This window comes from Oncorhynchus kisutch, unplaced genomic scaffold (genome assembly GCF_002021735.2).
Source record: "Oncorhynchus kisutch isolate 150728-3 unplaced genomic scaffold, Okis_V2 scaffold912, whole genome shotgun sequence".
Lineage (NCBI taxonomy): Eukaryota > Metazoa > Chordata > Actinopteri > Salmoniformes > Salmonidae > Oncorhynchus > Oncorhynchus kisutch.
Window position 1 is genome coordinate 1 of NW_022262857.1, and position 122,512 is coordinate 122,512.

The window sequence follows — 122,512 nt, forward strand, 5'->3', positions numbered from 1 at the left end:
CAACCCTCTGAAGGGTTCTGGTCATGGTTGGGGTCAAACAGAGTTCAGACCCTCAAAAAACCACCCCTAGAATATTGCTGTGATGTTTCAACTTTATTTGGAGATGTAGAACTTGAAATAGAATTGACTTGAGATTTTTAAAGATTGATCTTAGACTAAAATATAGTTTAAAAACAAAGCCTTAATGATTCAGGACTCTTGGTCTGTAACCCCTCCCTCACCTGCTGCTTTTAGTTGCTCCTCCCCAAGTCTTTGTTCCCTGCCCCGACCACTTCCCACCTTCCCCCGTTTTCTGCAACATGGCCTGGCCAAGGATACTTATAACTAACTCCCCAATTAGTAGAGGGAGAGAGAGTCTGAGTCTGACTTTGAATGTCTGTTTAAAATGTTGTGACATTCAAGTTTGTTGTGTTTAATACAACTGAGACTAAAATTGAACCCAAGTCTCTCTCCAATTCATTTGTAGATATTGAATAAAGTTGGACTCGGAGTGCAACCTTGTCTCACTCCCCAATTCATTTCTAAACTTTGAATAAAGTTGAACTCAGACTGCAACCGTGCCTAACTCGCCAATTATTTGTCTACATGTTGAATAAAGTTGGTCTCAGGCTGCAACCTTGTCTCACTCCCCATTTCAAAATAAGGAAGGCTTCACAAATGTTCCTGTCATTCTACTGTAGACTGAGCTTCTTTCTCTCATCCAGCATTTCCCCTCCTCCTTAGACTAGACTGAGGGGAATGGACCATTTATTCTCCCCGGGTCACTACCGCCCCAATCTTCTCTGTTTGGTTCCAATTTCTCGACGTGTGAGGAAATAAGGAGCGCTTCACGGATTTGCGTGTCATCCTTTCGCAGGGGCCATGCTAATCTTCTCTGTATCGATCCAATTTAGTATATGTTGCTGCCAAAGCGAGCACAATACAAAGTTATGAGAGGCCCTCATATATAGATCACAACCCCTCTGAAGGTTCTGGTCATGGTTGGGGTCAAACAGAGTTCAGACCCTCAAAAACCACCCCTAGAATATTGCTGTGATGTTTCAACTTTATTTGGAGATGTAGAACTTGAAATAGAATTGACTTGAGATTTTTTAAAGATTGATCTTAGACTAAAATATAGTTTAAAAACAAAGCCTTTAATGATTCAGGACTCTTGGTCTGTAACCCCTCCCTCACCTGCTGCTTTTAGTTGCTCCTCCCCAAGTCTTTGTCCCCTGCCCCGACCACTTCCCACCCTTCCCCCGTTTTCTGCAACATGGCCTGGCCAAGGATACTTATAACTAACTCCCCAATTAGTAGAGGGAGAGAGAGTCTGAGTCTGACTTTGATGTCTGTTTAAAATGTTGTGACATTCAAGTTTGTTGTGTTTAATACAACTGGACTAAAATTGAACCCAAGTCTCTCTCCAATTCATTTGTAGATATTGAATAAAGTTGGACTCGGAGTGCAACCTTGTCTCACTCCCCAATTCATTTCTAAACTTTGAATAAAGTTGAACTCAGACTGCAACCGTGCCTAACTCGCCAATTATTTGTCTACATGTTGAATAAAGTTGGTCTCAGGCTGCAACCTTGTCTCACTCCCCATTTCAAAATAAGGAAGGCTTCACAAATGTTCCTGTCATTCTACTGTAGACTGAGCTTCTTCTCTCATCCAGCATTTCCCCTCCTCCTTAGACTAGACTGAGGGGAATGGACCATTTATTCTCCCCGGGTCACTACCGCCCAATCTTCTCTGTTTGGTTCCAATTTCTCGACGTGTGAGGAAAATAAGGAGCGCTTCACGGATTTGCGTGTCATCCTTTCGCAGGGGCCATGCTAATCTTCTCTGTATCGATCCAATTTTAGTATATGTGCTGCCAAAGCGAGCACAATACAAAGTTATGAGAGGCCCTCATATATAGATCACAACCCCTCTGAAGGTTCTGGTCATGGTTGGGGTCAAACAGAGTTCAGACCCTCAAAAACCACCCCTAGAATATTGCTGTGATGTTTCAACTTTATTTGGAGATGTAGAACTTGAAATAGAATTGACTTGAGATTTTTTAAAGATTGATCTTAGACTAAAATATAGTTTAAAAACAAAGCCTTTAATGATTCAGGACTCTTGGTCTGTAACCCCTCCCTCACCTGCTGCTTTTAGTTGCTCCTCCCCAAGTCTTTGTTCCCCTGCCCCGACCACTTCCCACCCTTCCCCCGTTTTCTGCAACATGGCCTGGCCAAGGATACTTATAACTAACTCCCCAATTAGTAGAGGGAGAGAGAGTCTGAGTCTGACTTTGATGTCTGTTTAAAATGTTGTGACATTCAAGTTTGTTGTGTTTAATACAACTGGACTAAAATTGAACCCAAGTCTCTCTCCAATTCATTTGTAGATATTGAATAAAGTTGGACTCGGAGTGCAACCTTGTCTCACTCCCCAATTCATTTCTAAACTTTGAATAAAGTTGAACTCAGACTGCAACCGTGCCTAACTCGCCAATTATTTGTCTACATGTTGAATAAAGTTGGTCTCAGGCTGCAACCTTGTCTCACTCCCCATTTCAAAATAAGGAAGGCTTCACAAATGTTCCTGTCATTCTACTGTAGACTGAGCTTCTTCTCTCATCCAGCATTTCCCCTCCTCCTTAGACTAGACTGAGGGGAATGGACCATTTATTCTCCCCGGGTCACTACCGCCCAATCTTCTCTGTTTGGTTCCAATTTCTCGACGTGTGAGGAAAATAAGGAGCGCTTCACGGATTTGCGTGTCATCCTTTCGCAGGGGCCATGCTAATCTTCTCTGTATCGATCCAATTTTAGTATATGTGCTGCCAAAGCGAGCACAATACAAAGTTATGAGAGGCCCTCATATATAGATCACAACCCCTCTGAAGGTTCTGGTCATGGTTGGGGTCAAACAGAGTTCAGACCCTCAAAAACCACCCCTAGAATATTGCTGTGATGTTTCAACTTTATTTGGAGATGTAGAACTTGAAATAGAATTGACTTGAGATTTTTTAAAGATTGATCTTAGACTAAAATATAGTTTAAAAACAAAGCCTTTAATGATTCAGGACTCTTGGTCTGTAACCCCTCCCTCACCTGCTGCTTTTAGTTGCTCCTCCCCAAGTGTTTGTTCCTCTGCCCCGACCACTTCCCACCCTTCCCCCGTTTTCTGCAACATGGCCTGGCCAAGGATACTTATAACTAACTCCCCAATTAGTAGAGGGAGAGAGAGTCTGAGTCTGACTTTGATGTCTGTTTAAAATGTTGTGACATTCAAGTTTGTTGTGTTTAATACAACTGGACTAAAATTGAACCCAAGTCTCTCTCCAATTCATTTGTAGATATTGAATAAAGTTGGACTCGGAGTGCAACCTTGTCTCACTCCCCAATTCATTTCTAAACTTTGAATAAAGTTGAACTCAGACTGCAACCGTGCCTAACTCGCCAATTATTTGTCTACATGTTGAATAAAGTTGGTCTCAGGCTGCAACCTTGTCTCACTCCCCATTTCAAAATAAGGAAGGCTTCACAAATGTTCCTGTCATTCTACTGTAGACTGAGCTTCTTCTCTCATCCAGCATTTCCCCTCCTCCTTAGACTAGACTGAGGGGAATGGACCATTTATTCTCCCCGGGTCACTACCGCCCAATCTTCTCTGTTTGGTTCCAATTTCTCGACGTGTGAGGAAAATAAGGAGCGCTTCACGGATTTGCGTGTCATCCTTTCGCAGGGGCCATGCTAATCTTCTCTGTATCGATCCAATTTTAGTATATGTGCTGCCAAAGCGAGCACAATACAAAGTTATGAGAGGCCCTCATATATAGATCACAACCCCTCTGAAGGTTCTGGTCATGGTTGGGGTCAAACAGAGTTCAGACCCTCAAAAACCACCCCTAGAATATTGCTGTGATGTTTCAACTTTATTTGGAGATGTAGAACTTGAAATAGAATTGACTTGAGATTTTTTAAAGATTGATCTTAGACTAAAATATAGTTTAAAAACAAAGCCTTTAATGATTCAGGACTCTTGGTCTGTAACCCCTCCCTCACCTGCTGCTTTTAGTTGCTCCTCCCCAAGTGTTTGTTCCTCTGCCCCGACCACTTCCCACCCTTCCCCCGTTTTCTGCAACATGGCCTGGCCAAGGATACTTATAACTAACTCCCCAATTAGTAGAGGGAGAGAGAGTCTGAGTCTGACTTTGATGTCTGTTTAAAATGTTGTGACATTCAAGTTTGTTGTGTTTAATACAACTGGACTAAAATTGAACCCAAGTCTCTCTCCAATTCATTTGTAGATATTGAATAAAGTTGGACTCGGAGTGCAACCTTGTCTCACTCCCCAATTCATTTCTAAACTTTGAATAAAGTTGAACTCAGACTGCAACCGTGCCTAACTCGCCAATTATTTGTCTACATGTTGAATAAAGTTGGTCTCAGGCTGCAACCTTGTCTCACTCCCCATTTCAAAATAAGGAAGGCTTCACAAATGTTCCTGTCATTCTACTGTAGACTGAGCTTCTTCTCTCATCCAGCATTTCCCCTCCTCCTTAGACTAGACTGAGGGGAATGGACCATTTATTCTCCCCGGGTCACTACCGCCCAATCTTCTCTGTTTGGTTCCAATTTCTCGACGTGTGAGGAAAATAAGGAGCGCTTCACGGATTTGCGTGTCATCCTTTCGCAGGGGCCATGCTAATCTTCTCTGTATCGATCCAATTTTAGTATATGTGCTGCCAAAGCGAGCACAATACAAAGTTATGAGAGGCCCTCATATATAGATCACAACCCCTCTGAAGGTTCTGGTCATGGTTGGGGTCAAACAGAGTTCAGACCCTCAAAAACCACCCCTAGAATATTGCTGTGATGTTTCAACTTTATTTGGAGATGTAGAACTTGAAATAGAATTGACTTGAGATTTTTTAAAGATTGATCTTAGACTAAAATATAGTTTAAAAACAAAGCCTTTAATGATTCAGGACTCTTGGTCTGTAACCCCTCCCTCACCTGCTGCTTTTAGTTGCTCCTCCCCAAGTGTTTGTTCCTCTGCCCCGACCACTTCCCACCCTTCCCCCGTTTTCTGCAACATGGCCTGGCCAAGGATACTTATAACTAACTCCCCAATTAGTAGAGGGAGAGAGAGTCTGAGTCTGACTTTGATGTCTGTTTAAAATGTTGTGACATTCAAGTTTGTTGTGTTTAATACAACTGGACTAAAATTGAACCCAAGTCTCTCTCCAATTCATTTGTAGATATTGAATAAAGTTGGACTCGGAGTGCAACCTTGTCTCACTCCCCAATTCATTTCTAAACTTTGAATAAAGTTGAACTCAGACTGCAACCGTGCCTAACTCGCCAATTATTTGTCTACATGTTGAATAAAGTTGGTCTCAGGCTGCAACCTTGTCTCACTCCCCATTTCAAAATAAGGAAGGCTTCACAAATGTTCCTGTCATTCTACTGTAGACTGAGCTTCTTCTCTCATCCAGCATTTCCCCTCCTCCTTAGACTAGACTGAGGGGAATGGACCATTTATTCTCCCCGGGTCACTACCGCCCAATCTTCTCTGTTTGGTTCCAATTTCTCGACGTGTGAGGAAAATAAGGAGCGCTTCACGGATTTGCGTGTCATCCTTTCGCAGGGGCCATGCTAATCTTCTCTGTATCGATCCAATTTTAGTATATGTGCTGCCAAAGCGAGCACAATACAAAGTTATGAGAGGCCCTCATATATAGATCACAACCCCTCTGAAGGTTCTGGTCATGGTTGGGGTCAAACAGAGTTCAGACCCTCAAAAACCACCCCTAGAATATTGCTGTGATGTTTCAACTTTATTTGGAGATGTAGAACTTGAAATAGAATTGACTTGAGATTTTTTAAAGATTGATCTTAGACTAAAATATAGTTTAAAAACAAAGCCTTTAATGATTCAGGACTCTTGGTCTGTAACCCCTCCCTCACCTGCTGCTTTTAGTTGCTCCTCCCCAAGTCTTTGTTCCCCTGCCCCGACCACTTCCCACCCTTCCCCCGTTTTCTGCAACATGGCCTGGCCAAGGATACTTATAACTAACTCCCCAATTAGTAGAGGGAGAGAGAGTCTGAGTCTGACTTTGATGTCTGTTTAAAATGTTGTGACATTCAAGTTTGTTGTGTTTAATACAACTGGACTAAAATTGAACCCAAGTCTCTCTCCAATTCATTTGTAGATATTGAATAAAGTTGGACTCGGAGTGCAACCTTGTCTCACTCCCCAATTCATTTCTAAACTTTGAATAAAGTTGAACTCAGACTGCAACCGTGCCTAACTCGCCAATTATTTGTCTACATGTTGAATAAAGTTGGTCTCAGGCTGCAACCTTGTCTCACTCCCCATTTCAAAATAAGGAAGGCTTCACAAATGTTCCTGTCATTCTACTGTAGACTGAGCTTCTTCTCTCATCCAGCATTTCCCCTCCTCCTTAGACTAGACTGAGGGGAATGGACCATTTATTCTCCCCGGGTCACTACCGCCCAATCTTCTCTGTTTGGTTCCAATTTCTCGACGTGTGAGGAAAATAAGGAGCGCTTCACGGATTTGCGTGTCATCCTTTCGCAGGGGCCATGCTAATCTTCTCTGTATCGATCCAATTTTAGTATATGTGCTGCCAAAGCGAGCACAATACAAAGTTATGAGAGGCCCTCATATATAGATCACAACCCCTCTGAAGGTTCTGGTCATGGTTGGGGTCAAACAGAGTTCAGACCCTCAAAAACCACCCCTAGAATATTGCTGTGATGTTTCAACTTTATTTGGAGATGTAGAACTTGAAATAGAATTGACTTGAGATTTTTTAAAGATTGATCTTAGACTAAAATATAGTTTAAAAACAAAGCCTTTAATGATTCAGGACTCTTGGTCTGTAACCCCTCCCTCACCTGCTGCTTTTAGTTGCTCCTCCCCAAGTCTTTGTTCCCCTGCCCCGACCACTTCCCACCCTTCCCCCGTTTTCTGCAACATGGCCTGGCCAAGGATACTTATAACTAACTCCCCAATTAGTAGAGGGAGAGAGAGTCTGAGTCTGACTTTGATGTCTGTTTAAAATGTTGTGACATTCAAGTTTGTTGTGTTTAATACAACTGGACTAAAATTGAACCCAAGTCTCTCTCCAATTCATTTGTAGATATTGAATAAAGTTGGACTCGGAGTGCAACCTTGTCTCACTCCCCAATTCATTTCTAAACTTTGAATAAAGTTGAACTCAGACTGCAACCGTGCCTAACTCGCCAATTATTTGTCTACATGTTGAATAAAGTTGGTCTCAGGCTGCAACCTTGTCTCACTCCCCATTTCAAAATAAGGAAGGCTTCACAAATGTTCCTGTCATTCTACTGTAGACTGAGCTTCTTCTCTCATCCAGCATTTCCCCTCCTCCTTAGACTAGACTGAGGGGAATGGACCATTTATTCTCCCCGGGTCACTACCGCCCAATCTTCTCTGTTTGGTTCCAATTTCTCGACGTGTGAGGAAAATAAGGAGCGCTTCACGGATTTGCGTGTCATCCTTTCGCAGGGGCCATGCTAATCTTCTCTGTATCGATCCAATTTTAGTATATGTGCTGCCAAAGCGAGCACAATACAAAGTTATGAGAGGCCCTCATATATAGATCACAACCCCTCTGAAGGTTCTGGTCATGGTTGGGGTCAAACAGAGTTCAGACCCTCAAAAACCACCCCTAGAATATTGCTGTGATGTTTCAACTTTATTTGGAGATGTAGAACTTGAAATAGAATTGACTTGAGATTTTTTAAAGATTGATCTTAGACTAAAATATAGTTTAAAAACAAAGCCTTTAATGATTCAGGACTCTTGGTCTGTAACCCCTCCCTCACCTGCTGCTTTTAGTTGCTCCTCCCCAAGTCTTTGTTCCCCTGCCCCGACCACTTCCCACCCTTCCCCCGTTTTCTGCAACATGGCCTGGCCAAGGATACTTATAACTAACTCCCCAATTAGTAGAGGGAGAGAGAGTCTGAGTCTGACTTTGATGTCTGTTTAAAATGTTGTGACATTCAAGTTTGTTGTGTTTAATACAACTGGACTAAAATTGAACCCAAGTCTCTCTCCAATTCATTTGTAGATATTGAATAAAGTTGGACTCGGAGTGCAACCTTGTCTCACTCCCCAATTCATTTCTAAACTTTGAATAAAGTTGAACTCAGACTGCAACCGTGCCTAACTCGCCAATTATTTGTCTACATGTTGAATAAAGTTGGTCTCAGGCTGCAACCTTGTCTCACTCCCCATTTCAAAATAAGGAAGGCTTCACAAATGTTCCTGTCATTCTACTGTAGACTGAGCTTCTTCTCTCATCCAGCATTTCCCCTCCTCCTTAGACTAGACTGAGGGGAATGGACCATTTATTCTCCCCGGGTCACTACCGCCCAATCTTCTCTGTTTGGTTCCAATTTCTCGACGTGTGAGGAAAATAAGGAGCGCTTCACGGATTTGCGTGTCATCCTTTCGCAGGGGCCATGCTAATCTTCTCTGTATCGATCCAATTTTAGTATATGTGCTGCCAAAGCGAGCACAATACAAAGTTATGAGAGGCCCTCATATATAGATCACAACCCCTCTGAAGGTTCTGGTCATGGTTGGGGTCAAACAGAGTTCAGACCCTCAAAAACCACCCCTAGAATATTGCTGTGATGTTTCAACTTTATTTGGAGATGTAGAACTTGAAATAGAATTGACTTGAGATTTTTTAAAGATTGATCTTAGACTAAAATATAGTTTAAAAACAAAGCCTTTAATGATTCAGGACTCTTGGTCTGTAACCCCTCCCTCACCTGCTGCTTTTAGTTGCTCCTCCCCAAGTCTTTGTTCCCCTGCCCCGACCACTTCCCACCCTTCCCCCGTTTTCTGCAACATGGCCTGGCCAAGGATACTTATAACTAACTCCCCAATTAGTAGAGGGAGAGAGAGTCTGAGTCTGACTTTGATGTCTGTTTAAAATGTTGTGACATTCAAGTTTGTTGTGTTTAATACAACTGGACTAAAATTGAACCCAAGTCTCTCTCCAATTCATTTGTAGATATTGAATAAAGTTGGACTCGGAGTGCAACCTTGTCTCACTCCCCAATTCATTTCTAAACTTTGAATAAAGTTGAACTCAGACTGCAACCGTGCCTAACTCGCCAATTATTTGTCTACATGTTGAATAAAGTTGGTCTCAGGCTGCAACCTTGTCTCACTCCCCATTTCAAAATAAGGAAGGCTTCACAAATGTTCCTGTCATTCTACTGTAGACTGAGCTTCTTCTCTCATCCAGCATTTCCCCTCCTCCTTAGACTAGACTGAGGGGAATGGACCATTTATTCTCCCCGGGTCACTACCGCCCAATCTTCTCTGTTTGGTTCCAATTTCTCGACGTGTGAGGAAAATAAGGAGCGCTTCACGGATTTGCGTGTCATCCTTTCGCAGGGGCCATGCTAATCTTCTCTGTATCGATCCAATTTTAGTATATGTGCTGCCAAAGCGAGCACAATACAAAGTTATGAGAGGCCCTCATATATAGATCACAACCCCTCTGAAGGTTCTGGTCATGGTTGGGGTCAAACAGAGTTCAGACCCTCAAAAACCACCCCTAGAATATTGCTGTGATGTTTCAACTTTATTTGGAGATGTAGAACTTGAAATAGAATTGACTTGAGATTTTTTAAAGATTGATCTTAGACTAAAATATAGTTTAAAAACAAAGCCTTTAATGATTCAGGACTCTTGGTCTGTAACCCCTCCCTCACCTGCTGCTTTTAGTTGCTCCTCCCCAAGTCTTTGTTCCCCTGCCCCGACCACTTCCCACCCTTCCCCCGTTTTCTGCAACATGGCCTGGCCAAGGATACTTATAACTAACTCCCCAATTAGTAGAGGGAGAGAGAGTCTGAGTCTGACTTTGATGTCTGTTTAAAATGTTGTGACATTCAAGTTTGTTGTGTTTAATACAACTGGACTAAAATTGAACCCAAGTCTCTCTCCAATTCATTTGTAGATATTGAATAAAGTTGGACTCGGAGTGCAACCTTGTCTCACTCCCCAATTCATTTCTAAACTTTGAATAAAGTTGAACTCAGACTGCAACCGTGCCTAACTCGCCAATTATTTGTCTACATGTTGAATAAAGTTGGTCTCAGGCTGCAACCTTGTCTCACTCCCCATTTCAAAATAAGGAAGGCTTCACAAATGTTCCTGTCATTCTACTGTAGACTGAGCTTCTTCTCTCATCCAGCATTTCCCCTCCTCCTTAGACTAGACTGAGGGGAATGGACCATTTATTCTCCCCGGGTCACTACCGCCCAATCTTCTCTGTTTGGTTCCAATTTCTCGACGTGTGAGGAAAATAAGGAGCGCTTCACGGATTTGCGTGTCATCCTTTCGCAGGGGCCATGCTAATCTTCTCTGTATCGATCCAATTTTAGTATATGTGCTGCCAAAGCGAGCACAATACAAAGTTATGAGAGGCCCTCATATATAGATCACAACCCCTCTGAAGGTTCTGGTCATGGTTGGGGTCAAACAGAGTTCAGACCCTCAAAAACCACCCCTAGAATATTGCTGTGATGTTTCAACTTTATTTGGAGATGTAGAACTTGAAATAGAATTGACTTGAGATTTTTTAAAGATTGATCTTAGACTAAAATATAGTTTAAAAACAAAGCCTTTAATGATTCAGGACTCTTGGTCTGTAACCCCTCCCTCACCTGCTGCTTTTAGTTGCTCCTCCCCAAGTCTTTGTTCCCCTGCCCCGACCACTTCCCACCCTTCCCCCGTTTTCTGCAACATGGCCTGGCCAAGGATACTTATAACTAACTCCCCAATTAGTAGAGGGAGAGAGAGTCTGAGTCTGACTTTGATGTCTGTTTAAAATGTTGTGACATTCAAGTTTGTTGTGTTTAATACAACTGGACTAAAATTGAACCCAAGTCTCTCTCCAATTCATTTGTAGATATTGAATAAAGTTGGACTCGGAGTGCAACCTTGTCTCACTCCCCAATTCATTTCTAAACTTTGAATAAAGTTGAACTCAGACTGCAACCGTGCCTAACTCGCCAATTATTTGTCTACATGTTGAATAAAGTTGGTCTCAGGCTGCAACCTTGTCTCACTCCCCATTTCAAAATAAGGAAGGCTTCACAAATGTTCCTGTCATTCTACTGTAGACTGAGCTTCTTCTCTCATCCAGCATTTCCCCTCCTCCTTAGACTAGACTGAGGGGAATGGACCATTTATTCTCCCCGGGTCACTACCGCCCAATCTTCTCTGTTTGGTTCCAATTTCTCGACGTGTGAGGAAAATAAGGAGCGCTTCACGGATTTGCGTGTCATCCTTTCGCAGGGGCCATGCTAATCTTCTCTGTATCGATCCAATTTTAGTATATGTGCTGCCAAAGCGAGCACAATACAAAGTTATGAGAGGCCCTCATATATAGATCACAACCCCTCTGAAGGTTCTGGTCATGGTTGGGGTCAAACAGAGTTCAGACCCTCAAAAACCACCCCTAGAATATTGCTGTGATGTTTCAACTTTATTTGGAGATGTAGAACTTGAAATAGAATTGACTTGAGATTTTTTAAAGATTGATCTTAGACTAAAATATAGTTTAAAAACAAAGCCTTTAATGATTCAGGACTCTTGGTCTGTAACCCCTCCCTCACCTGCTGCTTTTAGTTGCTCCTCCCCAAGTCTTTGTTCCCCTGCCCCGACCACTTCCCACCCTTCCCCCGTTTTCTGCAACATGGCCTGGCCAAGGATACTTATAACTAACTCCCCAATTAGTAGAGGGAGAGAGAGTCTGAGTCTGACTTTGATGTCTGTTTAAAATGTTGTGACATTCAAGTTTGTTGTGTTTAATACAACTGGACTAAAATTGAACCCAAGTCTCTCTCCAATTCATTTGTAGATATTGAATAAAGTTGGACTCGGAGTGCAACCTTGTCTCACTCCCCAATTCATTTCTAAACTTTGAATAAAGTTGAACTCAGACTGCAACCGTGCCTAACTCGCCAATTATTTGTCTACATGTTGAATAAAGTTGGTCTCAGGCTGCAACCTTGTCTCACTCCCCATTTCAAAATAAGGAAGGCTTCACAAATGTTCCTGTCATTCTACTGTAGACTGAGCTTCTTCTCTCATCCAGCATTTCCCCTCCTCCTTAGACTAGACTGAGGGGAATGGACCATTTATTCTCCCCGGGTCACTACCGCCCAATCTTCTCTGTTTGGTTCCAATTTCTCGACGTGTGAGGAAAATAAGGAGCGCTTCACGGATTTGCGTGTCATCCTTTCGCAGGGGCCATGCTAATCTTCTCTGTATCGATCCAATTTTAGTATATGTGCTGCCAAAGCGAGCACAATACAAAGTTATGAGAGGCCCTCATATATAGATCACAACCCCTCTGAAGGTTCTGGTCATGGTTGGGGTCAAACAGAGTTCAGACCCTCAAAAACCACCCCTAGAATATTGCTGTGATGTTTCAACTTTATTTGGAGATGTAGAACTTGAAATAGAATTGACTTGAGATTTTTTAAAGATTGATCTTAGACTAAAATATAGTTTAAAAACAAAGCCTTTAATGATTCAGGACTCTTGGTCTGTAACCCCTCCCTCACCTGCTGCTTTTAGTTGCTCCTCCCCAAGTCTTTGTTCCCCTGCCCCGACCACTTCCCACCCTTCCCCCGTTTTCTGCAACATGGCCTGGCCAAGGATACTTATAACTAACTCCCCAATTAGTAGAGGGAGAGAGAGTCTGAGTCTGACTTTGATGTCTGTTTAAAATGTTGTGACATTCAAGTTTGTTGTGTTTAATACAACTGGACTAAAATTGAACCCAAGTCTCTCTCCAATTCATTTGTAGATATTGAATAAAGTTGGACTCGGAGTGCAACCTTGTCTCACTCCCCAATTCATTTCTAAACTTTGAATAAAGTTGAACTCAGACTGCAACCGTGCCTAACTCGCCAATTATTTGTCTACATGTTGAATAAAGTTGGTCTCAGGCTGCAACCTTGTCTCACTCCCCATTTCAAAATAAGGAAGGCTTCACAAATGTTCCTGTCATTCTACTGTAGACTGAGCTTCTTCTCTCATCCAGCATTTCCCCTCCTCCTTAGACTAGACTGAGGGGAATGGACCATTTATTCTCCCCGGGTCACTACCGCCCAATCTTCTCTGTTTGGTTCCAATTTCTCGACGTGTGAGGAAAATAAGGAGCGCTTCACGGATTTGCGTGTCATCCTTTCGCAGGGGCCATGCTAATCTTCTCTGTATCGATCCAATTTTAGTATATGTGCTGCCAAAGCGAGCACAATACAAAGTTATGAGAGGCCCTCATATATAGATCACAACCCCTCTGAAGGTTCTGGTCATGGTTGGGGTCAAACAGAGTTCAGACCCTCAAAAACCACCCCTAGAATATTGCTGTGATGTTTCAACTTTATTTGGAGATGTAGAACTTGAAATAGAATTGACTTGAGATTTTTTAAAGATTGATCTTAGACTAAAATATAGTTTAAAAACAAAGCCTTTAATGATTCAGGACTCTTGGTCTGTAACCCCTCCCTCACCTGCTGCTTTTAGTTGCTCCTCCCCAAGTGTTTGTTCCTCTGCCCCGACCACTTCCCACCCTTCCCCCGTTTTCTGCAACATGGCCTGGCCAAGGATACTTATAACTAACTCCCCAATTAGTAGAGGGAGAGAGAGTCTGAGTCTGACTTTGATGTCTGTTTAAAATGTTGTGACATTCAAGTTTGTTGTGTTTAATACAACTGGACTAAAATTGAACCCAAGTCTCTCTCCAATTCATTTGTAGATATTGAATAAAGTTGGACTCGGAGTGCAACCTTGTCTCACTCCCCAATTCATTTCTAAACTTTGAATAAAGTTGAACTCAGACTGCAACCGTGCCTAACTCGCCAATTATTTGTCTACATGTTGAATAAAGTTGGTCTCAGGCTGCAACCTTGTCTCACTCCCCATTTCAAAATAAGGAAGGCTTCACAAATGTTCCTGTCATTCTACTGTAGACTGAGCTTCTTCTCTCATCCAGCATTTCCCCTCCTCCTTAGACTAGACTGAGGGGAATGGACCATTTATTCTCCCCGGGTCACTACCGCCCAATCTTCTCTGTTTGGTTCCAATTTCTCGACGTGTGAGGAAAATAAGGAGCGCTTCACGGATTTGCGTGTCATCCTTTCGCAGGGGCCATGCTAATCTTCTCTGTATCGATCCAATTTTAGTATATGTGCTGCCAAAGCGAGCACAATACAAAGTTATGAGAGGCCCTCATATATAGATCACAACCCCTCTGAAGGTTCTGGTCATGGTTGGGGTCAAACAGAGTTCAGACCCTCAAAAACCACCCCTAGAATATTGCTGTGATGTTTCAACTTTATTTGGAGATGTAGAACTTGAAATAGAATTGACTTGAGATTTTTTAAAGATTGATCTTAGACTAAAATATAGTTTAAAAACAAAGCCTTTAATGATTCAGGACTCTTGGTCTGTAACCCCTCCCTCACCTGCTGCTTTTAGTTGCTCCTCCCCAAGTCTTTGTCCCCCTGCCCCGACCACTTCCCACCCTTCCCCCGTTTTCTGCAACATGGCCTGGCCAAGGATACTTATAACTAACTCCCCAATTAGTAGAGGGAGAGAGAGTCTGAGTCTGACTTTGATGTCTGTTTAAAATGTTGTGACATTCAAGTTTGTTGTGTTTAATACAACTGGACTAAAATTGAACCCAAGTCTCTCTCCAATTCATTTGTAGATATTGAATAAAGTTGGACTCGGAGTGCAACCTTGTCTCACTCCCCAATTCATTTCTAAACTTTGAATAAAGTTGAACTCAGACTGCAACCGTGCCTAACTCGCCAATTATTTGTCTACATGTTGAATAAAGTTGGTCTCAGGCTGCAACCTTGTCTCACTCCCCATTTCAAAATAAGGAAGGCTTCACAAATGTTCCTGTCATTCTACTATAGACTGAGCTTCTTCTCTCATCCAGCATTTCCCCTCCTCCTTAGACTAGACTGAGGGGAATGGACCATTTATTCTCCCCGGGTCACTACCGCCCAATCTTCTCTGTTTGGTTCCAATTTCTCGACGTGTGAGGAAAATAAGGAGCGCTTCACGGATTTGCGTGTCATCCTTTCGCAGGGGCCATGCTAATCTTCTCTGTATCGATCCAATTTTAGTATATGTGCTGCCAAAGCGAGCACAATACAAAGTTATGAGAGGCCCTCATATATAGATCACAACCCCTCTGAAGGTTCTGGTCATGGTTGGGGTCAAACAGAGTTCAGACCCTCAAAAACCACCCCTAGAATATTGCTGTGATGTTTCAACTTTATTTGGAGATGTAGAACTTGAAATAGAATTGACTTGAGATTTTTTAAAGATTGATCTTAGACTAAAATATAGTTTAAAAACAAAGCCTTTAATGATTCAGGACTCTTGGTCTGTAACCCCTCCCTCACCTGCTGCTTTTAGTTGCTCCTCCCCAAGTCTTTGTCCCCCTGCCCCGACCACTTCCCACCCTTCCCCCGTTTTCTGCAACATGGCCTGGCCAAGGATACTTATAACTAACTCCCCAATTAGTAGAGGGAGAGAGAGTCTGAGTCTGACTTTGATGTCTGTTTAAAATGTTGTGACATTCAAGTTTGTTGTGTTTAATACAACTGGACTAAAATTGAACCCAAGTCTCTCTCCAATTCATTTGTAGATATTGAATAAAGTTGGACTCGGAGTGCAACCTTGTCTCACTCCCCAATTCATTTCTAAACTTTGAATAAAGTTGAACTCAGACTGCAACCGTGCCTAACTCGCCAATTATTTGTCTACATGTTGAATAAAGTTGGTCTCAGGCTGCAACCTTGTCTCACTCCCCATTTCAAAATAAGGAAGGCTTCACAAATGTTCCTGTCATTCTACTATAGACTGAGCTTCTTCTCTCATCCAGCATTTCCCCTCCTCCTTAGACTAGACTGAGGGGAATGGACCATTTATTCTCCCCGGGTCACTACCGCCCAATCTTCTCTGTTTGGTTCCAATTTCTCGACGTGTGAGGAAAATAAGGAGCGCTTCACGGATTTGCGTGTCATCCTTTCGCAGGGGCCATGCTAATCTTCTCTGTATCGATCCAATTTTAGTATATGTGCTGCCAAAGCGAGCACAATACAAAGTTATGAGAGGCCCTCATATATAGATCACAACCCCTCTGAAGGTTCTGGTCATGGTTGGGGTCAAACAGAGTTCAGACCCTCAAAAACCACCCCTAGAATATTGCTGTGATGTTTCAACTTTATTTGGAGATGTAGAACTTGAAATAGAATTGACTTGAGATTTTTTAAAGATTGATCTTAGACTAAAATATAGTTTAAAAACAAAGCCTTTAATGATTCAGGACTCTTGGTCTGTAACCCCTCCCTCACCTGCTGCTTTTAGTTGCTCCTCCCCAAGTCTTTGTTCCTCTGCCCCGACCACTTCCCACCCTTCCCCCGTTTTCTGCAACATGGCCTGGCCAAGGATACTTATAACTAACTCCCCAATTAGTAGAGGGAGAGAGAGTCTGAGTCTGACTTTGATGTCTGTTTAAAATGTTGTGACATTCAAGTTTGTTGTGTTTAATACAACTGGACTAAAATTGAACCCAAGTCTCTCTCCAATTCATTTGTAGATATTGAATAAAGTTGGACTCGGAGTGCAACCTTGTCTCACTCCCCAATTCATTTCTAAACTTTGAATAAAGTTGAACTCAGACTGCAACCGTGCCTAACTCGCCAATTATTTGTCTACATGTTGAATAAAGTTGGTCTCAGGCTGCAACCTTGTCTCACTCCCCATTTCAAAATAAGGAAGGCTTCACAAATGTTCCTGTCATTCTACTGTAGACTGAGCTTCTTCTCTCATCCAGCATTTCCCCTCCTCCTTAGACTAGACTGAGGGGAATGGACCATTTATTCTCCCCGGGTCACTACCGCCCAATCTTCTCTGTTTGGTTCCAATTTCTCGACGTGTGAGGAAAATAAGGAGCGCTTCACGGATTTGCGTGTCATCCTTTCGCAGGGGCCATGCTAATCTTCTCTGTATCGATCCAATTTTAGTATATGTGCTGCCAAAGCGAGCACAATACAAAGTTATGAGAGGCCCTCATATATAGATCACAACCCCTCTGAAGGTTCTGGTCATGGTTGGGGTCAAACAGAGTTCAGACCCTCAAAAACCACCCCTAGAATATTGCTGTGATGTTTCAACTTTATTTGGAGATGTAGAACTTGAAATAGAATTGACTTGAGATTTTTTAAAGATTGATCTTAGACTAAAATATAGTTTAAAAACAAAGCCTTTAATGATTCAGGACTCTTGGTCTGTAACCCCTCCCTCACCTGCTGCTTTTAGTTGCTCCTCCCCAAGTGTTTGTTCCTCTGCCCCGACCACTTCCCACCCTTCCCCCGTTTTCTGCAACATGGCCTGGCCAAGGATACTTATAACTAACTCCCCAATTAGTAGAGGGAGAGAGAGTCTGAGTCTGACTTTGATGTCTGTTTAAAATGTTGTGACATTCAAGTTTGTTGTGTTTAATACAACTGGACTAAAATTGAACCCAAGTCTCTCTCCAATTCATTTGTAGATATTGAATAAAGTTGGACTCGGAGTGCAACCTTGTCTCACTCCCCAATTCATTTCTAAACTTTGAATAAAGTTGAACTCAGACTGCAACCGTGCCTAACTCGCCAATTATTTGTCTACATGTTGAATAAAGTTGGTCTCAGGCTGCAACCTTGTCTCACTCCCCATTTCAAAATAAGGAAGGCTTCACAAATGTTCCTGTCATTCTACTGTAGACTGAGCTTCTTCTCTCATCCAGCATTTCCCCTCCTCCTTAGACTAGACTGAGGGGAATGGACCATTTATTCTCCCCGGGTCACTACCGCCCAATCTTCTCTGTTTGGTTCCAATTTCTCTACGTGTGAGGAAAATAAGGAGCGCTTCACGGATTTGCGTGTCATCCTTTCGCAGGGGCCATGCTAATCTTCTCTGTATCGATCCAATTTTAGTATATGTGCTGCCAAAGCGACCACAATACAAAGTTATGAGAGGCCCTCATATATAGATCACAACCCCTCTGAAGGTTCTGGTCATGGTTGGGGTCAAACAGAGTTCAGACCCTCAAAAACCACCCCTAGAATATTGCTGTGATGTTTCAACTTTATTTGGAGATGTAGAACTTGAAATAGAATTGACTTGAGATTTTTTAAAGATTGATCTTAGACTAAAATATAGTTTAAAAACAAAGCCTTTAATGATTCAGGACTCTTGGTCTGTAACCCCTCCCTCACCTGCTGCTTTTAGTTGCTCCTCCCCAAGTCTTTGTCCCCCTGCCCCGACCACTTCCCACCCTTCCCCCGTTTTCTGCAACATGGCCTGGCCAAGGATACTTATAACTAACTCCCCAATTAGTAGAGGGAGAGAGAGTCTGAGTCTGACTTTGATGTCTGTTTAAAATGTTGTGACATTCAAGTTTGTTGTGTTTAATACAACTGGACTAAAATTGAACCCAAGTCTCTCTCCAATTCATTTGTAGATATTGAATAAAGTTGGACTCGGAGTGCAACCTTGTCTCACTCCCCAATTCATTTCTAAACTTTGAATAAAGTTGAACTCAGACTGCAACCGTGCCTAACTCGCCAATTATTTGTCTACATGTTGAATAAAGTTGGTCTCAGGCTGCAACCTTGTCTCACTCCCCATTTCAAAATAAGGAAGGCTTCACAAATGTTCCTGTCATTCTACTGTAGACTGAGCTTCTTCTCTCATCCAGCATTTCCCCTCCTCCTTAGACTAGACTGAGGGGAATGGACCATTTATTCTCCCCGGGTCACTACCGCCCAATCTTCTCTGTTTGGTTCCAATTTCTCGACGTGTGAGGAAAATAAGGAGCGCTTCACGGATTTGCGTGTCATCCTTTCGCAGGGGCCATGCTAATCTTCTCTGTATCGATCCAATTTTAGTATATGTGCTGCCAAAGCGAGCACAATACAAAGTTATGAGAGGCCCTCATATATAGATCACAACCCCTCTGAAGGTTCTGGTCATGGTTGGGGTCAAACAGAGTTCAGACCCTCAAAAACCACCCCTAGAATATTGCTGTGATGTTTCAACTTTATTTGGAGATGTAGAACTTGAAATAGAATTGACTTGATATTTTTTAAAGATTGATCTTAGACTAAAATATAGTTTAAAAACAAAGCCTTTACTGATTCAGGACTCTTGGTCTGTAAACCCCTCCCTCACCTGCTGCTTTTAGTTGCTCCTCCCCAAGTCTTTGTTCCCCTGCCCCGACCACTTCCCACCCTTCCCCCGTTTTCTGCAACATGGCCTGGCCAAGGATACTTATAACTAACTCCCCAATTAGTAGAGGGAGAGAGAGTCTGAGTCTGACTTTGATGTCTGTTTAAAATGTTGTGACATTCAAGTTTGTTGTGTTTAATACAACTGGACTAAAATTGAACCCAAGTCTCTCTCCAATTCATTTGTAGATATTGAATAAAGTTGGACTCGGAGTGCAACCTTGTCTCACTCCCCAATTCATTTCTAAACTTTGAATAAAGTTGAACTCAGACTGCAACCGTGCCTAACTCGCCAATTATTTGTCTACATGTTGAATAAAGTTGGTCTCAGGCTGCAACCTTGTCTCACTCCCCATTTCAAAATAAGGAAGGCTTCACAAATGTTCCTGTCATTCTACTGTAGACTGAGCTTCTTCTCTCATCCAGCATTTCCCCTCCTCCTTAGACTAGACTGAGGGGAATGGACCATTTATTCTCCCCGGGTCACTACCGCCCAATCTTCTCTGTTTGGTTCCAATTTCTCGACGTGTGAGGAAAATAAGGAGCGCTTCACGGATTTGCGTGTCATCCTTTCGCAGGGGCCATGCTAATCTTCTCTGTATCGATCCAATTTTAGTATATGTGCTGCCAAAGCGAGCACAATACAAAGTTATGAGAGGCCCTCATATATAGATCACAACCCCTCTGAAGGTTCTGGTCATGGTTGGGGTCAAACAGAGTTCAGACCCTCAAAAACCACCCCTAGAATATTGCTGTGATGTTTCAACTTTATTTGGAGATGTAGAACTTGAAATAGAATTGACTTGAGATTTTTTAAAGATTGATCTTAGACTAAAATATAGTTTAAAAACAAAGCCTTTAATGATTCAGGACTCTTGGTCTGTAACCCCTCCCTCACCTGCTGCTTTTAGTTGCTCCTCCCCAAGTCTTTGTCCCCCTGCCCCGACCACTTCCCACCCTTCCCCCGTTTTCTGCAACATGGCCTGGCCAAGGATACTTATAACTAACTCCCCAATTAGTAGAGGGAGAGAGAGTCTGAGTCTGACTTTGATGTCTGTTTAAAATGTTGTGACATTCAAGTTTGTTGTGTTTAATACAACTGGACTAAAATTGAACCCAAGTCTCTCTCCAATTCATTTGTAGATATTGAATAAAGTTGGACTCGGAGTGCAACCTTGTCTCACTCCCCAATTCATTTCTAAACTTTGAATAAAGTTGAACTCAGACTGCAACCGTGCCTAACTCGCCAATTATTTGTCTACATGTTGAATAAAGTTGGTCTCAGGCTGCAACCTTGTCTCACTCCCCATTTCAAAATAAGCCATTGTTTGATCATACCTACCCGGTGAGTGTCTGTGGTAATTTCGCTTACTATATAGGACTATAAATGTGATGAAATATGACATTAACACGTCTAGCCAACCGCATTTTTTTACTGCAGAGGCTACCCAAACGGTGTAATTTAACAACATCTTTAGATCGCTAGCTACTGTAGCTATAGTATAGTGTGCTGCATGCTGTGCGCAGGCAAGTTAGCATTGTCTATAAAATATTTTTCTGACAGAAATTGATAATATCCGATGTATACATATTGCAAAGAAATGAAAATAATCAACTAGTAAAATGTGATGAAATATGACAATGAGCTACCCGAACTGCGTAATTTAACAACATCTGTAGATCGCTTGCTACTGTAGCTATAGTATAGTGTGCTACATGCTGTGCGCAGGTAAGTTAGCATTGTCTGTAAAATATTTTTCTGACAGAAATGGATAATATCTGATGTATATATATTGCAAAGAAATGAAAATAATCAACTAGTAAAATGTGATGAAATATGACAATAACACATCTAGCCAACCGAATTGTTTGACTACAGGAGCTACCGGAACTGTGTAATTTAACAACATCTGTAGATCGCTAGCTACTGTAAACAAGGTTTACAAAAACGCAAAAGTTTATTTGACTGCTGACAACCCTATAAAACCTTAGCTAACATCTATATCAACTCAAACTTGGAATTGTATACTGTTTAATTGTCTATTCTGCTTCATTTTTTGATGGAATGCGTTTGAAGTGTATGTAGTTGGATGCATTGTATGATATGTGACAACATGATTGTCATTGGGGCAAACGTGGCTTTCTATGATTTTAACTAAACTGAATTTAACTGCATATGAGCTAATAATCAACCTGGCACCCCCCTCCACACCACTGATATCGTCCTATACCCCCCCTCCCCTCACTGCTGTCCTCGTCCTAGCAGACCTATCAAGCAAATGTAAGTTCCTTTATATGTATCTAATACGGTTATGCTGTCACTTGTCACTGCACTCCTCAGTCATGATAATAGTATTCTTCTTCCCTCCTAAGATGGAAAATCCTAGTTTCCGGTTCACGCCCTCACAGGAGTTGGTCCTCAAGGCCACACCGCAGGCAGTTAAAGTGGCCGCTGACGGCCCCCCTGCTTCTGGTGCCCAGGGCCCTCCTGTGAGGGCTAAGAAGTGGGAGGAAGTGGAAGCAGAGGCTCGAGCCCGTGTCGTCTCCGAGGGAGGTGACCCCGGTGCAGAGATGGTCGTCCTGAGCCGGTGCACGGTTCAGTTCGGCAAGTACCGGGGTCAGACCTTCAAGTGGATGATGGAGAACGACGTGGGCTACATGGTGCACCTGGTAACGGTGCATCAGAAGGAGAGGGAGCGAGAGCGCAGTGTTTCCCAGCATCCCCTGATGGCCAACAAGGACGCCTTGACTCGCTTCTCGTGCGCCTATCCGGCCTTCGCTGAGATGGTCAGGTTCAACCGGGCACACGAGGAAGCTAAAGTCCTGTCCTCCCAGCCAGGTGAGTTTGTTTGATTCTTCTCATTGTATGTAAGATGTAACTCTTTTGCTCTGACAGTTAATTGGTTCACGTGCTGATTTCAGGCCAGGAGGGCAAGGCCCTTGTCGGCATTGGGAAGTACAAGTGGGACACGCTGCAGGACCTGTATGAGGCTACGGGTGCAGACAGGATAAAGTAAGGGGCGAGCGTCTTTTGTGTTTTCTATGTTCATCTCAGTGTGTTTTATGCAACATTTTACATCTGAAACGTTCCCTCTGCTGTCTCACACAGATATGTCAGGAGCATGAGGACGCAGACACCCCGTTATCCTGGGAGTGCGATGGCCGCCTTGATTGATTACATTCAGCGCAGAGACCAGGAGGGGGTAGCTGCTGTGGCCAGGCCCGCCGCAGCCAGCACCAGCCCCGCCAGTAACACCTGGCCCAACAGCGCGGCTACGTAAGTGTTACATATTTTAAAGGAAAATATAATTCTATAGTTCCACACAGTTGGAAATGGTGACATATTTGCTGTTTTGTTTTCAAAGGCCTCTTCGTCCTGCGATCTCTGCGTTCCTTTCGAGGCGCTCTCTCGCCCCAGGTGAACTGCAGGCGAAGATGAAGAAACTCATTGCTTCTCAGCAGTTCAAGGTGAGTGTCTCGTTTCACATGTAAGATAAAAATTTAAAAAATTCGATAAGCTGTGTAGCTCACAATCCTTTCTCTCTCCACGTGAAATAGGGGTGTCTTTCCCTCGACCAGCACTGCCGCCAACAGATCTATCAGACGCAGAGCTGGTCAAAGCAGCTGCTGACATAGACACATGTATGTTTTTACATCACTATTAATTGACTTAGGACATTTGATAATTATTCAGTTCAAGTGTTTGCTGACATGTATTAAAGTATTTTAAATATTTTTCCCATCAGCCCAAGGAAATGTATTGGTAAGAGTCATCTGGGTTTTAGAGGAGAGTCACTGCATGTATGCACTGTTAAATATCTTACCTTGCCACTGTAGCTGTCATCCTGTATGTGGCTGTCATCCTGCATGTAGCTGTCATCCTGTATGTAGCTGTCATCCTGTATGTGGCTGTCATCCTGCATGTAGCTGTCATCCTGTATGTCACGTAATCATGACTTTCTATTTTCCATTTTAATAAGTGTAAGTTTTACACTCAAACTTGACCAACACTCATTTAATTATTTTGTTACATCCTATCACTGATTGATATTCATCTGGGCATGTTGGAATTGGGCTATTAACTTAATCACTGTTATCACATGCCTTCCGCCTGGCTACTTCAACCTCGGCCAACAGCTCCGCCCCCCCCGCAGCTCCTCGCCCAAGCCTCTCCAGGTTCTCCTTTACCCAAATCCAGATAGCAGATGTTCTGAAAGAGCTGCAAAACCTGGACCCGTACAAATCAGCTGGGCTTGACAATCTGGACCCTCTATTTCTGAAACTATCTGCCACCATTGTCGCAACCCCTATTACCAGCCTGTTCAACCTCTCTTTCATCTCGTCTGAGATCCCCAAGGATTGGAAAGCTGCCGCAGTCATCCCCCTCTTCAAAGGGGGAGACACCCTGGACCCAAACTGTTACAGACCTATATCCATCCTGCCCTGCCTATCTAAGGTCTTCGAAAGCCAAGTCAACAAACAGGTCACTGACCATCTCGAATCCCACCGAACCTTCTCCGCTATGCAATCTGGTTTCCGAGCCGGTCATGGGTGCACCTCAGCCACACTCAAGGTACTAAACGACATCATAACCGCCATCGATAAAAGACAGTACTGTGCAGCCGTCTTCATCGACCTTGCCAAGGCTTTCGACTCTGTCAATCACCATATTCTTATCGGCAGACTCAGTAGCCTCGGTTTTTCGGATGACTGCCTTGCCTGGTTCACCAATTACTTTGCAGACAGAGTTCAGTGTGTCAAATCGGAGGGCATGCAGTCCGGTCCTCTGGCAGTCTCTATGGGGGTGCCACAGGGTTCAATTCTCGGGCCGACTCTTTTCTCTGTGTATATCAATGATGTTGCTCTTGCTGCGGGCGATTCCCTGATCCACCTCTACGCAGACGACACCATTCTATATACTTTCGGCCCGTCTTTGGACACTGTGCTATCTAACCTCCAAACAAGCTTCAATGCCATACAACACTCCTTCCGTGGCCTCCAACTGCTCTTAAACGCTAGTAAAACCAAATGCATGCTTTTCAACCGGTCGCTGCCTGCACCTGCATGCCCGACTAGCATCACCACCCTGGATGGTTCCGACCTAGAATATGTGGACGTCTATAAGTACCTAGGTGTCTGGCTAGACTGCAAACTCTCCTTCCAGACTCATATCAAACATCTCCAATCGAAAATCAAATCAAGAGTCGGCTTTCTATTCCGCAACAAAGCCTCCTTCACTCAAGCCGCCAAGCTTACCCTAGTAAAACTGACTATCCTACCGATCCTCGACTTCGGCGATGTCATCTACAAAATGGCTTCCAACACTCTACTCAGCAAACTGGATGCAGTCTATCACAGTGCCATCCGTTTTGTCACTAAAGCACCTTATACCACCCACCACTGCGACTTGTATGCTCTAGTCGGCTGGCCCTCGCTACATATTCGTCGCCAGACCCACTGGCTCCAGGTCATCTACAAGTCTATGCTAGGTAAAGCTCCGCCTTATCTCAGCTCACTGGTCACGATGGCAACACCCATCCGTAGCACGCGCTCCAGCAGGTGTATCTCACTGATCATCCCTAAAGCCAACACCTCATTTGGCCGCCTTTCGTTCCAGTACTCTGCTGCCTGTGACTGGAACGAATTGCAAAAATCGCTGAAGTTGGAGACTTTTATCTCCCTCACCAACTTCAAACATCAGCTATCTGAGCAGCTAACCGATCGCTGCAGCTGTACATAGTCTATTGGTAAATAGCCCACCCTTTTCACCTACCTCATCCCCATACTGTTTTTATTTATTTACTTTTCTGCTCTTCTGCACACCAATATCTCTACCTGTACATGACCATCTGATCTTTTATCACTCCAGTGTTAATCTGCAAAATTGTAATTATTTGCCTACCTCCTCATGCCTTTTGCACACATTGTATATAGACCCCCCCTTTGTTTTCTACTGTGTTATTGACTTGTTAATTGTTTACTCCATGTGTAACTCTTTGTTGTATGCTCACACTGCTATGCTTTATCTTGGCCAGGTCGCAGTTGCAAATGAGAACTTGTTCTCAACTAGCCTACCTGGTTAAATAAAGGTGAAATAAAAAAATAAAAAAATAAAAAAATCTACATTTGTAATATGTCTGTTCATTCATGCAAGCATTTATTCATTAATTTAACCTATTTATTTCTGTCACTGCAAAAGCCGTAGCCCTACAGCTCCACCCATCGCTCCCTCGGCCTCTGCCTCCAAATGACCGAGCCCCGGTCCCTGCCCCGGTTCCTGACCCGGCCCCTGCTCCTGCCCTACTAGGGAGGAGCGAAGAGGAGGATTTGCCCCGGCAGTCCTTCCTGCCTCCAAGGCCCGCCTCAGAAAGTGCTGAGGTAAATTCATCAACTGTAATTACTCCACATTGTTAAGATATTAAACATTGGACACAGTTGTCTTGTCTCCTGCATACTCTCTCCCTGTCCGTTTCTCTGAAACATTACCATCCCTTCTCCCCCATCACTCTCTCCTCTCACTCAGCTGCTGCTTCCAGAGAGTTGGCGTTCATCTCTCACCAAGGAGCAGCAGCAGTGGATCGGCCGCACGCTGTTCACCAGGAACAGCTTTGGGAAGTCGACACTCACCACTGACCTGGTCACGTGGTGGAACCCTCCCCAACCGCGGCCGATCTACAATCATCCGCCCGCATCCCCCCGACCCCTTCTTCACATGTCAGCTGTTCCTTTGGGTGCCCGTATGTATATGGACATACAAGCTGGCATGTCCCCAGTCTGGGTGCAGAGGCACACTGTGCAAGGCTGGGCTCTACAAGACCATCCGGAGGGTCTTGGACATCGACCGCTGGTATCTCATGGCCACTGAGTACCTGGAATGCGGCAGGTGTAAGAAGAAGGTCGCAGGACCTTGTCAGTCAGCTGGACTCTCGGCATCGCTGCCAGTTTCCAGCAATATTGACATACAAGTAAGTTCACAAGGTTTTGTTAGTTAGTAATGAAGTTAAATGAATGCATGTCATTCATATGCTTTCTCTCTCTCTCTCTCTCTAGGCTGTTCTGTGACCTGCGGGTTGTGAGGATGCTGAGGTCGCGCACTTTGGGGAACAGTGCGTCACAGACCTACAGCAAGCTGTGTGAAAGTCACAGCGAGTCCTGGATGCGGAGTTGTATACGGTACGAGTGCAAGCAGTTTCTGGCGTTAGACATTGGGCGGCAGTTCACTGATCCACCGGAGATGCCCCCGGTGCCCTCACCCGTCTGGCTTCTGACAGTCTACAGCCATGACGTGCTATCGCGGCTGGACGAGGTGAAGGCCAGGGTCACCTCCGTCTTTGGGTCCATCTTAAAGATGGACTCTACCAAGAAGGTGAGTTTTCACTTAAAAATGTGAAGATGAGTCATGTCTGATTTTTTTATATCTATATTTAAATAATGTCTTTACCTTTCTGTCTTTGTGTATTGGTCTCCAGGTGACTAAAAAGCTTGCGGGTACCGCTGCAGACACAGCCGCCTGGGTTACCAACGTCGGTAACGAGCATGGGCAGGTCCTCGTCAGTGTCCTCACTGCCGGTGAGAGCGAGGGCCTGCTCCCCATGGCGGCTGGTCTCATGGAACGGTACCGGCTCGCCGGGGTGGCGCCCCCCCAGCTCATGTACGTGGACCGAGACTGCTGCTCCAGCTTCGGCGGATCAAAGACAGCTGCCATGTACAATGACTGGGACCAGCTGGTGGTTCGGCTGGACATCTGGCACCTGATGCGGCGGTTCGCGTCAGGTGTCACCACTGAGAGCCACCAGCTCTACGGTCCCTTCATGCGGCAGCTGTCAGCCTGCATCTTTGAGTGGGATGCAGGCGATGTCTGCCGACTGCTGGAGGCCAAGAGGTCTGAGCTGGAGGGGAAGCACGGGATGGTCGGCCTCACCGAGGCAGAGGTTTCGTCATTCCATCTCCACCTCAACCGGTTCATCCCAGGTAATTGTCATTGTGGAGCTTAATGTTTAATGTTAACAGCAACAGCTCTCCCACCCTAATCATGCATTGTTCTCTCAGGTACCAGGGCAAATGCAATGCATTTCCAGGCATTCCTGTTGGATGGACTGGTGAGGTGGAACGAGGACCGTGCGCAGGCAGCAGTGGAGGGAAAGAACAGGCAGCCCCTGCTCTGTTACAGTGGCCACCTGCAGCACATCCTTAAACTTAGCAGCCAAAGGGTGCTTGGCAAGGAACAGATTAAGGACTACACCAAGCCTAGCGAGTACACAGGTAAGGACGACTCCAAGCCTAGCGAGTACACAGGTAAGGACGACTCCAAGCCTAGCGAGTACACAGGTAAGGACGACTCCAAGCCTAGCGAGTACACAGGTAAGTCAAAGTAAGAGAATGAACATTTACATCAGTTGCATTAATTACATCCCATTAACACTTCTCTACTCTGCTTTTAATTTTTTTTATTTCATAGGGGAACTCCTCGGAGTGGAGTACCTGTACTCGCAGACTGGCAGAGTGCTGCAGGATGTCAGCGGGGACCCTGACCTTCCGAAAGAGGCAGCCGCCGTCGAGCAGCTCGACGAGGAGGCTTTCAGGAGGAGGATGTAGACCCGACAGTCCACATCCCTCATGTCCCTTGTATGAGCGCCCTGTCCTCCAGCTCAGCGGCACCTCTGTCAGGGGAACCCGCTGACGCACCCAGGTCTGGGCCATCCAGTCCCACCGCCCATGAAGACGGAACCTCTCCTGAGGCCCCTGGTCGACACAGTTCTCCTCACCCTGACCACTCCTCTGATTCAGAGGTAATTATACTTGACCTTTTGTGTTGGTAAAAAAATACATGCTATTGCAACCTCTTTTAAATAAGGAATTGAGACAAACTCAAGACAAGTTTGGGGTGTTTAATAACAAGGATGCCATCGGCTGAGTGCAAACATTTTAGAAAGCTCACAACACAAGAGTTTCATTTTAAAAGAATCCATCAGTGTGATTTTCTGTTAGTTACACAATGTAAAATAACATCTATTTCCTTTGTAGAAACATCTTAAGTGTTACCCCTAAATGTAGGACATTATCTCTTTATCTTCAGGAGGAGACTAAAGGCCCTGATGCAATGCCAGGCTACCAGCATGTCCGCAGGCTTGCCAGGGCCTTGGTGGGGGTGAGGAACTGTCAGGGGTTGTCGGACCGCAGGGTAGACGGTCTGGTGGCACTGTGGCTGGTGCTGCCAGACTTCGACAAACAGCGCTTGATCTACCCTGCCCGACACCAGGAGAGGATCGTTCAGGGGCGGTTCAAAACAACGAAGGGGAAGTCGTCCATTATCCTTGGAAAAGACTCTCTCCAACGGTATGTTGTTAGTGTTCATGTCCTCCACCTTACTATTTTATTTTCCCGCCTCTACATTAAATGCATATGAAGGTTAGGCGATGGCTATCATTTTTCAATATTCTCTAATTATTTATCTCCTCTGTTTCAGTTGCCTTCTCGGACTCAACTCGGGCCCTGCAAATTGGCCGGGTACCAGCCGTTTGGTGGAGCGATATTGTCTGTGGTCTATCAGACTACTGGTAGGGTAACCCATGGTAGTGTTGAGAACCCTCAGAGCGATATTGTCTGTGGTCTATCAGACTACTGGTAGGGTAACCCATGGTAGTGTTGAGGACCCTCAGAGCGATATTGTCTGTGATCTATCAGACTACTGGTAGGGTAACCCATGGTAGTGTTGAGGACCCTCAGAGCGATATTGTCTGTGGTCTATCAGACTACTGGTAGGCTAACCCATGGTAGTGTTGAGGACCCTCAGAGCTATATTGTCTGTAGTCTATAAGACTACTGGTAGGGTAACCCATGGTAGTGTTGAGAACCCTCAGAGCTATATTGTCTGTAGTCTATCAGACTACTGGTAGGGTAACCCATGGTAGTGTTGAGGACCCTCAGAGCGATATTGTCTGTAGTCTATAAGACTACTGGTAGGGTAACCCATGGTAGGCAGGTCTGAGGTGAGACACCAGACTAACGTCGGTCCCAAACAACATGCACGTTTTATGAGCACGTGAACATTTTATTTACATAGTTCAATAAAATGACTGTATAGCGAAGACAGACAGACAGACAGACAGACAGACAGACAGACAGAATCGTGATGCACCTGTTAAGAAAAAGAGATAGACATTCAAATATACAAATATATATAAATGACTTGATGTTAAATTATAAACATTCAAATGTACAAATGCAAAGCAACCATGATTTATCATCCAGTAACTTCTTGGTAGAGCTAAATGTTTTTATTTATTTCACCTTTATTTAACCAGGTAGGCCAGTTGAGAACACCTTTATTTAACCAGGTGGGCCAGTTGAGAACACCTTTATTTAACCAGGTAGGCTAGTTGAGAACACCTTTATTTAACCAGGTAGGCCAGTTGAGAACACCTTTATTTAACCAGGTAGGCCAGTTGAGAACACCTTTATTTAACCAGGTAGGCCAGTTGAGAACACCTTTATTTAACCAGGTAGGCTAGTTGAGAACACCTTTATTTAACCAGGTAGGCTAGTTGAGAACACCTTTATTTAACCAGGTAGGCCAGTTGAGAACACCTTTATTTAACCAGGTAGGCTAGTTGAGAACACCTTTATTTAACCAGGTAGGCTAGTTGAGAACACCTTTATTTAACCAGGTAGGCTAGTTGAGAACACCTTTATTTAACCAGGTAGGCTAGTTGAGAACACCTTTATTTAACCAGGTAGGCTAGTTGAGAACACCTTTATTTAACCAGGTAGGCCAGTTGAGAACACCTTTATTTAACCAGGTAGGCTAGTTGAGAACACCTTTATTTAACCAGGTAGGCTAGTTGAGAACACCTTTATTTAACCAGGTAGGCTAGTTGAGAACACCTTTATTTAACCAGGTAGGCTAGTTGAGAACACCTTTATTTAACCAGGTAGGCTAGTTGAGAACACCTTTATTTAACCAGGTAGGCTAGTTGAGAACACCTTTATTTAACCAGGTAGGCCAGTTGAGAACACCTTTATTTAACCAGGTAGGCTAGTTGAGAACACCTTTATTTAACCAGGTAGGCCAGTTGAGAACACCTTTATTTAACCAGGTAGGCTAGTTGAGAACACCTTTATTTAACCAGGTAGGCTAGTTGAGAACACCTTTATTTAACCAGGTAGGCCAGTTGAGAACACCTTTATTTAACCAGGTAGGCCAGTTGAGAACACCTTTATTTAACCAGGTAGGCCAGTTGAGAACACCTTTATTTAACCAGGTAGGCCAGTTGAGAACACCTTTATTTAACCAGGTAGGCTAGTTGAGAACACCTTTATTTAACCAGGTAGGCTAGTTGAGAACACCTTTATTTAACCAGGTAGGCCAGTTGAGAACACCTTTATTTAACCAGGTAGGCCAGTTGAGAACACCTTTATTTAACCAGGTAGGCTAGTTGAGAACACCTTTATTTAACCAGGTAGGCTAGTTGAGAACACCTTTATTTAACCAGGTAGGCCAGTTGAGAACACCTTTATTTAACTAGGTAGGCCAGTTGAGAACACCTTTATTTAACCAGGTAGGCCAGTTGAGAACACCTTTATTTAACCAGGTAGGCCAGTTGAGAACAAGTTCTCAATTACAACTGCGACCTGGCCAAGATAAAGCACAGCAGTGTGACACAGACAAGAACACAGAGTTACACATGGAATAAACATGGAATAAACAATAAACAAGCCAATAACACAATTAACAAGTTAATGACGCAGTAGAAAAAAATAAAGTCTATATACAGTGTGTGCAAAAGGCATGAGGAGGTAGGTAATAAATAGGCCATAGTAGCGAAGAATTACAATTTAGCAGATTAACACTGGAGTGATAAATGAGCAGATGATGATGTGCAAGTAGAGATACTGGTGTGCAAAAGAGCAGAAAAGTAAATAAAAACAGTATGGGGATGAGGTAGGTAGATTGGGTGGGCTATTTACAGATGGACTATGTACAGCTGCAGCGATCGGTTAGCTGCTCAGATAGCTGTTATAGCAGTAGCTATAACACATAGGTAAAACAATATAAGGCAGGAATAGTGCAAGTATAAACATTTCTGTCCACAGGTCAGTGGCCCAGAATCACTTTCTTCAAACTGCTCTTGATGGTGTAACGCCAATCAGTCAAATGCTCCAGGCGCAAATGCATATTAACTTAAGGATTGGTGGGTTGATTTAACATAGGCTAATGCGATTAGCATGAGGTTGTAAATAACAAGAACATTTCCCAGGACATAGACATGTCATTCTTGTTAATCTAACTGCACTGTCTAATTTACAGAAGCTGTTACAGTGAAAGAATACCATGCTATTGTTTGAGGAGAGTGCACAGTTTTGAACATGAATAGTTCATTAACAAACTAAGCACATTTTTGGCAGTCTTCATACAATTTTTTTTTTTACAGAAATGCAATGGTTCATTGGATCAGACTAAAACTGTGCATGTACGCTGCTGCCATCTAGTGGCCAATATCTAAATTGCACATGGGCTGGAATGGCCTTTCTCTTGCATTTCAAAGATGGTACAAAAAGTTGTTGTTTTTTCTGTGTATTATCTTTTACCAGATCTAATGTGTTATATTCTCCTACCTTCATTTCACATTTCCACAAACTTCAAAGTGTTTCCTTTCAAATGGTACCAAGAAGGCAGGCAGTTAGATTTGGGTATGTCATTTTAGGCGAAAATTGAAAAAACAAAAGGGGGCGATCCTTAAGAGGTTTTTAAGTAGCCATGTGCTTATAGAGGTTTTTGAGCACCCGGTCAAAGAGTGATAACAGGCACAGAAGCTCAGTCTAACAGTAGGAGTTTTAATGATGAACCAGAGTATACAAGTGGTCTGTGTACAGAGGGAAACAGGATGAAAGAGAGCATTATTTCAATATAAATCCAATTAACAATATATATGAAATAATAAATGTCAGCTCAATCTCTCACAATTTACAATGATAGAAAAATAACACACCATAATTCCTCCCATGGACATTACAACACCAACTGGGCTAATCACATCATAGTAATAGGAGAACTGGTGAGGTAATGCCCTCCATTGATCTTTTGAGCAGGGGCCAAAATAAAAAATAAAAAAATGTATTTTGTGTGTGCTTGATCTTGTGTATTCTGAACTTGAGCAGGGGCCAAAATAAAAAAAATACAAGTATTTTGTGTGTGCTTGATCTTGTGAACTATTGTAACTCCTATCTTCTGATCATTTCAACATAATCTCCCAGATGTCTTCTTTCCAAATATACCAAGTTTTAGCATGTCAGAATAATGTAATTACACATGAATAGAAGTTACTTTTGGGTATATCTATTTAGGTTGGAAATCTACATTTTGATTACATGTGTGTCTCATAAATTTCTAAATTCCCTTACCGGGTATAACTCTTCCCACACGGCAAGCATTGGAATGGCTTCTCTCGTGTGTATTCTCTTATGCGCTTTCAGATCCCATTCCACACTGAGAGCATTGGAAAGGCCTCTCTACAGAGTGTTTGCTTTTTTAAATGTCCCCTAATGATAAATACTTATTTTCACACTGGGAGTAGTTATAGGGCTTGTCTCTTGTGTGTGTGTATATATATCTTATGTGATTTAAGGGACCCCAACCTTGTAAAACTCTTTCCACACTGGGAGCAGTGGTAAGGCTTCACCCCGGTATGTGTTCTCTCGTGCTCGTTCAGTTGCCCTGACCAGCTAAAACTACTTTTACAATGGGAACAGTGGTAGGGCTTTACCCCTGTGTGTATTCTTTCATGAGATTTCAGGTCCCCTGATCGGGAAAATGTCCTTCCACACTGAGAGCATTGGAATGGTTTTTCCCCTGTGTGTATTCTCTTATGCTCGTTCAGATGTGTTGACTGGATAAATCTCTTTCCACACTGGAAGCAATGGTAAGGCTTGTCTCCTGTGTGTATTCTTTTATGTATTTCAAGGCTCCCTAACCGGGTAAAACTCTTTCCACACTGAGAGCAGTGATAAGGCTTCTTCCCTGCATGTGTTCTCTTGTGGTTTTTCAGGCTCCATAAACGCGTATAACTCTTTCCACACTGGGAACAGTGGTGTCGTCTCGCTGGTTCAGACGTCTCTGGTTTCTCTGAGTCGGGTCTCTCTTCTGCCAAATACAAACAGAGTGGTTAAACAGGGAGACCTGAATGAAATCTCAGCATACATTTGTCATTTTAGTCATTTATCAGACCCTCTTATCCAGAGAGACTTACAGTCAAGTGTTCTTAGCATGTGATGCATGTGCTCCATTGTCTCTTAGCATGTGATGCATGTGCTCCATTGTCTCTTAGCATGTGATGCATGTGCTCCATTGTTCACATGACCCATGTATTTTACACTGTGTGGCTTTAAGGGAATAGTATGGTCACTATCCAGAGCAACTTGTTAGTGCATCCATCTTAAGGTAGCTAGGTGAGACAACCACAACAGTGATAGTAAATACAGTTTCCCTCAATTAAATGTGATAATTTATAATGGCTAATAATGACTAGCAATCTTTTAAATGAACATTCCCCTGTGTTCTTACATTGATTTAGATTTATTTACCGTAACAGCAAAGAAAAGAGATACCACGACAACAAAACAAAAACGTGAGGAGGACTGATTTTCCCCCATTTTTTCTTTCTCTCAAAAACTTTTCAATAGAAAAACAGAATTGAATGTTCTAATTCCCACAACAACTTAAACCACATCAGGGGAAATCTGGGAAAACCTGAATGTGTAGTTACCCTTTAATTCAAGTGGCACCAGCCAGACAGCCTTGTTTGTCTAGCAGTGTTTCTGTAGCGCAGTTGTGACGGGGAATTTTCTAAACAAAATGGCCAATGCATTGATGCAAATAATCACGATTCTGCCAGGTAGGCATAGGATACTTTTTAATTGTCTTTCCGTCTACCTGAAGCATCGCTAACGGCTACACGAAGACATTATCATCGCTAATGGCTACCCGAAGACATTATCATCGCTAACGGTTACACGAAGACATAAGCATCGCTAACGGCTACACGAAGACATAAGCATCGCTAACGGCTACACGAAGACATAACCATCGCTAACGGCTACACGAAGACATAAGCATCGCTAACGGCTACCCGAAGACATAAGCATCGCTAATGGCTACACGAAGACATTATCATCGCTAATGGCTACACGAAGACATAAGCATCACTAACGGCTACGCGAAGACATAACCATCGCTAACGGCTACACGAAGACATAACCATCGCTAACGGCTACCCGAAGACATAACCATCGCTAACGGCTACACGAAGACATAAGCATCGCTAACGGCTACGCGAAGACATAACCATCGCTAACGGCTACACGAAGACATAAGCATCACTAACGGCTACCCGAAGACATAACCATCGCTAACGGCTACACGAAGACATAAGCATCGCTAACGGCTACACGAAGACATAAGCATCGCTAACGGCTACACGAAGACATAACCATCGCTAACGGCTACACGAAGACATAAGCATCGCTAACGGCTACACGAAGACATAAGCATCGCTAACGGCTACACGAAGACATAAGCATCGCTAACGGCTACCCGAAGACATAACCATCGCTAACGGCTACACGAAGACATAAGCATCGCTAACGGCTACACGAAGACATAAGCATCGCTGACGGCTACCCGAAGACATAAGCATCGCTAACGGCTACCCGAAGACATAAGCATCGCTAACGGCTACCCGAAGACATAAGCATCGCTAATGGCTACCCGAAGACATAACCATCGCTAACGGCTACACGAAGACATAAGCATTGCTAACGGCTACACGAAGTGGTAGACAAAGAGACCCTACACGCACCGCACACACAGGGTTGAACATTCAGGTACATTTGCCAGCGGCAGACTGAGATTTACTGTCCGGGGGACAAGATCTAACTAAATGCCAGGAAACTGAATAATTTAAATAGCAGATTATTTTATCTTTCATTTGGCTGAGCAAAGTCGCAGGAATTCATGCAGACATTGGCAAGTTGAATTCAAGAACTTAAGGGCTTTTTTCAAGCACTTCATTGTAATTTTCAACCTTTTATGTGTAATTGTTGTAATAGTCTATAAGCATAAAAACTCCCCCCAAAATGTGATAGTAGTCAGTCTGATAAAAACATATGCATTACCCTTTTAACAATCATTTTTATTGTTATAATTTGCCTACAAAATGGTATTATGCATTGACGTTCACATAATTAACATTCTAAAATATATCAGAATAATGTGGGCATTGCCTGACTAAATAAACAGCCTGACTAAATAAACAGCCTGACTAAATAAACAGCCTGACTAAATAAACAGCCTGACTAAATAAACAGCCTGACTAAATAAACAGCCTGACTAAATAAACAGCCTGACTAAATAAACAGCCTGACTAAATAAACAGCCTGACTAAATAAACAGCCTGACTAAATAAACAGCCTGACTAAATAAACAGCCTGACTAAATAAACAGCCTGACTAAATAAACAGCCTGACTAAATAAACAGCCTGACTAAATAAACAGTCTGACTAAATAAACAGCCTGACTAAATAAACAGCCTGACTAAATAAACAGCCTGACTAAATAAACAGCCTGACTAAATAAACAGCCTGACTAAATAAACAGCCTGACTAAATAAACAGCCTGACTAAATAAACAGCCTGCTCCCCACACAAACACACTATTGAAGTCTGTCCATGTGGTACTAGTCAGTCTGTCCATGTAGTTGTAGTCAGTCTGTCCATGTGATAGTAGTGATAGTAGTCAGTCTGTCCATGTGGTAGTAGTCAGTCTGTCCATGTGGTAGTAGTGATAGTAGTCAGTCTGTCCATGTGGTAGTAGTGATAGTAGTCAGTCTGTCCATGTGGTAGTAGTGATAGTAGTCAGTCTGTCCATGTGGTAGTAGTCAGTCTATCCATGTGGTAGTAGTCAGTCTGTCCATGTGGTAGCAGTCAGTCTGTCCATGTGGTAGTAGTCAGTCTATCCATGTGGTAGTAGTCAGTCTATCCATGTGGTAGTAGTCAGTCTATCCATGTGGTAGCAGTCAGTCTGTCCATGTGGTAGCAGTCAGTCTATCCATGTGGTAGTAGTCAGTCTATCCATGTGGTAGTAGTCAGTCTATCCATGTGGTAGTAGTCAGTCTATCCATGTGGTAGTAGTGATAGAAATGTTATTAGTGAGTCGCATAATGTGTCAGGCGCTTCTAACGGTCACGGAATACAAAAAATATATAAAAAACGAGTCACGTTGCCACGCCAACGCCACCCTACCGGATGAGATAAAATACATTTTCTCCAACTTCGAGCATAATGACTCAGATGCCGTGGGGAACCCCTGAGGACAAACAACCGGTCCCTAAACGTCAGCCAAACAGCGGCCTAAAGCACTACATCACAGTGATTGAGGTGTCACTACCGACCCGGGTTCGATCCCAGAATTAACAGAACTCTGCTGGTTGTCCTGGTAACAGATACCAGTGGGCAGATCTATTGTATTTGTTCAAACTAAACTACAGCACTTACTTTGATGTGTCAAATCTGATCCTTTCTTCTCTTCTCCTCCTCTCACAGTTCCACTCAGCCCCGTTGTTTTCCTGCAGTCCACCAGCAGCACAGACAACCTCTTCATACCCAGCAGTAAGGTGCTACCGGGAGAGGCACGACACGGTGACTCCGGGAGGGAGGAAGGGCTAGCGTTGTCCTGGTAACCATAAAGAGGGGACACAGACACATATCATTATGGATGCTGATGTCACTGTTGACATAAAGTGCTTAACAGAAACACAGCCCAGGCCCAGATAGAGCAAGCTGTATGCTAGACCAGACCAAGCTATACCATCTGGTGCTCTGATCTGGAGAGACTCTTCTCTGCCTCGTCAGCATCAGGATGTTGTTGAGGCTCCCCAGAGGATCCACAATAGTCATGTCTCTCTCCTGTGTGAATGAGAACATCAAACAGATGGTGAACTTATGATCTTCTATTGCAACCACAGAGTCTTACAAGAGGCATGAATATGTCTAAACAGGGCCTAAAATGACCACATTCATCATGATTTTTAAATATATTATAGTTCAACAACTGCATAGTTTGTGTCCCTGTTGAAGACAGTACTCACTGGTGTTAATCTGATATTCTGTCTCTTCCTCTTTCACTCCAAAAACGTCTTCCTCCTTCACCTTTATTGAGATAGCATCCTCTTCCTCTCTAAAAGGTTCTTCCTCTTTCCCCCCTATAACATCCTCCTCTTCCACTCTGGCTGCCTCTATCCCCTCTTCCACTCTGGCTGCCTCTTTCCCCTCTTCCACTCTGGCTGCCTCTATCCCCTCTTCCACTCTGGCTGCCTCTATCCCCTCTTCCACTCTGGCTGCCTCTATCCCCTCTTTCACTACTAAATGTTCTTTATATTTTTTCAAGGTAACATCCTCCTCTTCTTCTTTCAATGTGATAGTCTCCTCTTCCTCCTTTTTCATTCTGAAAGCGTCTTCCTCTTCCTTTTCCACTGTGACAGCCTCTATCCTCTCTTCCACTCCAAAATGTTCTTCCTCTTCTTTCCCTATAACAGCCTCCTCTTCCTCCTTTTTCATTCTGAAAGGTTCTTTCTCTCCTTTCACTGTAACACCCTCTTCTTCTTCTTCTTTCACGACAATGTTCAGCCCCAGAGGTTCTTTCTCCGTCCAGTAGACATCCTCTTCTTTAGCAGGGAATGAGTAGTTTAATGAGCTCATGGTCAGGGATGCTAGTTAGCATTAGCGTCTAGCCTAGTGCTAGGCTCAGTATCAATCTTTAACAAGTTTGCAAATTGAACAAGCAAATTAGGTTAAAGTTAACCAGTAGATACGTCAACATAATAATTGTGTTTAAAACACTGAGATTAGCTAACGTACAAAACCGTGGTCTAAAGCGTCAATATTTCGGTTTTAAGTTAGATAGTTAGACAGTTTTATGTTGGCTAGCAAGCTACCGAGGTGGTTGAAAGAGTAGCCGTGTTGTTGTTCCTGAAGAAGCGTCCCATCCATTATACGTCACGCAAGAAGCATCACCCGAAAGACGCTCATCGCCATCTGCTGCTGGAGTGGGTAACGCAGTTTGGAAACAAAAGTTACAACACTTTCTGTATTGGAAAAAACGTCATAATAATTTAACAATAAGCTGATATATTTTCTCTTACGTCTTACAAATAATACGTTTCTGTACACAGACGTAGAAGCTTAATATGAATATGTAGATGATTAATAAATACTTCTACGAATAGGTAGCGGGTTAATACACATTGTGTTAATACTCTGTTCATTTTTCACATTCGTTTTTATTAGATGTGACCATACTTTTCCCTTAAAGCCACGCTCTATACGATACAAAGCATCCTGTAAACAACAGAACAAATGCATCACATGCAAATAGCCCTTGATTATCAGAGGGGTGTATTATGACATCATATAGAACCACCCAGACATTCCAAATATCACTTGATTATCAGAAGGGTGTATTATGATGTCAGAACTACTTGCCCTGCTGGACACAATAGAGCAAATGCATCACATGCAAATAGCACTTGATTAACTGTAGTGCTTTACACTGAGTCTACAAAACATTAAGAACACCTGCTCCTTCCATGACTTAGACTGACCAGGTGAATCCAGGTGAAGGCTATGATCCCTTATTGATGTCACTAGTTAAATCCAGATGAGGGGGAGGGGAGGACAGGTTAAATAAGGATTTTTAAGAAAAATGAGACATGGATTGTGTATGTGTGCCATTCAGAGGGTGAATGGGGAAGACAAAATATTTGTCTTTGAACAGGGTATGGGAGTGGGTGCCAGGCGCCCCAGTTTGTGTCAAGAACTGCAACGCTACAGTTTCCCATGTGTACCAAGAGTGGTCCACCACCCAAACAGTGGCGGTCACTGCCGTTGAAGATCAATCTGGACTATTTGTTTTCATGAGCATGGCCTTCTTTCTATTACAGCATATTGGATGACTGTAATTCATAATCCAGTCACCCTGTTCAATGTAACAGCGATAGGTTTAGACTGCTACATGATACTAACATTTCCCCTATAACCATCATGAGATTGCTACAACCTGGCCTATGAATGAAAGTTTAGAATGTAGGTGCACACTAGTCGAGAGAAACATTTGCGATGACAGACAGTGACACATAGACAGACAGTGACACATTCAATACCGCCTTGCACACTCTCGCCTGCATCTAGCTGAAATAGAGATTCTATTGGACAAATTCAGGTATGTTAATCCCGGTTTTGTTTCGTTTAAGAAAACGTTTGTTCACAGAATCGGCAGAACGAATTCACAAGTCAAACCATATCATGACTGAAACACACAGCTTACATTGTTGTCACCATATTAGCTAAAATAACATCATAGTCAACAGAGCTAATAGAACTAACTCGTTAGTAAACATGCTACAATCATGCAGTAACGTTACAGTGTACAGTCAGTAAGCAGTTTAGCATTTACATTGGCGGACCCCGGTGGCAATAAATTAGTAAAACCAAAAGCTTACCTTGACTAGGAAGAGTTTCAGTGTTGTGTTGGATAGTCATAGCCAGCTAGCTAACATAACATCCCTCTGTTTGAGCAGGGTGTTTCAGTAGGTTAAACTAGATAGCTGCATTTGCTAGCTAAGTAAGAGAAAATGAAAGTGGAAATTAATTGACGAAATCTCTCTCTCTCGCTTCTCCTTCATTTTGTTCAAAATTGTTCAACTATTGTTTTTCTCTCTCTTTTAGTCAACTACTTACCACATGTTATGCACTGCAGTACTAGCTAGCTGTAGCGTATGCTTTCAGTACTAGATTCCTTCTCTGATCCTTTCATTGGGTGGACAACATGTCAGATCATGCTGCAAGAGCTCTGATAGGTTGGAGGACATCCTCCGGAAGTTGTCATAATTACTGTGTAAGTCTATGGAAGGGCTTGAGAACCATGAGCCTCGTAGGTTTTGTATTGAAGTCAATGTACCCAGAGGATGCAAAATAGTATGTTTTAATCAATTATTTGGTGATGTGATTGTATTTAGTATAGTTTTATCTAAAAAGAACAACTTGTAAATATTCAACCATTTTTATTTTTCTGAAAATAACTGAGGACGATGGTTCTCCCCTTCCTCCTCTGAGGAGCCTCCACTGCACCCAAAGGACATCCAGCCAACTTGACACAATTGTGGGAAGCATTGGAGTCAACATGGGCGCTTTTTGACACCTTGTTGAGTCCATGCCCTGACGAATTGAGTCTGTTCTGAGGGAAAAAGGAATGATCAAGGAATGACGCAGATAAACAGACAACCTGAATTTGAAAAATATATTTTAATTACAGACCGTAACATTGAAACTGACATACTCCATATTTAGTTCAAATCAAATGTTATTTGTCACATGAATACAACAGGTGTAGACGTTACCGTTAAATGCTTACTGACAAGCCAACAATGTAGTTAAGAAAAATAAGAGGTAAGAAAATGTTTCCTAAATAAACTAAAGAGAAAAAAAAGTAACACAATAAAATAACAATAACGAGGCTATATACAGGGGGTACCAGTACAGTGTCAATGTGGAGGCTATATACAGGGGGTACCAGTACAGAGTCAACATGGAGGCTATATACAGGGGGTACCGGTACAGAGTCAATGTGGAGGCTATATACAGGGGGTACCAGTACAGTGTCAATGTGGAGGCTATATACAGGGGGTACCAGTACAGAGTCAACATGGAGGCTATATACAGGGGGTACCAGTACAGTGTCAATGTGGAGGCTATATACAGGGGGTACCAGTACAGAGTCAATGTGGAGACTATATACAGGGGGTACCAGTACAGAGTCAATGTGGAGGCTATATACAGGAGGTACCAGTACAGAGTCAATGTGGAGACTATATACAGGGGGTACCAGTACAGAGTCAATGTGGAGACTATATACAGGAGGTACCAGTACAGAGTCAATGTGGAGGCTATATACAGGGGGTACCAGTACAGAGTCAATGTGGAGGCTATATACAGGGGGTACCAGTACAGAGACAATGTGGAGGCTATATACAGGAGAATGACCAAAAGCACAATTCTAGTTATAAATTGTAAAAAACATGAGACAAGTGTAGAAACAGAATGTGTGTTCTCTCTTGAACTTTAAGTAGCCTATATTTGATGTGAAATATTCCTTTTGAGACAGGATTGTGCCACAGACACAGATCTGGGGAAGTGTACCAAAACATTTCTGTAGCATTGAAGGTCCCCAAGAACACAGTGGCCTCCATCATTCTTTAATGGAAGAAGTTTGGAACCACCAACATTCTTCCCGGAGCTGGCCGCCTGGCTAGACTGAGCAACCGGGGGAGAAGGGCCTTGGTCAGGGAGGTAACCCGATGGTCACTCTGACAGAGCTCTAGAGTTCCTCTGTGGAGATGGGAGAACCTTCCAGAAGGACGACCATCTCTGCAGCACTCCACCAATCAGGCCTTTATGGTAGAGTGGCCAGACGGAAGCCACTCCTCAGTAAAAAGGCACATGACAGCCAGCTTGGAGTTTGCCAAAAGGCACCTAAAGACTCTCAGACCATGAGAAACAAGATTCTCTGGTCCGGTGAAACCAAGATTGTACTCTTTGGCCTGAATGCCAAGTGTCACGTAAGGGCTATTTTACCAAGAAGGAGAGTGATGGAGTTCTGCATCTGATGACCTGGCCTCCACAATCCCCTGGCCTCAACCCAATTGAGATGGTTTGAGATGAGGCGGGCCGCAGAGTGAAGGAAAAGCTGCCAACAAGTGCTCAGCATATGTGGGAACTCATTCAAGACCGTTGGAAAAGCATTCCAGGTGAAGATGGTTGAGAGAACACCAAGAGTGTGCAAAGCTGTCATCAAGGCAAAGGGTGGCTACTTTTAAGAATCTAAAATACATTTAGATTTGTTGGACACTTTTTTGGGTTACTACATGATTCCATATGTGGTATTTCATAGTTGTGATGTCTTCACTATTATTCTACAATATAGAAAATATGATTTTTTTTTAAATAGGAAAAACCCATGAATGAGTGCTTTGTCATTATTGGGTATTGTGTGGGTATTGTGTGTAGATTGAGTGAGATTAAACTTTTTTCAGATTTTAGAATTAGGCTGTAATGTAACTAACGGTGGAATTGTCTAGGGGTCTGAATGCTTTCAGAATGCACTGTATCTACACTAAAACAACCATTTAGAATTAGGCTGTAATGTAACAAATTGTGGAAATGTCTAGGGGTCTGAATGCTTTCAGAATGCACTGTATCTACATTAAAACAACCATTTAGAATTAGGCTGTAATGTAACAAACTGTGGAAATGTCTAGGGGTCTGAATGCTTTCAGAATGCACTGTATCTACATTAAAACAACCATTTAGAATTAGGCTGTAATGTAACAAACTGTGGAAATGTCTAGGGGTCTGAATGCTTTCAGAATGCACTGTATCTACATTAAAACAACCATTTAGAATTAGGCTGTAATGTAACAAACTGTGGAAATGTCTAGGGGTCTGAATGCTTTCAGAATGCACTGTATCTACATTAAAACAACCATTTAGAATTAGGCTGTAATGTAACAAACTGTGGAAATGTCTAGGGGTCTGAATGCTTTCTGTATCTACACTAAAACAACCATATAAATCCAACATTGTTCCCATGTTTCACGAGATGAAATAAAAAAAGATCCCAGAAAGGTTTCATAGACACACAAAAAAAAGTGTTATTTTGCTCAAATTTTGCACACACATTTGTTTACATCCCTGTTAGTGAGCATTTCTCCACCTGACCGATGTGGGATGTCAAAAAGCTGATTAAACAGCACGATGTCATGACAATTTTCAATCCCAATGATAACAAATGACAATCAATAGCTCTGACCCAAGATCTGTAAGACCATGAGTTTAATAATAATTAGGCAAAGACTCAGTTTATGCAAAAAGATGGTACAGTTTATAGTACAGTTTATTCAGAGAACGTTCTCAAGTCCATTTTACAAAGACATCCATTTTATAGCTGCGAACATACTTCCACACAAACAGTAGGTATCCTGATCACATACTTCCACACAAACAGTATTTATCCTGATCACATACTTCCACACAAACAGTAGGTATCCTGATCACATACTTCCACACAAACAGTATTTATCCTGATCACATACTTCCACACAAACAGTAGGTATCCTGATCACATACTTCCACACAAACAGTAGGTATCCTGATCACATACTTCCACACAAACAGTAGGTATCCTGATCACATACTTCCACACAAACAGTAGGTATCCTGATTACATACTTCCACACAAACAGTAGGTATCCTGATCACATACTTCCACACAAACAGTAGGTATCCTGATCACATACTTCCACACAAACAGTAGGTATCCTGATCACATACTTCCACACAAACAGTAGGTATCCTGATCACATACTTCCACACAAACAGTAGGTATCCTGATCACATACTTCCACACAAACAGTAGGTATCCTACTCACATACTTCCACACAAACAGTAGGTATCCTACTCACATACTTCCACACAAACAGTAGGTATCCTACTCACATACTTCCACACAAACAGTAGGTGTCCTACTCACATACTTCCACACAAACAGTAGGTGTCCTACTCACATACTTCCACACAAACAGTAGGTGTCCTACTCACATACTTCCACACAAACAGTAGGTATCCTAATCACATACTTCCACACAAACAGTAGGTATCCTAATCACATACTTCCACACAAACAGTAGGTATCCTGATCACATACTTCCACACAAACAGTAGGTATCCTACTCACATACTTCCACACAAACTGTAGGTATCCTAATCACATACTTCCACACAAACAGTAGGTATCCTGATCACATACTTCCACACAAACAGTAGGTATCCTACTCACATACTTCCACAGAAACAGTAGGTATCCTACTCACATAGTTCCACACAAACAGTAGGTATCCTACTCACATACTTCCACAAAAACAGTAGGTATCCTACTCACATACTTCCACACAAACAGTAGGTATCCTACTCACATACTTCCACACAAACAGTAGGTGTCCTACTCACATACTTCCACACAAACAGTAGGTATCCTAATCACATACTTCCACACAAACAGTAGGTATCCTGATCACATACTTCCACACAAACAGTAGGTATCCTACTCACATACATCCACAGAAACAGTAGGTATCCTACTCACATACTTCCACACAAACAGTAGGTGAGTTTTATCCTTCTCCGTAGTTCTCACCACTGTGTATCACTACCCAGCCGACAGTTCCATTCCCCCGAGATTAGGGAAACCTTGAGAAGTACTCCCTGTGCTCTCATAGGTTCCTCAGAGGCCTAGCCAGGTCGGTTCAAACACAGTTTTAATTGTTCTACGGTATTTTCCTAGGCACCCACATACAAGTTAAAATCCTAAGCTACGCCTTGCTCAGACAGTCTGTGTTTTTCCACTATACAGATACATTGTTTAACCTAATTCTGACTAAAACTACACACATTGTCAGATTAGAATTATATGATTCTTATCAATTTCATACAGTTATAAGGTTTCAGAGTGGAATTATTTTATCATTATCTTTCAACATATACATTATTTTATCACATGATCATTACACAGTTGCACCTTGTGCTGGGGGCAATAAAAGGCCACTCTAAAATGTGACGATTTGTCACACAATGATACAGATGTCTCAAGTTGAGGGAGCGTGCAATTGGCATGCTGACTACATGAATGTCCACCAGAGCTGTTGCCAGAGAAGAATTTAATGTTAATTTCTCTACCATAAGCTACGTTGTTTTAGAGAATTTGGCAGTACGTCCAACTGGCCTCACATGTATGGTGTTGTGTGAGTGAGCGGTTTACTGATGTCAATGTTGTGAACAGAGTGTCCCATGGTGGTGGTAGGGTTAAGGTATAGGCAGGCATAAGCTACGGACAACGAACACAATTGGATTGTATCGTTGGCAATTTGAACGCACAGAGATACCGTGACGAGATACTGAGGCCCATTGTCGTGCCATTCATCCACCTCCATCACCTCATGTTTCAGCATGATAATGCACGGCCCCATGTCAGAACGATCTGGACACAATTCCTGGAAGCTAAAAAATGTCCCAGTTCTTCCATGGCCTGCATACTCACCAGACATATCACCCATTGAGCATGTTTGGGATGCTCTGCATTGATGTGTATGACAGCGTGTTCCAGTTCCCGCTAATATCCAGCAACTTTGCACAGCCATTGAAGAGGAGTGGGACAACATTCCACAGGCCACAATCAAAAGCCTGATCAACTCTAGGCAAATGGTGGTCACATTAAATACTGACTGGTTTTCTGATCCATACCCTTACCTTTTTCTTAAGGTATCGTTGACCAACAGATGCATAGCACTATTCCCAGTCATGTGAAAACCATAGATTAGGGCCTAAAGAATTTATTTCAATTTACTTTTTTTCTGTAAATCAGTCAAATCTTAGAAATTAATGCATTTTGTGTTTATATTTTTGTTAATTTACAAAATTGGAAATGATGCAGACAATTACATTGATGGAATCAACAATCTATGTTCAATATTAAAGCAGAACTTCCCCAAGGCCTGAGTTACAATCTATGTTCAATATTAAAGCTGAACTTCCCCAAGGCCTGAGTTACAATCTATGTTCAATATTAAAGCAGAACTTCCCCAAGGCCTGAGTTACAATCTATGTTCAATATTAAAGCAGAACTTCCCCAAGGCCTGAGTTACAATCTATGTTCAATATTAAAGCTGAACTTCCCCAAGGCCTGAGTTACAATCTATGTTCAATATTAAAGCAGAACTTCCCCAAGGCCTGAGTTACAATCTATGTTCAATATTAAAGCTGATCTGAGTTACTGAGTTGGGAATCGAACTGGATTTGATTTCTCTCAAAATGAGAGCAAAGTACGATATACAAAATACAGTAGACTTAGCCAATTTACATCGACATTTAGACTTAGCCCATTTACACCGACATTAAGACTTAGCCCATTTAGACTTAGTTCATTTACATCGACAATTAGACCTAGCCCATTTACATCGACATTTAGACCTAGCCCATTTACATCGACAATTAGACCTAGCCCATTTACATCGACATTTAGACTTAGCCCATTTACATGGAAATTTATTTTGTGAAGTCAGCAAACAAATCCACTATAATACATGCAGTATGGAAAATACACTGTTCAGAGGCTATATCTGTCCTATATCCTACTGTTCAGAGGCTATATCTGTCCTATATCCTACTGTTCAGAGGCTATATCTGTCCTATATCCTACTGTTCAGAGGCTATATCTGTCCTATATCCTACTGTTCAGAGGCTATATCTGTCCTATATCCTACTGTTCAGAGGCTATATCTGTCCTATATCCTACTGTTCAGAGGCTATATCTGTCCTATATCCTACTGTTCAGAGGCTATATCTGTCCTATATCCTACTGTTCAGAGGCTATATCTGTCCTATATCCTACTGTTCATCCAGCATCTGTCCTATATCCTACTGTTCAGAGGCTATATCTGTCCTATATCCTACTGTTCAGCCAGCACCTGTCCTATATCCTACTGTTCAGAGGCTATATCTGTCCTATATCCTACTGTTCAGAGGCTATATCTGTCCTATATCCTACTGTTCAGAGGCTATATCTGTCCTATATCCTACTGTTCAGAGGCTATATCTGTCCTATATCCTACTGTTCAGAGGCTATATCTGTCCTATATCCTACTGTTCAGAGGCTATATCTGTCCTATATCCTACTGTTCAGAGGCTATATCTGTCCTATATCCTACTGTTCAGAGGCTATATCTGTCCTATATCCTACTGTTCAGAGGCTATATCTGTCCTATATCCTACTGTTCAGAGGCTATATCTGTCCTATATCCTACTGTTCAGAGGCTATATCTGTCCTATATCCTACTGTTCAGAGGCTATATCTGTCCTATATCCTACTGTTCAGAGGCTATATCTGTCCTATATCCTACTGTTCAGAGGCTATATCTGTCCTATATCCTACTGTTCATCCAGCATCTGTCCTATATCCTACTGTTCAGAGGCTATATCTGTCCTATATCCTACTGTTCAGCCATCACCTGTCCTTCATCCTACTGTTCAGAGGCTATATCTGTCCTATATCCTACTGTTCAGAGGCTATATCTGTCCTATATCCTACTGTTCAGAGGCTATATCTGTCCTATATCCATCCAATGTTCTACAGTTCAACATCCTACATCCTTATCTCCTGTGTGTTTTCTCTCATGCCGTTTCAGGACCCCTAACTGGTTAAAACCCTTTCCACACTGGGAGCAGTGGTAAGGCTTCTCCCCTGTGTGTATTCTCTCGTGTGTTTTCAGGTTACATAAGTAGGTAAAACTCTTTCCACACTGGAAGCAGCAATAAGGCTTCTCCCCTGTGTGTGTTCTCTTATGTTCTTTCATGTGCTCTGACCGGGTAAAACTCTTTCCACACTGGGGGCAGCAGTAAGGCTTCTCCCCTGTGTGTATTCTCTCATGCATTTTCAGGCCCCCTAACTGGGTAAACGTCTTCCCACAGTCAGTGCAATGATGAGGCTTTTCTCCTGTGTGTATTCTCTCATGTCTTTTCAGGCTCCCTAACTGGGTAAAAGTCTTCCCACAGTGAGTGCAATGATGAGGCTTCTCAACTGTGTGTGTCCTTTCATGCCTTTTCAGGCTCCCTAACTGGGTGAAAATTTCTCTGCACTGTGAGCAGTGGAAAGGCTTCTCTCTTGTGTGTGTTCGCTCATGTGATTTCAGGTACCCTAAAGTGGTAAACCTCAACCCACACGGAGAGCATTCATAATCCTTCTCCCCGGTGTGTAACCTCTCATGTGTTTTCAGGTTACATAAGTGGGTAAAACTCTTTCCACACTGGGAACAGAGGTAAGGCTTCTCCAATGTGTGCATTCTCTTATGTTCTTTCATGTGCCCTGACCGGGTAAAATTCTTTCCACACTGGGAGCAGTGGTAAGGCTTTTCCCCTGTGTGTAATCTCTCATGTGTTTTCAGATTACATAAGTGGGTAAAACGCTTCCCACACTGGGAACAGAGGTAAGGCTTCTCCCCTGTGTGTGTTCTCTTATGTTCTTTCATGTGCCCTGACCGGGTAAAACTCTTTCCACACTGGGAGCAGTAGTATAACTTCTCCCCTGTGTGTATTCTCTCATGTGTTTTCAGGCTCCATAACTCAGTAAAAGTCTTTCCACAGTGAGAGCATTGATGAGGCTTCTCACCTGTGTGTGTCCTTTCATGCCTTTTCATGTTGCCTAACTCTGTAAAACTCTTTCCACAGCGGGAACAGTCGTGTTGTTTTGCCGGTTTGGACGTCTCTGGTTTCTCCGAATCTGGTCTTTCTCCTGCCAAAGACAGAGGGTTTATTTAAATACAGACCTGAATGAAACCTCCACAACTCTTGCTAGGAGGTTAAATCAGATCCCTCAATAACCTGTTACCAGTTTTAACAAGCTTGGTGTGATTTTAAAACAAATGATGTTGTAAGGCTTAGTGGTAATTACTGATATGTTTACATTACCTATTTTATTCATTATGTTCAATAATCTGAGGCCAGTTTTAACTAGATTGGTTAGGGTTAATCTGAGCCAATCGTAATCCTGTTTTATAAGTCAGAACACAAAAAACTACACAGTTCTATGACACTGAAGACACAGACATCACTGGATTCCTATCGAGCAGGTGGTTGTAAATATATAACCTTCATCGCTGTATGATACAGAATGTGACCTACACACGTCCTTAAACTTAAAATAAGTCCAAAACTTGTTTTTACGTCAAAGGCAGACACAAAAGCACATCAGTAACATCTCCCCGTTGTCGAAAGGGATCGTTTTTTGTGACGTTCAAATATTCTACATATATATGTATATTTTATACATACAGTGGGGCAAAAAAGTATTTAGTCAGCCACCAATTGTGCAAGTTCTCCCACTTAAAAAGACGAGAGAGGCCTGTAATTTTCATCATAGGTACACTTCAAAATTATGGTGGAAAATAAGTATTTGGTTACAAACAAGCAAGATTTCTGGCTCTCACAGACCTGTAACTTCTTCTTTAAGAGGCTCCTCTGTCCTCCACTCGTTACCTGTATTAATGGCACCTGTTTGAACTTGTTATCAGTATAAAAGACACGTGTCCACAACCTCAAACAGACACACTCCAAACTCCACTATGGCCAAGACCAAAGAGCTGTCAAAGGACACCTGAAACAAAATTGTAGACCTGCACCAGGCTGGAAAGACTGAATCTGCAATAGGTAAGCAGCTTGGTTTGAAGAAATCAACTGTGGAAGCAATTATTAGGAAATGGAAGACATACAAGACCACTGATAATCTCCCTCGATCTGGGAATCCACGCAAGATCTCACCCCACACGGGGGGACCTAGTGAATGACCTGCAGAGAGCTGGGACCAAAGTAACAAAGCCTACCATCAGTAACACACTACACCGCCAGGGACTCAAATCCTGCAGTGCCAGACGTGTCCCCCTGCTTAAGCCAGTACATGTCCAGCTCCGTCTGAAGTTTGCTAGAGAGCATTTGGATGATCCAGAAGAAGATTGGGAGAATGTATTTTTTTTCCTCACCTTTATTTAACCAGGTAGGCTAGTTGAGAACAAGTTCTCATTTACAACTGCGACCTGGCCAAGATAAAGCATAGCAGTGTGAACAGACAACACAGAGTTACACATGGAGTAAACAATTAACAAGTCAATAACACAGTAGAAAAAAAAGGGAGTCTATATACATTGTGTGCAAAAGGCATGAGGAGGTAGGCGAATAATTAAAATTTTGCTAATTAACACTGGAGTGATAAATGATCAGATGGTCATGTACAGGTAGAGATACTGGTGCGCAAAAGAGCAGAAAATAAAATAAATATAAACAGTATGGGGATGAGGTAGGTAAATTGGGTGGGCTATTTACCGATAGACTATGTACAACTGCAGCGATCGGTTAGGTGCTCAAGAAAGCAGATGTTTGAAGTTGGTGAGGGAGATAAGTCTCCAGCTTCAGCGATTTTTGCAATTCGTTCCAGTCACAGGGAGCAGAGAACTGGAACGAAAGTCGGACAAATTCGATGTTGGCTTTAGGGATGATCAGTGAGATACACCTGCTGGAGTGCGTGCTACGGATGGGTGTTGCCATCGTGACCAGTGAACTGAGAAAAGGAGGAGCTTTACCTAGCATGGACTTGTAAATGACCTGGAGCCAGTGGGTCTGGCGACGAATATGTAGCGAGGGCCAGCCGACTAGAGCATACAGGTCGCAGTGGTGGGTGGTATAAGGTGCTTTAGTAACAAAACGGATGGCACTGTGATAAACTGCATCCAGTTTGCTGAGTAGAGTATTGGAAGCTATTTTGTAGATGACATCGCCGAAGTCGAGGATTGGTAGGATAGTCAGTTTTACTAGGGTAAGTTTGGCGGCGTGAGTAAAGGAGGCTTTGTTGCGGAATAGAAAGCCGACTCTAGATTTGATTTTAGATTGGAGATGTTTGATATGAGTCTGAAGGAGAGTTTACAGTCTAGCCAGACACCTAGGTACTTATAGATGTCCACATATTCTAGGTCGGAACCATCCAGGGTGGTGATGCTAGTCGGGCGTGCGGGTGCAGGCAGCGAATGGTTGAAAATCATGCATTTGGTTTTACTAGCGTTTAAGAGCACTTGGAGGCCACGGAAGGAGTGTTGTATGGTGTTGAAGCTCGTTTGGAGGTTAGATAGCACAGTGTCCAAGGAAGGGCCGGAAGTATACAGAATGGTGTCGTCTGCGTAGAGGTGGATCAGGGAATTGCCCGCAGCAAGAGCAACATCATTGATATATACAGAGAAAAGAGTCGGCCCGAGAATTGAACCCTGTGGCACCCCCATAGAGACTGCCAGAGGACCGGACAACATGCCCTCCGATTTGACACACTGAACGCTGTCTGCAAAGTAGTTGGGGAACCAGGCAAGGCAGTCATTAGAAAAACCGAGGCTACTGAGTCTGCCGATAAGAATATGGTGATTGACCGAGTCGAAAGCCTTGGCCAGGTCGATGAAGACGGCTGCACAGTACTGTCTTTTATCGATGGCGGTTATGATATCGTTTAGTACCTTGAGCGTGGCTGAGGTGCACCCATGACTGGCTCGGAAACCAGATTGCACAGCGGAGAATGTACGGTGGGATTCGAGATGGTCAGTGACCTGTTGTTGACTTGGCTTTCGAAGACCTTAGATAGGCAGGGCAGGATGGATATAGGTCTGTAATAGTTTGTAATAGTTAATAATCCTTGGGGTTCTCAGACGATATGAAAGAGAGGTTGAACAGGCTGGTAATAGGGGTTGCGACAATGGCGGTGGATAGTTTCAGAAATAGAGGGTCCAGATTGTCAAGCCCAGCTGATTTGTACGGGTCCAGGTTTTGCAGCTCTTTCAGAACATCTGCTATCTGGATTTGGGTAAAGGAGAACCTGGAGAGGCTTGGGCGACTAGCTGAGGGGGGGGGGGGGGGCGGAGCTGTTGGCCGAGGTTGGAGTAGCCAGGAGGAAGGCATGGCCAGCCGTTGAGAAATGCTTGTTGACGTTTTCGATAATCATTGATTTATCGGTGGTGACCGTGTTACCTAGCCTTAGTGCAGTGGGCAGCTGGGAGGAGGTGCTCTTTACAGTGTCCCAGAACTTTTTGGAGTTAGAGCTACAGGATGCAAATTTCTGCATGAAGAAAATGGCCTTGGCTTGACTGACTGCGTGTATTGGTTCCTGACTTCCCTGAACAGTTGCATATCGCGGGGACTATTCGATGCTATTGCAGCCCGCCACAGGATGTTTTTGTGCTGGTCGAGGGCAGTCAGGTCTGGAGTGAACCAAGTGCTATATCTGTTCTTAGTTCTGCATTTTTTGAATGGAGCATGCTTATCTAAAATGGTGAGGAAGTTACTTTTAAAGAATGACCAGGCATCCTCAACTGATGGGATGAGGCCAATATCCTTCCAGGATACCCGGGCCAGGTCGATTAGAAAGGCCTGTTCGCAGAAGTGTTTTAGGGAGCATTTGACAGTGATGAGGGGTGGTCGTTTGACTGCGGATCCGTAGCGGATACAGGCAATGAGGCAGTGATCGCTGAGATCCTGGTTGAAGACTGCGGAGGTGTATTTAGAGGGCCAGTTGGTCAGGATGACGTCTATGAGGGTGCCCTTATTTACAGATTTAAGGTTGTACCTGGTGGGTTCCTTGATGATTTGTGTGAGATTGAGGGCATCTAGCTTAGATTGTAGGACTGCCGGGGTGTTAAGCATATCCCAGTTTAGGTTACCTAACAGAACAAACTCTGAAGCTAGAAGGTGGGGCGATCAATTCACAAATGGTGTCCAGGGCACAGCTGGGATTTGAGGGGGTTCGGTAGCAGGCAGCCACAGTGAGAGACTTATTTCTGGAGAGAGTAATTTTTCAAATTAGTAGTTCGAACTGTTTGTGTATGGTCCTGGAAAGTATGACATTATTTTGCAGGCTATGGTCAAATGGATGAAACCAAAATATAACATTTTGGTAAAAACTCAAATCGTCGTGTTTGGAGGACAAAGAATGCTGAGTTGCATCCAAAGAAAACCATACCTACTGTGAAGCATGGGGGTGGAAACATCATGCTTTGGGGCTGTTTTTCTGCAAAGGGACCAGGACGACTGATCCGTGTAAAGGAAAGAATGGGGCCATGTATCGTGAGATTTCGAGTGAAAACCTCCTTCCATCAGCAAAGGCATTGAAGATGAACCGTGGCTGGGTCTTTCAGCATGACAATGATCCCAAACACACCGCCCGGGCAACGAAGGAGTGGCTTCGTAAGAAGCATTTCAAGGTCCTGGAGTGGTTTAGCCAGTCTCCAGAACTCAACCCCATAGAAAATCTTTGGAGGGAGTTGAAAGTCCGTGTTGCCCAGCAACAGCCCCAAAACATCACTGCTCTAGAGGAGATCTGCATGGAGGAATGGGCCAAAATACCAGCAACAGTGTGTGAAAACCTTGTGAATACTTACAGAAAACGTTTGACCTCTGTCATTGCCAACAAAGGGTATATAACAAAGTATTGAGATAAACTTTTGTTATTGACCAAATACTTATTTTCCACCATAATTTGCAAATAAATTCATTAAAAATCCTACTATGTGATTTTCTGGATTTTTTTCTCATTTTCTGTTATAGTTGAAGTGTACCTATGATGAAAATTACAGGCCTCTCTCCTTTTTAAGTGGGAGAACTTGCACAATTGGTGGCTGACGAAATACGTGTTTCCCCCACTGTATGGTCGATTCTGTGGCAAAGTCAACCTGAACATGTGTAACCGAGGTAAGAACGTGCCGTAAACTCACTCCACAGCTTGAAATGTCACAGATGGAGCGGTCCAACTGGTACCTTTTGTATAACTTCAATCGGTTGAAGTGTCTGGAGTTTAATTAGCCTATTCTAGAGTCCTGTAAAGATAGGGGGGTTGACTGGGACAGGCAATGTAACATCCATAATGTTTTATGGAAAAGGTTTTGTAAAACATGCATCTTACATCAGATCATCTTGAAACTTTCTCTCCAAAGCTAACTTTCATCAAGGTTTTATATGGTCTATTGGTTTCTCTCTAAAGCTAACTTTCATCAAGGTTTTATATGGTCTATTGGTTTCTCTCTTTTCATTGGCAGAATCCTTTTTCAGTGTTATGATATTCATAACATCCATATCCACCAGTCTATCTTCCTGTCAACTAACAGAACTGTGCTGGTTGTCATGGTAACAGATACCAGTCCATCTTCCTGTCAACTAACAGAACTCTGCTGGTTGTCCTGGTAACAGATACCAGTGGGCAGATCTATTGTATTTGTTCAAACTAAACTACAGCACTTACTTTGATGAGTCAAATCTGATCCTTTCTTCTCTTCTCCTCCTCTCACAGTTCCGCTCAGCCCTGTTGTTTTCCTGCAGTCCACCAGCAGCACAGACAACCTCTTCATACCCAGCAGTAAGGTGCTACCGGGAGAGGCACGACACGGGGACTCCGGGAGGGAGGAAGGGCTAGCGTTGTCCTGGTAACCATAAAGAGGGGACACAGACGCACATCATTATGGATGCTGATGCCACTGTTGACAAAAAGTGCTCTACAGAAACCCAGCCCAGGGCCCGATAGAGAAAGCTGTATGCTAGACCAGACCAAGCTGTACCATCTGGTGTTCTGATCCGGAGAGACTCTTCTCTGCCTCGTCAGCATCAGGATGTTGTTGAGGCTCCCCAGAGGATCCACTATAGTCATGTCTCTCTCCTGTGTGAATGAGAACATCAAACAGATGGTAAACATATGATCTTCCATTACAATCATAGAGTCTTACAAGAGGCATGCATGTCTAAAATGGCCACTTTCATCATGATTTCCTAAAATAGTGTTTGTGATGCAAATGTAAAAGGGTCGTTCCACGAAATGGGTGGCTTTTGCGTCCCTTTGTTATTTTAAGTAGAAAATATGTACCAATATAGAATTTTAAAAGCCTGTTATATTAGATGAGGGGAACTTTAATATAGACCACATGGAGAATTCAATACATCTAATTGAAAAGTCCCTAAAATATATGTACCAATGGCAGATCGCCCCTTCAACCATTCCTACAGTACTGAACAACATATTCAAGTGTAGAACTTCAGTATTATGCCCCTTTAAAAACAACTGCATAGTTTGTGCCCCTGTTTTTAAGTCAGTACTCACTGGTGGTAATCGGATCTTCAGTCTCCTCTTTCACTCCCAAAACGTCTTCTTCCTCCTCCTTTATAGAGATAGCCTCCTCTTCCTCTTTCACTACAAAGGGCTCTTCTTTCAATCCATTCTCTTTTTTCAATATGATAGCCTCATCTTCATAATTTTTCATTCTGAAAGCTTCTTCCTCTCCTTTCACCAGAGGTCCTTTCTCCGTCGAGCTCACGCTCCGGGCGATTAGCCTATTGCAGTATCAATTTAACACATTTGCTAATTTAACAAGCAAATTACGTTTAAATAAACTAGTAGATACGTAGATATAATTGCGTTCTAAACACTAAGATGAATATAAACAAGATTGGTCTAAAGATCTTTAATGTTTCGGTTTTGTGTTCGCTAGCAAACCACTGCGTGGTTTGAATCAGTAGGCTTTTGTCGCTGTTGAAGAAGCCTCCAGTTCCGTCCACTAGATTATACGTCACGCAAGAAGCATCACCTGGAAAAACTCACATCGCCATCTGCTGACTGGAGTGGGTAACGTGTGGTGGTTATGTTTGTATTATCAAATGAGGAGAGACAAACTTATCACACAAGTCAGAGTAATACAGAAGATAGCCCTATGTGGTAAAAGACCACGTCCATGTTATGGCAAGAACAGCTCAAATAAGCAAAGAGAAACGACAGCCCATCATTACAGAATGATGGGACCAAGTCATGTGACTCGAGTCCACTCCCCTGGAATTATTAAATAAAACCGATCAGAATGCCTAAGTCATGTGACTCGAGTCCACATCTCTAGAATTATTGCATAAAACCGATCAGAATGCCTAAGTCATGTGACTCGAGTCCACACCTCTGGAATTATTACATAAAACCGATCAGAATGCCTAAGTCATGTGACTCGAGTCCACATCTCTAGAATTATTGCATAAAACCGATCAGAATGCCTAAGTTATGTGACTCGAGTCCACTCCTCTGGAATTATTGCATAAAACCGATCAGAATGCCTAAGTCATGTGACTCGAGTCCACACCTCTAGAATTATTACATAAAACCGATCAGAATGCCTAAGTCATGTGACTCGAGTAATTGTTTTTTTACATACATGCCAGCAAAGCCACTACACAACACAGCACTAAACAATACATGAATTGCACTATAACAGTGACACTCTGTTAGGGTCTACATAAAGCTGTCCCAACAGCAGAGATTTATTTTCAGCACCATGGAAGGAATCCTTACCACCGCTACACCTGGTTATCAACGGAGCCTTGTCTGGCAGCTAAACAGTTAATTCAGCCTCATTTCCTGCCTTAAAAAAAACATAGCTGATGTGGCTGACAAATGTGGTTTCTACTGACAATTGAGATGTAGCATAAAGGAATGAGGTGCAGATAACAGGCAATCCGTAATTTCGATTAAGACATTAATGAGTGAGCTAGGACGAGTTCAACATAACTATTTGTTCAGCACTTTTGAAATGTTCAGCGACAGAATTCAGAACATGGGCCGTTCTTACATTATTCGCCCTGTACAACAAGTCAGAACCATAAGATAAATACATATGAAAGCTCTTACAATATTCAGTGATTACATTTATCTAAAACAGGCTATCGGCTACATGTGCACCACCAAGTCAGAACGCTAGCCTAAGTTATGAATGGGAAAGGGACCAAATTATTAGAGTGAGGCTACTAACAGCTTACTACACAACATACACCTAAGTATTACTTTTCTTAGCTACAGTATACATTTCTCCCTGGCATATTACACCATGTATGCAGCAGCAATACATTTATACATCTAAAACAATACTTTTTTGGACAGTTGTTGTGTTCACTTGAACAGGAAGGTGTTGAGGCGGTCCTTGAGGAGGGGGGACAAGGTGTAATTATGACGTTAGTGATCCTCAGCTCTAGAAAGAGGCCGGAGTTCCCGACTTGGAAATCTGAGGTAGTTGACCGTTCAAAACGCATTTTCCCAGTCAGAGCAAAATTGGGAAGTGTGACGAACCTCCCACTCTGTCTGCTGTATTCTTTCTCTTTGCTCTTGTTTTCCTTATTAGGATGTTGGTGGGCGGAGCCGGGAGGGTCGACAGCGACATTGGATACACCTGGGCCCGGGTGTGTCCCGGGATAAATACACCTCTTCCCCATTCATTGAGGAGACCCTCTCCATGTAGACACACTGATAGAGTTTGCTTTGGCATTTTTCAACACCCCTTATTATCACATTTATGCACGCAAACACCCTCATACTCTTACTTACTCTCTGATTGACTACACACACCATTGTTAATTGTATTTAGTTTGCATAAACTTTGTTATATCACCACTTTGTCTCCCTTTTTGTTACGAACTTTGAGCCGGTTCGTGACAGAAGTCACAAACATCATGGGTTTTGTTATTGTTTTATTCGGGTTTGTTGGAGACAAAGGAATGTTTTTAATGTTTTGGCAATTGAACATTCTAATTAATGTTTTATTTGGGTTTGTTGGAGACAAAGGAATGTTTTTAATGTTTTGGCAATTGAACATTCTAAATATTTGGCTTTTGGAATTTTTATTAAAAAGCTAGAAAATACATTAAGGTCATATTTCTTAATTTCATGTTTAAAATGAAATTGAAACCGAAATCAAAAACTGTGATAAGGCATTCTTTCAAGAATGCTGATTACTACGACAACTATCAATTGAGTAGAGCTTCCTTACGAAATGTCCCTGGTTGCTGTGTTGATATTTTTGTATTTCATTTTCAATAAATTGTCAAAAAAATTGTAATTGGGTGAGAATTCTGTTTTTTAACTCCATTTTGAATTCCGGCTGTAATGTAAAAAACTGGATAAGTCAAGGGGTATGAATACTTTCTGAAGTCGCTGCCTAAAAATGACCTTCCAATTCCACCATGATTCTCACCCCAAATAATTGGGATACAAATGTAAAAAGCATGTCAAGCATCCTTCCTCCCAATGAAGTTTCTATGTGAGAATTGCCAGAACAATCTGAGATACCAAAAATATTTTCCATCCTTGCTCCACCCACAAGATTTAAAAAAAAACTGTCTTCCTATGAGGTTTAATCCAGACTAGATCTTTTCAATAAAAGAGCAGAGCACGTCATCGCAGAGTGGATGTAGTGCTTCGTAGGCTATACTTTAATTGTGCGTTATTGTTATTTGATAGGCTACTTAAAAGGGCAATCTGCGGTTCAAACAACAACAAAGCAGGTACCCTGCCACTGTTTTGGTTAAAAGGTCCAACACAGTCATTGTCTCAATATCAAATTCTTTCTGAGTAACGATTAAGTACCTTACTGGAATTGTTTTCAATTAAAATGGTAAAAAAATAAACAAAAATATCTTCTTAGCAAAAGAGCAATTTCTCAAGCAAGAATTTTTACTAGGACTGTCTGGGAGTGGTCTGAGCGGGGAGGGGAAAACTGAAAACTAGCTGTTATTGGCAGAGAGATTTAGAACTCTTTCTTATTGGTCTATTAACTCATTTTACATCTTGGTGATGTCACCAGTCAGTCCAAAACACCAACCCAACCAAAACAAGCTGAAATTTCAGGCCATCTTTTCAAAAAAAACTTTTACACTTTTTCACAGTATTATTCCAACCTCAGTGTGGAAGTATACATAAAACACAGGAAAATCACATTTGGAATTGAATGTCCATTGTTTGTCACACAGATTCCTGGATGGTGGTGAAAGAAAGAACTGTAATCCAGGTGAGGTATAACAGATTCCTGGATGGTGGTAAAAGAAAGAACTGTAATCCAGGTGAGGTATAACAGATTCCTGGATGGTGGTAAAAGAAAGAACTGTAATCCAGGTGAGGTATAACAGATTCCTGGATGGTGGTAAAAGAAAGAACTGTAATCCAGGTGAGGTATAACAGATTCCTGGATCGTAAGTGGTAAAAGAAAGAACTGTAATCCAGGTGAGGTATAACAGATTCCTGGATGGTAAGTGGTAAAAGAAAGGACTGTAATCCAGGTGAGGTATAACAGATTCCTGGATGGTGGTAAAAGAAAGAACTGTAATCCAGGTGAGTATAACAGATTCCTGGATGGTGGTAAAAGAAAGAACTGTAATCCAGGTGAGGTATAACAGATTCCTGGATGGTGGTAAAAGAAAGAACTGTAATCCAGGTGAGGTATAACAGATTCCTGAATGGTGGTAAAAGAAAGAACTGTAATCCAGGTGAGGTATAACAGATTCCTGGATGGTGGTAAAAGAAAGAACTGTAATCCAGGTGAGGTATAACAGATTCCTGGATGGTGGTAAAAGAAAGAACTGTAATCCAGGTGAGGTATAACAGATTCCTGGATGGTGGTGAAAGAAAGAACTGTAATCCAGGTGAGGTATAACAGATTCCAACTGATGTGAAAAATGGTCACCTTTAAAAAGGTACAAAAATGATGAAGTAGCAGGTAACTTAAATCCAAATGAAAACGGTACTAAACTGTAGCTCTACTTGGCATCTTCCAATTCCTATCAGGCTTCACTCACCGGAGTAGTGATAGTAGTAGTACTACTGATGCCATTTTACCCACAACCTATTTAGTGCCTTACCTTATTGCCTTACCTTAGTGTCTTACCTTAGTGCCTTACCTTATTGCCTTACCTTAGTGTCTTACCTTAGTGCCTTACCTTATTGCCTTACCTTAGTGCCTTACCTTATTGCCTTACCTTAGTGCCTTACCTTAGTGCCTTACCTTAGTGCCTTACCTTATTGCCTTACCTTAGTGCCTTACCTTAGTGCCTTACCTTAGTGCCTTACCTTATTGCGCTTTTATCTTGGCCAGGTCGCAGTTGAGGGAGAGGTTGTTGTCCTGGCACCACACTGCCAGGTCTCTGACTTCCTCCCTATGGGCTGTCTCATCGTTGTCGGTGATCAGGCCTACCACTGTTGTGTCATCAGCAAACTTAATGATGGTGTTGGAGTCGTGTTTGGCCACGCAGTTGTGGGTGAACAGGGAGTACGGGGGGGGACTAAGTACACAACCCTGAGGGGCCCCAGAGTTAAGGATCAGCATGGCAGACGTGTTGTTGCCTGCCCTTACCACCAGGGGGCGGCCCGTCAGGAAGTCAAGGATCCAGTTGCAGAGGGAGGTATTTAATCCCAGGGTCCTTAGCTTAGTGATGAGCTTTGTGGGCACTATGGTGTTGAATGCTGAGCTATAGTCAATGAACAGCATTCTCACATAGGTGTTCCTTTTGTCCAGGTGGGAAAGCGCAGTGTGGAGGGCGATTGAGATTGCATTATCTATGTATCTGTTTGGGCGATATGCGAATTGGAGTGGGTCTAGGGTATCTGGGAGGATGCTGTTGATGTGAGCCATGGCCAGCCTTTCAAAGCACTTCATGGTTACCAACGTGAGTGCTACGGGTGGTAATCATTTAGGAAGGTTACCTTCGCTTCCTTGGGCACAGGGACTATGGTGGTCTGCTTGAAACATGTAGGTATTACAGACTCGGGTCAGGAAGAGGTTGAAAATGTCAGTGAAGACACTTGCAAGTTGGTCCGCATATGCTTTGAGTACACGTCCTTGTAATTCGTCTGGCCCCGTGGCTTTGTGAATGTTGACCTGTTTACAGGTCTTGCTCACATCGGCTACCGAGAGGGTTATCACTCAGTCATCCAGAACAGCTGGTGCTCTCGTGCATGCTTCAGTGTTGCTTGCCTCGAAGCGAGCATAAAAGGCATTTAGCCTGTCTGGTAAGCTCGCGTCACTGGGCAGCTCGCGTCTGGGTTTCCCAGTCAACAACTGTTGTCATAACAACGTCGTCACATTTTCATACATGTTTAGCTTGATAACTTCTACACAAATTAACTAAATAAGATACAGTGACTAAATGAATCAAAGTCAAATACATTTGAAATATGTTCTGTTTTTATTTTTTTGTTGCTTGGAGACGTAAAGGTCCGGCTAACAAAGTAGGCCTGTTTTTTTGAGTAAGCTTTCATACAATTTGATTTCATGTGGCCATAAACCAAAGAAACCCATTGCAATTTTTTTTAAAGTCAGAACACACTCAATCCCAAAGATCAGAGACTATTTAAGGTGTGATAATAGTACATCTTAAATACAAGCAAGTGAGATCTGTCTCGCTGATCATAGTCAAGTGAGATCTGTCTCGCTGATCATAGTCAAGTGAGATCTGTCTCGCTGATCATAGTCAAGTGAGATCTGTCTCGCTGATCATAGTCAAGTGAGATCTGTCTCGCTGATCATAGTCAAGTGAGATCTGTCTCGCTGACCATAGTCAAGTGAGATCTGTCTCGCTGATCATAGTCAATTGAGATCTGTCTCGCTGATCATAGTCAAGTGAGATCTGTCTCGCTGATCATAGTCAAGTGAGATCTGTCTCGCTGATCATAGTCAAGTGAGATCTGTCTCGCTGATCATAGTCAAGTGAGATCTGTCTCGCTGATCATAGTCAAGTGAGATCTGTCTCGCTGATCATAGTCAAGTGAGATCTGTCTCGCTGATCATAGTCAAGTGAGATCTGTCTCGCTGATCATAGTCAAGTGAGATCTGTCTCGCTGATCATAGTCAAGTGAGATCTGTCTCGCTGATCAGTCAGGGAAGAACTCAAAAAAAAAATGCTGATAGTTGCATGTCCCCTCATATAGAGGAAGGTGATAATAGTACTTAATTAATGCAACAGTTACAGACGACAATGGCAACCATGTGTTAGGGTGCAGACAGGTAATAGGCGTAGTAGTTTATGAAATGCAGTTCATCACAGAACAGAGCATCAACCTGGAGAAGTTACAACAGCTCACCCCAAATTCTGCCACCCACAACAGTGTCTCTCTTCTCTCGTATGATTTTCAGGTCTTTCTGACTGGGAAAATGTCTTTCCACACTGAGAACACTGGAAAGGATTCTATCCTGTGTGTGTTCCTTCATGCCTTTTCAGGCTTGCTAACTGGGTAAAACTCTTTCCACATTGGGAGCATTGGAAAGGCTTCTCTCCTGTGTGTGACATTTCATGCGTTTTCAGGTTCCCAGAGGTTCTAAAACCCTTTTCACACTTGGAGCAGTGGAAAGGCTTCTCTCCTGTGTGTGTCATCTCATGCGTTTTCAAGTTCCCTAACTGGGTAAAACTTTTTACACAGTGGGAGCAGTGAAAAGGCTTCTCTCCTGTGTGTGTCATCTCATGCATTTTCAGGTTCCCTAAATGGGTAAAACTCTTTCCACACAGAGAGCATTGGAATGGTTGTTCTCCTGTGTGTATTTTTTCATGATCTTTAAGATGCCCTGAGTGTCTAAAATCCTTTCCACACTGGGAGCATTGATACGGCTTCTCTCCAGTGTGTGTTCTTTCATGCACTTTTAGATGCCCTGAGTATCTGAAACCCTTTCCACACTGGGAACAGTGATGAGGCTTCTCCCCTGTATGTTTTCTTTCATGATATTTCAGCTGCCCTATCTGGCTAAAAGTCTTTCCACACTCAGAGCATTGGAATGGCTTCTCTCCTGTGTGTATCCTCTTGTGCTCTTTCAGATGTGATGACTGGATAAAACTCTTTCCACATTGAGAACATTGGAAAGGCTTCTCTCCTGTGTGTTTTCTCTTGTGCTCTTTCAGGTGCAATGACTGGATAAATCTCTTTCCACAGTGAGAGCATTGATATGGCTTCTCTCCAGTGTGTGTTCTTTCATGCACTTTTAGATGCCCTGAGTGTCCAAAACCCTTTCCACACTGGGAGCATTGATACGGCTTCTCTCCAGTGTGTGTTCTTTCATGCACTTTAAGATGCCATGAGTGTCCAAAACCCTTTCCACACTGGGAGCATTGATATGGCTTCTCTCCCGTGTGTGTTCTTTCATGCACTTTTAGATGCCCTGAGTGTCTAAAACTCTTTCCACAATGGGAGCAGTGATAAGGCTTCTCGCCTGTGTGTGTCATCTCATGTGTTTTCAAATTCCCTAACTGGGTAAAACTCTTTCCACACTGGGAGCAGTGGAAAGGCTTCTCTCCCGTGTGTGTCATCTCATGCGTTTTCAGGTTCCCTACATTTGTAAAACTCTTTCCACACTGGGAACATTGAAATGGCTGTTCTCCTGTGTGTATTCTCTCATGTTCTTTCAAATGCGATGACTGAATAAATCTCTTTCCACACTGGGAACAGTGGTATGGTCTTGCTGGTTTGGTCGTCTCTGGGTCTGGACTCTTCCCACGGTCAGGGTGAGAGTCTGGTCTCTCTCCTGCTAAAAAGACAGAGTATTTGCTTAAACAGAAAGACCTGAATGAAACTTCTACATGATAAAACACTTTCTACAAGGTTTAATCCAGACAAGATCCCTCAATAAAATGCATCATCTTTAAGACCCTGGTGCTTGGTTTTCGGAACAGCAGGAGGAACTCTTCCTCCCTTCCTTCAGGCTATGATGGATGCAAGAGATTATCTGAACAACTTCTATATTTAAGAGTTGTATTAAACAAATATATCCACAGGGAGACTGAAATGACTCTTCTACAAGGTTGTAACACTGTGCCACCCTCCTGAGGGGAGGGCAGACCTAAATACTCTGGCCATAACAGTCCCTTGTTTCATCCATCATGTTTGTTAAACATGCACCTTACGTTGGATCATCTTGAAACTTTCTCTCTAAATCTAACTTTCATCAAGGTTTTATGTGGTCAATTGGCTTCTCTCTGTTCATTGGCAAAATCATTTTTCAGTGTTATGATATTCATAACATCCATATCCACCAGTCTATCTTCCTGTCAACTAACAGAACTCCACTGGTTGTCCTGGTAACAGATACCAGTAGGCAGATCTATTATATTTGTTCAAACTAAACTACAGCACTTACTTTGAGGAGTCAAATCTGATCCTTAAATACTCTGGTTCCTTGTTTCATCCTTCCCTGGGTTAAAACATTAAATCAAGGCTGCCTCGCGGGGGGGGGGGGTCTGTTTAATCCTTCCATGAGATATAATCCCGACACAAATCTATGGCTGCTAGACAAGCCGATGGTCATTCATTCTATCGGTTAAGTTGCCGGAGACGCGACCCACTTCTTTTAGTTGTCCATCTATGGATGCAACGCGGTCGTTCATTTGTAATGTTTCCATTGCCGGCTGGCAACGTTCTTATCCCTTGCTTGCGAGCCAACTATGGCTAACACGGCCACGTCAAACAGAATGACAACAAAGTAGCTGCGTTTGCATTTGTTTAAGATGTTTTCTTGTGACATTTATTTGGATACATCCATAACAATAAGCTAATGATGCGTGATTTTGCCCTGGAACATGTGCTCTCTCGTCAGGACACTGTTCGGAGGAGCTAGCCAACACGGCCAACACGGATAACATTGGTAACAATCCCTTCAAACTGAAGCTGGAAAGACTGTTGAACACATTTGGAAAGGATCTTTGACGATCACATAAAACATTTTAGAAAAAAGTCTCAGCGCTGTTTTCCTCATAAGGTGAGGTATTGAAAGGTGCTGAAAACATGGGATTCAATCATTTATCTTTCTCCGAACAATTATATGAGACATATCATTTCCCATTTTATTTAGCACACAATATAGCTGAATATCTGTATTTATTTAACAATCTTTTTTTACTCATCTTTATCAAGAGTCAATCATTTCGGACCCCATTGTATATCTGAACATATAAACAGCATAAATTCCTAGTGAGCGCACCGACAAACCTTTTAAAAAACTGATTTGGGGAAAATCAAGTTTCATTGGATTGAAAAACTTTTGCGATATCAACTCTTCTCTGACCTCAATCTTATTTGGTAGTCAGGAGGACCATATTAACAAATATGTACAATGAGGTTTGATAGAATGGCCCACCTGGGGAGATTTTAGGAGTGAGAATATATGAGGTCTGATGGAATGATCCACCTGGGGGGGGGATTTTAGGAGTGAGAATATATGAGGTCTGATGGAATGATCCATCTGGGGGGGATTTTAGGAGTGAGAATATATGAGGTTTGATGGAATGATCCACCTGGGGGGGACTGAGAATATATGCCAATTTTGCATGCGAATTCATCAATGAACTTGTGGGATTTTTTTATTTTACTAGGCAAGTCAGTTAAATAACAAATTCTTATTTTCAATGACGGCCTAGGAACAGTGGGTTAGCAGGGGCAGAACGACAGATTTGTACCTTGTCAGCTCAGGGATTTGAATTTGCAACCTTCCGGTTACGAGTCCAACGTTCTAACCACTAGGCTAACCTTCCTGGGCTTTATGGTGAGTGGCTGAATCCGAATAGTCAAAAAGATGCAGCATTTCTCCTTACTTTACCTGTAGATTATGGTTCTAATAATCTAGCCACTAAGGAACCTTCCTTTGGGGTATTCTGATCCAGCCAAAGTGTCTGTCTGTCACACAGAGTGTGTTGGTTAATGCTTAAATAAACTCTTTTTTTTGTTGCTTCGTGACCCACAAATTGAGGTATTTCACATTTCTCCTTTAATATGGATGTGACCATTTGAAAGCACAATCTCTGGGACACCAATCACACAGTTTAATTAAACACTGAACACTGTCAGTAGAATGCCTCTTATTAAATATCATACATTAGTTGAACAACTGCAGAGTTGGTGCTCCTGTTTTTAAGATAGTACTCACTAGTGTTAATCAGATCTCTAGTCTCCTCTTCGTCTTTCACTCCAAAAGGGCCTTTCTCTTCTTTCACTACAAAATACTCATCTTCTTCTTTCAATGTGATTTCTTCCTTTTTCATTCTGAAAGCTTCTACCTCCTCCTCTTCCACTGTGACAGCCTCTATTCCTTCTTCGTGTTTCACTCCTAAAGGCTCTTTCTCGTATTTCACGGTAACATCCTCCTCTTCTTTCAATGTGATAGCCTCCTCTTCCTCCTTTTTGATTCTGAAAGCTTCTACCTCCTCCTCTTCCACTGTGACAGCCTCTATCCCCTCTTCCTCTTTCACTCCAAACGGCTCTTTCTCGTCTTTCACTTCCTCGTCATCTTTCACGACAATGTTCAGATCTTCTTTCTCCGTCCATCCGACCTCTTCTTCTTTAGCAGGGAGGGAGTAGCTTAGTGAGCTCATGGTCGAGCGAGGATAGCGGACTCAACTTCACTCCTAGGTCGGGGATGAAAGCTAGCTAGAATTAGCGACGAGCCTAGTACTAGGCTAAGCATCAATCTTAACGAATTAGTCAATCTAACAAGCTATTTTACAATTTAACTAGGAGATATGCAAACAAAATTGCGTTAAAAACACAGATTAATATACACAAATACGGACAAAGAATTTGAATTTGTGGGTTTTATGTTGACGAGCAAGATTCGGAACTGTCTGCATCAGTAGCGGAGTTGTTGTTGAAGAAGCGTTCCGTCCACGAGATTATACGTCACACAAGGAGCATCACCTGAAAGACTTAAGTCGCCATCTGCTGACTGGAGTTGGCAAAGCAGTTATTCACAAAAAAAAGAAAACCATAACAAATCATTTGAAAAAAAAAGAACTAATACGTTTTCTCTTACCTCTTACAGCCAAGACTTTCCTCTACACAAGATAAGATCATGACTTTATCTCACTGGGAAATTCTGTACGCGGATCTATGTACATAAAACACATAACAAGCATGTAAATGACATCAATACAACTGCAGACAATGAAAATGAGAATATTTACACATCGGTACATTGTCAACCACATTGTCCAGTGTAGACAGGCCTGCTGGACTCAGCAGCCTTATTGTTCAGCCTTATTGTACCCCTGGACTCACTAGTGAATATCATTCAGCCTTATTGTGCTGCTGAACTCACTAGTGATTATCATTCAGCCTCATTGTGCTGCTGGAGTCACTAGTGATTATCATTCAGCCTTATTGTGCTGCTGGACTCACTAGTGATTATCATTCAGCCTTATTGTGCTGCTGAACTCACTAGTGATTATCATTTAGCCTCATTGTGCTGCTGGACTCACGAGTGATTATCATTCAGCCTTATTGTACCCCTGGACTCACTAGTGATTATCATTCAGCCTTATTGTGCTGCTGAACTCACTAGTGATTATCATTCAGCCTCATTGTGCTGCTGGAGTCACTAGTGATTATCATTCAGCCTTATTGTGCTGCTGGACTCACTAGTGATTATCATTCAGACTTATTGTGCTGCTGAACTCACTAGTGATTATCATTTAGCCTCATTGTGCTGCTGGACTCACGAGTGATTATCATTCAGCCTTATTGTACCCCTGGACTCACTAGTGATTATCATTCAGCCTTATTGTGCTGCTGGACTCACTAGTGATTATCATTCAGCCTTATTGACACTGGACCCACTAGTGATTATCATTCAGCCTTATTGACACTGGACCCACTAGTGATTATCATTCAGCCTTATTGTGCAGCTGAACTCACTAGTGATTATCATTCAGCCTCATTGTGCTGCTGGAGTCACTAGTGATTATCATTCAGCCTTATTGTGCTGCTGGACTCACTAGTGATTATCATTCAGCCTTATTGTGCTGCTGAACTCACTAGTGATTATCATTTAGCCTCATTGTGCTGCTGGACTCACGAGTGATTATCATTCAGCCTTATTGTACCCCTGGACTCACTAGTGATTATCATTCAGCCTTATTGTGCTGCTGGACTCACTAGTGATTATCATTCAGCCTTATTGACACTGGACCCACTAGTGATTATCATTCAGCCTTATTGACACTGGACCCACTAGTGATTATCATTCAGCCTTATTGTGCTGCTGAACTCACTAGTGATTATCATTCAGCCTCATTGTGCTGCTGGAGTCACTAGTGATTATCATTCAACCTTATTGTGCTGCTGGACTCACTAGTGATTATCATTCAGCCTTATTGTGCTGCTGAACTCACTAGTGATTATCATTTAGCCTCATTGTGCTGCTGGACTCACTAGTGATTATCATTCAGCCTTATTGTACCCCTGGACTCACTAGTGATTATCATTCAGCCTTATTGTGCTGCTGGACTCACTAGTGATTATCATTCAGCCTTATTGACACTGGACCCACTAGTGATTATCATTCAGCCTTATTGACACTGGACCCACTAGTGATTATCATTCAGCCTTATTGTGCTGCTGAACTCACTAGTGATTATCATTCAGCCTCATTGTGCAGCTGGACTCACTAGTGATTATCATTCAGCCTTATTGTGCTGCTGAACTCACTAGTGAGTATCATTCAGCCTCATTGTGCTGCTGGAGTCACTAGTGATTATCATTCAGCCTTACTGTGATAAGGGATTGTTGGGTTGTGTTCCAGTTATATCCTTCCCCAATTTTTCTAAAGTTATCTGCTAGGATTTCCCCTATCGGATTAAATGTTTTAAAACTGAAACCTGAGATTCTGATCCTCTGTATAGGGATAAGGATTTGATAATCCAATCTCACCTTTAATCAGGAACCAGATGGGTCCAGTCGGCCAGCCAACCAGATGGGTCCAGTCGGCCAGCCAACCAGATGGGTCCAGTCGGACAGCCAACCAGATGGGTCCAGTCGGACAGCCAACCAGATGGGTCCAGTCGGCCGGTCAGATGGGTCCAGTCGGCCAGCCAACCAGATGGGACCAGTCGGACAGTCAGATACCAATACATTTCTATGGAGCTAAGGTGAGGAGGTTTAGAAAACATTCTTAAATCTGAAAACCAAAGGTTCATTGTGTTAATTTGACTCCAGTATGTTTAGATATATGGTCAGGTATGTATAGATATATGGTCAGGTATGTATAGATATATGGTCAGGTATGTTTAGATATATGGTCAGGTGTGTATAGATATAGATATATGTTCAGGTATGTATAGATATATGGTCAGGTATGTATAGATATATGGTCAGGTATGTTTAGATATATGGTCAGGTATGTTTAGATATATGGTCAGGTATGTATAGATATATGGTCAGGTATGTATAGATATATGGTCAGGTATGTTTAGATATATGGTCAGGTATGTATAGATATATGGTCAGGTATGTATAGATATATGGTCAGGTATGTATAGATATATGGTCAGGTATGTTTAGATATATGGTCAGGTATGTATAGATATAGATATATGGTCAGGTATGTATAGATATAGATATATGGTCAGGTATGTATAGATATAGATATATGGTCAGGTATGTATAGATATAGATATATGGTCAGGTATGTATAGATATAGATATATGGTCAGGTATGTATAGATATATGGTCAGGTATGTATAGATATATGGTCAGGTATGTATAGATATATGGTCAGGTATGTTTAGATATATGGTCAGGTATGTATAGATATATGGTCAGGTATGTATAGATATATGGTCAGGTATGTATAGATATATGGTCAGGTATGTTTAGATATATGGTCAGGTATGTATAGATATATGGTCAGGTATGTATAGATATATGGTCAGATATGTATAGATATAGATATATGGTCAGGTATGTTTAGATATATGGTCAGGTATGTATAGATATATGGTCAGGTATGTTTAGATATATGGTCAGGTATGTATAGATATATGGTCAGGTATGTATAGATATATGGTCAGGTATGTTTAGATATATGGTCAGGTATGTTTAGATATATGGTCAGGTCTGTATAGATATATGGTCAGGTATGTTTAGATATATGGTCAGGTATGTTTAGATATACGGTCAGGTATGTTTAGATATACGGTCAGGTATGTTTAGATATATGGTCAGGTATGTTTAGATATATGGTCAGGTATGTATAGATATATGGTCAGGTATGTATAGATATATGGTCAGGTCTGTATAGATATATGGTCAGGTATGTTAGATATATGGTCAGGTATGTTTAGATATATGGTCAGGTATGTTTAGATATATGGTCAGGTATGTTTAGATATATGGTCAGGTATGTTTAGATATATGGTCAGGTATGTTAGATATATGGTCAGGTGTGTATAGATATATGGTCAGGTATGTATAGATATATGGTCAGGTATGTATAGATATATGGTCAGGTATGTATAGATATATGGTCAGGTATGTATAGATATATGGTCAGGTATGTATAGATATATGGTCAGGTATGTATAGATATATGGTCAGGTATGTATAGATATATGGTCAGGTATGTATAGATATATGGTCAGGTATGTTTAGATATAGATATATGGTCAGGTGTGTATAGATATATGGTCAGGTATGTTTAGATATATGGTCAGGTATGTATAGATATATGGTCAGGTATGTATAGATATATGGTCAGGTATGTATAGATATATGGTCAGGTATGTATAGATATATGGTCAGGTATGTTTAGATATATGGTCAGGTATGTTTAGATATATGGTCAGGTATGTTTAGATATATGGTCAGGTATGTATAGATATATGGTCAGGTATGTATAGATATATGGTCAGGTATGTTAGATATATGGTCAGGTATGTATAGATATATGGTCAGGTATGTTAGATATATGGTCAGGTATGTATAGATATATGGTCAGGTATGTTTAGATATATGGTCAGGTATGTATAGATATATGGTCAGGTATGTATAGATATATGGTCAGGTATGTATAGATATATGGTCAGGTATGTATAGATATATGGTCAGGTATGTTTAGATATATGGTCAGGTATGTTTAGATATATGGTCAGGTATGTTTAGATATATGGTCAGGTATGTTTAGATATATGGTCAGGTATGTTTAGATATATGGTCAGGTGTGTATAGATATATGGTCAGGTATGTATAGATATATGGTCAGGTATGTATAGATATATGGTCAGGTATGTATAGATATATGGTCAGGTATGTTTAGATATATGGTCAGGTATGTATAGATATATGGTCAGGTATGTATAGATATATGGTCAGGTATGTTTAGATATATGGTCAGGTATGTATAGATATATGGTCAGGTATGTATAGATATATGGTCAGGTATGTTTAGATATATGGTCAGGTATGTATAGATATATGGTCAGGTATGTTTAGATATATGGTCAGGTATGTATAGATATATGGTCAGGTATGTATAGATATATGGTCAGGTATGTATAGATATATGGTCAGGTATGTTAGATATATGGTCAGGTATGTATAGATATATGGTCAGGTATGTTTAGATATATGGTCAGGTATGTTTAGATATATGGTCAGGTGTGTATAGATATATGGTCAGGTATGTATAGATATATGGTCAGGTATGTATAGATATATGGTCAGGTATGTTTAGATATATGGTCAGGTATGTTTAGATATATGGTCAGGTATGTTTAGATATATGGTCAGGTGTGTATAGATATATGGTCAGGTATGTATAGATATATGGTCAGGTATGTTTAGATATATGGTCAGGTATGTTTAGATATATGGTCAGGTATGTTTAGATATATGGTCAGGTATGTTTAGATATATGGTCAGGTGTGTATAGATATATGGTCAGGTATGTATAGATATATGGTCAGGTATGTTTAGATATATGGTCAGGTATGTTTAGATACATGGTCAGGTGTGTATAGATATAGATATATGTTCAGGTATGTATAGATATATGGTCAGGTATGTTTAGATATAGATATATGGTCAGGTGTGTATAGATATATGGTCAGGTATGTATAGATATATGGTCAGGTATGTTTAGATATATGGTCAGGTATGTATAGATATATGGTCAGGTATGTATAGATATATGGTCAGGTATGTTTAGATATATGGTCAGGTATGTATAGATATATGGTCAGGTATGTATAGATATATGGTCAGGTATGTTTAGATATATGGTCAGGTATGTATAGATATATGGTCAGGTATGTTTAGATATATGGTCAGGTATGTATAGATATATGGTCAGGTATGTATAGATATATGGTCAGGTATGTATAGATATATGGTCAGGTATGTTTAGATATATGGTCAGGTATGTATAGATATATGGTCAGGTATGTTTAGATATATGGTCAGGTATGTTTAGATATATGGTCAGGTGTGTATAGATATATGGTCAGGTATGTATAGATATATGGTCAGGTATGTATAGATATATGGTCAGGTATGTTTAGATATATGGTCAGGTATGTTTAGATATATGGTCAGGTATGTTTAGATATATGGTCAGGTATGTTTAGATATATGGTCAGGTGTGTATAGATATATGGTCAGGTATGTATAGATATATGGTCAGGTATGTTTAGATATATGGTCAGGTATGTTTAGATATATGGTCAGGTATGTTTAGATATATGGTCAGGTATGTTTAGATATATGGTCAGGTATGTTTAGATACATGGTCAGGTGTGTATAGATATATGGTCAGGTATGTATAGATATATGGTCAGGTATGTTTAGATATATGGTCAGGTATGTTTAGATATATGGTCAGGTGTGTATAGATATAGATATATGTTCAGGTATGTATAGATATATGGTCAGGTATGTATAGATATATGGTCAGGTATGTATAGATATATGGTCAGGTATGTATAGATATATGGTCAGGTATGTATAGATATATGGTCAGGTATGTTTAGATATAGATATATGGTCAGGTGTGTATAGATATATGGTCAGGTATGTATAGATATATGGTCAGGTATGTATAGATATATGGTCAGGTGTGTATAGATATATGGTCAGGTATGTATAGATATATGGTCAGGTATGTTTAGATATATGGTCAGGTATGTATAGATATATGGTCAGGTATGTATAGATATATGGTCAGGTATGTATAGATATATGGTCAGGTATGTTTAGATATATGGTCAGGTATGTTTAGATATATGGTCAGGTATGTTTAGATATATGGTCAGGTATGTATAGATATATGGTCAGGTATGTATAGATATATGGTCAGGTGTGTATAGATATATGGTCAGGTATGTTTAGATATATGGTCAGGTATGTATAGATATATGTAGGCTCTATTATATATAATCAATCTTCATTCTTGCACACCGAGTGAACAAAACATTAAGAACACCTTCCTAATATTGAGTTGCATCCCACTTTGCCCTCAGAACAGACTCAACTCATGTTGACTCCAATCCTTCCCACAGTTGTGTCCAGTTGGCTGGATGTCCTTTGGGTGGTGGACCATTCTTGATACACACAGGAAACTGTTGAGCGTGAAAAAACACAGCAGCATTGCAGTTCTTGACACACTCAGACCAGTGCGACAGGCACCTACTACCATACCGTGTTCATAGGCACTTAAATATTTTGTCCTGACCATTCACCCTCTGAATGGCACACATCCACAATCCATGTCTCATTTGTCTCAAGGCATAACAATCCTTATTTTACCAGTTTCCTTGACCTACACTGATTGAAGTGGATTTGTTGAAATCACCTGGATAGTCTATGTTATGGAAAGACCGTGTTTTGTACACTCGGAGTTGTTGACTCGTCTGTTTCCAGTGTAGAAGTAGTAACACAACCTGTCCAGTAGATGGAGAAGTTGAGGCCAAAGCTCTGAAAATACAGAATCTGTGATCATGATATTGTGGTATCAGAATCAGAATCATCCTATCAGATTATTTGCTGGAGAAAAAAACAGTCTCTGCTGTCCTTTCTTATCTATGTGCTCTGTGTATTTCTCCCCACTGTAGCTTGAGGTCAAGTTCAACACCCAGGTATTAGTACTCCTCTACTACCTCTATGTCCCTGAACAACACCCAGGTATTAATACTCCTCTACTACCTGTATGTCCCTGAACAACACCCAGGTATTAGTATTCCTCTACTACCTGTATGTCCCTGAACAACACCCAGGTATTAGTACTCCTCTACTACCTGTATGTCCCTGAACAACACCCAGGTATTAATACTCCTCTACTACCTCTATGTCCCTGAACAACACCCAGGTATTAATACTCCTCTACTACCTGTATGTCCCTGAACAACACCCAGATATTAGTACTCCTCTACTACATCTATGTCCCTGAACAACACCCAGGTATTAGTACTCCTCTACTACCTCTATGTCCCTGAACAACACCCAGGTATTAATACTCCTCTACTACCTGTATGTCCCTGAACAACACCCAGGTATTAATACTCCTCTACTACCTGTATGTCCCTGAACAACACCCAGGTATTAGTACTCCTCTACTACCTCTATGTCCCTGAACAACACCCAGGTATTAATACTCCTCTACTACCTGTATGTCCCTGAACAACACCCAGGTATTAATACTCCTCTACTACCTCTATGTCCCTGAACAACCCCCAGGTATTAATACTCCACCACTACCTGTATGTCTTGTCTAGATGTGAACAGACTATTCCCTTTAAAGGCTCTGTAGGATACAGATGTTAACAATGGAACAAATGCATCACTTGATTATCTGTAGTGCTGGAGGAAAGACACACAGATGAAACACACACAGAGTAAACACACAGAGACAGAGTTTGAGAGTGTGTTCATTCAGACTGACGTACTCTACATTTTAAACAGACATACTAAATATTCAATTCATGGTTTTAAAATAATGTAGTTAATGTGGCATAAAAAACACACATTTAAAAAAAAATAGAAGTCAAATGTCGGAGCAGAGTGTGTGCTGAACTTTAGGTCAACATGATTTGAAATCTCTTTCCACCCTGGGAGCAGTGGTAAGGCTTCTTGTCTGTGTGTTCTCTCATGGTCTTTCCCTAACTGGGTAAATATCTTTCCACACTGGGAGCATTGAGAACATTTGATCAGGTTTGGATTCTTTCATGTTCTCTCAGTCGCCTTAACCAGGTAAATATCTTTCCACACAAAGAGCATTGATGAGGCTTCTCTCCAGAATGTAGTTTCTTATGTATTTTCATGCTCCCAACCAGGATAAATCTCTTTCCACATTGAAAGCATTGCTAAGGCTTCTCTCCTGTGTGTGTCCTCTCATGTCTTTTCAGATTCCCTAACTCTGAAAAACTCTTTCTGCACAGAGAGCAGTGGAAAGGCCTCTCTCCTGTGTGTGTCCTCTCATGTCTTTTAAGATGTCTTACCTGGGCAAAAACATGTTCACATTGGGAGCAGTGGTAGGGCTTCTCTCCGGTGTGCAGTCCCCTGTGTTTTTCCAGGCTACCTAACTCTATAAAACTCTTTCCACAATGGAAGCATTGATGAGGCTTATCTCCTGTGTGTGTCCTCTCGTGTCTTTTCAGATCACCTAACCAGGTAAAACTCTTTCCACATTGAGAACATTGGTATATCTTCTCTCCGGTGTGTATTCTTTCATGCTCCTTTAGGTTCCATAACCACCTAAAACTCTTTCCACACTGGGTGCAGTGGTAAGCCTTCTCCCCTGTGTGCATTCTCTTATGCGTTTTCAGGTTCCATAACCGGGTAAAATTCTTTCCACACTGGGAGCAGTGGAAAGGTTTCTCGCCTGTGTGAATTTTTTTATGTTCATTCAGGCTCCATAAACGGGCAAAATTCTTCCCACACTGTGAGCAGTGGAAAGGTTTCTCTCCTGTGTGTGTTCTCTCATGTTCTGTCTTGTGTTCTGAACGGGTGAAATTCTTTCCACATTGGGAGCATTGAAAAGGTTTCTCTTCTGTGTGTGTTCTCTCATGTTCTTTCTGGTGTTCTAATCGAGTAAAAGTCTTCCCACACTGGGAGCAGTGATGAGGCTTATCTCCTATGTGTGTTCTCTCATGTCTTTTCAGGTGCCCTAACCTTTTAAAACTCTGTTCGCACAGGGAGCAATGGTAAGGCTTCTCCTCTGTGTGCAATTTATTGTGTTCTTTCAGGTTCACTAACTGGCTAAATCGCTTTCCACAGTGGGAGCAGTGATGAGGCTTCTCTCCTGTGTGTGTTTTTTCATGTCGTTTCAGGCTGTCTAACCGGGTGAAACTATTTCCACACAGCGAACAGTGGAGTCGTCTTGCTGGTTTGGATGTCTCTGGCTCTGGTTCCTCTGAGTCGGGTCTCTCTCCTGCCAAAGACAGATTATTTAGTTTAACAGTGAGATCAGTGTCTATTCAATAGAAATTAAACAGAAGCAAGTGGTCTGAAATGGGGAGGGACGAAACAGGGAGGGTTTTTGTCTTCTGTTTGCAACACCTTTTGCTACAGTGTGGACTAATGAATATGACCCCGAATGAAACTTCCACACGATAAGAGGCAGATTCCACCCCAAGATAATATTTTTGTTATCTCATATTCTCTTTCTGAGACAATCAGGATGAAAGTGGCCATTTTAGGCCCTTTTCAGACCTCTACCTGCCTCCTGTCAGACCCCATGACCTTTGACCCCTACATGATACAGACATCATCTAGTCATTATATTGTCAGACTCCATGACCTCTGAACCCTACACGATACAGACATCAACTAGTCATTATACTGTCAGCCCCCATGACCCCTACATGATACAGACATCATCTAGTCATTATACTGTCAGACTCCATGACCTTTGACCCCTACATGATACAGACATCATCTAGTCGTTATACTGTCAGACCCCATGACCTCTGAACCCTACATGATACAGACATCATCTAGTCGTTATACTGTCAGACCCCATGACCTCTGAACCCTACATGATACAGACATCATCTAGTCATTATACTGTCAGACCCCATGACCTCTGACCCCTACATGATACAGACATCATCTAGCCAAGAACCCTACAAAGATGACGTTATACTGTCAGACCCCATGACCTTTGACCCCTACATGATACAGACATCTAGTCATTATACTGTCAGACCCCAAGAACCCTACATGATACAGACATCATCTAGTCATTATACTGTCAGACCCCATGACCTCTGACCCCTACATGATACAGACATCTAGTCGTTATACTGTCAGACCCCATGACCTCTGACCCCTACATGATACAGACATCATCTAGTCGTTATACTGTCAGACCCCATGACCTCTGACCCCTACATGATACAGACATCATCTAGTCGTTATACTGTCAGACCCCATGACCTCTGACCCCTACATGATACAGACATCATCTAGTCGTTATACTGTCAGACCCCATGACCCCTACATGATACAGACATCATCTAGTCATTATACTGTCAGACCCCATGACCCCTATATGATACAGACATCATCTAGTCATTATACTGTCAGACCCCATGAACCCTACATGATACAGACATCATCTAGTCATTATACTGTCAGACCCCATGACATCTGAACCCTACATGATACAGACATCATCTAGTCATTATACTGTCAGACCCCAAGAACCCTACATGATACAGACATCATCTAGTCATTATACTGTCAGACCCCATGACATCTGAACCCTACATGATACAGACATCATCTAGTCATTATACTGTCAGACCCCAAGAACCCTACATGATACAGACATCATCTAGTCATTATACTGTCAGACCCCATGACCTTTGAACCCTACATGATACAGACATCATCTAGTCATTATACTGTCAGACCCCATGACCTTTGACCCCTACATGATACAGACATCTAGTCGTTATACTGTCAGACCCCAAGAACCCTACATGATACAGACATCATCTAGTCATTATACTGTCAGACCCCATGACCTCTGAACCCTACATGATACAGACATCATCTAGTCATTATACTGTGAGACCCAATGAACCCTACATGATACATACATCATCTAGTCATTATACTGTCAGACCCCATGACCTTTGACCCCTACATGATACAGACATCATCTAGTCGTTATACTGTCAGACCCCAAGAACCCTACATGATACAGACATCATCTAGTCATTATACTGTCAGACCCCATGACATCTGAACCCTACATGATACAGACATCATCTAGTCATTATACTGTCAGACCCCAAGAACCCTACATGATACAGACATCTAGTCATTATACTGTCAGACCCCAAGAACCCTACATGATACAGACATCATCTAGTCATTATACTGTCAGACCCCATGACCTCTGACCCCTACATGATACAGACATCTAGTCGTTATACTGTCAGACCCCATGACCTCTGACCCCTACATGATACAGACATCATCTAGTCGTTATACTGTCAGACCCCAAGAACCCTACATGATACAGACATCATCTAGTCGTTATACTGTCAGACCCCATGACCTCTGACCCCTACATGATACAGACATCATCTAGTCGTTATACTGTCAGACCCCATGACCTCTGACCCCTACATGATACAGACATCATCTAGTCGTTATACTGTCAGACCCCATGACCTCTGACCCCTACATGATACAGACATCATCTAGTCGTTATACTGTCAGACCCCATGACCCCTACATGATACAGACATCATCTAGTCATTATACTGTCAGACCCCATGACCCCTACATGATACAACAATCATCTAGTCATTATACTGTCAGACCCCATGAACCCTACATGATACAGACATCATCTAGTCATTATACTGTCAGACCCCATGACCTCTGAACCCTACATGATACAGACATCATCTAGTCATTATACTGTCAGACCCCATGACCTCTGAACCCTACATGATACAGACATCATCTAGTCATTATACTGTCAGACCCCATGACATCTGAACCCTACATGATACAGACATCATCTAGTCATTATACTGTCAGACTCCAAGAACCCTACATGATACAGACATCATCTAGTCGTTATACTGTCAGACCCCAAGAACCCTACATGATACAGACATCATCTAGTCATTATACTGTCAGACCCCAAGAACCCTACATGATACAGACATCATCTAGTCATTATACTGTCAGACCCCATGACCTCTGACCCCTACATGATACAGACATCTAGTCGTTATACTGTCAGACCCCATGACCTCTGACTCCTACATGATACAGACATCATCTAGTCATTATACTGTCAGACCCCATGACCTCTGACCCCTACATGATACAGACATCATCTAGTCGTTATACTGTCAGACCCCAAGAACCCTACATGATACAGACATCATCTAGTCGTTATACTGTCAGACCCCATGACCTCTGACCCCTACATGATACAGACATCATCTAGTCGTTATACTGTCAGACCCCATGACTTCTGACCCCTACATGATACAGACATCATCTAGTCGTTATACTGTCAGACCCCATGACCTCTACATGATACAGACATCATCTAGTCATTATTTAGTTGTTATTTCTTATAAAAATACGTATTTGGGTGTTTTTGGAGCCGTTGTCCATGTTTGTTCAGAACCCCTTACTGCACAACAAGGAGGAGGAATTTAATTGATGGTAGAGGAGGGCGTTTTAAATTATTTCACTATAGGACTAATATCCAGATTTTTTTCACATGGAGCCTCTGACTTTAAAGCTGCAGTGTGAAGAAGCTAGCGAGGCTAAATGAGGCTATTTTGCTGCCTAACCTGTCCATGTCTACAACAACTCAGATTAAACAACAGCCTACCTGTTGGTTGATAATTGTAGCCGACTCTTTGTCATTTAACCAACTCCATTCAGATTAAACAACAGCCTACCTGTTGGTTGATAATTGTAGCCGACTCTCTGTCATTTAACCAACTTCATTCAGATTAAACAGCAGCCTACCTGTTGGTTGATAATTGTAGCCGACTCTCTGTCATATAACCAACTCCATTCAGATTAAACAACAGCCTACCTGTTGGTTGATAATTGTAGCCGACTCTCTGTCATTTAACCAACTCCATTCAGATTAAACAGCAGCCTACCTGTTAGTTGATAATTGTAGCCGACTCTCTGTCATTTAACCAACTTCATTCAGATTAAACAGCAGCCTACCTGTTGGTTGATAATTGTAGCCGACTCTTTGTCATTTAACCAACTCCATTCAGATTAAACAACAGCCTACCTGTTGGTTGATAATTGTAGCCGACTCTCTGTCATTTAACCAACTCCATTCAGATTAAACAACAGCCTACCTGTTGGTTGATAATTGTAGCCGACTCTCTGTCATTTAACCAACTCCATTCAGATTAAACAGCAGCCTACCTGTTGGTTGATAATTGTAGCCGACTCTCTGTCATTTAACCAACTCCATTCAGATTAAACAACAGCCTACCTGTTGGTTGATAATTGTAGCCGACTCTCTGTCATTTAACCAACTCCATTCAGATTAAACAACAGCCTACCTGTTGGTTGATAATTGTAGCCGACTCTCTGTCATTTAACCAACTCCATTCAGATTAAACAACAGCCTACCTGTTGGTTGATAATTGTAGCCGACTCTCTGTCATTTAACCAACTCCATTCAGATTAAACAACAGCCTACCTGTTGGTTGATAATTGTAGCCGACTCTTGGTCATTTAACCAACTCCATTCAGATTAAACAACAGCCTACCTGTTGGTTGATAATTGTAGCCGACTCTCTGTCATTTAACCAACTCCATTCAGATTAAACAGCAGCCTACCTGTTGGTTGATAATTGTAGCCGACTCTCTGTCATTTAACCAACTCCATTCAGATTAAACAGCAGCCTACCTGTTGGTTGATAATTGTAGCCGACTCTCTGTCATTTAACCAACTCCATTCAGATTAAACAGCAGCCTACCTGTTGGTTGATAATTGTAGCCGACTCTCTGTCATTTAACCAACTCCATTCAGATTAAACAGCAGCCTACCTGTTGGTTGATAATTGTAGCCGACTCTCTGTCATTTAACCAACTCCATTCAGATTAAACAACAGCCTACCTGTTGGTTGATAATTGTAGCCGACTCTCTGTCATTTAACCAACTCCATTCAGATTAAACAACAGCCTACCTGTTGGTTGATAATTGTAGCCGACTCTTGGTCATTTAACCAACTCCATTCAGATTAAACAACAGCCTACCTGTTGGTTGATAATTGTAGCAGACTCTCTGTCATTTAACCAACTCCATTCAGATTAAACAACAGCCTACCTGTTGGTTGATAATTGTAGCCGACTCTCTGTCATTTAACCAACTTAATTCAGATTAAACAGCAGCCTACCTGTTGGTTGATAATTGTAGCCGACTCTCTGTCATTTAACCAACTCCATTCAGATTAAACAACAGCCTACCTGTTGGTTGATAATTGTAGCCGACTCTCTGTCATTTAACCAACTCCATTCAGATTAAACAGCAGCCTACCTGTTGGTTGATAATTGTAGCCGACTCTTTGTCATTTAACCAACTCCATTCAGATTAAACAGCAGCCTACCTGTTGGTTGATAATTGTAGCCGACTCTCTGTCATTTAACCAACTCCATTCAGATTAAACAGCAGCCTACCTGTTGGTTGATAATTGTAGCCGACTCTCTGTCATTTAACCAACTCCATTCAGATTAAACAACAGCCTACCTGTTGGTTGATAATTGTAGCCGACTCTCTGTCATTTAACCAACTTAATTCAGATTCAACAGCAGCCTACCTGTTGGTTGATAATTGTAGCCGACTCTCTGTCATTTAACCAACTCCATTCAGATTAAACAACAGCCTACCTGTTGGTTGATAATTGTAGCCGACTCTCTGTCATTTAACCAACTCCATTCAGATTAAACAGCAGCCTACCTGTTGGTTGATAATTGTAGCCGACTCTCTGTCATTTAACCAACTCCATTCAGATTAAACAGCAGCCTACCTGTTGGTTGATAATTGTAGCCGACTCTCTGTCATTTAACCAACTCCATTCAGATTAAACAACAGCCTACCTGTTGGTTGATAATTGTAGCCGACTCTCTGTCATTTAACCAACTCCATTCAGATTAAACAACAGCCTACCTGTTGGTTGATAATTGTAGCCGACTCTCTGTCATTTAACCAACTCCATTCAGATTAAACAACAGCCTACCTGTTGGTTGATAATTGTAGCCGACTCTCTGTCATTTAACCAACTCCATTCAGATTAAACAACAGCCTACCTGTTGGTTGATAATTGTAGCCGACTCTCTGTCATTTAACCAACTCCATTCAGATTAAACAACAGCCTACCTGTTGGTTGATAATTGTAGCCGACTCTTGGTCATTTAACCAACTCCATTCAGATTAAACAACAGCCTACCTGTTGGTTGATAATTGTAGCCGACTCTCTGTCATTTAACCAACTCCATTCAGATTAAACAACAGCCTACCTGTTGGTTGATAATTGTAGCCGACTCTTTGTCATTTAACCAACTCCATTCAGATTAAACAACAGCCTACCTGTTGGTTGATAATTGTAGCCGACTCTCTGTCATTTAACCAACTCCATTCCGTAATTGTAATTCACATGGAGTCTCTGACTGTAGAGCTGCTTTGATTGGCTGACAAGAAGAAGCTACACGTATGAAAAGTGTGTCGGCTACCGGTGTGTATATTTTACAGGGTGCACTCATGAAACTGTCGTGGTCTATCCTGGTATCCTTGCATGGAGAAATGTCACAGAGGGTGTAAGGTTATTTAATGTAAAGAATATTAAAATAACTGTGTCCATCCCTACTCAACCAATCAATGGTTGGGGTAATTAATCAATGGTTGGGGTAATTAATCAATGGTTGGGGTAATTAATCAATGGTTGGGGTAATTAATCAATGGTCGGGGTAATTCATCAATGGTTGGGGTAATTAATCAATGGTTGGGGTAATTAATTAATGGTCAGGGTAATTAATCAATGGTTGGGTTAATTAATCAATGGTTGGGGTAATTAATCAATGGTCGGGGTAATTAATCAATGGTTGGGGTAATTAATCAATGGTTGGGGTAATTAATCAATGGTTGGGGTAATTAATCAATGGTCGGGGTAATTCATCAATGGTTGGGGTAATTAATCAATGGTTGGGGTAATTAATTAATGGTCAGGGTAATTAATCAATGGTTGGGTTAATTAATCAATGGTTGGGGTAATTAATCAATGGTCGGGGTAATTAATCAATGGTTGGGGTAATTAATAAAGAACAAGTGTCTGGACCTTTCTATAACATGCCGTTTACATCAAAAATATACATTTTGTTGTATATAAAAATAAAATAAATAAAAGGCACATTTCTCCTTTAAAATGGATGTGACCATCTGAAAGCACAATCTCTGGGACAACAATCACACAGTTTAATTAAACACTGAACACTGTTCTCTCGTACTGAACGCACCCCTGAATAACATATTCAAGTGTAAAACGTCAGTAGAACGCCTCTTATTAAGAATCATACATTAGTTGAACAACTGCAGAGTTGGTGCTCCTGTTTTTGAGATAGTACTCACTAGTGTTAATCAGATCTCTAGTCTCCTCTTCGTCTTTCACTCCAAAAGGACCTTTCCTCTTCTTTCACTATGAAATCCTCATCTTCTTCTTTCAATGTGACAGCCTCCTCTTCCTCTCTAAAAGGTTGTTCTTTCACTATAACAGCCTCCTCTTCCTCTCTAAATGGTTCTTCTTTCACTATAACAGCCTCCTCTTCCTCTCTAAAAGATTCTTCTTTCACTATAACAGCCTCCTCTTCCTCCCTTTTTTCATTCTGAATGATTCTTTCTCCTCCTCTACCACTGTGACAGCCTCTGTGATTCTGTGATATTGTGGCATCTGGATCACAATGATCCTATCAGATTATTTTCTGGAGGAAAAAAAACAGTAGAACCTCTGCTGTCCTTTCTTATGGATCAGCTCTGTGTATCCCCCCCCCCCCCCCCCCCCCCCACTGTAGCTCATAGTCAGGTGTTAATACTCCTGCTCCACATACAGATGAAACACACCCAGAGAGACAGAGTTTGAGATTCATTCAAACTGACGGTTTATTCTACATTTAAAACAGACAGGATATTCAATTCATGTGTATAAATTTTTTTTGTTTTATTACATTCTGTATAATTGAGTTAATGTGGCATATAACAAAAACCACATTTAATATATAGAATACAAACGTCAGAGCAGTGTGTGTGCTCCTGTGAACGTCAGGTCCATGTGATTTGATATCGCTCTACACCCTGGGAGCAGCGGTAAGGCTTTTTGTCTGTGTGTTCCCTCATGGTCTTTCCCTAACTGGATAAATCTCTCTCCACCTGGGGTACAGTGGTAAGGCTTTCTTGTCTGCGTGTTCCCTCATGCCTGGGTGAATCTCTTTCCACAGTGGGAGCATTGCTAAGGCTTCTCTCATGTGTGTGTCTTCTTATGTCTTTTCAGATCACCTAACCAGGTAAAACTCTTTCCACATTGAGAACATTTGTATATCTTCTCTCCGGTGTGTATTCTTTCATGCTCCTTTAGGTTCCACAACCGGGCAAAATTCTTTCCACACTGGGAGCAGTGGAAAGGTTTCTCTCCTGTGTGAATTTTCTTATGTTCATTCAGGCTTGCTAACCAGGTAAAATTCTTTCCACACAGGGAACAGTGGAAAGGTTTCTCTCCTGTGTGAATTCTCTTATGCTCATTCAGGCTCCCTAACCGGGTAAAATTATTTCCGCACTGGGAGCAGTGGAAAGGTTTATCTCCTGTGTGTGTTCTCTCGTGTTTTTTCTGGTGTTCTAATCGGGTAAAACTCTTCCCACAATGGGAGCAGTGATGAGGCTTATCTCCTATGTGTGTTCTCTCGTGTCTTTTCAGATTCATTAACTGGCTAAAACTCTTTCCACAGAGGGAGCAGTGGTGTGGTCTTGCTGGTTTGGACGTCTCTGGCTCTGGTTCCTCTGTGTCTGGCCTCTCTCCTGTCAAAAACAAATTATTTAGTATAACAAAGAGATCAGGGTCGTGTTCAATATAAATTAAACTGAAGCAACTGGGAGGGACAAAATGGGGAGGGTTGTTGTCTTCTGTTGCAAAACCTTCTGCAACTGTGTGGACTAACAAATATGACCCTGAATGAAACTTCCACACCAGCAAAATAAACGATTTACCAATCATTTCTATTGGGCATTAAAGAATAACCACTGTTTTTTTCTAGGCAATAGTATAGGATAAAATAATTTTACCTGTATTATTTAATACAATACAATTCTGATTTATTTTTTAAACATGTACACTTGTCTAGGATGATGGGAGAGGTCCTCCATCTTCACCTCCATCTGGGGAGAGGTCCTCCATCTTCACCTCCATCTGGGGAGAGGTCCTCCATCTTCACCTCCATCTGGGGAGAGGTCCTCCATCTTCACCTCCATCTGGGGAGAGGTCCTCCATCTTCACCTCCATCTGGGGAGAGGTCCTCCATCTTCACCTCCATCTGGGGAGAGGTCCTCCATCTTCACCTCCATCTGGGGAGAGGTCCTCCATCTTCACCTCCATCTGGGGAGAGGTCCTCCATCTTCACCTCCATCTGGGGAGAGGTCCTCCATCTTCACCTCCATCTGGGGAGAGGTCCTCCATCTTCACCTCCATCTGGGGAGAGGTCCTCCATCTTCACCTCCATCTGGGGAGAGGTCCTCCATCTTCACCTCCATCTGGGGAGAGGTCCTCCATCTTCACCTCCATCTGGGGAGAGGTCCTCCATCTTCACCTCCATCTTCACCCTGGTGTGTTATCCCTCTTCCCTGCATCCTTTAAGAGTGTTTCATTGGTCTGTAATCTGGTCTGTTGCATGTGCATGCTTTAAGAGTGTTTCATTGGTCTGTAATCTGGTCTGTTGCTTGGACAGGTTCCGTTGACTTTTGGTTAATATATGATGTTCATTTTGTCAAGCTATTTACAAAAGGGTCCAGTTTCAGGCAAATTGACACTTATTTTTTTCCATGTCGTGGATGTTGTTGGTGATGTTGATCCAGTCCAGGAGGTATTGGAGGTGATGGATGTTGTTGGTCCAGTCCAGGAGGTATTGGAGGTGATGGATGTTGTTGGTCCAGTCCAGGAAGTATTGGAGGTGATGGATGTTGTTGGTCCAGTCCAGGAGGTATTGGGGGTGATGGATGTTGTTGGTCCAGTCCAGGAGGTATTGGAGGTGATGGATGATGTTGTTGATGTTGGTCCAGTCCAGGAGGTAGTGGAGGTGATGAATGTTGTTGGCGTTGTTGGTCCAGTCCAGGAGGTGATGAATGTTGTTTGTGTTGTTGGTCCAGTCCAGGAGGTGATGAATGTTGTTGGTGTTGTTGGTCCAGTCCAGGAGGTATTGGAGGTGATGAATACCAGGAGGTATTGGTTGTTGTTGGTGTTGTTGGTTCAGTCCAGGAGGTATTGGATGTTGTTGGTGTTGTTGGTTCAGCCCAGGAAGTATTGGAGAAAGATGTTGTTGGTCCAGTCCAGGAGGTATTGGAGGTGATGGATGTTGTTGGTCCAGTCCAGGAGGTATTGGAGGTGATGGATGTTGTTGGTCCAGTCCAGGAGGTATTGGAGAAAGATGTTGTTGGTCCAGTCCAGGAGGTATTGGATGTTGTTGGTGATGTTGGTCCAGTCCAGGAGGTATTGGAGGTGAAGGATGTTGTTGGAGTTGTTGGTCCAGTCCAGGAGGTATTGGAGGTGATCGTCAGTGTCTCGTTATTGTTTTCATTCTTGAGGCTAGAAGGATATTACACAGCAGTTTGTCTGTGTTGTTGAGTGTTTCTGGAGTAATTCCAGGATAAATTGTTATTTAGGATGTCCACTTTTTCAAAAAATGTTTTTGAGTTCCGAGTTGATGGCTGCCCAAGAAGGTCGATTTTTGGGGGCATGTCCAGATACAGTCAGTGACTGGTTGGCTTCTGATTGGCCAGAGTTTCTCCAGCATGTGTTTATTGTGGAATATTTTGACTTTAGTTGTTGGTTGTAAAAAAGGGTACAGTGTTTCTGGCAGAATTATTATCCAGGATGTTGAGGTTGTGGTGGTGTGGATACTACATGTTATTATTATCCAGGATGTTGAGGTTGTGGTGGTGTGGATACTACATATTATTATTATCCAGGATGTTGAGGTTGTGGTGGTGTGGATACTACATATTATTATTATTATCATCCAGGATGTTGAGGTTGTGGTGGTGTGGATACTACATATTATTATTATCCAGGATGTTGAGGTTGTGGTGGTGTGGATACTACATATTATTATTATTAGCCAGGATGTTGAGGTTGTGGTGGTGTGGATACTACATGTTATTATCCAGGATGTTGAGGTTGTGGTGGTGTGGATACTACATGTTATTATCCAGGATGTTGAGGTTGTGGTGGTGTGGATACTACATATTATTATTATCCAGGATGTTGAGGTTGTGGTGGTGTGGATACTACATATTATTATTATCCAGGATGTTGAGGTTGTGGTGGTGTGGATACTACATATTATTATTATCCAGGATGTTGAGGTTGTGGTGGTGTGGATACTACATGTTATTATTATCCAGGATGTTGAGGTTGTGGTGGTGTGGATACTACATATTATTATTATCCAGGATGTTGAGGTTGTGGTGGTGTGGATACTACATATTATTATCATCCAGGATGTTGAGGTTGTGGTGGTGTGGATACTACATATTATTATTATCCAGGATGTTGAGGTTGTGGTGGTGTGGATACTACATATTATTATGATCCAGGATGTTGAGGTTGTGGTGGTGTGGATACTACATATTATTATGATCCAGGATGTTGAGGTTGTGGATACTACATATTATTATTATCCAGGATGTTGAGGTTGTGGTGTTGTGGATACTACATATTATTATTATTATCCAGGATGTTGAGGTTGTGGATACTACATATTATTATTATTATCCAGGATGTTGAGGTTGTGGATACTACATATTATTATTATCCAGGATGTTGAGGTCGGGGCCACAGCTGCCTATGTGCCAGGGTCAGTCTGTTATATCTGGTGTAATTCTCCTGTCTTGTCTTTTATCCTGTGTCAATTTAAGTATGCTCCCTCAAATTCTCTCTCCCTCCCCTCATGGAGAACCTGAGCCCTGGGACCATGCCTCAGGACTACATGGCCTGATGACTCCTGGCTGTCCCCAGTCCACCTGGTCGTGATGCTGCTCCAGTTTCAACTATTCTGCCTGTGGCTAGGGAACCCTGACCTGTTCACTGGACGTGCTACTTAGTCCCGGACCAGCTGTTTTCGACTCTCTTGCTCTACCGCACCTGCTGTCTCAACCTCTGAATGCTCAACTGACATTTACTCCTGAGGTACTGACCTGTTGCACCCTCGACAACTACTGTGATTATTATTTGACCCTGATGGTCCATCTATGAACATCTTGAAGAACAACCTGGCCTTAAAATGGCCGTGTACTCTTATAATCACCACCCGCCAGAAGAGAACTGGCCACCCCTTAAGAGCCTGATTCCTCTCTAGATTCCTCTCTAGATTCCTCTCTAGATTTCTGACGTTTTATGGAGTTTTTCCTAGCCAACATGCTTCTACATCTCCTTTGCTTGGTGTTTGGGGTTTTATGCTGGGTTTCGGTTCAGCACTTTGTATTTTGAATTTATTATGGTGCCCATTAGCTGCCAAGGTTGCAACTACTCTTCCTGGGGTTCAGCAAAATTAAGGCAGTTATTTTACATCTGCTGATGTAAAAAAGGGCTTATATATACATTTGATTGATTGATCTTCCTAGAGCTGGCTGCCTGGGCAAACTGAGCAATCGGGGGAGAAGGGCCTTAGTCAGGGACATGACCAAGAAGCCAATGGTCACTGATGGAGATCCTCTGTGTAGATGGGAGAACCTTCCAGAAAGACAACCATCTCTGCAGCACTCCACCAATCAGGCCTTTATGGTAGAGTGGCCAGACGGATGCCACTCGTCAGTAAAAGGCACATGATAGTCTGCTTGGAGTTTGCCAAAAGGCACCTAAAGGACTCTCAGACCATGAGAAACAAGATTCTCTGGTCTGATGAAACCAAGGTTGAAATCTTTGGCCTGAATGCCAAGCATCATGTCTGGAGTAAACCTGGCTCCATCCCTACGGTGAAGCATGGTGGCTCCATCCCTACGGTGAAGCATGGTGGCTCCATCCCTACGGTGAAGCATGGTGGCTCCATCCCTACGGTGAAGCATGGTGGCTCCATCCCTACGGTGAAGCATGGTGGCTCCATCCCTACGGTGAAGCATGGTGGCTCCATCCCTACGGTGAAGCATGGTGGCTCCATCCCTACGGTGAAGCATGGTGGCTCCATCCCTACGGTGAAGCATGGTGGCTCCATCCCTACGGTGAAGCATGGTGGCTCCATCCCTACGGTGAAGCATGGTGGCTCCATCCCTACAGTGAAGCATGGTGGCTCCATCCCTACGGTGAAGCATGGTGGTGGCAGCATCATGCTGTGGGGAAGTTTTTCAGTTGCAGGGACTGAGAGACTAGTCAGGATTGAGGGAAAGATGAACGGAGCAAAGTGCAGAGAGATCCTTGATGAAAACCTGCTCCAGACCGCTCAGGATCTCAGACACCTTTCAACAGGACAACGACCCTAAGCACACAGCCAAGACAATGAAGGAGTGGCTTCAGGACAAGTCTTTGAATGTCCTTGAGTGGCCCTTCAAGAGCCCGGACTTGAACCTGATTGAACATCTCTGGAGAGACCTGAAAATAGCTGTGCAGCGACACTCCCCATCCAACCTGACGGAGCTTGAGAGGATCTGCAGAGAAGAATGGGAGAAGCTACCCAAATACAGGTGTGCCAAGCTTGTGTTGTTATACCCAAGAAGGCTTGAGGCTGTAATCACTGCCAAAGGTGCTTCAACAAAGTACTGAGTAAAGGGTATGAATACTTGTAAATATAGTATTTCAGTTCAAATTCCCAATAACCTATTTTTGCTTTGTCATTATGGGATATTGTGATGAAGGAAAAACATAATTTAATACATTTTAGAATAAGGCTGTAACGTAACAAAATTTTGAAAAAGTCGGGGCGTCTGAATGCTGTCCTCTCCAAATTGTATTTTTATTTTATTGGTTGGAATTGTTTTAAGATGGCCATACTGTGGATTATTTAGCTGTTTGATTTTTAATTCTAGGACCCCTTTAGGTATAAATATATATATATGTGTAATACCAGTCAAAAGTTTGGACACTTCAAAACCTTAGTCCTTAAGGTTATAAACTTGTAGCAGGGCTGGGCGATAAATCAATATCAATAACATGTAATTACTTCCCTCAATAACGATATAAAAACATTTAGATAATTATTATATATCCACATTATGGGAAAATGTAGGTACAGCAGGTCATTTCACCTCTGTGACGCAGCAGAAACGTGCGGAAAAGTGACAATATGCACATGGAGAAGTATTCCCTTACTAAAAAAACACTTAGCACCGAGTGGAGGAGGAGCCATGGAGAAGTATACGCCCACTAAAAAAACACTTAGCACTGAGTGGAGGAGGAGCCATGGAGAAGTATACACCCACTAAAAAAACACTTAGCACTGAGTGGAGGAGGAGCCATGGAGAAGTATACACCCACTAAAAAAACACTTAGCACTGAGTGGGGGAGGAGCCACTATTAACCACAAATAATTTGTGATGTAGGTGAAAATGGTGGCAGTGGAGAAGGAGCAGCTTCCAACGAAGAAATTATTGATAGAAAAAGGGTTCAACTGTTTCAGTTATTTGGAAGTGGTTTGGCTTTTTGAAGTCCGACAAAGAGCAGAGCAATGTTCGGTAGACAGGTGGCTACGAAGTCTGAACATCTGAAACAAAATCACTCTTTGGAACATGCAGGAAGTTTGAGTTTGCACCACGGTGTTGATAAACGCCCCTCAAGCACCAGACAATCTAGGGACGTTTGCCCGAAGCAGTCAACACTGACAGCGTTTATGCCCTGCGAGCAAACATAGAAAAGGCACAAAAGACATCACACATGCTATTGTGCATTACATTGCTAAAGACATGCTACCAATTAGCACAGTCGAAAATGGACGCTTACCAATTGAATTGAACCCAGGTACGTGCTCCCCTGGCTGCAAACATTTCTAAACACTACGCCGAGTGTAGGGAAAATGTTGAGGAACTGCTCAAGACAGATTTGACATATTTTTGTTACTAATACCGATCTGTGGTCTAGTCGCACGCCAGAGTCTTATATTAGCCTCACTACCCACTATACTGACAAAGACTGGAATCTACCCACAAACTGACAAAGAGCGGAATCTACCCACTATACTAACAAAGAGCGGAATCTATCCACTATACTGACAAAGAGCGGAATCTACCCACTATACTGACAAAGACTGGAATCTATCCACTATACTGACAAAGACTGGAATCTACCCACTATACTGACAAAGACTGGAATCTACCCACTATACTGACAAAGACTGGAATCTACCCACTATACTGACAAAGACTGGAATCTACCCACTATACTGACAAAGACTGGAATCTACCCACTATACTGACAAAGACTGGAATCTATCCACTATACTGACAGAGCGGAATCTACCCGCTATACTGAAAAAGACTGGAATCTACCCACTATACTGACAAAGACTGGAATCTACCCTGCCGGGGTGGCAGCGTAGCCTAGTGGTTAGAGCGTTGGACTAGTAACCGGAAGGTTGCAAGTTCAAACCCCCGAGCTGACAAGGTACAAATCTGTCGTTCTGCCCCTGAACAGGCAGTTAACCCACTGTTCCTAGGCCGTCATTGAAAATAAGAATTTGTTCTTAACTGACTTGCCTAGAAAAAATAAAGGTAAAATTAAAAAAATACTGACAAAGACTGGAATCTATCCACTATACTGACAAAGACTGGAATCTCCCCACTATACTGACAAAGACTGGAATCTACCCACTATACTGACAAAGACTGGAATCTACCCACTATACCGACAAAGACTGGAATCTACCCACTATACCGACAGAGACTGGAATCTATCCACTATACTGACAAAGACTGGAATCTACCCACTATACTGACAAAGACTGGAATCTACCCACTATACTGACAAAGACTGAAATCTAACCACTATACTGACAAAGAGCGGAATCTACCCACTATACTGACAAAGACTGGAATCTACCCACTATACTGACAAAGACTGGAATCTACCCACTATACTGACAAAGACTGGAATCTACCCACTATACTGACAAAGACTGAAATCTACCCACTATACTGACAAAGAGCGGAATCTACCTACTATACTGACAAAGAGCGGAATCTACCCACTATACTGACAAAGACTGGAATCTACCCACTATACTGACAAAGACTGGAATCTACCCACTATACTGACAAAGAGCGGAATCTACCCACTATATTGACAAAGACTGGAATCTACCCACTATACTGACAAAGACTGGAATCTACCCACTATACTGACAAAGAGCGGAATCTACCCACTATATTGACAAAGACTGGAATCTACCCACTATACCGACAAAGACTGGAATCTACCCACTATACTGACAAAGACTGGAATCTACCCACTATACTGACAAAGACTGGAATCTACCCACTATACTGACAGAGACTGGAATCTATCCACTATACTGACAAAGACTGGAATCTACCCACTATACTGACAGAGCGGAATCTCTCCTGACGCTCTCGCCTCGGCAGGGTAGCCTAGTGGTTAGAGTGTAGAGGAGGCAGGGCAGCCTAGTGGTTAGAGTGTAGAGGAGGCAGGGCAGCCTAGTGGTTAGAGTGTAGAGGAGGTAGGGTAGCCTAGTGGTTAGAGTGTAGAGGAGGCAGGGTAGCCTAGTGGTTAGAGTGTAGGGGCGGCAGGGTAGCCTAGTGGTTAGAGTGTAGGGGCGGCAGGGTAGCCTAGTGGTTAGAGTGTAGAGGAGGCAGGGTAGCCTAGTGGTTAGAGTGTAGAGGAGGCAAGGTAGCCTAGTGGTTAGAGTGTAGAGGAGGCAGGGTAGCCTAGTGGTTAGAGTGTAGGGGCGGCAGGGTAGCCTAGTGGTTAGAGTGTAGAGGAGGCAAGGTAGCCTAGTGGTTAGAGTGTAGGGGTGGCAAGGTAGCCTAGTGGTTAGAGTGTAGAGGAGGCAAGGTAGCCTAGTGGTTAGAGTGTAGAGGAGGCAGGGTAGCCTAGTGGTTAGAGTGTAGGGGAGGCAGGGTAGCCTAGTGGTTAGAGTGTAGGGGAGGCAGGGTAGCCTAGTGGTTAGAGTGTAGAGGAGGCAGGGTAGCCTAGTGGTTAGAGTGTAGGGGCGGCAGGTAGCCTAGTGGTTAGAGTGTAGAGGTGGCAGGGTAGCCTAGTGGTTAGAGTGTAGAGGTGGCAGGGTAGCCTAGTGATTAGAGTAACCGGAAGGTTGCAAGTTCAAACCCCCGAGCTGACAAGGTACAAATCTGTCGTTCTGCCCTCTGAACAGGCAGTTAACCCACTGTTCCTAGGCCGTCGTTGAAAATAAGAATTTGTTCTTAACTGACTTGTTAAATAAAGGTTAAGTAATACATTTAAGACGCCAAAACGATCAGCCTGGACTATCTGAATAAGACATATGATGACCTAGTCACACATGACCTCCTGGACAAGGCCTCGTTGGTGGGCCACATAAGAGCTGTCTCAGAGATGGTAAAGTGAGGTACATGAAAACCCACAGGGAGATGTTGCTGCTGCTTCAACACAACTGACAGCTACAAAGAGTAAAGTCACTGGGCAGTTTTTTCATAAAGCCATGCTCCACCACCACAGGTCTTACTGAAATCCAGCTGGTAGACAAGGAACTCAGCTGCTACCTTCAGTCTCATGATGCTGACAGAGAAACCAAATCCACTGGAAGAACCACACACACACAAAAAAATCAAAAATAATTCCCCAAGTCATCCAACTGGCAAAGCACTACCTGTGCATTCCTGCGACCAGCTCCCCCTCAGAGCGTGTTCTTAGCACAGGTAGCAGCGTAGTGACCTGCCACAGGGCAGCTTTAAAGCCAGAGGCCTTGGACAGACTTGTCTTTCTTGCTTGTAACTTGTAAGAGAACAACTAACCCAACTTCAACTGTGATGTACTATTAGGCTAACAGTTATAAACAACTACCCCAACTGTGACGTACCATTAGGTTAACAGTTATAAACAACTACCCCAACTGTGACGTACCATTAGGCTAATAGTTATAAACAACTACCCCGACTGTGATGTACCATTAGGCTAATAGTTATAAACAACTACCCCAACTGTGACGTACCATTAGGCTAACAGTTATAAACAACTACCCCGACTGTGACGTACCATTAGGCTAATAGTTATAAACAACTACCCCAACTTCAACTGTGATGTACCATTAGGCTAATAGTTATAAACAACTACCCCAACTTCAACTGTGATGTACCATTAGGTTAACAGTTATAAACAACTACCCCAACTGTGACGTACCATTAGGCTAATAGTTATAAACAACTACCCCAACTTCAACTGTGACGTACCATTAGGTTAACAGTTATAAACAACTACCCCAACTTCAACTGTGATGTACCATTAGGCTAACAGTTATAAACAACTACCCCAACTGTGACGTACCATTAGGTTAACAGTTATAAACAACTACCCCAAATTCAACTGTGATGTACCATTAGGTTAACAGGTATAAACAACTACCCCAACTTCAACTGTGATGTACCATTAGGTTAACAGTTATAAACAACTACCCCAACTTCAACTGTGACGTACCATTAGGCTAATAGTTATAAACAACTACCCCAACTGTGATGTACCATTAGGCTAACAGTTATAAACAACTACCCCAACTGTGATGTACCATTAGGCTAACAGTTATAAACAACTACCCCAACTTCAACTGTGACGTACCATTAGGCTAACAGTTATAAACAACTACCCCAACTTCAACTGTGACGTACCATTAGGCTAACAGTTATAAACAACTACCCCAACTTCAACTGTGATGTACCATTAGGTTAACAGTTATAAACAACAACCCCAACTTCAACTGTGATGTACCATTAGGCTAATAGTTATAAACAACTACCCCAACTGTGATGTACCATTAGGCTAACAGTTATAAACAACTACCCCAACTGTGATGTACCATTAGGCTAACAGTTATAAACAACTACCCCAACTGTGATGTACCATTAGGCTAACAGTTATAAACAACTACCCCAACTGTGATGTACCATTAGGCTAACAGTTATAAACAACTACCCCAACTGTGACGTACCATTAGGCTAACAGTTATAAACAACTACCCCAACTGTGATGTACCATTAGGCTAACAGTTATAAACAACTACCCCAACTGTGACGTACCATTAGGCTAACAGTTATAAACAACTACCCCAACTGTGATGTACCATTAGGCTAATAGTTATAAACAACTACCCCGACTGTGACGTACCATTAGGCTAATAGTTATAAACAACTACCCCAACTGTGATGTACCATTAGGCTAATAGTTATAAACAACTACCCCGACTGTGACGTACCATTAGGCTAATAGTTATAAACAACTACCCCGACTGTGACGTACCATTAGGCTAACAGTTATAAACAACTACCCCGACTGTGACGTACCATTAGGCTAACAGTTATAAACAACTACCCCGACTGTGACGTACCATTAGGCTAATAGTTATAAACAACTACCCCGACTGTGACGTACCATTAGGCTAATAGTTATAAACAACTACCCCGACTGTGACGTACCATTAGGCTAACAGTTATAAACAACTACCCCAACTGTGACGTACCATTAGGCTAATAGTTATAAACAACTACCCCAACTGTGACGTACCATTAGGCTAACAGTTATAAACAACTACCCCGACTGTGACGTACCATTAGGCTAATAGTTATAAACAACTACCCCAACTGTGACGTACCATTAGGCTAACAGTTATAAACAACTACCCCAACTGTGACGTACCATTAGGCTAACAGTTATAAACAACTACCCCGACTGTGACGTACCATTAGGCTAACAGTTATAAACAACTACCCCGACTGTGATGTACCATTAGGCTAACAGTTATAAACAACTACCCCGACTGTGACGTACCATTAGGCTAACAGTTATAAACAACTACCCCAACTGTGACGTACCATTAGGCTAACAGTTATAAACAACTACCCCGACTGTGACGTACCATTAGGCTAACAGTTATAAACAACTACCCCGACTGTGACGTACCATTAGGCTAACAGTTATAAACAACTACCCCGACTGTGACGTACCATTAGGCTAACAGTTATAAACAACTACCCCGACTGTGACGTACCATTAGGCTAACAGTTATAAACAACTACCCCGACTGTGACGTACCATTAGGCTAACAGTTATGATGCATATTGACTTGCACTATTTTATTTATTAATTTCTTGCTCATGATTTGTAAGGGTTTACAGCTCTAAACAAAAAAGTTTAAATGTTATTGGTGAGTTCTACTTCTGACAATAAATTAGAAACATTAAAGCCTTCGGTTTGTTCAGGCATTCTTGAGTGTGAAGCAGATATGCACCGTTTAAACATTTTTCAAAATTAATATCGGGATAATTATCGAATGAAAATATATATCAATATATATATTTATTTTATTTATTTATTTTATTTACAGTGATGGAAAAAAGTATTTGATCCCCTGCTGATTTTGTACGTTCGCCCACTGACAAAGAAATGATCAGTCTATAATTTTAATGGTAGGTTTATTTGAACAGCGAGAGACAGAATAACAACAACATAAAATCTAGAAAAACACATGTCAAACATGTTATGAATTGATTTGCATTTTAATGAGGGAAATAAGTATTTGTAGTTGGCCACCAGGTTTGCACACATCTCAGGAGGGATTTTGTCCCACTCCTCTTCTCCAAGTCATTAAGGTTTCGAGGCTGACGTTTGGCATATTGCCATATTGCCCAGTCCTGGCTTGTAGCGTCATACCCAAGCAGACTCGAGTCTGTAATCGCTGCCAAAGATGCTTCAACAAAGTACTGAGTAAAGGGTCTGAATACTAATGTAAACGATATATTTAAGTTTTTTTCCCATTATGGGCTATTGTGATGTCATTATGGGCTATTGTGATGTCATTATGGGCTATTGTGTTTAGATTGATGAGGGGAAAAACAATGTAATACATTTTAGAATAAGGCTGTAACATAACAAAATGTGGAAAAAGTCAAGGGGTTTGAATTCTTTCAGAAAACACTGTGTGCGGCGAGTGCGGGTGTGTGATTGGAAAAGTGTGATGAGTGAGTAAGGAAAATGGCTGCAATTGCCAAAACCCATGTGTGTCTGTGAGCAGAAGTAATGACAGAGCGAGAGTCTTCACTTTCGCACAGAGATGGATTTTTTATTTTTTTTGTCCTGTTATGAAGGAACGCTGCCAACCCTATATCCTAGACACCCACCTGAGCGACCCACCCACCAAGGAGAAGTCCTTATCCGTTTTACAGGCCTAATGCAAGTAGTCTACGCAGCCAAGACAAAACAGGTGAACGCTGTCAGAGACCCACTGAAGCAGCACCACCCACTCAATAGTCGGAGCCTTCCTGGCAGGGTTGGTCCTATAAAAGTCGAAGCCCCCCGGATGAGAGCATAATCTACAAGGATTTTCTCAAAGCTGTTAAAGAGAACCTTGACGACCTCATATCTAGCCAGAGGGGGGATTTCCCCCCCCCAGGTAGTGGCAGTGCTGGCAACACTGGCTGCAGTAGCACATGGGGTGGGGGTCACACTAGGACAATCAGAGAGGGAGGGGGCATATTATTGTGGCCCTGGGCGGCACAGAATAATCAAAACGGTCTGACTGCACAGAGGTGCTTGGAAAGACTTGTCACAACGGGGGATAACAAACAAACAACAATGGGGGATAACAAACAAACAACAATGGGGGATAACAAACAAACAACAATGGGGGATAACAAACAAACAAAAAAGATAACCAAAGTAAAATATACTGTGTCAGTAAAATGTAGAAGCCTAAGTATTGTTGTACATTAGTTTACTTCAATGAATGGAGGAGTGGGGGGGTTAGGGGGGGCTAATAAAGAAGGAACATATTTTTAAATCATACAGTCAAAAGTTTGGACACACCTACTCATTCTAGGGTTTTTCTATTTTTTACTATTTTCTACATTGAAGAATAATAGTGACGACATCAAAACTATAAAATAACACATATGGAATCATGTAGTAACCAAAAGAATAAGTGTTAAACAAATCAAAATATATTTTAGATTCTTCAAAGTTGCCAGCTTCATGATGTAGTCACCTGGAATGCATTTCAATTAAGAGGTGTGCCTTGATCAAAGTTCATTTGTGGAATTTCTTTCCTTCTTAGTGCGTTTGAGCCAATCAGTTGTCTTGTGACAAGTTAAAGGGGTATACAGAAGACAGCCCTATTTGGTAAAAGACCAAGTCCAAATGGCTCAAATAAGCAAAGAGAAACAACAGTCCATCATTACTTGAAGACATGGTCAGTCAATACCGAATATTTCAAGAACATTGAAACTTTCTTTAAGTACAGTCGCAAAGAACATCAAAAGCTACGATGAAACTTGCTCTCATGAGGACCTCCACAGGAAAGGAAGACCCAGAGGAGACTGCATGAATCAGGCCTTTGTGGTCGAATTGCTGCAAAGAAACCACTTCTAAAGGACACCAAATGAGAAGAATAAACTTGCTTGGGCCAAGAAACATGAGCCATGGACATTAGACTGGTGGACATCTGTCCTTTGGTCTGATTTGAGATTTTTGGTTCCAGAGGCCGTGTCTTTGTGAGACGCAGAGTAGGTGAACGGATGATCTCCGCATGTGTGGTTCCCACCATGAAGCATTTAGAATTCAAGGCACACTTAACCAGAATGGCTTCCACAGCATTCTGCAGCGATACACCATCCCATTTGATTTGCACTTAGTGGGTCTATCATTTATTTTTCAACAGGACAACAGCCCAACACACCTCCAGGCTGTGTAAGGGTTATTTGACCAAGAAGGAGAGTGATAGAGTGCTGCATCAGATGACCTGGCCTCCACAATCACCTGACCTCAACCTAATTGAGATGATTTGGGATGAATTGGACCACAGAGTGAAGGAAAAGCAGCCAACAAGTGCTCAGCATATGTGAGAACTCCTTCAAGACTGTTGAAAAAGTATTCCAGGTGAAGCTGGTTGAGAGAATGCGCAAGAGTGTGCAAAGCAGTCATCATGTGGCTAAAATATTTTTTTTTATTTGTTTAACACTTTTTTTGGTTACTACATGATTCCATGTGTGTTATTTGATCGTTTTGATGTCCTCACTATTATTCTACAATGTAGAAAATAGTACAAATCAAAACCCTTGAATGAGTAGTTGTGTCCAAACTTTTGACTGGTACTGGGTGTGTGTATATATTATATACATTTACAAGAAAATAGATGGGGGATTGGAAATGAAGCAGGTGATTACATTGATAGAAGCCACAATCTAGAATATTAAAGCTGATCTACCCCACCCACCCAAACATTTATTTTTTATCCTTGGGCGAGTCAGCCACATCAATAAAATACCTTGCAAATCTAGCATCTAACAATAGGATTTAATTATTTCCTGGGCAGCGCTCAGTGACGTAACTAACAAGCTTTTAAGTAGAACTGAACTGACGATGGATACTAATTCTAAAGTGGGACGAGTGTGGCTACACAGATACAGATTTTAAACGTGAGTTACCTCGAATGCGAATCGTTGTAGAATGTCATTAGACCCGTCTTATTAATAAATGCAGTAATTCAAGAAAAGGGGTCTAAGGTTAGGTTAAACTCTTGAGAACACTTATTTCGTTTTTTTAAAAGTATTTTTTGCTGGTGTAAAAGATACGCTGCTTATGTTTCCAGGACCGTACAGCAAGCGATCGGTGTTAACGTTCAGCCCGAGCATAGTTGCTCGTAACAAAACTCCCTTCGTAAACAAGATACTGTTTTGCCGAGGGCACCAAATGTATGGCTAGTTAGCGTCTATGAACGGGCTAAACCAGGCCTATATATCACTAATTTAACACTTTTTTTTTTTTAAATGCATATACAGGTGGGTATAATTTGTGGAACGTTCCAACAGGAATCTGTAACAAAAACAGGAATCTGTAACAAACAGTGCATACAAAGTTGTATAGAGGCAGAATAAGATACCGGGTAGAGAGTGGATTATTTCATAAAGTTTTTTCCCTCACTACGTTAATCCACTCTGCTAGCCTATAGACAAACATTAAGAATATGAGTTGATGCCTATTCAGCAGCTAGTTAGCTAGGTGATTTGATCATGCTACTTTGTTTGTTGGCATCCTTGTGCATGACGTTTTTGGAACAGATTCCTGTTGGAACGTTCCACAAATTATACCCACCCTGCATATAACAATCCCATATTACTTATTCAACCATTCCTACAGTACTGAACATATTCCTGTGTAGAACTACAGTAGAAAACCCCTTAAAAACACATTAGTTCAACAAGTCCAGAGTCTATGCCCCTGTTTCTTAAAGATAATACTCACTGGTGTTATTCAGATCTTCAGTCTTCTCATATTCAGTCTCCTCGTCGTCAGTCTCATCTTCAGTCTCCTCATCTTCATTCTCCTCCTCTTTCACTCCCAAAACCTCTTCCTCCTCTTTTATTGAGATAGCCTCCTCTTCCTCTTTCACTCCAAAAGGTTCTTCCTCCTCTTTCACTATATCATCCTCCTTTTCATTCAATGCAATAGCCTCATCTTCCTCCTTAATATTTCTAAACGGTTCTACCTCCCCCTCTTCCTCTTTCACTCCAAAAGGTTCTTCTTCTCCATCCACTGGAATCTCATCTTCTTCTTCTTTCACGATAATGTTCAGCCCCAGAGAGTCTTTCTCCGTCCAGGAGACCCCCTCTTCTTTAGCAAGGGGCGAGTAATTTAGTGAGCTCATGGTCGGGGATGTTAGCTAGTTAGCGACTTCAATATTGATAGACTCAGTATCAATGTAACAAATTAACAAATGTCATATAACAAGCTAATTACGTTTGTTGACTATTAAATACGTAAACAGAATGTTAAAAACACAGATTAATATACACAAGATTGGTCTAAATCGCTTCAATGTTTCGGTTTTATGTGTGCTACCGAAGTGGTTGAATCCAATTCTGTTGTCGCAGTTGAAGCCTCCAGTTCTGTCCACTAAATTATACGTCACGCAAATAAGCATCACCTGAAAGAATCATATCGCCATCTGCTGACTGGAGTGGGTAACGCAGATTGGAAAAATATTAATGACATTGTTTATTCAAGTCATTCATTATTGAAACTATTGAAAAATAAATGTTGAAATGTTTCAGAAACTGCCCTGTCAGTGGATTATAAAATACAGTGTTGACATTCAACATTCATTAATGTGGTGAACGGTGACGCGCATTGGCAAACGTCACACTGGGGTTAAATTCCTTTTTACACAAAGCTTTGAAAATGTGCTGTGGAGTTTATAGCCTAATGCGGCGTCCTGTTTGAGCAATTATGAGTCAATAGATACTGTTGACAAATGGTTTACAGCTGAGAAGGTTGACGTTTTCTAGGAAGGAGACAGGGGGGGGGGGGGTTCTATATAATAAAGGGTGAAGCCTTGACGACAGGATTTAATCATGAAATGTTGAAATATTGTCTGCATTCTGTTGTCCTCTTCTTGATGTCAAGCCGCCCTGTTTTCTTCCTTCCTGTTTCCGTTCTGTTTCTCCAACTAAAGTAGTTGTTTCTTCTTTGAGTATCTTTCCCAGATGTTTTTAGAATATTTTGCACTTGTTTTGATGTTTCTATGACAACAAATTTAAAACGTTACTGCGAACAACAGATTGAAATGCATTTTTATATGATTTGATTATTTCAATCAAATGAACACGTTGTTTTATGCAAGTCAAAGGTTGTGAAAGTAGCTATAGACAAGATATTTAAATGCAATTGTTTATGATTCGTTTATTTCTATCAAATCAACACTTGACTTCATATGTCCGGTCCCTAACAAAAACATTTGCTCGTGAACGATCCTTCGTAGTAATCAGAGAGGAATGTACATTGTTGTCAACCTTTAAATAGGCTAATGGCGAATGTCTGGTTTTTAAAATCTAGTACCTCATTATAGGAGCCTGGGACCTGAGAAACCTGACAACTACATCCAAAAAAGGACAGATGGTTACAATAGCAAGAGCCATCTCATCACGGATCTGGTAGGACAAAAAAGCATGGCCAATTTTATTGTTACCCCCTGGCGTTGTTTGTCAGGTTCAACTATAGGTGACAGGGCGACGTGTTTTTATTTTTTTGTCAGTTATGAACTCATTATTATTTATAATAACGGCCTACCCCAGCCAAACCCTCCCCTAACCCGGACGACGCTGTGCCGCGCCCAATGGGACTCCCGATCACCGCCGGTTGTAATTACAGCCCAGGATCAGTTGTTGACAGGGCGACATATTTTGTGGACAAAAACAGCATAAAACCGGGTCTATGACAAAGCATAATCAAATGATTTACCCAGCTACAGTAATTTTGAGAAACATCGAGAAATAGTTTGGTCGATTATTTTTTTTATCAAATTATCCACCATGTCTTTCTAAACTCATAGCTAACTCGGGAAATATAACGTTATTTCAGAATGAACATTAACCGGTTAGCGCATCATGCCCTGTGACATTATGTAAGCTAGCTAGCCCCAGATAGATCATGTGTTTTCACGTGCATTGTTTGTTGTGTTCTGCCTGGTGACACTCGTTCATTCGCGACCTGGCTGTTCGTTCTGAATAGTATTATCTATTTTGTTCAAAACAGTGGCAGCATGTGTGTGACGGATGTGAAACGGCTAGCTTAGTTAGCGCTAAATAGCGTTTCAATCGGTGACGTCACTTGCTCTGACACCTTGAAGTAGTGGTTCCCCTTTGCTCTGCAAGGGCCGTGGCTTTTGTGGAGCGATGGGTACCGATGCTTCGTGGGTGTCAGTTGTTGATGTGTGCAGAGGGTCCCTGGTTCGCGCGAGGGTACGGTCTAAAGTTATACTGTTACATGTGCAGCAGTTGTCATTCGGTTGTTGGCATGGACATTGTGAAATAGGTGTATTTATGCTGTTGTTCAAGTGCACAGATCACTTTATATAGCTTCAAAAACTTGGCATCATATTTCTGTCATGTGATTTGTTGACAACTCCATCTTACGCCCCTGGTATTCAACCAATCAGCGACCGCTTCTTTTCCTCCTCCAGGTGAAGGGATTCTTTCCAAAACGCCGTATATCAATTTTCAGAAATTCAACCAATCAGCGACCACTTCTTTTTGTTGTTTAAATAAATGTATGAAAAATCGGTTGTTTTTTTACTATCTAATCGAGGGGTTGTTCAATGACAGACTTGCATTTGTTTAATATAACCATCACTTGATGGTTTCATTTCAGAGGCAAGTAATCATGCTTTTTGGTCGGGCGAAATCAAACCAAATTGTAATTGTCACATGCTTTGTAAACAACAGGTGTAGACTAACAGTGTTTACAAATGCTATATACACTGAACAAAAATATAGACGCAACGCAACAACAATTTCAAGGATTTTACAGAGGTACAGTTCATATAAAGGACATCAGTCAATTGAAATAAATTCCTAATCTGTGGATTTCACATGACTGGGAATACAGATACATAAAATAAACAGATTAAAGTGGATCAGAAAACGTCCTTATCTGGTGCGACCATTTGCCTCGCGCAGCGCGACACATCACCTACTCATAGAGTTGATCAGGCTGTTCATTGTGGCCTGTGAAAATGTTGCCCCACTCCTCTTCAACGGCTGTGCGAAGTTGCTGGATATTGACACATCACCTACTCATAGAGTTGATCAGGCTGTTCATTGTGGCCTGTGAAAATGTTGCCCCCACTCCTCTTCAACGGCTGTGCGAAGTTGCTGGATATTGACACATCACCTACTCATAGAGTTGATCAGGCTGTTCATTGTGGCCTGTGAAAATGTTGCCCCACTCCTCTTCAACGGCTGTGCGAAGTTGCTGGATATTGGCGGGAACTGGAACACGCTGTCGTACACGTCATGAAATGGGTTTCCGTGGCCTAAAGTCCCCATGTGCAATAGCAAGCGTCAGCTGGAGTGGTGTAAAGCTCACCGCCAATGGACTCTGGAGCAGTGGGAACGCTTGAATCTGGCTTTGGCGGGATGCCAAGAGAATTCTACCTGCCAGACTGCAGTGGCTACAATGTGGTGCAGGAGGAATACTGGTCTGGGGCTGTTTTCTCCCATGGTCAATGTGGTGCAGGAGGAATAATGGTCTGGGGCTGTTTTCTCCCATGGTCAATGTGGTGCAGGAGGAATACTGGTCTGGGGCTGTTTTCTCCCATGGTCAATGTGGTGCAGGAGGAATAATGGTCTGGGGCTGTTTTCTCCCATGGTCAATGTGGTGCAGGAGGAATAATGGTCTGGGGCTGTTTTCTCCCATGGTCAAGTCTAGGTCCCTTAGTTCCATTGAAGGGAAATCTTAACCCCATCCGCGTACAATGACACTAGACGATTCTGTGATTCAAACTTTGTGGCAACAGTTTTGGAGAAAAGCTCTTTCCTGTTTCATCATGACAACGCCCCCTGTGCACAAAGCCAGGTCCGAAATGGTTTGTGGAGATCTACTCAGTGCTACTGATTCACTAACATAGAGTGGTGAGTCAGGACTGGTGATGTTGACTGAGATCTACTCAGTGCTACTGATTCACTAACATAGAGTGGTGAGTCAGGACTGGTGATGTTGACTGAGATCTACTCAGTGCTACTGATTCACTAACATAGAGTGGTGAGTCAGGACTGGTGATGTTGACTGAGATCTACTCCGTGCTACTGATTCACTAACATAGAGTGGTGAGTCAGGACTGGTGATGTTGACTGAGATCTACTCAGTGCTACTGATTCACTAACATAGTGGTGAGTCAGGACTGGTGATGTTGACTGAGATCTACTCAGTGCTACTGATTCACTAACATAGAGTGGTGAGTCAGGACTGGTGATGTTGACTGAGATCTACTCAGTGCTACTGATTCACTAACATAGAGTGGTGAGTCAGGACTGGTGATGTTGACTGAGATCTACTCAGTGCTACTGATTCACTAACATAGAGTGGTGAGTCAGGACTGGTGATGTTGACGGAGTTCCTCATATCAACTGTAACTCAGTCGAAGGTTTAAAGTTGTTTTTATTATATTTTTGATCATGTGTTTTATGATAATAATATAAACGTGTCTTTCTACGTCACTAAATGTGAGGTCCCACAGGCTGTGCCAACACATAATGACATGAAAGTGAATTCTGACAGTGTAAAATGGTTGTATTCTATACCCATTTGAAGAGAAACAAGTTATTCATGTGTTTGATAGGATTAAAGATCCTCTCAGGGGACCCCACATTTGTATTTGTATTTAATATTGATCCCCATTAGCTGCTACCAAGGTAGCAGCTACTCTTCCTGGGGTCCAGTAAAATTAAGGCAGTTATGAATATATTGTAATGTTTTAAAAATGTATAACAGATTTCACAACATATTAAGTGTGCGCCCTCAGGACTCTACTCCGCTACCACATATCTATTACACAAGATCCATGTGTACGTGTGTGTGTATAGTGCGTATGTTATCGTGTGTTCGTATGGATGTGTCTGTGTTTGTGTTGCTTCACAGTCCCCGCTGTTCCATAAGGTGTATGTATTAAATCTTACTGCTATCATGAATTACTTGATGTGGAATAGAAAGAGGAAGTAAACAACGTCCCAACATTCAAAAAATGACCACTTCTTTAAAAGAATGTCCAGATAGTGGTTCCCAGTATGCAAAGACAGGTTCCAGTTGGTATGGATGGCAAAGACAGGTTCCAGTTGATATGGATGGCAAAGACAGGTTCCAGTTGATATGGATGGCAAAGACAGGTTCCAGTTGATATGGATGGTAAAGACAGGTTCCAGTTGATATGGATGGCAAAGACAGGTTCCAGTTGATATGGATGGCAAAGACAGGTTCCAGTTGATATGGATGGCAAAGACAGGTTCCAGTTGATATGGATGGTAAAGACAGATTCCAGTTGGTATGGATGGTTCCAGTTGGTATGGATGGTAAAGACAGGTTCCAGTTGATATGGATGGTAAAGACAGGTTCCAGTTGGTATGGATGGTAAAGACAGGTTCCAGTTGATATGGATGGTAAAGACAGGTTCCAGTTGATATGGATGGTACAGACAGGTTCCAGTTGGTATGGATGGTTCCAGTTGATATGGATGGTAAAGACAGGTTCCAGTTGATATGGATGGTAAAGACAGGTTCCAGTTGGTATGGATGGTTCCAGTTGATATGGATGGTAAAGACAGGTTCCAGTTGATATGGATGGTAAAGACAGGTTCCAGTTGATATGGATGGTAAAGACAGGTTCCAGTTGATATGGATGGTAAAGACAGGTTCCAGTTGGTATGGATGGTACAGACAGGTTCTAGTTGGTATGGATGGTAAAGACAGGTTCCAGTTGGTATGGATGGTAAAGACAGGTTCCAGTTGGTATGGATGGTATAGACAGGTTCCAGTTGGTATGGATGGTAAAGACAGGTTCCAGTTGGTATGGATGGTAAAGACAGTTGATATGGATGGTAAAGACAGTTGATATGGATGGTAAAGACAGGTTCCAGTTGATATGGATGGTAAAGACAGGTTCCAGTTGATATGGATGGTAAAGACAGGTTCCAGTTGGTATGGATGGTAAAGACAGGTTCCAGTTGGTATGGATGGTAAAGACAGGTTCCAGTTGGTATGGATGGTAAAGACAGGTTCCAGTTGGTATGGATGGTAAAGACAGGTTCCAGTTGGTATGGATGGTTCCAGTTGGTATGGATGGTAAAGACAGGTTCCAGTTGGTATGGATGGTAAAGACAGGTTCCAGTTGGTATGGATGGTAAAGACAGGTTCCAGTTGGTATGGATGGGTAAAAAAAGAAGAAAGTACAAGCATTTATTAACTCGACATCTATCTAGCAGGCTACATACAGCGCATTCGGGAAAAGTTTTCAGACCCCTTGACTTTTTCCACATTTTTGTTACGTTACAGCCTTATTCTAAAATGGATTACATTGTTTTTTTTGTCATCAATCTACTCACACAAATATCCCATTATGACATCACAATACCCCATAATGACAAAGCAAAAACAGGTTTTGGGGAATTTGTTATCAAATTTAAATAAAAAATGGAAATACCACATTTACACAAGTAATTCAGACACTTTACTCAGTACTTTGTTGAAGCACCTCTGGCAGCGATTACAGCCTCGAGTCTTCTCGGGTAATGACGCTACGAGCTTGGCACATCCCCTCAAGCTTTGTCAGGTGTACCGTTGCTGCACAGCTATTCTCAGGTCTCTCCAGAGATGTTAGATCGGGTTCAAGTCCGGTCTCTGGTTGAGCTAATCAAGGACATTCAGAGACCTTGTCCCGAAGCCTCTCCTGCGTTTTCTTGGCTGTGTGCTTAGGCTTGTGGTCCTGTTGGAAGGTGAATCTTCGCCCCATTCTGAGGTCCTGAGGGCTTTGGAGCAGGTTTTCATCAATGCTCTTTCTGTACTTCCCTTGATCCTGACAAGTCTCCTAGTCCCTGCTGCTGAAAAACATCCCCACAGCATGATGCTGCCACCACCATGCTTCACCGAAGGGATGGTGCCAGGTTTCCTCCAGACGTGACGCTTGACATTCAGGCCAAAGAGTTCAATCTTGGTTTCATCAGACTAGAGAATCTTGTTTCTCATGGTCTCAGAGTCTTTTAGCAAATGCACTGTAAATGCACTGTACACCTGTTCAAATCAAAGTTCCCTCACAATCTTATATGTAACCATACTTCCAAAATAATGAATTAGTTCAATCAAGAAATCTGTAAATAATTTAGACGTTTTTTGCAGAGAAGATTTTATTTGCGCAATTTTACATCTCGCTAATGTCTTTAAATGCCGTATTTCAACAACAACAAGGTGCATGAAAAACGAGTCTATCGAGTCAGGGCAGTCTCTGTGCATGCAGTCTATCGAGTCAGGGCAGTCTCTGTGCATGCAGTCTATCGAGTCAGGACAGTCTCTGTGCATGCAGTATATCTAGTCAGGACAGTCTCTATGCATGCAGTCTATCTAGTCAGGGCAGTCTCTGTGCATGCAGTCTATCGAGTCAGGGCAGTCTCTGCATGCAGTCTATCGAGTCAGGGCAGTCTCTGTGCATGCAGTCTATCGAGTCAGGACAGTCTCTGTGCATGCAGTCTATCGAGTCAGGACAGTCTCTATGCATGCAGTCTATCGAGTCAGGACAGTCTCTGTGCATGCAGTCTATCGAGTCAGGACAGTCTCTGTGCATGCAGTCTATCTAGTCAGGACAGTCTCTATGCATGCAGTCTATCGAGTCAGGACAGTCTCTGTGCATGCAGTCTATCGAGTCAGGACAGTCTCTATGCATGCAGTCTATCTAGTCAGGACAGTCTCTATGCATGCAGTCTATCTAGTCAGGACAGTCTCTGTGCATGCAGTCTATCTAGTCAGGAAAGTCAAAAACAAAAACACGTTCTCAGTCAAAAATATCAGACAATGGGAGCACTGTGTGTGTGTTCTTGAACTGCATGAACTTTAAGTCCACGTGTTCCCTAGTGGCCATGTGTTCCCTAGTGGCCATGTGTTCCCTAGTGGCCATGTGGCCATGTGTTCCCTAGTGACCATGTGGCCATGTGTTCCCTAGTGGCCATGTGTTCCCTAGTGGCCATGTGTTCCCTAGTGGCCATGTGTTCCCTAGTGACCATGTGGCCATGTGTTCCCTAGTGGCCATGTGTTCCCTAGTGGCCATGTGTTCCCTAGTGACCATGTGGCCATGTGTTCCCTAGTGACCATGTGTTCCCTAGTGACCATGTGTTCCCTAGTGACCATGTGTTCCCTAGTGACCATGTGTTCCCTAGTGACCATGTGTTCCCTAGTGGCCATGTGTTCCCTAGTGGCCATGTGTTCCCTAGTGGCCATGTGTCCCCTAGTGGCCATATGCACCCTAGTGGCCATGTGTACCCTAGTGGCCATGTGGCCATGTGTTCACTAGTGGCCATGTGTACCCTAGTGGCCATGTGTTCCCTAGTGGCCATGTGTTCCCTAGTGGCCATGTGTTCCCTAGTGGCCATGTGTTCCCTAGTGGCCATATGTACCCTAGTGGCCATGTGGCCATGTGTTCCCTAGTGGCCATGTGTTCCCTAGTGGCCATGTGTACCCTAGTGGCCATGTGTTCCCTAGTGGCCATGTGTACCCTAGTGGCCATATGCACCCTAGTGGCCATGTGGCCATGTGTTCCCTAGTGGCCATGTGTTCCCTAGTGGCCATGTGTCCCCTAGTGGCCATATGCACCCTAGTGGCCATGTGTACCCTAGTGGCCATGTGGCCATGTGTTCCCTAGTGGCCATGTGTACCCTAGTGGCCATGTGTACCCTAGTGGCCATGTGTTCCCTAGTGGCCATGTGTACCCTAGTGGCCATGTGGCCATGTGTTCCCTAGTGGCCATGTGTACCCTAGTGGCCATGTGTTCCCTAATGGCCATGTGTTCCCTAGTGGCCATGTGTACCCTAGTGGCCATGTGTACCCTAGTGGCCATGTGTTCCCTAGTGGCCATGTGTACCCTAGTGGCCATGTGGCCATGTGTTCCCTAGTGGCCATGTGTACCCTTGTGGCCATGTGTTCCCTAGTGGCCATGTGTACCCTAGTGGCCATGTGTACCCTAGTGGTCATGTGTACCCTAGTGGTCATGTGTACCCTAGTGGACATGTGTACCCTAGTGAACATGTGTGCCCTAGTGGTCATGTGTACCCTAGTGGACATGTGTACCCTAGTGGCCATGTGTACCCTAGTGGTCATGTGTACCCTAGTGGACATGTGTACCCTAGTGAACATGTGTGCCCTAGTGGCCATGTGTACCCTAGTGGACATGTGTATCCTAGTGGACATGTGTACCCTAGTGGACATGTGTACCCTAGTGGACATGTGTACCCTAGTGGCCATGTGTTCCCTAGTGGCCATGTGTACCCTAGTGGCCATGTGGCCATGTGTTCCCTAGTGGCCATGTGTACCCTAGTGGCCATGTGTTCCCTAATGGCCATGTGTTCCCTAGTGGCCATGTGTACCCTAGTGGCCATGTGTACCCTAGTGGCCATGTGTTCCCTAGTGGCCATGTGTACCCTAGTGGCCATGTGTTCCCTAGTGGCCATGTGTACCCTAGTGGTCATGTGTACCCTAGTGGACATGTGTACCCTAGTGGACATGTGTACCCTAGTGGACATGTGTACCCTAGTGAACACGTGTACCCTAGTGAACATGTGTGCCCTAGTGGCTATGTGTACCCTAGTGGACATGTGTATCCTAGTGGACATGTGTACCCTAGTGGACATGTGTACCCTAGTGGACATGTGTACCCTAGTAGACATGTGTAATGGCCCAACATTGTCCTCAAAATTGTATTTTTTGTAGGCTACTCACAAAAAGAAAGTTCAGGTTTGTCACACAGTTTGTTGATGAACAGTGGTGGGACCCAATCATACTTGATAAATCATACTTGAGTATGAAAATGACTCAACTAAAAGTGAAAGTCACCCAGTAAAATACTAGAGTAAAAGTCTAAAAGCATTTGATTTTAAAAGTTAAAAGTATAAATCATTTCAAATTCCTTATACTAGGCAAACCAGACAGCACAATTATATTTTTATTTTTAATTCACAGATATGTCTGAGGGTTGGAGCCCCTGACTCAGTTACCAATGAAGCGTTTGTGTTTAGTGAGTCCGCCACATCAGAGGCAGTAGGGATGTTCTCTTGATAAGTGTGTGAATTGGACCATTTTGGACCAAAAAAAGTATAGTACAGATACCCCCCCCTAAAAAACTGTTGAAATAAATGTTCCCTCAAGTCATCTTAGATGTAACCCTTTAACTACGATTCTAGGATTCTAGAACATGGTAAAGGGATATTCCACGTGAATAATACCTTTCACAACATTTTTATACACAATAAATAAATAAACCAAACTATCTTCAATAGATTTTCTTTCACAAATGGCTCTAATCCCATGTGTTGTTCTATATCCCTTCCCACACTGGGACCACTAATAACTTCTCTCCGCTGTTGATTCTTTCATGCTCTCTGAATAGTTGAAACCGTGTACATTTCATCCCACAGTGGGAGCAGTGGAAGGCTTCTCCTTTGTGTGTGTTTTCTGATGCACTTTCATGTTCCATAAACTCTTAAAACTCTTTTCACAATAAGAACAGTGGAAAGGCTTCTCCGCAGAGTGTATTAGCTCATGTCTTTTCAGGTGCCCTGATAAGAAAAATCTCTTTCCACACTGGGAACAGTGGAAAGGTTTCTCTTCAGCATGTGTTAACTCATGTTGTTTCAGGGCATTTGATGAAAAAAATGTTTTTTCACACTGGGAGCAGTGATAAGGCTTATATACAGAGTGTGTTAGCTCATGATTTTTCAGGTTTCCTGACCGGGTGAATCTCTTCCCACACTGGGAACAGTGGTAAGGCTTTTCTCCAGTGTGCGTTCTCTTATGTTCTTTTAGATCCCCTAACTGGGAAAATCTTTTCCCACACTGAGAGCAGTGGAAAGGCTTCTCCCCTGTATGTGTTCTCTCATGTATTTTCAGGCTTGTTAACCAGCTGAAACTCTTTCCACACTGAGAGCAGTGGTGAGGCTTTTCTCCAGAGTGTATTCTCTCGTGTCTTTTCAGGCTCCCTAACAGGGTAAAACTCTTTCCGCACTGGGAGCAGTGATGAGCCTTATCTTCTGTGTGTGTCCTTTCATGTCTTTTCAGGGCCCTTAAGTGGGTAAAACTGTTTCCACACAGGGAGCAGTGGAAAGGCTTCTCTCCTGTGTGTATTCTATTATGTAATTTCAGGCTCCATAAGTGGCTAAAACTTTTTTCACACTGGGAGCATTGGTAAGGCTTCTCCCCTATGTGCATTCTCTTATGGTCTCTAAAGTGCCCTAACCACCAAAAACTCTTTCCACAATGGCAGTAGTGGCGTTGTCTTGCTGGTTTGGATGCCTCTGGATCTGGATCCTCTGAAGGACTCTTCCCGCTGTCAGAGTGAGAGTCTGGTCTCTCTCCTGTCAAAGATAAACAAAAACAGTATTGGTTAAACAGAGAAATCTGAATTTAAAAAACTATTTATTTTACCAGGTAAGTTGACTGAGAACATATTCTCATTTACAGAAACAACCTGGGGAATAGTTAAAGGAGGAGGGGAGGGGATGAATGGACATTTTGCCAGGACACCAGCATTAACATCCCAACTCTTGCGATAAGTGCCATGGGACTGTCTTCCTAGGAGGTTTACTCCAGACTGGATTCCTACAAGGTTTTATCTAGACTAGTTCCCCTAATAAAATAGCGTGTCATCAAAGTGGCTGTAGTGCTTTGTAGACCAATAAAATCACTATCGAACTTGTCAGTTCTGCATTTAATAAACCTAATAGTGAATAAACCGTAAACTTAGATAAACAGCCAGGCTTTTATATGCTTAAATCACTGAACACAACAGGCTCTTATAGGAGACAGGCTCTTATAGGAGACAGGCTCTTATTGGAGACAGGCTCTTATTGGAGACAGGTGTCCATTTCCTTAATGCACACAACTTTTGCTAATTTGCATAGTTAATTGTTTAATTTCAGCATTTTAATGCATTTCTTAATTTTTTTTATTTTGTCTTAGTATACTCTGACTGTGCATTTTTGGCAGTTCTTACTTTCCCCACAAGAGGGCGATCAACCGATTTCTCCCGCAGTTTAATGGTTTTGTGTTAGCTAGCAGTTCTCAGCTGTTACCAGACAATGGCTATAAAAATGATGGTCACTAGTTACCACAGCCACAAAGTCAGAAGGCCGCCCTACTCAACCAATCAGATGAGGAATGTGATGGCGCGTATTCTGGTTCGTAGGAGACACACCTCATTATCCAAAATTGCATACCTCGAGTTCAAGTTTGAGGACCAAATAACTAAATACATTAAGGAACAAGCGTTGGCAACGTCACTAAAAATTCACAACATTGAGAAAGGACAAACATTTTCGCAAATGGGTAAAGTTGTGGACTCTCTTTTAGATGCCAAGTAGCTAACTGTTGCTACTCTCATCTAGTATAAGTGTTTCCGTTCCGAGAACAGAGGAGCCGGTCATCTGATTGGTCGAGGAGGCGGGCCTTCTGACTCTGTGGTCTCTAAAGATCCCGTGGCACTGATGAAGCTGGTCATCTGATTGGTCAAGGAGGCGGGCCTTCTGACTCTGTGGTCTCTAAAGATCCCGTGGCACTGATGAAGCTGGTCATCTGATTGGTCGAGGCAGGGGTGGGTTGTCCTGTTTTCACTGCTTGTGTATATCAAACTGTATTCCTATCAGTGAAACAGAGGAGTTCATCTGTTTGATAGAGAAACGCTGTTAGTTTCCCTACAAGCATTTACACCTTACACTTTTACAAAATTCATTTTATTAGAATAATGTTGAATTACTAACTAACAATGGAATGTTCCTCAACAAAATGGAAGAAGATGGGGACTTTTAAAACGAGTGTCCCAACTCTGTGGTCACTAAAGATCCCATGGCGCTGATGAAGCCGGTCATCTGATTGATTGGTCGAGGAGGCGGGCTTTCTGACTCTGTGGTCTCTAAAGATCCCATGGCACTGATGAAGCCGGTCATCTGATTGGTCTGACTGTATATCAAACTGTATTCCTATCAGTGCCTTCAGAAAGTATTCATACCCCTTGACTTCATCCACATTACAGACTGAAATCAAAACAGATTAAATAGATTTAGATAGATTTTTTTTCAGACCCACTCATATCCCATTGACATAAATATACACATCAATACATGTTAGAATCCCCAGGCAGCGACTACAGCTTCTTTCTGCCTTTCTACGTCTAAGAGTTTATGCACCTGGACTACAATATTAGCTAATTATTATTTTTTTTTAATTCTTCAAGCTCTGTCAAGTTGGTTGTTCATTGCTAGACAGCCATTTAAGTCTGACAATAGATTTTTCGAGACGATTTAAGTCAAACTGTAACTAGGCCACTCAGGAAATTCAATGTCGCCTTGGTAAGCAACACCAGCATATATTTGGCTTTGTGCTTTAGCTTATTGTTCTGCTGAAACAGACTTAAATGGCTGTCTAGCAATGAACAACCAATTAAACATAATACCACTTTGACATTATGGGGTATTGTTGGCAGGCCAGTGGGAATTTATTTGATACATTTCATCCATTTTAAATTCAGTCTGTGACATCATCAAAATGTGGAAACAGTCATGGGATGTGAATACTTTCCGAAGGCTGTAATCCTGTGTATGAAAGTACCATGTATGAATGATGTATTAAGTACCATGTATGAATGATGTATTAAGCACCATGTATGAATGATGTATTAAGTACCATGTATGAATGATGTATTAAGTACCATGTATGAATAATTTATTAAGTACCATGTATGAATGATGTATTAAGTACCATGTATGAATAATTAATTAAGTACCATGTATGAATAATTAATTAAGTACCATGTATGAATAATTAATTAAGTACCATGTATGAATAATAAATAAGTATCATGAATAATGTAACCAAATCTGTAACAAAACAAAACTTCCTTCTGTCCTCAGAAGAGGGGGGTGGAGCCAATTCAATATATGTAAATATATGTAAATAAAGAGTATGTAAGTGGAATTAGGGAGGGGAGTTTCCCCCTTTACACTGGGGACTAGAAAAGTGCCATGTAAGTATTATCAATTATTATTAAATACAACAAAAAAAATTGGACTGCAAGGCTTTTAAATTAAATGAGTATGTAACAGGGCTGAAGTTAATCTGAAATCAGATTTGTAAAAATCAGACAATTTCAATAACAAAAATTCAGTGAACATTTCTGTTTAGCTGTTTTATAATAATAGATTTTAATCTAAAAACAAGGTGTGTCAATTTGTTAGTCTACAGGCCATTGTCAAAACAACGCGGTAACTATGAGTAAAAGGGCAAACTTCATGATAAGTAAACTGAGTTTGAATAAGGCGTCCGTTTAACACGTAGCATTTTAAAAACGGCTGGTTATACTACATTTAATAAACAACCAAATCATTAATGACTCAATAGACTCAATAAATACATGTTTCTCATCTGGCCCGTGCAAACAGGTCGGCATTTACGAGTCATCACACTCCCTCATCTGATTGGTGGAGGAGGCGGGCTTTCTGACTGTGGTAACTAGGGCTGACTACCATCATGTTTCGCCAGAGTTATTCATTCATTATGTCAATGTAACAAATCCAACATTAAACCTCCTAAACAAGTCATGGTAATTGATGGTAACCTCAAACAAATAATTTAGACTCGGCGTTAATTTGAAACAGGCATTCATTGGAAACAGGCGTTCATTGGAAACGGGCGTTCATTGGAAACGGGCATTCATTGGAAACGGGCGTTCATTGGAAACGGGCGTTCATTTGCTGAAATGTGTGCCGTTGCGGTTAATGAAAAGGGACAGTTATTTGAGACTGTGTTTAACTGAAGTTTTACGGGTAGCCAAGTCAGTACGGGCAACATTTTAAGTAAACATAATTGTTAGCCTACTAAACAATGGGTAGTTCCATATTAATTCAATCCCTTCCTGACTGCACCCCCTTCGATTTGAACGAAAACCTTCCAAACATGTTTTCCCAAGGTAGAAGTGTTCAGAAAGTGACTTTTTGGAGCTGAATGCCAAAACATCCTCAGGAGATAGAGATTCTCAAAGCTGACCCATTTTGAAAACCCAACCCCACCTTATTGTGAGACATCCATGTCTTCATCATTGAAATAGATACAAGGTTGAGTTTGATATCATGTGTAAACATGTCGGGTTTCGTTCGAGTCAAAAGGGGGTGCAGTCAGAAAGTGATTGAAATCACATGGAACGACCCAAATCCTACAGTACAGAACAAGTGTAGAGCTTCAGTAGAATGACCCCCTTAAAAACCACACTGTGGTTCAACAACTGCAGATAGTTTGTGCCCGTGTTTAAGACAGTAGAGTTTGTGCCTGTGTTTAAGATACTCACTGGTGTTAATCAGATCATCAGTCACCTCCTCTTTCACTCCCAAAACGACTTCATCTTCCTCTTTTGAGATATCCTGCTCTTCCTCTCCAAAAGGTTCTTCCTTCTCTTTCACTGTAACATCCTCCTCTTCTTCTTTCACTGTGGCAGCCTCCTCCTCCTCCTTCCCCACTCCAAAAACGGCATCCTCTTCTTCATCCTCCTCCTTCACTGTAATAACGTCCTCTTCCTCGACACTGTTCACCAACATACCCTCTTTCTCCGTCCAGCAGACCGCCTCTTCTTTAACAAGGGGGGAGTAACTTAGTGAGCTCATTGTCGGGAATGTTAGTCAACTAGCTTAGGTCAATATACCAACAAGATACCTATAGTAGCCAGCTGGTTTGACGAAAGATGGGGACACCGACGGTTCTTTACTCGCCGAAGTAAAAAATGAATCCTTTAACTTAATATATAAATTGTTACAAGCCGTTTGTTTATTTCTGGAAAACGTGTTGGTGAAAAGTTAATTAGCTTCAGCTACTGGTGCCGTCGAAACGGCCGTAGCCATCTATCTATAACATTAGCAACAGACAAACAACGACGTCCCTAACTGGATGTGAAATTTAAAAAACTCGATTAACGGTACTAAGGTGTAAACATAAGTGTATTTAAAACACATTGCCTAACATCCACAGGACGTGTCTGGACACTTAACTCTTTCTTTGTTTGGTTTAGCAAGCTGCTACTGATGAGTCGCTTCTTCTTCTTCTTTATGATTTGTTTTGGCGGATTTGTCTGCATTACACCGCCGCCTACTGTACTGGAGTGGGAGGCCAGTCACAACCGACCTGCATTTACTTCCGGTAAGACGGGAACAAGGACAATTACCATGACAACTATTAACCCTCTTTAAAAACTCACCACCCCATTCCACTATTTAACCCTGTCTAATCCTAGTCCAGAACACTACCACCCCATTCCACTATTTAACAGTGTCTAATCCTAGTCCAGACCACTACCACCCCATTCCACTATTTAACCCTGTCTAATCCTAGTCCAGACCACTACCACCCCATTCCACTATTTAACCCTGTCTAATCCTAGTCCAGAACACTACCACCCCATTCCACTATTTAACAGTGTCTAATCCTAGTCCAGAACACTACCACCCCATTCCACTATTTAACCCTGTCTAATCCTACTCCAGACCAGAACACTACCACCCCATTCCACTATTTAACCCTGTCTAATCCTACTCCAGACCAGAACACTACCACCCCATTCCACTATTTAACCCTGTCTAATCCTAGTCCAGACCACTACCACCCCATTCCACTATTTAACCCTGTCTAATCCTAGTCCAGAACACTACCACCCATTCCACTATTTAACCCTGTCTAATCCTACTCCAGACCAGAACACTACCACCCCATTCCACTATTTAACCCTGTCTAATCCTAGTCCAGAACACTACCACCCCATTCCACTATTTAAGTGTCTAATCCTACTCCAGAACACTACCACCCCATTCCACTATTTAACCCTGTCTAATCCTACTCCAGACCAGAACACTACCACCCCATTCCACTATTTAACCCTGTCTAATCCTAGTCCAGAACACTACCACCCCATTCCACTATTTAACCCTGTCTAATCCTGCTCCAGACCAGAACACTACCACCCCATTCCACTATTTAACCCTGTCTAATCCTACTCCAGACCAGAACACTACCACCCCATTCCACTATTTAACCCTGTCTAATCCTGTTCCAGACCAGAACACTACCACACCATTCCACTATTTAACCCTGTCTAATCCTAGTCCAGACCAGAACACTACCACCCCATTCCACTATTTAACCCTGTCTTATCCTTCTCCATACCAGTGGTCTGAGGACAGAACACACTCCTGCACACTTCTCACATCTAAGAATCTCCCTCCTCCATTTTGGAGGACATATATTTCCATTGTTAGATCGGTCACTCGAATATCTTGTCAATGTAATAGACAATCTTTGGTACTGTCCAATGGTTTTTATACTGCATGTCCCACAGCAGCGCCGACCGAAAATACACACACACACAAATAATACATTGGTTTAACCTATTTAAAAAAATAAGCAAATATGCAGTCCAAACACGTCAAAAAATGTATTCAATTTTAACTAATAAATCCATTCATTTTACAGAGTGAGACAGACATGGTGTTTGTCTAATAAATCCATTCATTTTAAAGAGGCAGACATGGTGTTTGTCTGATAAATCCATTCATTTTAAAGAGGCAGACATGGTGTTTGCCTAATAGAGGGAGACGTAGGAGAGAGAGGCAGACATGCAGTGATACATTATTAAACATTTGGTCCAGTGTATCTGGCTCCTGAGCGGCACAGCGGTCTAAGGCCCTGCATCTCAGTGCAAGAGGCGTCACTACAGTCCCTGGTTCGAATCCAAGCTGTATCACATCCGGCCGTGATTGGAAGTCCCACAGGGCGGCGCACAATTGGCCCAGCGCCGTCCGGGTTTGGCCCGGGGTAGGCCGTCACTGCAAATAAGAATTTGTTCTGAACTGACTTGCCTCGTTAAATAGAAAATATGACCTTCATTAAGAAATAATAATGATATACAATTGAACTCTCTGTGTGAAAGTGGGACAAAACACAAATGACTAAGCAATTTATTTCCCCCAAAAATGTTTTATTCAAAAACTTTTTTTTTACAGCACTATTCCCTTTAGGAAAAAAACACTTAAATGGTTCTTCTCTCCTGATCGTGGAGAGCTAGAGGGTTGCGTTAGCTCCCCAAGTTAATGCCTAGGCTTTAGCTCAGTGGGCTAACAGCACAGCCTTGCGGCAGACTTGCATGTATACAGGGTTCAAATCCACGGCTCTCAGCCACATGTGTAAGGCATCAAGTGATGGAGCAGGCTCTCTGGTTTAGAATACCCAAACAGCCTATCAGTGATGGAGCAGACTCTCTGGTTTAGAATACCCAAACAGCCTATCAGTGATGGAGCAGACTCTCTGGTTTAGAATACCCAAACAGCCTATCAGTGATGGAGCAGACTCTCTGGTTTAGAATACCCAAACAGCCTATCAGTGATGGAGCAGACTCTCTGGTTTAGGATACCCAAACAGCCTATCAGTGATGGAGCAGACTCTCTGGTTTAGAATACCCAAACAGCCTGTCAGTGATGGAGCAGACTCTCTGGTTTAGGATACCCAAACAGCCTGTCAGTGATGGAGCAGACTCTCTGGTTTAGAATACCCAAACAGCCTGTCAGGGATGGAGCAGACTCTCTGGTTTAGGATACCCAAACAGCCTATCAGTGATGGAGCAGACTCTCTGGTTTAGGATACCCAAACAGCCTATCGGTGATGGAGCAGACTCTCTGGTTTAGGATACCCAAACAGCCTATCAGTGATGGAGCAGACTCTCTGGTTTAGGATACCCAAACAGCTCAAAGTCTGGCTCATACAAACTGTACAGCTTCTTCCTCAACTCGGCCGGAACCTCAGCGAACCAATCCCGTTCCCAGCTGGCCGCCGTGCGGTTCCGGTTGCTAGGCGGGAACTTTATCTGGTCTTCCAGGCCCAGGATCCGGAGCAGCTGATCCGAGTCGTCCTCCAGGTTTTCCAGCGTGCCGATGAAATCATAGTGGATCTGACAGGGGTGACAGAGCCGGTACACCTGGGGAGGAGGAGAAGAAGTAGTTAATTAAGTACAGTTGGGTTGAGAGCACACACACACATGCAGACACATACACACACGCACAGACGCACACACACACACACACACACACACACACACACACACCCACGCAGACACACGCAAACACACACACGCAGACACACACACACAAACACGCACACACACACACGCACACACGCACGCAGACATACACACACACGCAGACACATACACACACACGCCCACCTGGCGCCAGTGTTCGTTGAACGGCTGCTCCTGCTCCGTCTGGGGGTCGAGGAGATACCGGACGAACTCCGAGAACGACGGCTGGATCCCCGCCTCGAACGCCTCCGCCGCTGACTCCGGAACCCTGGAGGTCCCGTTTCCATAACGACGTAGCATGACCGAGCCAAACTGGCGGTAGAAGTCTTCGTTGGGCTGTTGGAACTTGTTCCGGAAGGCGGAGATGAGTCGGACGAAGGGGTCGCGGACAAACAGGAACTTGGTGTAACTCTGCAGTTTCACCCTCATCAGGTGACGGGAGAGACGGCCGTACCTACGCCAGAACTATAGGAGGAGGAGGAGGAGGAGGAGGGAGGGGATGAGAGGGAGGAGGGGGGAGGGGATGAGGAGGAGGAGGAGGAGGAGGGAGGAGGAGGAGGGAGGGGATGAGAGGGAGGAGGGAGGGGATGAGGAGGAGGAGGAGGAGGGGGGAGGAGGAGGAGGGGGAGGATGAGGAGGAGGAGGAGGAGGAGGATGGAGGGGATGAGGATGGATAGAGTGAAGAGAAGGGGATAAAGAAGTTGGATGACGCATCACTATTCTTCACACACACAGTACACACACAGTATACACACAGTATACACACAGCATACACACAGTATACACACAGCATACACACAGTATACAGACAGTATACAGACCAGTACCAGGAACACACAGTATACAGACAGTACACACACAGTATACAGACAGTACACACACAGTATACATACAGTATACAGACAGTATACACACAGTATACACACAGTATACACACAGTATACAGACAGTACACACACAGTATACAGACAGTACACACACAGTATACAGACAGTACACACACAGTATACAGACAGTACACACACAGTACACACACATTATACACACAGTATTCACACAGTATACAGACAGTAGATAGACAGTATATAGACAGTATACACACAGTATACAGACAGTAGATAGACAGTATATAGACAGTAGATAGACAGTATATAGACAGTAGATAGACAGTATATAGACAGTATACACACAGTATACACACAGTACACAGACAGTATTCATACAGTATACAGACAGTATACAGACAGTATATAGACAGTATACAGACCTTGGAGAAGGTGAGGTGCAGGGAGGAGTTGTGTATGAGGTCAGGGGGCAGGGCCTGGGGGTCGCGGTAAGGTTGTCCATCCGGAGCCAGCAGACCCTCAGAGAGAACCACCATTACACGCTTCCAGTTGGTACATGCTACCTAGAGAGAGGAGGAGTAGAGGGGTGGAGGAGAGGAAGAGAGGAGGTGGAGGAGAGGTGAGGAGGTGGAGGAGAGGAGGGGGAAGGAAAGTAGGTGAGGAGGGAGGAGAGAAGGAGAGGAGGAAGGGGGATGGAGGAGGAGGAGGATGGGAGGCGAAGGGGTAGGAGAGGAGGATGGGAGGTGAAGGGGTAGGAGGAGGAGGATGGGAGGTGAAGGGGTAGGAGGAGGGAGGATGGGAGGTGAAGGGGTAGGAGGAGGAGGATGGGAGGTGAAGGGGTAGAGGAAGAAGAGGATGGGAGGCGAAGGGGGTAGGAGGAGGAGGATGGGAGGTGAAGGGGTAGGAGGAGGAGGATGGGAGGTGAAGGGTAGGAGGAGGAGGATGGGAGGCGAAGGGGGGGGGGGGGGTAGGAGGAGGAGGATGGGGAGGTGAAGGGGTAGGAGGAGGAGGATGGGAGGTTGAAGGGGTAGGAGGAGGAGGAGGGGGTGAAGGTAGGGGACGAGGATGGGAGGCGAAGGGGTAGGAGGAGGAGGATGGAGGTGAAGGGTAGGAGGAGGAGGATGGAGGTGAAGGGTTGGGAGAAGAGGAGGAAGAGGATGGGAGGTGAAGGAGTAGGAGGAGGATGGGAGGTGAAGGGGTTAGGAGGAGGAGGATGGGAGGTGAAGGGGTAGGAGGAGGATGGGAGGCGAAGGGTGGGAGGAAGGAGGATGGGAGGTGAGGGGGTAGGAGGAAGAAGAGGAGGGGAGGCGAAGAGGTAGAGGAGGATGGGAGGCGAAGGGTTGGGAGGAAGAGGAGGAGGAGGATGGGAGGTGAAGGGGTAGGAGGAGGAGGATGGGAGGTGAAGGGGTAGGAGGAGGAGGATGGGAGGTGAAGGGTTGGGAGGAAGAGGATGGGAGGTGAGGGGGTAGGAGGAAAGAAGAGGATGGGAGGCGAAGAGGTAGGAGGAGGATGGGAGGCGAAGGGTTGGGAGGAAGAGGAGGAAGAGGATGGGAGGTGAAGGAGGTAGGAGGAGGATGGGAGGTGAAGGGGTAGGAGGAGGAGGATGGGAGGTGAAGGGGTAGGAGGAGGATGGGAGGCGAAGGGTTTGGGAGGAAGAGGATGGGAGGTGAGGGGGTAGGAGGAGAAGAGGATGGGAGGCGAAGAGGTAGGAGGAGGATGGGAGGCGAAGGGTTGGGAGGAAGAGGAGAGGATGGGAGGTGAAGGAGTAGGGAGGAGATGGGAGGTGAAGGGTTGGGAGGAAGAAGATGGGAGGCAAAGGGGTAGGAGGAGGAAGAGGATGGGAGGCGAAGGGGTTGGAAGAAGAGGATGGGAGGGGGCGAAGGGTTGGAGGAGGAAGAGGATGGGAGGCGAAGGGTAGGAGAAGGAAAGAAGGAAGGGGAGGGAGGCGAAAGGGGTAGGAGGAGGAAGAGGATGGGAG

The 122,512-nt window shown here is 42.6% G+C and overlaps 5 protein-coding genes and 21 non-coding genes across 29 annotated transcripts; all 26 read right to left on the minus strand.

The window, feature by feature from the left end:
• Nucleotides 1–811: 811 nt before the first annotated feature.
• On the minus strand, nucleotides 812–914 carry LOC116363090 (U6 spliceosomal RNA). Its single transcript, XR_004207832.1, has one exon. It is a non-coding gene; the product is annotated as a U6 spliceosomal RNA (small nuclear RNA).
• An 850-nt stretch (nucleotides 915–1,764) lies between these two features.
• LOC116363073 (U6 spliceosomal RNA) lies at nucleotides 1,765–1,871 on the minus strand. Its single transcript, XR_004207815.1, has one exon. It is a non-coding gene; the product is annotated as a U6 spliceosomal RNA (small nuclear RNA).
• An 847-nt stretch (nucleotides 1,872–2,718) lies between these two features.
• Nucleotides 2,719–2,825, minus strand: LOC116363084 (U6 spliceosomal RNA). The gene has a single exon (XR_004207826.1). It is a non-coding gene; the product is annotated as a U6 spliceosomal RNA (small nuclear RNA).
• An 847-nt stretch (nucleotides 2,826–3,672) lies between these two features.
• Nucleotides 3,673–3,779, minus strand: LOC116363091 (U6 spliceosomal RNA). Its single transcript, XR_004207833.1, has one exon. It is a non-coding gene; the product is annotated as a U6 spliceosomal RNA (small nuclear RNA).
• An 847-nt stretch (nucleotides 3,780–4,626) lies between these two features.
• Nucleotides 4,627–4,733, minus strand: LOC116363092 (U6 spliceosomal RNA). Its single transcript, XR_004207834.1, has one exon. It is a non-coding gene; the product is annotated as a U6 spliceosomal RNA (small nuclear RNA).
• Nucleotides 4,734–5,580: 847 nt separating this feature from the next.
• Nucleotides 5,581–5,687, minus strand: LOC116363093 (U6 spliceosomal RNA). The gene has a single exon (XR_004207835.1). It is a non-coding gene; the product is annotated as a U6 spliceosomal RNA (small nuclear RNA).
• Nucleotides 5,688–6,534: 847 nt separating this feature from the next.
• LOC116363074 (U6 spliceosomal RNA) lies at nucleotides 6,535–6,641 on the minus strand. The gene has a single exon (XR_004207816.1). It is a non-coding gene; the product is annotated as a U6 spliceosomal RNA (small nuclear RNA).
• Nucleotides 6,642–7,488: 847 nt separating this feature from the next.
• On the minus strand, nucleotides 7,489–7,595 carry LOC116363075 (U6 spliceosomal RNA). The gene has a single exon (XR_004207817.1). It is a non-coding gene; the product is annotated as a U6 spliceosomal RNA (small nuclear RNA).
• An 847-nt stretch (nucleotides 7,596–8,442) lies between these two features.
• LOC116363076 (U6 spliceosomal RNA) lies at nucleotides 8,443–8,549 on the minus strand. The gene has a single exon (XR_004207818.1). It is a non-coding gene; the product is annotated as a U6 spliceosomal RNA (small nuclear RNA).
• Nucleotides 8,550–9,396: 847 nt separating this feature from the next.
• LOC116363077 (U6 spliceosomal RNA) lies at nucleotides 9,397–9,503 on the minus strand. The gene has a single exon (XR_004207819.1). It is a non-coding gene; the product is annotated as a U6 spliceosomal RNA (small nuclear RNA).
• An 847-nt stretch (nucleotides 9,504–10,350) lies between these two features.
• Nucleotides 10,351–10,457, minus strand: LOC116363078 (U6 spliceosomal RNA). Its single transcript, XR_004207820.1, has one exon. It is a non-coding gene; the product is annotated as a U6 spliceosomal RNA (small nuclear RNA).
• Nucleotides 10,458–11,304: 847 nt separating this feature from the next.
• LOC116363079 (U6 spliceosomal RNA) lies at nucleotides 11,305–11,411 on the minus strand. Its single transcript, XR_004207821.1, has one exon. It is a non-coding gene; the product is annotated as a U6 spliceosomal RNA (small nuclear RNA).
• An 847-nt stretch (nucleotides 11,412–12,258) lies between these two features.
• On the minus strand, nucleotides 12,259–12,365 carry LOC116363080 (U6 spliceosomal RNA). The gene has a single exon (XR_004207822.1). It is a non-coding gene; the product is annotated as a U6 spliceosomal RNA (small nuclear RNA).
• Nucleotides 12,366–13,212: 847 nt separating this feature from the next.
• On the minus strand, nucleotides 13,213–13,319 carry LOC116363081 (U6 spliceosomal RNA). Its single transcript, XR_004207823.1, has one exon. It is a non-coding gene; the product is annotated as a U6 spliceosomal RNA (small nuclear RNA).
• Nucleotides 13,320–14,166: 847 nt separating this feature from the next.
• Nucleotides 14,167–14,273, minus strand: LOC116363082 (U6 spliceosomal RNA). Its single transcript, XR_004207824.1, has one exon. It is a non-coding gene; the product is annotated as a U6 spliceosomal RNA (small nuclear RNA).
• An 847-nt stretch (nucleotides 14,274–15,120) lies between these two features.
• On the minus strand, nucleotides 15,121–15,227 carry LOC116363083 (U6 spliceosomal RNA). Its single transcript, XR_004207825.1, has one exon. It is a non-coding gene; the product is annotated as a U6 spliceosomal RNA (small nuclear RNA).
• Nucleotides 15,228–16,074: 847 nt separating this feature from the next.
• LOC116363085 (U6 spliceosomal RNA) lies at nucleotides 16,075–16,181 on the minus strand. Its single transcript, XR_004207827.1, has one exon. It is a non-coding gene; the product is annotated as a U6 spliceosomal RNA (small nuclear RNA).
• Nucleotides 16,182–17,028: 847 nt separating this feature from the next.
• On the minus strand, nucleotides 17,029–17,135 carry LOC116363086 (U6 spliceosomal RNA). Its single transcript, XR_004207828.1, has one exon. It is a non-coding gene; the product is annotated as a U6 spliceosomal RNA (small nuclear RNA).
• An 847-nt stretch (nucleotides 17,136–17,982) lies between these two features.
• LOC116363089 (U6 spliceosomal RNA) lies at nucleotides 17,983–18,089 on the minus strand. The gene has a single exon (XR_004207831.1). It is a non-coding gene; the product is annotated as a U6 spliceosomal RNA (small nuclear RNA).
• Nucleotides 18,090–18,936: 847 nt separating this feature from the next.
• On the minus strand, nucleotides 18,937–19,043 carry LOC116363087 (U6 spliceosomal RNA). The gene has a single exon (XR_004207829.1). It is a non-coding gene; the product is annotated as a U6 spliceosomal RNA (small nuclear RNA).
• Nucleotides 19,044–19,891: 848 nt separating this feature from the next.
• Nucleotides 19,892–19,998, minus strand: LOC116363088 (U6 spliceosomal RNA). Its single transcript, XR_004207830.1, has one exon. It is a non-coding gene; the product is annotated as a U6 spliceosomal RNA (small nuclear RNA).
• A 25,687-nt stretch (nucleotides 19,999–45,685) lies between these two features.
• On the minus strand, nucleotides 45,686–54,372 carry LOC109876827 (zinc finger protein 135-like). The gene is made up of 2 exons (XM_031817001.1): nucleotides 54,329–54,372; nucleotides 45,686–48,802 (listed from the first exon to the last, which is right to left on the minus strand). Exon 2 carries the CDS (start codon nucleotides 48,705–48,707, stop codon nucleotides 47,649–47,651), a length of 1,059 nt encoding a protein of 352 aa, XP_031672861.1. The 5' UTR covers nucleotides 48,708–48,802; nucleotides 54,329–54,372; the 3' UTR covers nucleotides 45,686–47,648.
• A 6,636-nt stretch (nucleotides 54,373–61,008) lies between these two features.
• LOC109877121 (gastrula zinc finger protein XlCGF57.1-like) lies at nucleotides 61,009–66,472 on the minus strand. The gene is made up of 2 exons (XM_020469443.2): nucleotides 65,781–66,472; nucleotides 61,009–63,389 (listed from the first exon to the last, which is right to left on the minus strand). The coding sequence occupies exons 1-2, from the start codon at nucleotides 66,223–66,225 to the stop codon at nucleotides 62,062–62,064; spliced, it is 1,773 nt and encodes a 590-aa protein (XP_020325032.2). The 5' UTR covers nucleotides 66,226–66,472; the 3' UTR covers nucleotides 61,009–62,061.
• An 8,057-nt stretch (nucleotides 66,473–74,529) lies between these two features.
• On the minus strand, nucleotides 74,530–100,952 carry LOC116352702 (zinc finger protein 883-like). Of its 2 annotated transcripts, none has more exons than XM_031816999.1 (2): nucleotides 100,307–100,932; nucleotides 74,530–76,047 (listed from the first exon to the last, which is right to left on the minus strand). In XM_031816999.1, exons 1-2 carry the CDS (start codon nucleotides 100,707–100,709, stop codon nucleotides 74,981–74,983), a joined length of 1,470 nt encoding a protein of 489 aa, XP_031672859.1. In that variant the 5' UTR covers nucleotides 100,710–100,932; the 3' UTR covers nucleotides 74,530–74,980. The 2 variants fall into 2 exon arrangements, with proteins under 2 accessions (XP_031672859.1, XP_031672860.1); XM_031817000.1 differs by lacking the exon at nucleotides 74,530–76,047 and adding an exon at nucleotides 83,760–84,693 and having other exon boundaries at nucleotides 100,307–100,952.
• A 9,573-nt stretch (nucleotides 100,953–110,525) lies between these two features.
• On the minus strand, nucleotides 110,526–116,869 carry LOC109881039 (zinc finger protein 180-like). The gene is made up of 2 exons (XM_020473211.2): nucleotides 115,922–116,869; nucleotides 110,526–111,941 (listed from the first exon to the last, which is right to left on the minus strand). Exons 1-2 carry the CDS (start codon nucleotides 116,232–116,234, stop codon nucleotides 110,995–110,997), a joined length of 1,260 nt encoding a protein of 419 aa, XP_020328800.2. The 5' UTR covers nucleotides 116,235–116,869; the 3' UTR covers nucleotides 110,526–110,994.
• Nucleotides 116,870–118,573: 1,704 nt separating this feature from the next.
• Nucleotides 118,574–121,114, minus strand: LOC116363072 (carbohydrate sulfotransferase 12-like). 3 transcript variants are annotated; one of them, XM_031817005.1, is made up of 4 exons: nucleotides 120,957–121,114; nucleotides 119,834–120,154; nucleotides 119,358–119,587; nucleotides 118,574–119,265 (listed from the first exon to the last, which is right to left on the minus strand). In XM_031817005.1, exons 1-4 carry the CDS (start codon nucleotides 121,068–121,070, stop codon nucleotides 119,223–119,225), a joined length of 708 nt encoding a protein of 235 aa, XP_031672865.1. In that variant the 5' UTR covers nucleotides 121,071–121,114; the 3' UTR covers nucleotides 118,574–119,222. The 3 variants fall into 3 exon arrangements, with proteins under 3 accessions (XP_031672865.1, XP_031672863.1, XP_031672864.1); XM_031817004.1 differs by having other exon boundaries at nucleotides 119,200–119,265; nucleotides 119,312–119,587; XM_031817003.1 differs by having other exon boundaries at nucleotides 118,574–119,587.
• Nucleotides 121,115–122,512: the final 1,398 nt, after the last annotated feature.

Coding starts and splice junctions, on each gene's coding strand:
- LOC109876827 (XM_031817001.1), bottom strand. CDS start 48,707: ATGAAAAGGCATGAAAGGACACACACAGGTGAGAAGCCTCATCAATGC.
- LOC109877121 (XM_020469443.2), bottom strand. CDS start 66,225: ATGAGCTCACTAAGCTACTCCCTCCCTGCTAAAGAAGAAGAGGTCGGA. Junction 63,390..65,780: donor TAGAGATCTGATTAACACTA/GTGAGTACTATC, acceptor CTGTCTTTTTAG/CAGGAGAGAGACCAGACTCT.
- LOC116352702 (XM_031816999.1), bottom strand. CDS start 100,709: ATGAGCTCACTAAATTACTCGCCCCTTGCTAAAGAAGAGGGGGTCTCC. Junction 76,048..100,306: donor TGAAGATCTGAATAACACCA/GTGAGTATTATC, acceptor TGTCTTTGGCAG/GAGAGAGACCCGACTCAGAG.
- LOC109881039 (XM_020473211.2), bottom strand. CDS start 116,234: ATGAGCTCACTAAGTTACTCCCCCCTTGTTAAAGAAGAGGCGGTCTGC. Junction 111,942..115,921: donor TGATGATCTGATTAACACCA/GTGAGTATCTTA, acceptor TATCTTTGACAG/GAGAGAGACCAGACTCTCAC.
- LOC116363072 (XM_031817005.1), bottom strand. CDS start 121,070: ATGGTGGTTCTCTCTGAGGGTCTGCTGGCTCCGGATGGACAACCTTAC. Junction 120,155..120,956: donor TGCACCTCACCTTCTCCAAG/GTCTGTATACTG, acceptor CTCCTCCTATAG/TTCTGGCGTAGGTACGGCCG. Junction 119,266..119,357: donor TTGTATGAGCCAGACTTTGA/GCTGTTTGGGTA, acceptor CATCACCGATAG/GCTGTTTGGGTATCCTAAAC.